Genomic DNA, 144,179 nt, shown 5'->3' with positions numbered 1-144,179 from the left:
CTGACAAAAAGCGTCAGCGCATTGTCAATGTATGTGCGAACATTACAGAAGGCGAACTACTCAGTGTTGAGAAGAATGTCGTTACACGTATTGCCAAATGCACTGAGGTTGACGGACATCATTTTGAACATTTATTGCATTAATGTGGTATTTACAGGTAATCACGCTTTAACAGCATGCGTTCTCAGAAATGATAAGTTCACAAAGTACATGTACCACATTGAAACAACCGAAATTTAATGTTCAAACGTACTTACGTTCTGTATTTTAATTTAAAAAACCTACCTGTTACCAACTGTTCGTCTAAAATTGTGAGCCATATTTTTTTGACCATTACAGCGCCATTTATCACAAAGCGATAAAAGCGGTCCAACTAAAACATTCATATTTCTTCACGTACTACACGAATATGTAATAAAAAATGGGGGTTCGTATTTAAATAACGCAGTTGATATACATTTGACCTATGGCAGCGCCATCTAGCGGACAAACCATAGGGCCATCTGGTTTCCACCTTCAAGCTAGACAAGTTTCGTTCTTTGTAGTTTTTTCATTTGGCGCTTATTTCGTGAGGTATTTGGTCTGGCCACGATCAATGGATCACCCTGTATATTAATGAGATGCTACTTTATATTCATGAAGATGCAGAGTTGTTATTTTTGCTGATGATACCAGTATAGTAACCTAACAAACCAGAATCAGCTGAGGAAATTGTAAATAATGTCTTTCAGAAAATTGTTAAACGGTTCTCTGCAAATGGACACTCACTGAATTTTGAGAAAAAACAGTGTATACAGTTCTGTACAGTAAATGGTATGACACCGTTGATAAACATAGACTTTGAACAAAAGTCTGGTGCTAAGACAGAATATTCAAAATTTCTGGGTGTGTGCATTGATGAGAAATTGAATTGGAAGAAACACATTGATGATATGCTGAAACGTTTGGGTTCATATGCTGGTGCTCTTCGAATTATTGCCAATTTTGGTAGTAAAAATATCAGTAAATGAGCCAACTATGTCTATTTTTATTCACTGTTTTCATACAGAATCTTATTTTGGGATAATTTATCATTAAGAGAAAAAGTATTCATTCCACAAATACGTGTGATCAGAATAATACCTGGAACTTATCCAAGATCACCTGGCAGATATTCAACTAAGGAACATACAGATATTCACAGTACCTTCACAACACATATATTCACTTATTAAGTTTGTTATTAATTACCCATTCCAATGCAAAATAACAGCAAAGTGCAAAGCTACAACACTAGAAGAAAGGATTATCTTCACTAGTCTGGATTAAATGTGACTTTGGCCCAGAAAGGGGTGAATTTTGATGCCACAAAAGCCTTTGGTCATTTACCAAACATCGCTAAAACTCTGACAGATAGATATGAAGATAGATAGGTAAATATGAAGTAATAATTGTAATATATAGATATATATAAAAGCCTCATGTTAAACTGACACATTCCACATTATTACGAAATGTCTTATTCATGATCTTTGGAACAAGTATTAATGTAATGTAACGGGAAAAAAATGCCAAATGTAAAAGAAGGCAAGACCCCAAGAGTGTTGAAGTTTTACAAAATCTCGGAATTTAGAGCCAACTTCAATGCGAGATGCTTTTAATAGTTTCTACAACGAAACACTGTCTCGGAATCTGGCAGAAAACCCAAAGAGATTCTGGTCGAATATAAAGTACACCAGAGCAAGAAGCAGACAATGCCTTCACTACGCAGTAAACATGTTGATAGCCGGCCGAAGTGGCCGAGCGGTTCTAGGCGCTGCAGTCTGGAACCGTGCGACCGCTACGGTCGCAGGTTCCAATCCTGCTTTGGGCATGGATGTGTGTGATGTCCTTAAGTTAGTTAGGTTTAAGTAGTTCCAAGTTCTAGAGGACTGATGACCTCAGAAGTTAAGTCCCATAGTGCTCAGAGCCATTTGAACTATTTTTTAAAAAATGTTGATATTACTGATGACAGTACTACCACAGCAGAGTTACTAAACACAGTTTTTCGAAATCTCTTCACCGAAGAAGACGAAGCAAATATTCCAGAATTCGAATCAAAAACAACTGCCAACATGAGTAACTTAGAAGTAGATATTCTCATTGTAGAGAAAAAACTTAAATTACTTAATAAAGGCAAGGCCCCGGCTGAGACTACGCTACAGTCAACTGTCCTACAGAGTTTACTGATACAATACCTCCGTACTTAGCAGTCATAGACAACAGTTCGCTCGTCCAAACATCTGTATCTAAAGACGAAACATTGCACAAGTAACCCGAACGCACAAGATGAAAATAGAAATAATCCTCCAAATTACAGACCCATATCACTAACGTCGATTTGCAGTAGGATTTCTGAACGTATGCTGTGTTCGAAGAATTTGAATTATATCGAAGCCGGCTGGAGTGGACGAGCGGTTCTAGGCGCTACAGTTAGGAACCGCGCGACCGCTACGGTCGCAGGTTCGAATCCTGCCTCGGGCATGGATGTGTGTGATGTCCTTAGGTTAGTTAGGTTTAAGTAGTTCTAAGTTCTAGGGGACTGATGACCACAGCAGTTAAGTCCCATAATGCTCAGAGCCATTTGAACCATATCGAAGAAAACAATTTATTAAGAAACGACCAACATGGATTCAGCAAATATCGTTGAAACACAACGAACTCTTTATTCTCACTAAGTAACGAGTGCTATCGACGGAGGACATTAAACTCATTGCGTGTTTTTAGATTTCCAGAAGGCTTTTGGCAGCATGCCTCGCAAGCAACCTCTAAATATATTGCGTACCTGCGGAGTATTAAGTCAGCTGTGCGGCTGGATTCATGATTTCCTGCCAGAAAGCTCATGGTTCGTAGGAACTTACGAGAAAACACGACGTAAAACAGAAGTAATATCTGGCGCTTCACAAGGAAGTGTTCTAGACCCTCTACTGTTTTTTATCTAGATAAACGATTTAGGAGACAATCAGAACAGCGGTCATAGATTGTTTGCAGGTGATGCGTGATTTACCGTTCTGTAAAGTCGGTACATGATCAAAATGAACTGCAAAATGATTTATAAAAGATATCAGCACAGAGCAAAAAGTGGCAACTAACTGTAAATAATAAAAAGTGTGAGGTCATCCACATGAGTACTAAAAGGAATCCGCTAAATTTCGAATACAGGAAAAATCAGTCAAATCGAAGGGCTGTAAATTCAACTAAATAGGATTACAATGACGAATAACTTAAACTGGAGCAAAAAAAAATGATAATGTTGTGTGGGAATCACATCAGAGACTACGATTTATTGGCAGAACACTTAGAAAATAAAACAGGGCTACTAAAGAAACTGCTTACACGACGCTTGTCCGCCATCTTTTTGAGTACTGCCATGCGGTGTGAGATCCGCATCAGATGGGTTTGACGGAGGACATCGAAAATGTCCAAAGAAGGGCAGATCGTTTTGTATTACAGCAAAATAGGGGAAAGAGTGACACAAGAATTTGGGTGGTAATCATTAAAACAAACGCTTTATTTCGTTGCGCCAGGAATCTCCCATCAAATTTCAATCACCAATTTTCTCTTCAGAGTGCGAAAATATTTTGTTGGTGCCCACCTACATAGGGATGATCGTCATCGTAAAATAACAGTAATCAGAGCTCGCAAGGAAAGATTTAAGTGTTCGTTTCCCACCCGCGCTGTTCGAGAGTGGGACAGTAGACGGGTAGCTTGAAGGTGGTTCGATGAATCCGCACTTTATTGTGAATTGCAGAGTCATCATGTAGATGTAGTTGTAGAACTCCCGAAAGAATTAAATCAGGATGGCCGGGTGGTGTCTGGAGTCTCTGTCCTCTGGAATTCCAAGGATACTGTATTATCGGCATATGACATGACGCGACGTTGTGAATGACGTTTGAAAGTTAGGCATATGTTACAAAAAGCATTACAATGCGTCCCTGAGTCAGTTTTGGAATCCATGTATTTCGTTAAAGGTGTGCAAAGTTTCTTGTGTTTTTTTATCAAGTTCTTGCGCAGTGATTTTACTTTCGCGCACGAGGAAAATTCTTCCGACGTCTTTTTATAGACATGATGTTGTACCTCTTCTTTCTTGACTGTGCCACCTAGATTTTAAAATAATTAACTTTTCTCCCAACAGTGCTTAATGAAAAGAACCAAACTTAAATTCCTTTCTTTTGAACTATATTCTTGCTATAGGTGTAGCTGCGATACTTTACACTTTATGCATTTCTCTCTTACTTGATGGAATGACTTTTGTTTATTATTCAGAAATGACATTTAGTTTAGCGTCTTCACCAGTGCTCTCGGGAAAAAGCTCAAATAACGCACTATAGAGTCCGTGAGACTTCAAGTAATAACACGTCTTTAATCTGAAATCGTCTACAATGTAATATATTGTCTCACAATAATTGTTCTTTGACATAAAACGTTCATGCTCAAAACACAGCCAATTTTACATTATATAAAAGTTAAAACATTCTTATTTGGTTTTCTTTCTCATTTGATATCTTTTAACGTTCGTTAGGACGAATTCCATAATTTTAAACATCAGCCTACAGAAGGCGCCGTACACTTGCACGATATACACACTTCAAAAAAAGTTTTGCGGCACCTCGGTTCCGAGAGTTCCGGAAGCTGTACAGAAAATTTGAATAGAGATCAACATAAACATCATTTCCGTCATTTTTAATGCTCATGAAAACCACACATTACATGTTGTACCACCATACAGCGACACCTTCAGAGGTGGTGGTCCAGATTCCTGTACACACTGGAACCTCTAATACCCAGCAGCACGTCCTCTTGCACTGATGCATGCCTGTATTCGTCGTGGCATACTGAAATGAGTCCACAAGCTCATCAAGGCACTGTTGGTCCAGATTGTCCCACAGCGTAGATCCCTCAGGGTAGTTGGTGTGTCACGTCGTCCATAAACAGCTGTTTTCAATCTATCCCAGGTATGTTCGATACGGTTCATGTCTGGAGAACATGCTGGCAACTCTAGTCGAGCGATGTAGTTATCCTGAAGGAAGTCATTCACAAGATGTGCACGATGGAGGCGCGAATTACATCTACATTTATACTCCGCAAGCCACCCAACGGTTTGTGGCGGAGGGCACTTTACGTGCCACGGTCATTACCTTCCTTTTCTGTTCCAGTCGCGTATGGTTCGCGGGAAGAACGACTGTCTGAAAGCCTCCGTACGCGCTCGAATCTCTCTAATTTTACATTCGAGATCTCCTCGGGAGGTATAAGTAGGGGGAAGCAGTATATTCAATACCTCATCCAGAAACTCACCCTCTCGAAACCTTACGAGCAAGCTACACCGCGTTGCAGAGCGCCTCAAGTATAGGTCGAACAAGTGTTTTGTAAGCCACCTCCTTTGTTGATGGACTACATTTTCTAAGGACTCTCCCAATGAATCTCAACCTGGCACCCACCTTATCAACAATTAATTTTATATGAGCATTCCACTTCAAATCGTTCCGCACGCATACTCCCAGATATTTTACAGAAGTCACTGCTACCAGTGTTTGTTCCGCTATCATATAATCACACAATAAAGGATCCTTCTTTCTATGTACTCGCAATACATTACATTTGTCTATGTTAAGGGTCAGTTGCAACTCCCCGCACCAAGTGCCTGTCCGCTGCAGATATTCCTGCATTTCGCTACAATTTTCTAATGCTGCAACTTCTCTGTATACTACAGCATCATCCGCGAAAAGCCGCATGGAACTTCCGACACTATCTACTAGGTCATTTATATATATATTGTGAAAAGCAATGGTCCCATAACACTCCCCTGTGGCACGCCAGGGGTTACTTTAACGTCTGTAGACGTCTCCCCATTGATAACAACATGCTGTGATCTGTTTGCTAAAAACTCTTCAATCCAGTCACACAGCTGGTCTGATATTCCGTAGGCTCTTACTTTGTTTATCAGGCGACAGTGCGGAACTGTATCGAACGCCTTCCGGAAGTCAAGCAAAATAGCATCTACCTGGGAGCCTGTATCTAATATTTTCTGGGTCTCATGAACAAATAAAGCGAGTTGGGTCTCACACGATCGCTGTTTCCGGAATCCATGTTGATTCCTGCAGAGTAGATTCTGGGTTTCCAAAAACGACATGATACGCGAGCAAAAAACATGTTCTAAAATTCTGCAACAGATGGACGTCAGAGATATAGGTCTATAGTTTTGCGCATCTGCTCGACGATCCTTCTTGAAGACTGGGACTACCTGTGCTCTTTTCCAACCATTTGGAACCTTCCGTTCCTCTAGAGACTTGCGGTACACGGCTATTAGAATGGGGGAAAGTTCTTTCGCGTACTCTGTGTAGAATCGAATTGGTATCCCGTCAGGTCCAGTGGACTTTCCTCTGTTGAGTGATTCCAGTTGCTTTTCTATTCCTTGGACACTTATTTCGATGTCAGCCATTTTTTCGTTTGTGCGAGGATATAGAGAAGGAACTGCAGTGCGGTCTTCCTCTGTGAAACAGCTTTGGAAAAAGGTGTTTAGTATTTCAGCTTTACGCGTGTCATCCTCTGTTTCAATGCCATCATCATCCCGGAGTGTCTGGATATGCTGTTTCGAGCCACTTACTGATTTAACGTAAGACCAGAACTTCCTAGGATTTTCTGTCAAGTCGGTACATAGAATTTTACTTTCGAATTCACTGAACGCTTCACGCATAGACCTCGTTACGCTAACTTTGACACCGTTTAGCTTCTGTTTGTCTGAGAGGTTTTGGCTGCGTTTACACTTGGAGTGAAGCTCTCTTTGCTTTCGCAATAGTTTCCTAACTTTGTTGTTGAACCACGGTGGATTTTTCCCGTCCCTCACAGTTTTACTTGGCACGTACCTGTCTAAAACGCATTTTACGATTGCCTTGAACCTTTTACATAAACCCCCAACATTGTCAGTGTCGGAACAGAAATTTTGGTTTTGATCTGTTAGGTAGTCTGAAACCTGCCTTCTATTACCCTTGCTAAACAGATAAACCTTCCTCCCTTTTTTGTGTTCCTATTAACTTCCATATTCAGGGATGCTGCAACGGCCTTGTGATCACTGATTCCCTGTTCTGCGCTTACAGAGTCGAAAAGTTCGGGTCTGTTTGTTATCAGTAGGTCCAAGATGTTATCTCCACGAGTCGGTTCTCTGTTTAATTGCTCGAGGTAATTTTCGGATAGTGGACTCAGTATAATGTCACTCGATGCTCTGTCCCTAACACCCGTCATAAACATTTGAGTGTCCCAGTCTATATCTGGTAAATTGAAATCTCCACCTGAGACTATAACATGCTGAGAAAATTTATGTGAAATGTATTCCAAATTTTCTCTCAGTTGTTCTGCCACTAATGCTGCTGAGTCGGGAGGTCGGTAAAAGGAGCCAACTATTAACCTAGCTCGGTTGTTGAGTGTAACCTCCACCCATAATAATTCACAGGAACTATCCACTTCTACTTCACTACAGGATAAACTACTAGTAACAGCGACAAACACGCCACCACCAGTTGCATGCAATCTATCCTTTCTAAACACCGTCTGTGCCTATGTAAAAATTTCGGCAGAATTTATCTCTGTCTTCAGCCAGCTCTCTGTACCGATAAACGATTTCAGCTTCGGTGCTTTCTATCAGCGCTTGAAGTTCCGGTACTTTACCAATGCAGCTTCGACAGTTTACAATTACAATACCGATTGCTGCTTGGCCCCCGAATTATCGTCCATGAAGACGAATGCCTGGCCAATATGCTGCCGATAAGGTTGCACTATCGGCCTGAGGATGGCATTCACGTATCGTAAAGCTGTTACGGCGCCTTGCATGACCACCAGCGGCGTACGTCGGCCCCACATAATGTCACCCCAAAACATCAGGGAACCTCCACCTTGCTGAACTGTGTGTCTAAGACGTCGTAATATGAAACATATCCCCTTTGAAAAATCAATGAATTGCTGTGCTGGTAAACTTCTTGCGTTATTTGATTTTCAAACAGCTGAGCAAAACTGAACGTACTCAGACATGTCTCTCTTTACTTATTTGATCAACACTAAACTAACACACAATATTTTTAGCGCAACGTAATCTGACTTTCAATAATCCCTACAAAAGAATGGCCCTGACTAACAACAACCTATACCTTTCATGAATCACTGACCTCACAAAAATCTTCGTTACTCGAACTACTGCAATACAGCGAGCGTCAATATTGCCAGCTAAATAAAGGATTCTAACTACTGAAGGCACTAACTACTGACAGGCATAGTTAGCAAATGAAAGATTTTGACAGAGAACAAACAATGTATTTACCTTAATAAGTCATCATATATACATATATATCAGTTCACGATATCCAATATTACAAATTTACTCTTTCTGATGGACACACGTCCAGATCGTCCGCTCTCAAAATTCTGCCATCTCTCCCCCCACATCCACCACTGCTGGCGGCTCACCTCCAAGGTTGCTAAATAGCTCACCTCCAACTGCGCAACGCTACGCGCTGTTCACATCCAACTGCCTAACACTACAATAGCGAATATTCCAACAATGCTAACCAGCCACAGACTGCACACAGCACAGCCAGTGATTTTTCTACAGAGCGCTAAGTGACGTTACCAACATAAAAACCTAAACAGCCTACTTACACATGTTTCCCTCTTGGGACATCAACTCGCCCATAAGTTGAAAACAATGAAAACATGGACACATCGGACCAAATGTCTGTCGTCCTTAGCTCTATTGTCCACCTTTTAAGGCTTCGGCATCACGTTTTGCTGTTACAGCCACTTGCATAGCTGATGAGTGGTTTTGGAATTCCACCTCACCCTACAGTTCCCTTCTTAAGGTGCCCCCTTCATGTTGTTTTGGTGTGACTTTTACAGCTGTCATCCTATTACTTTTTGTCACAGTCCTCTTTACTGACTATCTGTCACGTTCACTCGACACACACGTTCGTTCGCGTTGTGTTTTAGCGGATGATGTTTCTTCGTTTTCCCTGTATTCTGCATAAATCTTCGATACGGTACCTGTTTAAATATCAAACATTTCGGCTACTTTGGTTACGGAAGCACACACCATACCAGCGCCAACAAATTGCCCACGTTCGATTTCACTTAGCTTCCGACATAATGCACTCACAACTATACAAAATACTGTTATGACCGCCACTGATATTTGCGACGTATTGAGAACACTGCATAGGTGCGCTTCATGGTCAAATACAATAGCAGGCTTTGCTGACATCGTCATATCTTGCGGTCTTTCCATATTTTTGCCCAACACTTGTGGACTTCCATACCAACCTACTGGCAAAAACCTTCATAGACTGATACGTCGTATGTTTCAGGCATGGCGAGCATTTCCTCGATATGACATTCGGTGGATTTTGCTTCCATGCCACGACGAATATGAATAATTTATTCCTGCCCCTCAGGTCAAACGCGGTCATACTTCATACTGATGCTGATGGTGGACGTCAGTTTCGAGTGGAATGGAAGTTTAATCATTTAATATCCGTTACGTGATGAACATCTTCACTACGTTTCATAACTATCGAACTGGTGCTTCACGGTGTAACGTTTTCCACTTTCTTCTGCTTGTTAGAGGGTAGCATCATTCGCCGAATAACTTCCAGACTGAGTAGGCGCCTGCACACTGCATTTCCCCGTTTGTCGTCGAGCAAAAATGCTAGTATGGCGGCAAGAGACTTAACGGCTCGTTAGTGGGTTGTAGCCTTCTCTGGAATCCGAACTGCGGCGCGGTTTCGCGTTTTTACGTAGTGTTGCCAGAGATAAGGGGTAATGAGGCAGGTAACAAACGCAGCGCTTGCTAGAAGATTGCACAGCGAAGAGTTCCCGTTATAGTGCGCCAAATATTCAGTGCCGTCGGACTGCCGACTTTTCCGCTGCCATCTATTAGGGAAGAATAATTCATTGTTAAATTCAGTAGGGAAGATCTGCTAGTAGGAATCTGGAAAACCTACTATAATTCCAAGTGGAAATTTAAATCTGTTTCAGCGTTTGATGTGATGAAGTCGTGCACCACCGATGACCTCGCAATATTTTCTAGTATACCAATAGTAAACCTAAGGGGAGAAAATTTTGACAACATTTCACTGAGACATTATTTTTCTGTTTTTCTGTTATCAGTTTTCCTACGCTGTTAGGACGAGTTTCTTTACATTAGTAGTAATTGAGTCCTCTTGTACTCAATTTCCGGTCCAGATTGTTCAAAATGCTTTTTTCCAGAATTTGTTGTACTCTTCTACATTTGTTGTGTTGAGTCGTTGAAGGCAAAATAGTTATCCTAGAAATATTGCGATTTTCTCCGGAACCGAGGAGATAACGGCTAATTGTAACTTATCGTAGTTCAGGTTGCAGTAACTGGATAACTAACAGCAATACAAATGAAATTGTATCCAACTACAGCCTGCAAGCAGTATTAAATTCGCGTGGGGATAGTGGTATTGAGGATTGTGTTGTGATTACTACTTTTCCTGTGAAGGTTGAGGTGCTAAAGTGGCCGTCGCCAAAATACACTCATGCTCATAAATTAAGGATAACGCTGATACACGGTGAAACAACGCTCTGGTGGGCGGTTTGCGGGTTTAAATCACCTCGGGGTATTACCATGTGGTGCATTGGACCTGCGGTCGTCGCACGGTGGCGCTGGTAGCAGTCCACATGTCAGAGTACGGTGCAGCGAGTAAGTGTGCAGACGTTTTCAGACGTGCTAACGGTGATTGTGTGTCGAAAATGGCTCAAAGAAGACATATTGATGACGTTATGAGGGGTAAAATACTAAGGCGACTGGAGGCTGGTCAAACACAGCAGGTCGTAGCACGGGTCCTCTGTGTGCCACAAAGTGTGATCTCAAGATTATGTTAACGATTCAGCAGACATTAAACGTGTCCAGGCGCTACAGTACGGGACGTCCACAGTGTACAACACCACAAGAAGACCGATATCTCACCATCAGCGCCCGCAGACGGCCACGGAGTACTGCAGGTAGCCTTGCTCGGGACCTTAGCGCAGCCACTGGAAGAGTTGTTTCCAGACACACAGTCTACAGACGACTGAACAGACATGGTTTATTCGCCTGGAGACCTGCAACGTGCATTCCACAGACCCCTGGTCACAGGAGAGCCCGTAAAGCCTGGTGTCAAGAACACAGTACATGGTCATTGGAACAGTGGTCCCAGGCTATGTTCACCGAAGAGTCCAGGTATAGTCTCAACAGTTATTCTCGACGGGTTTTCATCTGGCGTGAATCAGGAACGAGATACCGACCCCTTAATGTCCTTGAAAGGGACCTGTATGGAGGTCATGGTTTGATGGTGTGGGGTGGGATTATGATTGGGGCACGTAGACCCCTGCATGTCTTTGACAGACGAACTGTAACAGATCAGGTGTATCGGGACGTCATTTTGCACCAGTATATCCGCCTTCTCAGGGGTGCAGTGGGTCCCACCTTCCTCCCGATGAATGATAACGCACGGCCCCACCGAGCTGCCATAGTGGTGGAGTACCTTGAAACAGGAGATATCAGCCGAATGGAGCGGTCTGGCTGTTCTCCAGACCTAAACCCCATCGAGCACGTCTGGGATGCTCTCGGTTGACGTATCGCTGCACGTCTTCAAACCTCTACGATACTTCAGGAGTTCAGACAGGCACTGGTGCAAGAATGGGAGGCATACCCCAGCAGCTGCTCGACCACCTGGTCCAGAGCATACCAACCCGTTCTGTGGCCTGTGTACGTGTGCATGGTAATCATATCCCATATTGATGTCAGGGTACATGCGCAGAAAACAGTGGCGTTTTGTAGCACATGTGTTTCGGCACGGTTTCCTCACCGTATCACCAATACCGTGGACTGCAGATCTGTGTCGTGTGTGCCTATGCTATTAGCGCCAGTTTTGTGTAGTACCACGTTGAGTGGCGCCACATTCTGCAGTTATCCTTAATTTATAAGCATGAGTGTAGATACCTCAAGGTCGTGCCCGTTATGTGATTTGTCAGCTTCACAGCTTTGTTGCCACATACGTACTGTAGCAACAATGGAGGTCAGCGCCAGCTGTATTTTCAATGTTACACTGTAGGAAATCCTGTAAACAGCCGCAAGTTTTCTTGAAATGATTTAATTGTTACATTTCTAGTTTCGGGCTGTGTCCATCGGCAACGGGGGGCGTTGACTTCTTGTAAGTTTTACATTTATGTTCTAAAATGTAACAAAGTTTTTGTGATGCATAGTTTGCAAAAGATTTTTCAGATTAGATTTGCGTATTAAAATTTAACAAAGTTTTTATGATTGCATAGTATTACATTTATGGGTGCTGTATACAGTGAACTCAACCCCTCCCTTACAAATTATAAGACAGAGGTTTGGTTTTCTTTTGCAAACCATACCGTTTCTGAATTTTAGGGCGCAAATGTAAAATGAAAAATCTTTGGTAACTAGTAATGTTATAAGAAAATCATTTCAAGAAAACTTCTCGCCCTATTGCAGTATTTCCTACAGTGTAATTTACGAAAGCAGTATTTCCTACAGTGTAATTTACGAAAATAGCCGCGGTGTTCTCCAACCAAAACGGATAAAATAATTTTAAGTGTTGCCGTGTGACGTGTGTTCACGTGAGGTTTCCGTCTTCTGTGGAAAGGTCCACTGACCTCTGTTTTGTAGTGAGGATAATGGAGGAATAAGGGTCTCAACTGGTCGGAGTGCGTAAAATGCGACAAGACATTCGAAAGATTGTCTATCGAACTTACTGAAGCTTTTTTGTGACCCGACCAACATTGAAGAAGCCAGGAATAATATAAATTTTGCGCAAATTCATGAACTGACAGCAAAACCTCGTGATATTTCCGAATCGACTATATTCCGTATTAGCAGTAGACAACAACGGCAGACTCTCAAGATGTGAGCACGTGCTTAATCTACGGAATTTGACGGTTTTAACAAAAAATTAGTACGTAGAACTATACTTGGTTACCACGAGAACGGAAGGCATCCGACGGATTAAAACATACAGGGCGATCTCCGTGAAATAATTCCGTTTTTCGTCTTCTCCGCGTACTTGGTTTTGTGCTTGGCAAGACTAATGATGGACGCAAATTTTTAATGGCATGCAGAGACACTGCAGCAGCACGAGCGAAGTTTTATGTGCAATGCACTTATTGTGTGATAAAGACAATAGTCTTGTATAGGGCTGTCAAATCTAGCTGGTACCTCGTCGAGACACTCTGAGGTGGAGAAATGAAGTAAAATAATGTTCCCACCGTAGCGTTGTGTGCGGGAATAGGAAAAAAAACCACTCCCATAGTTTTAGCAGTTGTCATTTGCGTCCGGGATTTTCGGTTTCCTTAGGAAAGTAGATACTCCCTATTTCCACGGACTGTTTAGACTTCCATTCCTCCGAGTCACGCTTGGATTCAGAAAAGCTCTTCAGATACATATATTTCCGAAAACAATAGTGGCCTGAAATCTTCAGACCATTTTTAGCCAGGTATGTAATAGTGATTTCCATCATAACCCATCTGGAGTTTCAGGTAGCATCATCCAATCAAATACTTGAAATTTATTAAAAGGGTAGTCCATTTCTCTAAGTAATCAAATGCATTGTCTCTTTCTCAGATTTCGAAATCAAATTAATTATTTCTTGGTTAGCGTTGTCATTCTTTAATTGTTCAAATTCATCTTGGTTTAGCCGGCCGCAAATGGCAGGGGAAAAGTTCATGTGGGCTACCTTCACTATCCTAAATGATCCAAACGCCATCTCTTCCTAGAAATTGATAGGATTCACTGATCGGACAACAGAAAAAATCTAAAATTTTTTTAGGTAGCTTGTCTTCAGGGTCACAAAGCTGTTTGAATGGAATCCAAAGCCCAAGAATTCTGTCATCTGCGACCATTAACGACAGACATCTTGTTTTTGAGTGAGATAGGAGAGTCCGATGCTTGACATCAACGTACAAGCAGAAATCTTTCAGCTTCTCTGTCCTTGCCGTTTTATTGAAAAATAATTAAATATTTTCATGAAGATTATTCCAATGTTGACAGTTAACACTTCAGCAGCGCTTGATGTAGTATTGTGGAGAATATGGCCAAGGCATCCAAATCCTTCAACACTTTTTCCTAGTTCTTCTTCAGTTTGGTGAAACACGTCGATGAAGTCCTCCGAAGTTGATATTGGTGTTGTCTCCACAAAAAGTGGTTAATTTATCTAATGGAATTCGCATTTCTCTTAAAGTAGCTAGACAAAATATATATGTGGCCAGTGTCTTAGGATGGTTCTGTCTGCCCCAGTGACCTGTGGTTGGAATGATTCACCTTTCCGGCTAACAGGAGGAGCTGTGTGAATGGAGAGGCCTGTTGGGATGCAGGAATGTAGCTGCCTTAATCAGGGCGTCTTCTAGACGGCCGAATAGTGGACTAATACTTAGTATGTGTTGGATAGCTTTCGTGATCACGTGGAAATTTGAGAAATTTCAATATGGATGTGTTTTTATGCTGGACCATTATTCCCTCCCATGTAAATTGTACGGTTGACAGCTTCTACTAATTTCGCGCCTTAATTTCATCGGGGGGATGCTGATTGTGGTGTTTGCATCTAGCAGATGAAAGATGGGTGGAAGACACGTTTGCTGGTTCTCTAGAGATGATAAACACCTTAGTTCACTTTGTGAATTATAAGAATGATTTGGAGTCTGTTAACATCACTGACATCAGTATTCATGATGGGAAATCGTAGTTTCCTCCGGTTTTTTTTTTTTTGTTTTTTTTTTTTTTTTTTTGCATTTCTCACGTAAATGTCTTCGCAGACGGGATAAGTTTCTAGTTACTCAGAGGTTTACAGCACGCTACACCTCGCCAAAGTTTCGGGTTTCTGGAGAAATAATTTCTGTCTTTATCTTCGGATACTACTGCTATGCAAGCGATGTTGTTGTGTGCTTGATATCAAGAAGTATCGCGTAAATGGCATGATATACTGGCAACCCATGTGAAATTACATATATTCTTGTAATCCAAGAGTCTGGAGATGGGTGTAGAAAGCAAGCTAGCATGCAGGTCAGGGCCAGGAGCAGTAACACCTTAGTGCTGAGAGGAGTAACTTCAGTCCACTGATGGTTCTCTGGTCACTCGTTGGGAGAGGGTGACTTGTGACTGTCGGCTGTTGTGGATGACTGCCCAACCTCGTGGGAAAATATCTAGTGCTGCGAGGATTGTGCCTACAGTGCATGTGCTTATGCCGTATGTCTTCAGTATATGTACGAGTGTCTGGCCCTCGATAGCTGTATGAATGATGCAAAAGGGGTGATTTTGTATGGCGCAGGATACGAATTGTACGTTTATCACATCGACACGTTACATGGTGATATATTGTTGGGATTGAGATCGGCTTCACGCTCTAATATTCGAGCTTCTGTCCTCAGTGGCAGAGCAGTGTAATCGAGTAAGAGTCTTTCCGTTTCTGACGATCTGTAGGCCACTTTTGCATGGTTTAATTGTCAGTGTAATATGGCGATCTGTGAAAATAGTTTAGCCACTGAAAGTCTTGTCTGCAGAGAGAAAAAAGCAGACAGTGCTTCCTCACCAACAGCATCTGTAATTTGACGGGTAAATTCAGTAAGAGTCGCTCATAATGCTCTATTCATTCACCTTACATCCTTCGTGTCAGGGCATAGAAGCCTCTATATAATGGTGAGAACATTCGTGTTTCAGAGATGTTTGTTGACAGTAGGACTTAACGATTTCCTGGAAGGGTAATATGTGATGTATGGGGTGCCACATTAGGACCATCAGGAGATATGCATCCAGCGTTATTCTGGGCTATTTTCGTAAACAGGTTCTCTTAGGACAATAATTTCCATTTGGACAAGCTGAGACATCAAGAAAACTCCTACAAAAGTGACCGTTAACTATTTCTGCGACACTTTACGATTTCCGAGAGGTAGACTTGGCTCTTATTTACATAGACATGTGATGTCAGTATAACACTCGAAGAATTCTAGCTGTATACCCAAAAATTGACGCGACTTTCACCTGCTGGCTGTAGACAACAGTGGCCAGACAGCAATTATGAGTAGTTAGCAAGTCTGTCGGCTGTGTGTTGTGACCCCAAGCATGTCAGAGCGAGTGTTTTGCATCAGTGTAATAAATAAAATATGTGAAATCTGTCCCTAAGTAAATCATTCCAAAATAAATAAAGTACACTCCTTCCTCTGTCCAGCAGCCCAGCACAGACTGAGTCCTTTTCTCGGCATTTTCCCCCAGACCTCCATGGGACGATAGCCCTGGCAGTACTGTATAATAGGACAATTGGACTCTGGACCTCACAGTGAATAGACTGGATGGAGCTACTGCCTCAAATTGCTTAAATAAAGACTGCCTGCAAAATAAAGACTTCCGTCCATCCTTTACAGCGGCCCAGCACATGCTGAGTCCTTTCCCTGCCAATTCCTAGGAGGAGGTGGCGTTCAGATGACTTAGGATAGTGAAGGTAGCCCAAGTGAACTTTTCCTGCCATTTTCTTAGGTTATTGGAGGTAGCCCAAGTGCCCTTTTTCCATACCTAAATTTGAACATCCCACCATTTTCTTGGGGAGGGAGAGTTGGAGGGGGGGAGGAGGGGTTTAGATTCGTGGAGGTTGCCCAATTGACCTATTTTGCCGCCAAAATTTGATCTTCCCACCATGACGTCATTGCGATATTGCCACTTCTATCGCCGCCATCTTGGATCTGACATCTTGAATAAATTTTGCAACAATGCAACCTGAAGTGTTGTCCTTATTTCCATACTACTTCCGGTCTTGTAAACTGACACACGGCCAGGAGAGCGGTTTGCTGATAACATGCTCCTCCATATCCACATCCAGTGATAGCTTTGGGCTGATGATGACACGGTGACTGGTCTGTACTGTTGGCTCTTCATGGCTTGTTCGTGCGGAATATAGTTTATGGGCTGCATCTACATGTTACGCTAACAGATGGCGTTACTTTAGTCCTTAAACTGAGCTCGTAACAGTATTTTGCATAATCGGGGCAAAATTGGGTCTTGTCGGGATGTCGGGACAAGAAGATCCATTACGGTGACGCTTCCGATATATCGGGATGCATGGCAACCCTAGTTTTGTTGTACACTTCGATAAAACGTAGGTTTCACAAAGCTATACAAACAAATATCTTTTGCTCTACTTCAAAAGAAATAGTGGGCTGAAAATACATACTTATTTTTGTATAGCGTATATCGGCGATTTGGGTGATGGGTGCAGCGATGAGGGGTTTGTAATGACTGCAAGTAAAAAACAGTTCTGGGGGCTGGGAACATTCTCGGTCGCATCAGGGCGAGCCGTCGGAACTAGTCCTAATGGCGGTTTACAACTACTCACGCCCTGCTGCGCACGGAGTGTCTCGTAAATAATATGCACAGAGTGTCTCGTAAATAACATGCGACCATGGCTGGCACGATACGATAATGACGTCTCATATTTTTCAAAAATTAATTTTATAGCTTTCTTAACGACTTGCTCGCTGGAAGTTTCTGCAAGGTCCAAGAGAACGTAAATTCATGAGCGACGACATTTTTCTTTATACAGTGCAACAGTTTCACATCTCTTAAGGTATTTTATTTTTTTATCTCGGGTAACTTTTAGGCTTTCACTATAAAATATGCACCACCTGCATTTATAAACTTTGAAAATCTACCTATAGTTTTTCAATCGAAATATGTCAGTGGTGCCATTTTTTCCACATTCTGAAGTAAAAAATTATTTTTCTTCAAACTTTCTTCTAACGTTATTTTTTCTGTTTCCTAGCAGCTAGCAAGAATTTTCTTTCGGAAAAGTAGAGATTTCTAGTATTTTTCGGAATTTTTATTAAACTTTGAAATTATCCCTAACTGGCAGTGCCTTAAGACGATGATATGACCATGAGGTGTCAATTTTCGTGACGGTCGCAATAGTGAAATAATTGGTGTAGGGGAACGTTACCGTCCAGTACACCTCGGTATCTCGACAGAAATGGGTGGAGAGAATAAATGTTTGTAGTGCAAACGCATGCTCAGCAAATTTACTCCCTGTGAATTACATGAGGGAGGTGAGGAAATCTAACACAGCCTCTTCGCATAAAATATACAGTTGTGAGATAAAAACTGATAATTCTACAAGTTATAATATGTAAGAGAAAAGGGTACGAATTAATTTGTTAATTACGTTTACGAAGCATTAAGAAACACTTTCTAAGTTTCTCTTTTTGGTCGTTGTGATTTGTGCTTCGTGAATATTAAATGTGATGTTTTCGAGCTTGTTGTTAAAAGTATATCACTGACAACCTCTAAGCATGTGCGTGCTTATTATTTACCTCTATCTCTTGGTCCTTACAAAAGTGAGTATCGCATTTATGCCAGGAAGTGCTTTAGCGATTAAATATTTGGTGTCTTCGAAAAAAGAGAAAGCTTGAACAAGCAGTTAGTGTGGAATCCATCTCGTATTCAACCATATTTATAAGAAGTAAATAAAATGAGAACCTCAGGAAACAACTAGTGACAAATTGAGGCTAACGGCCACGTCACGTCTTAACAAAAGTCTATGAGGTGGAACGTAAGACTGTTGCTAATGGAATCCTGGACATTTTGTCATTGTGTTTTTCATCAAAGGTGATTCGATGTCTATAATGCGTTTTATGTGAAACACAGTCTTCTGCAGTTGTAAAAACTTGAACGGAAATAGAGAAAGACGGTTTTAACCAAGATAAGTAGTGAGCCCTTAAATTAATAGAAAAACTGGAAGGAGCTCGACTAAGCTTTGTTGCTGTGGCTTGCAACATGAGAAGCGAAAATTTCAGTGTGCAAGCAGCTAGAGAGGCCAATGGCTGAGATCGCGGAAGTCAAATAACCTCTGAAATTTTGGGACGCTTGCTCTTCTTCCTACAAACATAGCCAAACAAACTTCCAAAAATCTTCTTAAAATAATATGCTTGTTTTTATGTTTTTAATGTTGAGATTATAAGAGCTTATCAGAAGAGCCTTTTCGTCTTTGGGATCTATCGAGTTTAACCCATATCATTTAGTAGCTCCTCAGCACATATTTCACGGCTTGCACAGTAAGACGTGAGAGTAACTATGCAGCACACTTAGGCGCATGTGTTCAGTAACTTTTAGATGCGCCTCTGAAACATGAAATGCTACTGATAGGTCAGTCATCTGATGATCCAGCAGACATGTATTAACCTATTTGTGACGGTCATGACACCTAACAAAATTCCTAGTATATAGTCCCTTAGCAGAATATCCGCTTATCCTGTCACAGTCTGCATGGTTTTGACAAAAATATTTTATTTCTATACGGTCTAAGCTGTTTCCCACAATTTGAAATTCTATGCTCCCTTGTTGCAAGCCACAAGCTCTAGTCGGTTCTCTTACTACTCTTTGTGTCATTGAGAAAACCCATATACAGAGTCAAAACAGTGCTTGCGTGATGTGTCTTGCTGGCGCAATACACAGCTTTTGGTGTGGTTCATATTGGGAGCTAGACTTCCCAGTTACATTGGAGTGACCTCATATTGTCATGTTAGGATATTCACATCAGACTGTATTATTCTACAAAATGTTAATGCTGGACCATATAAAGCAAATATTATTTTCCAATGTTCAAAGAGACAAAATGCCAGGATAACAGAAGACCAATGTGACGAAAGCTACTGGTGTACTGCACGTCCAGTAAGATTGTCCCAATCAGTGCCTAATTAGTCTTGTCCCTCCACATTAATCTAAAGAGAGTGAAACAGACGCCAGTTAACAGCATGTAGTGTCATTGGGAAGTTCATGTTGCTATTTATAGCGATTACATTCTCTATTAGAAGTTGAATGTAGGCTCTAAACATTCAGTGCCAATTTCATATTGCCTTATTTAGATGCAGTATCATTTTCGCAAAACATCACTTCTACAGGAGCCATAACTTAATATCATTAGTTTTATCACTGCCAACGGCCTTGCCGCAGTGGTAACACCGGTTCCCGTCAGATCACCGAAGTTAAGCGCTGTCGGGCTGGGCTAGCACTTGGATGGGTGACCATCTGGTCTGCCGAGCGCTGTTGGCAAGCGGGGTGCACTCAGCCCTTGTGAGGCAAACTGAGGAGCTACTTGATTGAAAAGTATCGGCTCCGGTCTCGGAAACTGACATATGGCAAGGAGAACGGTGTGCTGACCACATGCCCCTCCATATCCGCATCCAGCGACGCCTATGAGCTAAGGATGACACGGCGGCCGGTCAGTACCGTTGAGCCTTCATCGCCTGTGAAGGAGGAGTTATTTTTTGTTTTATCACTCGATTAGGTATTAGTGGCTCGTGGACCTAAAAATAAACTATGTGCAAAACAACTTCTCGTAAATCTAATTTTTATTTGGTTCATAGTTTATAAAGGAAATTTTTACCTCCATGAGTACACATTTTTTGTATCAGATATACTATCATTGCCCTGGGGCGTAGCAAACGAGGTCTGTTCAAAAAATTCTGGGACTTTACCACAAAATTTTTGAACGCGTGCCTTTCACTTATTGTACTTGGTCTCCTTCGAAATACTCTCCTCCATAATTAGTACACCGCTCCCAATGCCGTTTCCACTTCCGGAAGCAGTTTTGGTACGCCTCTTGCTTGATCGCGCAAAGCACCATCTGCGAATTTTCTTTTATCTTGTTTATCATTACAAATCTCCGTCCTTTCAATGGGGTTTTCAATTTTCGAAATAAAAGAAAGTCCGCAGGGATCAGGTCTGGAGAGTACAGACGATGAGGCAGCACTGTGGTTTCGTATTTCGTGCAATACCCACGCACCAATAGGGATGAATCTGCGGGTGCGTTATCGTGATGCAAGAGCCATGAATTGTCTCGCCACATTTTAGGCTGTTTCTTTCTTACATAATCTCGTAGACGTCGCAACACGTCCCGATAGTACCATCGATTAACAGTTTGTCCCTGCGGCACGCATTCACGATGAACCAACCGTTCAAAGTCAAAGAAAGCTATCACGGCTTTCACGTTTGACTTAACCTGACGACCTTTTTTTCTTGGAGAACCTTTCCTCACCCTGTGCGGCTGACCCCAGCGGAGGTTCGAGTCCTCCCTCGGGCATGGGTGTGTGTGTTTGTCCTTAGGATAATTTAGGTTAAGTAGTGTGTAAGCTTAGGGACTGATGACCTTAGCAGTTGAGTCCCATAAGATTTCACACACATTTGAACATTTTTTCTTTCCTGACCCATTGTGAAGGCTGAATCTTGGTCTCAACATTGTAACCATAGACCCACGTCTCACCACTAGTTATGATCCCCTTAAGAAAGCTCTTCCACGTTTCACCGCCAGTTATGATTCTCTTAAGGAGATGTTTACCATCTTTGGCCTGAAAAAAGCATGTTCTTTGAGAATTTTTTTCTCAGGATGTGTTATAGATATCAGTGTCAAATTTGGTCAAAATTTTTATTGATATTTCCTCTACAAACTGGATTTTTTTCGACCGGAAATGTCGAAGAACAAAGGCGGAAGTGCCATCGGAACGAAACAAAATTTCGATGTAGACCTTCACGCACGGTATGTCACAGGTCAGCCGGCTTGCCTGAAATCAAAATCGAGTTGACGTTAGCGAAGTATGTTAGATTCTTTAGGACTTGTATCTCGCTTAAGTTATTTGGACCATAGGAAACAAAATGGCGGCCATTTGAAAAAAAATAGGGTTTTTTTTCATCGACTTTTCGACTTCGTCGGCCAAGTGAAATTATTTATAGTTGGTGGATCGGAATAAAAGTGGTACAACTCCTAGACAATTTAGTTAGCTTCGTCGGAAATAAAGAATCATGCCAATCGGTTCAGTAGATTTGAAGTTACCATACCTCGCGATAAAAAAAAGGTCATTTCGAGAAAAACGCGTTTCAAGTTTTGACTACATATAAATGCAATATTATGCAACGTACGTTCAATCTGCTATTCCGGGTCCATAAACTAGTCCTTCTGCTTCCTCATAAAGGGGGTTCTGCTCGATCTGGGCCATCCTGTCCAGAGCCGCTCGTACGGCCCGTGACAAGCGGTTTTCGGCCGCTTGAATCCGGTGGTCGTCCTAATGCTTGGCGAACTGCGTCGAATAGAGTCCCAGGGTGACGTCCATCGTTGTCATGGTCTTCAGAATTGCTGAATACCTTACGTTGAAGCTGTTCATTGCCAGGAAACTCGCAGTCTCCACAGTCTTCGCACCAGAATGCAAATGCTTGGGGGCTATCTTCCAGACACACGCGTTCAAACTTTCATTTGAATTTTGTATGATTCCTCCCAAGCACTCGTCCTCCGAAAGAAAAAAAACTGGTGCGTGAAAAAGGCCGATTTCAGGCAGGTGCATTCTTTTGTTCAACCGCGAATAACAAACATTTCCGTTCCGTATTCGGAGAAAACGTTTCAGGGGTGGATTCTAAACACTTTTATGGATCCCAAAAGGCAATTTTAAAAAATCGGTTTTTTTAACCCAAAGATAGTAAACCTCCCCTTAAGGAACACCTCGTTCTCATTTGCGCGATCCAGAAGCTCTTCACAGATTGCTAGGCGAAGGTCCTCCTGGTCTTGACTCATGAGCCGTAGGATGAACTTGGTGGCAACACGATGCATTCCAAGATGCTGTGTCAGGATTTCATAACATGATGCAACTGAAATGTTACATTCTTCTGCAATGTCTCGGACCGTCATTCTTCGACTGGCACGTGCAATTTCGTTGTCGTTCCTGACGAGAGCGTCGTCGGTGGACGTCGAAGGCGTCCTGAACGAGGGTCATCTTTAACTTCCGTCCGGCCAGTTTTAAACCGCGTGAACCATTTGTAACACCGACTGCGGCTTAAACACTCATCACTGTAGGTGTGTCTCTAAAGCTTTTCTTGAATTTCAAGCAAAATTTAATGCAGACGCATTGCTCCTCTAACTCTGCCACTTCGCTATTCGCAAACTGTGCGACACAACTTTCTACTGAATACAGCACTGAACGACGACTAACAGTCGTACAGCAATGAAACTTCCAGCAGTTACACATAAAACACAGGCGTGTGCAGGGAAGCCAAGCGAATTCCGCTCCAACAAACCATTGGTGTGAAATTACGAATGTTCCGGAATTTTTTGAACAAACCTCGTAGAAAAATCTGTGGAGCGAGCTCACCACACGCATAGACTTAATACAAATGGCTATGTCAGAATGGAATTGTCGTGTGACAATCGGCTGTCAGTTAGTCTGTTGAGTATCTTGAAGTTTTCGCTTACAGACAAGATTTATGTATAGCAGTCTCGAGTTATTAATTCCACATTTTACAGATCTCCAAGCTATTGTGTTTATCTTAAAATAGTCGTGACACCAAAGTGTAGTAGGCCTAAGTACCTAATAAGAATGAGTAGAATGTTGATTAATTCTTTAATTCCCCTTGGCATGAACGAACAGTAATCATATCACAAAGTAGAAACTGATGAATTTCGTCCCTAAAAATCTTTCAATGTGTATTAAATTGCTAATTTGCTTCGTTCTCTAGTTCCAAAATCAATGTTTCTCAGGGCTCTTTTACTTTGGCGTCGGCCATACATTATAGGAAGCCTTGTCGCAATGCCACCCCAGCACAATGTATGAAAACAGATACTCAGCAATAAGATCAAGTGCAATACAAACCCAAAAATAGCTGTAGCTGCCGTTTCTTTTCCTATAGCAATAAAATTTGCGACAGCTCAGTAAACAAGCAAAATGCCCATGCATTTATCTCTCCAAACCTTTAAGCCAAGTTAATTCCAAATATCCCAAACGCGTGTACAAAATCGACATTACTGTTAAGTGGAATTTATCTGTAATAGCAAAGTATTTTCATTCGAAATATTCAGAGCGTTTACGGCAAAACAGCTCATACCATACTCAGGTGATTTTGGAGACCATGTATGTCGGAACCAAGTATTCTGTTGTGCGCCTCGAATGCTCTTACTATTTGGGCTTGATGTCTCTTGGTAAAATTCTGTCATTTCGCTCCCAGTTGTGAGTTTGGCCTCAGTAATGCAACAAGACGATTCGTTTTCGGGTGTATGGTAGACTGCAGTTCCCAGGTTTGCCAGGTATGTTACAAAAGTTGTAATCACGAATCCAGAAAAACACAGAATAACTTCAAAGGACAGTGCATTAATTTCTCACGTTTGCATAACGGGGTTACCCACAGTTCACAACACTTCGTGCAAACGTGACGTCATTTTGACGTCAGACGCTGATAGCGAGGCTAGAACTGCTATATCGTCTTAGACAAGGCCCGCGAGAAAGACAGCCCGAGGCGCATACTTCAGATCACGTATTACTGCAGGTCTTACGAGTGCTAGCAGTCATCCCTGCAAGGAGCCGAGCGTTCGCGAAGTGTGATGGACAAGCCGACTAGTGTGACAAGTTCATTGCGAAGCCCGTAGTTCTCGAGGGCCCTGTTATATCGAAGACGGAAACAGCTGTCTATCGGTTTTCGTGACCATCCGAGTCTTAACACACGAGACGAACATGACTTTCAAAACAATAAGTCACTTCAAGTAGAAAGAACTGGAGATGACGTTGTCTACTGCAGCGTACGTTAACCTTGAAGTTAACGCCATTCGTAAATATTTTAAGTTCTGCGTTCATGCAGACTGGGCTGTGGGTAAAGGAGGAATTAAAATGTGGGCAAGAATTAACTCCGAAACGTATTAAAAAAGTTGTATTGTTTTTGTAATATGCCTTCTGATATATCTTCGACCCAGAAAGTGAGACGGTTCAAAAAATGGTTCAAATGGCTCTGAGCACTATGGGACTTAACATCTTAGGTCATCAGTCCCCTAGAAGTTAGAACTACTTAAACCTAACTAACCTAAGGACATCACACAACACCCAGCCATCACGAGGCAGAGAAAATCCCTGACCCCGTCGGGAATCGAACCCGGGAACCCGGGCGTGGGAAGCGAGAACGCTACCGCACGACCACGAGATGCGGGCAAGTGAGACGGTTACTGATTTCCAAGCAAACCTTAGTTTCAGGAGTTGGTCTGTAATTACAAGGGATGGAAAGCCACTCCAGCAGACAAATTAAAACGGCTGCTCATTTATCTTATGTGCAATGAATAAATGCTGTTTCAGAACACCAAGACGTTGAGGATCTCTCGAAAACGCGTCGGTTTTGGTGCAATTTGTTGTAATAAAATTACGGGAAACGTGATATTGGAGGTTAAAGATGTACTTTAATTGAAGACATTTTTGTTTGGCAAGGAAGTGTCGTAAGAGACTTAGCTAGTAAATTTTCTTTTACACTTTACGGATCACTGAAACTAAGCCGACCTTTTAATTCTTTTGCAAAAGTGTCGGTCTTTTCTATGCTTCTTATTCTGAGTGGTAGTTTGTTTTAACAGATGATAACGTGTTTTGAATACTTATTCACATTTGCGTGTGTCATGCTTAATTTGTAAATTACTGACAACGAGAATTCACTCCTGAGAGAGAGAGAGAGAGAGAGAGAGAGAGAGTACTCTTCTATTTACCTAACACGGAATATTACAGAATATACTTCTGTTAACTTAATAAGGTATTCCCAGAACCTTGTGTAAATATGAAGGTGAAAAAAAAAAAAAAAAGATTCAGATACGGCAGTACCCGAACCAGCTCTATTGCTACACAACACTCTGTAACTAACACATAGTCACTACTTCTTTTCAAAGGAATTTTCATGGCGCCTGAAGGGAGGGTTGGGAGCGAAGTGAACAGGGGTCGCAACCTGAGGTCTGGCCATCGTGTCCCATTCCTTCCCCCAGGAATCAGGGAAAACATATGGAACGTGGAGCATAGATGCAAAGTACATCAATGATTTTGTTTTTTATTTTATTTCTTTATTTTATTTTATTTTTGTAATTAATCAGTTAACTAATTTTTTAATACTAGAACATAGCAGGAGATCGACGTCGCGAGGAGGGGGGAGCGGCGAGTCGCCACACTCGGTGGGAGCACAACATTCCAATGAGCGGAGAATAACCAGTACTAAGGGTGGTATGCTGAAGATAAGTTGGGTAGATCACATAACTAATGAGGAGGTATTGAATAGAATTGGGGAGAAGAGGAGTTTGTGGCACAACTTCATTAGAAGAAGGGATCGGTTAGTAGGCCATGTTCTGAGGCATTAAGGGATCACCAATTTAGTATTGGAAGGAAGCGTGTAGGGTAAAAATCGTAGAGGGAGACCAAGAGATGAGTACACTATGCAGATTCAGAAGGATGTAGGTTGCAATAGGTACTGGGAGATGAAGAAAGTTGTACAGGATAGAGTAGCATGGAGAGCTGCTTCAAACCAGTATCTGGACTGAAGACCACAGCAACAACAACATGGGTGGAAAAGGCGTGGATCAACTCCTCATTGCAGTAATACGAGGTGCATTCAAGTTCTAAGGCCTCCGATTTTTTTTCTAATTAACTACTCACCCGAAATCGATGAAACTGGCGTTACTTCTCGACGTAATCGCCCCGCAGGCGTACACATTTTTCACAAGGCCGACGCCATGATTCCATGGCAGCGGCGAAGGCTCCTTCAGGAGTCTGTTTTGACCACTGGAAAATCGCTGAGGCAATAGCAGCACGGCTGGTGAATGTGCGGCCACGGAGGGTGTCTTTCATTGTTGGAGAAAGCCAAAAGTCAATAGGAGCCAGGTCAGGTGAGTAGGGAGCATGAGGAATCACTTCAAAGTTGTTATCACGAAGAAACTGTTGCATAACGTTAGCTCGATGTGCGGGTGCGTTGTCTTGGTGAAACAGCACACGCGCAGCCCTTCCCGGACATTTTTGTTGCAGTGCAGGAAGGAATTTGTTCTTCAAAACATTTTCGTAGGATGCACCTGTTACCGTAGTGCCCTTTGGAACGCAATGGGTAAGGATTACGCCCTCACTGTCCCAGAACATGGACTCCATCATTTTTTCAGCACTGGCGGTTACCCGAAATTTTTTTGGTGGCGGTGAATCTGTGCGCTTCCATTGAGCTGACTGGCGCTTTGTTTCTGGATTGAAAAATGGCATCCACGTCTCATCCATTGTCACAACTGACGAAAAGAAAGTCCCATTCGTGCTGTCGTTGCGCGTCAACATTGCTTGGCAACATGCCACATGGGCAGCCGTGTGGTCTTCCGTCAGCATTCGTGGCACCCACCTGGATGACACTTTTCTGCATTTTCAGGTCGTCATGCAGGATTGTGTGCACAGAACCCACAGAAATGCCAACTCTGGAGGCGATCTGTTCAACAGTCATTCGGCGATCCCCCAACACAATTCTCTCCACTTTCTCGATCATGTCGTCAGACCGGCTTGTGAGAGCCCGAGGTTGTTTCGGTTTGTTCTCACACGATGTTCTGCCTTCATTAAACTGTCGCACCCATGAACGCACTTTCGACACATCCATAGCTCCATCACCACATGTATCCTTCAACTGTCGATGAATTTCAATTGGTTTCACACCATGCAAATTCAGCTGTTCAAGTAAGGAAAACGTCGCCATTTTAAGTATTTAAAACAGTTCTCATTCTCGCCCCTGGCAGTAAAATTCCATCTGCCGTACGGTGCTGCCATCTCTGGGACGTATTGACAATGAACGTGGCCTCATTTTAAAGCAATGCACATGTTTCTATCTCTTTCCAGTCTGGAGAAAAAAAATCGGAGGCCTTAGAACTTGAATGCACCTCGTACACTAAATCTGAGGTAGATTAAGAAACACATTACAAACAAAATTGGAGAACAATTGTTTGTATTTGGAACTGTAGACAGCTGCACAATATCTTTTATTAAGGAAGTCCCAAAAATCGAGGACATTTTTCTCGCCATCAACAAACAGATAGTGAACTGTGTGTCCACAACTCACTTCACAGAGTTCGTCTTAGCTTGTCGAAGTATCCCAAGTCGCAAAAGAGGAGCAGGTGTGACGTATCTGATGACGATCCGTAGGGCTAATTAAGGCCAGCATCTGTTGCATCAAGAATCAGACACATGTCGCCGGTCTGCACACGAAGCGATGTTCGTCCTTGTCCAGAGCATCACAGGTGACACACAACAAGGTGTCTGCAAGGTGAATTCCGTGAAGGCGAAACCAGCATACTTGCTTCCCATTGACCGCAAGGTACGATGCAGACTGGACCTCAGTGGCAAGATCAGAAGCGTACACCGATCGTCATACAGGACGCCAATCGATGTGGGGATGCTTCCCCTCAACCACATTAAGTGACCTGTTTTGCTGAAGAAAGCTGTAGATATCCTTCGTGGACATCAAGTCCATTGGCAGTATCACAGTGTGGACATAGCTCAGCTTGAAAAAACAATAACGGAAGTAAAAGAAGGATGGGGGTGACAGCGATCGTTGTCCAAGGATCTCCAACAACAGGCTAGTAAGGCACGTGGGAAAATGGCGCTACAGCTCTGTCTGAGAGCAGATGAAAAGGGCTATCGCTCTGTCAGGGACGCGATACAGGCCTACACTGCCCCTGTACTGTAGAGGGCGACGGTCTTGTACAATATATTGAACAGCAAGTCGTGGCAAACATATGAACCCAATGCTGATAGCATGTGGTGGGACAAGGATGGCAGAATGGGGAGTGTCTGTGCCACGTGGGGCATATGTAATACCAAATATACATTTACATGTTGTGTCAATTGCAGAAGATAGAGGACTCATAAGCAGTGGTCTAGAAGTCCAGCTCGTAGTTGGGATAGTAGGCCCTGGCAGCTGAGGGCAATAGTGCACCACAGATCACCTGTGCAATCGAGTCCTGAGCATTTGACAGCTGCAGCAAATGCAATGGAGCAGTGCTGTCTGCAGGAAGCCCCACACCTGTAGCCATAGCGCTCGATTTGTGGACGTTAAGGCAGATACTAGAAACTTCACTGTAGGTGATAACCCATACCAAGGACTCCCTGACCTCAGCACCACTACGAAGAACGAGGATGAGATCATTCACACTACCAGTGCAGCAAAATACTTGGCCACCAAGAGACATCCCAGACCAATGACAGAGGCTTCAGAGCAATTGTTCCATGGCGAAAGACATACAACAGAGCAGAGAGCAGGCAGCCTTGGTGCACTGAATGATGTCTCAAGAAGGGAGGGGTGAGATGGCCATTGTAGGGTGCACAGCACATCGCCGCATAAAAGAGAGACATTACAATGTTGATGGTAGTATCATGTATTCCAGATTGCAGAGCACCCTTTCCAGGTAGTCATGATCAACCTGATCAAATACCTGCCTGAAGTCAAGAGGGACCAAAAATCCAGTCACACAATGAGTGTGAGAAAGATTGATTATATGTCAATAGCTACAGAAGGCAGTACAGATGTTATTGGCACCTTCCAAACAGGTTTGATCAGGGGAAACCATCGAGGAAACTGTCTGGAATCTGCACAATAGGTGTCGTGGGGTCCCAATAAATTTCTGTCCACACCTGTGCCAGTAGGGGATGAGTCAGTCACACATGAGCAACTTGTTTGTAGAACCTACCTGGATAGCATCATGGACTTCACCCTTCATGATGTCAAAAAGTAGATCCATCATTGCAGCCCCCAGAAACAAGCCAAATGAGAATCAGGAGATCGCTGTAATGTCGGAAGGTTGGTGATGTTGTGCAGAGTAAAACATAAATTAATATTGGTAGGGGACAGACCCTTTATCACAATGGGTGTCTATATGTGCCCCCCATTATCAGTCAAAAGAACATTAATCAAAGTCCTTTGACAGTGGCAATGTTCCACTATGACATGGTACACAGACGGATGCTCCTGTGCTAATCTGTCATGTGTGCACGTCTTGACCATAGTTCCTTCAAGATGACATCGAGAGATAGCAGTGAGCTGTGCCCTGGCACGATTAACCATCACCTGACACTCTGGTGAATATGACATCGTAGTACATTCCCAGAGAATGGTAAAGTAGAAACCTGGGTTTGTCATCACCACATTGTGACCTCCCTTCCGTAACCAACGAAGGCCTTGTGGAAGACAGGCTTTGCACAGAGCAGCCACCAAGACAGGGCAGACTGATAGGATCATGGTGTTGACGACAAGCTGTCTGGTCTTTATGAGTTGCCAGAAGTTGGCTGAAGAAAGATGGATTGCGTACATTTTCCATGGTCTCCAGCCATGCTGCACTCTTTGGCAGCAGAGGCTGATGCAGATGTATGCATCATGGTCAGAAAATGCATTGAGCCAGAATTCAACAGCCTGCACTCCACTGATACTATTGAGGGAGATGTAAACACAGTTGAGGTGACTGGAAGAATGGCTATTGAAATGTGCAAAACCTGGAGATGTCGCATCATCCAGTTCAAATGCTTCAAATGGTTCTGAGCACTATGGGACTTAACTTCTGAGGTCATCAGTCCCCTAGAACTTAGAACTACTTAAACCTAACTAACCAAAGGACATCACACACATCCATGCCCGAGGCAGGATTCGAACCTGCGACCGTAGCGGTCGCGCAGTTCCAGACTGTAGCGCCTAGAACCGCTCGGCCACTTCGGCTGGCTGCATCGTCCAGTGTCATGGCGTCAGAGGACAACACATCATCAGTAGGTGGGTCATCATACTATGCACACATCCAATGGAGACGGTCACCAGAAGGGATATGGCACAGTCTCTTCCGTTTCCTTGGCGACCATTGCTTCCTGCAATGTTGATCTGTGTCAGAAGGCAGAAATTAGATTAGATTAGATTAATACTTGTTCCATAGATCATGAACACGACACTTCGTAATGATGTGGAATGTGTCAGGTTAATAAAAGATGTCTGTACAAGATACTACATTACACAAAATATTGCATGACACTAATGTTTAAGGGTTTTTTTCCCTTTAATTTATATCCAAAAATTCAGCCAATGAGTAGTGGCTGTAGTCCGACACACAGCCAGATGACAGTAAAGCAGAGGTCGGTACAACTCTGTGATCAACAACTATGTGGTTGGGACAGATGTTTTGTGGCTACTCACAGCTATCGTCCATTGGTACTGCCTCTGGCGGCAGTGTAGGAGAGACAGGCAAAACGTTCATCGCGTTGTCAAGAGGAGCCAAAGCTGGTGGCGACTGAATAAGAGTGGATGCAGCAGGCAGCCCCACTGCGAACCAGTAACATAGTGGCCGCCACAGGGAGAGTGACGTCTCCAGTCAGCGTCTGAACCAGTCTACGTCAGAGACATTCTCAACCGACGTAACCTTGCTGGCCACAACTTGAACAAGTGCATGGCTGGACATCGTACATGACAACACCCTGCAGCTGGCAATTACCAAGTAGGCATGTGTTTCCTCAGTTCAGTTTTTACCTGATGGACATCACTGAGGCCCGGTATGTTTCGACCCTCTTCCACGTTTCAGCGACGTGATTGAGACCGTTTCCGTAAGATTTATAGGCGGGCACCACAACATCCGACGGAACCTCAAACGGGAATTCGAAAACCCTCAACGTTCGGAGCCCAACACCAGCGTTATCAACCACGGCAGCTTCTATATCGGAACTTGAGATCGGTATCTTGGCGCAGAACAGTACTTCATTCGGCAGCTTGTGTACACAGTGGTACTACGGATCGAAAAAAGAATTCCGAGAAGAGCTTGTGGCGGGAGACCCATTTCGTCCCGAATAAACCGTTCTTCCTCATACGCTTTTGGTCGTACAAGCCGCAACAGGGAGGTAAACAAACCGTGCTCGCTCGCAGACTGTCCACTACACCATGATGAGGTATTGATAGTTTCCATTTTTAACTATAACTTAGATCTCATGAAGGCTTTAACAGCCAATACGTCATTATGCGACTCTTAATTATAACAAATCATATCAAGAATGGCGTGGATTCCAGTATGGTCATTATGGTGTTTCTCAAGCACCCAACATCGAATGTTAACGAAACGAAAGTCTGTAGCAGTTCCTGCGGTCTTCGATTAGTGTGTATGATGTCATGTTTGCAAAAAGTCTTTTGAACGATACGTACCTTGCATAACGTACCAATTACTCAAGGGAATGCTTCTGGCTTCCAAAGCAGTACAATGTCTGAAGAGCTATGACATTTTTGTCTCTTCTCAATTTCAAAAGAGGTCTTCAGCACTAGCATTATAACAAAAAAATAAAATCTCTGTTTTATTTCATAGTTAACTACGACTATATGCCATTGTCAGAATTAGTCACAAGTGAGTTCATGTTGTAGAGTGATAGTTCATTAAGAAAACTAACAATTATTCAAAGTACAGATTTCTGATTATTTACAGAGCAACGCTTTAAACCTGCTCTGACTGATATTTACTGCTAAAAATTCTACGCCTTTAGGATGTGTAATCTAATGTGTTACTGTTTCCCCCTACGCTAGAAATACAAACTGTATTTGTGGGAAGATTTGTCACATTCCTGTCCAGTGCCACCACAATTTAGAAGGCGTTGGCCGCCCTGTTATTATGTAGCATATGTGTTGGTGGGGTGGCGGTGAGGGCGGAGGAGTAGTGTTACGGAAAATTTCGCGCTTGTGCCAGAAATGGAAAATCAGTGCAGCGAAAGAATGCTGAGCTGTCAGCATACGAAGAGCGTTAATGTGGTGATGTGCGTGCAATCACAAGCGAATGACATGAAGAGAGTACAAACTCCAAAGCGTTAAGACGCAAACACGTTTATCTGAATCCCCCTCTCCTGCCCTTGATCCTTGTATACTTGACAGGAGCAGTTTCTCTTCAGTCGTTTTCTGCTCGGGCGGTGACGCGCTTCACGCTCTAATCGCCAAGTGGTTGTATGTGTGTTCAAAGGACGTGTAAAACTTGTTTAACCAAATCGGACTGACGTAAGTCAACTCGCACGTAGCAGACGACTGACAGACAGCTGAAAAATTCCGTCCTAGTTGTCAAGAACGGTTTTCCAGAAATATGACTTCGTATAGTGGCCGCACCATGAAGTGCAACGAGGATCTCGAAAATGAGAGGAAGAAATGCACATTTGAACCACTTGAACTGACACACTTGCTTGACGGTGGCGAGGACAAGACGAAGGAGAGGAGAGACAGACGTGAGTAACCACTACTTCGGCGATTTTCATAGTCCTGATTGAAAAACATGTTAAATCCAGCACACACAGACTATAAAAATTTTTCAAGTCAAAAATGTGTTTAAAAGTAACGTAACCTTTCAGAGAGCATACTAAACCCAAAGTGTCAGTAGTATTTGGTAGACGCTTACTTCGTTTAAGAGAAGAGAAAGACAATGTAAGTGTAAAATAATCTGTCTGTTGAAATGGAGTGTAACAGTATTTTTTAATATCTGCCACAGTAGCATTGTTCATAGAATTTTCACAAAAAAATAAACACACATATCACAGGATTGTGGTGTAGTTAACATCATATTCCGTGCATCTGACAGCGCAAAGTAACGCTAAAGATGTTATTGAATGCAAACACACTGTGATCAGAGCTGTAAGTTTTCCATTCAGCCCACAAATATTTTTAGTATATTTTAGGGCTACTACACACAACGAGTAGTACCACTCTTGGAACACTAATTTTTTTCTGCTTTTGTGAATCATATCTCACCACAATTCTCTAAGAAGTTGCTAAAAATATCAACACATTTGAATCTAGTGTCGCTGTTTATTAATGACAAAAATCCCAAATGAAACGCAAAATCTCAGTTTATACATTTTATTTTCTATTTCATGCCAATCTACTTAATTTTCCCCTAATTCTGTTTCATCCATTTTAAAGGAAACAGAAAGTATAACTTGCAAATACTTGGGAAACAAATCATATATTTATTTATTTATTCACCCAGGCATCATCTTGCAGTGATGGCGGGTTTGGTGCCATAGTACAAAAAAGTATATAGCTCAAAAAACTGGCCACAGAATATATAAGCATACTTTATGAGAATAGGGGAGGTGATCAGCCATGGTCTTAATACCATTCCAGCATTTACTGGACATTATTTTGGAAAACCACAGAAATCCTAAAACAGAATTGCCAGACAAAGCAAACTCTTTCCTCTCAAATATGGAATCAACACCTTAACAACTGCTCTACCTCATTCAGTTGGTCCCTGTTGTACAATATTCTTAAATATAAACACAAGTTCTCTCTCTGTTATTTTGCACATATAGGGGGCTACCACTGTGACTTCAGAACCATGAGCTTGTTGCTATGTCCCTTGCACTAACTCCAGTCCATTTGGAAAGCTGATTTCACTTCCGTAAATGTTCTGTTATTCCCGATGCATATATTAATGTTCTTCCCTCAGTCCAACTGAAGAACTGAGTCAGCATATGCCCCCCTCCCCCCCTCTGAGGATTGAGATGTTGAATTCAGGAAAATAACAAGATATTACCATTATGGACTGCAGATTTTGGCACATGATGCAATGAGCTGTTGTAATTATCCCCTACCACTATTAACCAGCTCTGAATATTTATAGTGAAAGTTTTAGCTGTCTTTTTAAACAGATGTGTTTTAATACTGTAATTGTTTTAATCTCATTGGGCAATTTATTACACAATTTTATTCCCTCATAGAAAATGTTTTCTTGAGTTTTTTGTTTGTTTTTCCACGGTAAATTTAAATCCAAATTGGTTCTCCTTCCATGATTATTTGTAGAACTGTTAGTGAAGTACTTAGTAATGCTTCCCCTGATATGCTCAACAGATTGGTAGATGTATTCACTTGATGCATAGAGAATACCCAGTTTTTTTAACGGTTCTTGATAGTGAGTCTGATTGCTAATTCTAATGGTTATTCTTACAGTCCTTTCCTGCAGTTTAAAAACTGTGTCCATGTTTTGCACCTATGATCCCAAGAAAAGAATCCCATAACTAGGAATTGAGTGTATATAGGAATAGCATGTCACCCCAAGACATGGTGGTTGCAAACTAAATACAGAATCCTAATAGCAAAACATAGTGTGGACATTCTTTTTGCCAGAATATTAGTGTTTTCTTTCCACATTAACATCCCTAAAAGCTTCGTGTTTGTTACACAATCTATGAGTTTATCATCTATGCTTAATTCAACTGAATTGTGTTCCCTCTTTATGCTGAAGTGTGTACTATTCATTTTCCTTGTGTTAAGTCTTAATTTATTGCCTACTGGCCAACTGTAAACATCCATGAGAGTTTCATTTGCTTTCTCTAATATGAGTTTAGGTGTTTTATCAGTGAAAAAGATGTTACTGTCGTGTGCAAAGAAACTTTTTTTCTCTGTGTCTTGCACTGTCTGAAAAGGCATTGACAAATATTAAGAGTAGAAGTGGGCCAAATACACTGTCGTGAGGAACAACTATGTCCAGAAGTTTCTTTTCTGTCAATTGGATTACTAAAAATTATTGTCAGCACCCTGATTTCCAGGTAAGACTGGAACACTTGGTTGCTATTCCATATTGTTGTTGAAATTGATAAAAGAAAGACAAGCACAAAGTTGAAGAAGATAAGTGTGTGTGTGTGTGTGTGTGTGTGTGTGTGTGTGTGTGTGAGAGAGAGAGAGAGAGAGAGAGAGAGAGAGAGAGAGAGAGAGAAAGTAGCTGAAGCTGACACAGCTAACTAGTCGTAACTATTCTTAACTGTTGATACAGCAAAAATAGCATAGATATTCTAATTAAATCTGAAATAGTGGGTAATACTGATGACTAAGGTAAGAAAATGTTCCTCCACTTCCTAGATCAGGATACTGCAGGCTGGACATCAAAAGTGAAACACTGTAACAGTCAGAGAATATACAACATTACGTCACATTAGTTGTATTGCATGGATTCCGTTGAGAGGGATTCTGGGGCATAGAATAAATTCAAAGATATACATTTTTATTTGAGGGTAATACGGAAGCGTCCGATCCCACCCGTCTGCTTTGACCCATGACGTCACAAATATGGCGGAAACAAAAACAAACATACACACTTTCCACAAGAAGCCTAATGACACTATCGGGACAAGCGCGGAAAATGGGGTGTTTTGGGTGGGGGGCAAACTAAATATAAACAAATTTAGACGCCTTGCGTAGTGACAACGTGTAAGTGAAGACAGCCATGCATGAATACCCACCCACCTCCCCAGGGGTCGTAACCCCTGCAACCCATAGAAGATAAAGATGCTTCAGTAGCTGATTAGTGTTTTTTGCCTTTAAAAAAAAAATCTCACGGGATAGAACGAACAGATCAGAAAGATAAATATAATAAACTAAAACAGAAATTCGAGGAAACAGATAATTAAAACAAGTAATAAGTGTTTTTAAATTTAAAAAAAAAAGAATCGCACGAGATAGAACGAACAGACCAGAAAAGTAAATAAAATAAGATAAAACAGAACTGGAGACAGCCACACTCAAACCAAACTCCGCGCCGTCTTGACGTCACACACAACACCCTTACGTCACGGGTCAAAGCCGACGCGTGGGATCGAACGCTTCTGTCGACCCTATTTAAGTGCAATAAGGTGAAACAACTTAGCATTACAAAAGATTATTGTATTAATGCTATTTATGAAATAACATAAATAATTCATTTAAAGTGTTTCTCTGAAGATACTCTTCATGCAGTAGGAGTAGTTGCCAAATAAAAAGGTTATCAGATCATTCTTAAACTCCACTACATTATCTATGTGACATTTAACATGTTCTGGCAGATGTACTTCCTAAAGTGTGTATCAACAGGCCAAGTGCATTTTATCTTTGTATATCAGTTAATATAAACAGTCAATAACAAGCTCTCAAAAAACATTAAGCAATGGAAAATCCAGGATGGAATAATCACATTGTTATGAAAAGGATAGACTGCTACTCATTGTATAGAGATGTTGAACCACAGGCAGGCGCAACAGGACAACTCCTAAATGTCTGATATTGTGGCCAAAACATCTTCTTCTAATGTAGAAAAGACACACATGCTCACACAAACGTAACCCACACACACATGACCACTGTCTCGGGCCAATGAGGTTAGCCTCAGTGACCAGAGTGGTCTGGTGTGTGAGAGTTGCACTTGTGTGAATGTGATCTATAGTGAGGAGACTGTCCAGGATTTAGAACATTTCAGAAGTACAAGAATACACAATAAATATTTACAATGAAAAACAAACTTGGAATAATTGTCATGGATGTGGAATGAGTGCAAAAAATTTTAAACACATTTTCATTTATGAGGTAATAAACACTGAATAGAAAAATCACTTCACAACACTTACTTACAATGATCACATTACTGCATTGACTTTGTACAGAAGTCATGTTGTTGTGGTCTTCAGTCCAGAGACTAGTTTGATGCAGCTGTCCCTGCTACTCTACCCTGTGCAAGCTTCTTCATCTCTGAGTAACTACTGTAACCTACATCCTTCTGAATCTGCTAAGTGTATTCACCTCTTGATCTCCCTCTATGATTTTCACCCTTCACGCTGCCCTCCAATACTAAATTGGCGATCCCTTGATGCCTCAGAACATGTCATACCAACCGATCCATTCTTTAAGTCAAGTTGTGGCAAAAATTTCTCTTCTCCCCAATTCTGTTCAGTACCTACCCATTAGTTTCATGATCTATCCATCTAATCTTCAGCATTCTTCTGTAGCACCACATTTCTAAAGCTTCTATTCTCTTCTTGTCTAAACTATTTGTCATCCATGTTTCACTTCCATACGTTGGTTCATTACGTACAAATGCTTTCAAAAAAGACCTCCCTGACACTTAAATCTATATTCGATATCAACAAATATCTCATCTTCAGAAACGATTTCCTTGCCAGTGCCAGTCTACATTTTATATCATCTCTACTTCGACCATCAGTTATGTTGCTCCCCAAATAGCAAAACTCATCTATTATGTTAAGTGTCTCATTTCGTAATCTAATTCGACTACAATCCATTATCCTCATTTTGCTTTTGTTGGTGTTCATCTTATATCTTCCTGTAAAGACAGTGTCCATTCCGTTCACTTGCCCTTCCAGGTCCTTTGCTGTCTCTGACAGAATTAAAATGTCGTCAGCAAACCTCAAAGTTTTTATTTCTTGTCCATTCCTACTCAAAAATTTTCTTTTGTTTCCTTTATTGCGTGATCAATATACAGATTGAATACCAGTGGGGATAGGCTACTACCCTGTCCAACCATTGCTTCCCTTTCATGCCGCTCGACTCTTATAACTACCGTCTGGTTTCTAAGCAAATTGTAAATAGCTTTTCACTCCCTGTATTTCTTTCTCTAAGTCTACAATTGCTAGAAATGTAGGTTTGCCTTTCCTTAATCTATCTTCCAAGATAAGTTGTAGGGTCAGTGTTGCCTTTCGTGTTCTAACATTTCTATGGAATCCGAACTTATCTTATCTGAGGTTGGCTTCTACCAGCTTTTCCATTTGTCTGTAAAGAATTTGTGTTAATATTTTGCAGCCATGACTTATTAAACTGTTGGTTCAGTAATTTTCAGACCTGTCAACAGCTGCTCTCTTTGGGATTGGAATAATTATATTCTTCTTGTAGTCTGAGGGTATTTCACCTGTCTCATACATCTTGCTCACCAGATGGTAGAGTATTGTCATGGTTAGCTCTCCCAAGGCTATCAAAAGTTCTAATGGAATGTTGTCTACTCTTGGGGCCTTTTTTCGACTTAGGTCTTAAAAGTGCTCTGTCAAATTCTGCACGCAGTATCATATCTCTCATTTCATCTTCATTTACTTCCTCTTCCATTTCCATAATATTGCGCTCAAGTACATCGCCCTTGAATAGACCTTCTGTATACTCCTTCCACCTTTCTGCTTTCCCTTCTTTGCTTAAAACTGATTTTCCATCTGAGCTCTTGATATTCATACAAGTGGTTCTCTTTTCTCAAAAGGTCTCTTTAATTTTCCTGTGGACAGTATCTATCTTGCCCCCTAGTGATATATTCCTCTACATCCTTACATTTGTCCTCCAACCATCCCTACTTAGCCATTTTGCACTTGCAGTCGATCTCATTTTTGAGACATTTGTATTCCTTTTCACCTGCTTCATTTACTGCATTTTTAAATTTTCTCCTTTCATCAATTAAATTCATTATCTGTTCTGTTACCCAAGGATTTCTACTAGCCCTCATCTTTTTACCTACTTGATCCTCTGCTGTCTTTAGTATTTCATCTCCAAAGCTACCCATTCTTCTTATACTGTATTCCTTTCCCCTGTTCTTGTCAACCATTGCCTGATGCTTTCACTGAAGCTCTCAGCAATCTCTGACTCTTCCTACTATCCAGGTCCCACCCCCTTAATTTCCTATCTTTATTGAATTTATTCAGTTTTAATCTAATTGTGATCAGAGGCCACACCTGGCCCTGGAAATGTCTTACAGTTTAAAGTCTGGTTCCTAAATCTCTGTCTAACTATTATATAATCAGTCTCAAATCTTGCAGTGTCTCCAGGTCTCTTCCACATATACAACCTTCTTTTATGATTCTTAAACCAAGTGTTAGTGATGATTAAATTATGCTCTGTGCAATATTCTACCAGGCGGCTTCCTCTTTCATTGCTTACACCCTTTCCACATTCACCTACTACTTTTCCTTCTCTTCTTTTTCCTACTATCTAATTCCAAACCCCCGTGACTATTAAATTTTTGCCCCCCTTCAGTATCTGAATAATTTCTTTTATCGCATCATACATTTCTTCAATCTCTTCATCATGTGCGGAGCTAGTTGGCAAATAAACTTGTACTACTGTGGATGGCGTGGGCTTTGTGCATATCTTGGCTACAATAATGCGTTCACTATGCTGTTTGTAATAGCTTACCCGCGCTCCTATTTTTTTATTCATTATTAAACCTACTCCTGCATTACCCCTATTTGACAAGAAGTCTTGTTCCCCCTGTCATCAAACTTCACTAATTCCCACTGTATCTAAAATTAACCTATCCATTTCTCTTTTTAAATTTTCTAACCTACTTGCCCTTTAAGGGGATCTATAGAACGCCAGTTTTCTTTCTCCTTATAACGATGTCCTCCTGAGTAGTGCTTGCCTGGATCCAAATACAGGAATATTTTATCCAAAAGGAAACCATCATTATTAAGCTGCACGCCCTCGAGAAAAATTACTGCTGTAGTTTCCCTTTGCTTTCAGCCGTTCGCAGTACCACAACAGCAAGGCCCTTTTGGTTAGTGTTACAAGGCCAGATCAGTCAATCATCCAGACTGTTGCCCCTGCAACTACTGAAACAGCTACTGCCCATCTTCAGGAACCACACATTTCTCTGGCCTCTCGACAAATACCCCTCCATTGTGGTTGCACCTATGGTATGACTATCTGTACCGCTGAGGCATAAAAGTCTCCCCACCACTGGCAACGTCCATGGTTAATGGGGGTAGGAAAGAAGTCATATTGAGCTAATATTCACATTATTTTATATTGTTGGTAAAACACAAGCTCGCGCACACACACACACACACACACACACACACACACACACACACACACACACACACCAGTCGTTTGCACATTTATCAATGGAGTAGGAGGAGTTGGTCACCGTTAAATCCTTTAGATTCCTTGTAAACTAAATTTGATTGTTAGTTAAACGTTTTGTGGCTGCTGGCAAGTTGTTGAATGTGTGTGTGTTGCTGAATAATGGACTCCTTTCTGGATCAAAGTTAGTGACTTTAAATCTTTGTGACGATTATTCTTCTTTCTATTAATGATTCCATGAATTGAGCTGTTGGTTTTAAAAAGAGATATATATTTAATTATAAATTCCATTAAGGAATAAATATTTTTGGAAATGGTAGTTAATATTTTTAGTTCCATAAACAGGTTTTCCAGAGTGTTTTTGAGTTCACACCACAAATAATTCTTATTGCACATTTTGTACCCAGAAAACTATAGCTTGGCTTAATGAAGTTACTCCAAAAAATAATACCATGCGATATTATGCAATGAAAGTAAGCATAGTATGTCAGGCTTTTCATTTTTATATCCCTATGTCTGACAACACTCACACTGCGAATATACAGATTTGTTTAGGTGCTTCTGCAGTTCTGTGGTGTGCTCCTCCCAGTTGAATTTATCATGCTGTAATCCCAAGGATTTAACAGACTCCACTTCTGTTTGTCGTCATATTTTAAGCATATACTGGTGGGAAACCTCTTACAAGTTCTGAATTGCATTAGTGACAAAGAATTGGGTTAGGGACCATTTATTAATGTTGATGAAAATTTCATTAACTTATCTTTCTAAGATAACACTTGATTTGCTATTTATTGCAATGATTGTATCATCTGCAAACAAAACAAACTTGGCATCCGCAGATGTTACTGATGAAAGATCTTTGATATACACAAGAAAAAGAAAGGGCCCTAAGACAGAGCCTTGTGGGACACAACATGTAATTAGTTCCTAGTTGGATGATGCCTGACAGCTTCATTCACGTCTCTTTCCTAATGACACCCTTCGTTTTCTGCCAGAGATATAGCTATTAAGCTATTTTGCAGCATTTCCTGTTACACAACAATATTCTAAGTTACTTAAAAGGATACTGTGATTTACACTGTCAGATGCCTTTGACACATTGCAAAATGCACCAGTAGCTTGTAATTTATTGTCTAATGAATTAAGTATATTTACACTGTATTTGTAGATAGCAAACTCAAAATCAGAACACTTTAGAAATCCTTCTCATCCCCTCTGGTAAGTCGTCACTGACCTACTGTTCTGGGTGGCTGGCCAAGCTGACTAGTGCAGCTAGAGATAGCAGTCCTGTGTGTGTCAGGTACGCCTGCTCATGTGAATATGTGTGTGTGTGTGTGTGTGTGTGTGTGTGTGTGTGTGTGTGTGTGTGTGTGTTTCGTTTCTGAAGAAGGCTTTGGCCGAAAGCTCAGTGTATAACAGTTTTTTCACTGTGCCTGTCTGAAACTCAGCATGTCGTATTTACAGTGAGTAGCAGTCTATACTTTTCATAACTGTTGATATTCCAATCTGGACCTTTCACTTTTATCAGAATAATTGAGGCTGTTGAAGAAGGAGTGACTAGTTGTGGTGCAATGAACCCTCCACCATGCACCATACTGTGACTTGTGGAGTGTGTATGTAGATGTAGATCCAGTTTGATACATAAGCATTATCAGGAAGGCTTCTAAGGAAAGGCAAATACTGCACATTAGTTACAGAGGAAATCATAAATATGCAGATAAACAAAAGCTAAGAGAAGGATGCTTCACTGCCCTCCAGCATTTCAGGAAGCCTTCAGTAACTAACAAACCACGGTAATGTCATGAGACATCTCTAAAGCCCAGAATGAGATTTTCACTCTGCAATGGAGTGTGCGCTGATATGAAACTTCCTGGCAGATCGAAACTGTGTGCCGGACCGAGACTTGAACTCGGGACCTTTGCCTTTTGTGGGCAAGTGTTCTACCATCTGAGCTACCCAAGCATGACTCACGCCCCATCCTCACAGCTTTATGCCTGCCAGTACCTCGTCTCTTACCTTCCAAACTTTACAGAAGCTCTCCTGCGAACCTTGCAGAACTAGCACTCCTGAAAGAAATGAGAGCTTCTGTAAAGTTTGGAAGGTAGGAGACGAGGCACTGGTAGACGTAAAGCTGTGAGGATGTGGCATGAGTCATGCTTGGGTAGCCCAGATGGTAGAGCACTTGCCCGCGAAAGTCAAAGGTCCTGAGTTTGAGTCTCAGTCCGGCACACAGTTTTGATCTGCCAGGAAGTTTCATCTCTAAAGCCCTTAGTCGTATTCTAAAACTACTAGTGGCTAGGTTTTGTATTTGTTTCAGTCTGCGGGCCCCGACAAAACTAATGTTCCTGTGCTGCACTGTGAAAGGCAGTGTAAAGACAGCTTAATTGTTGTCACTGGAGCACACTGACCACATTGAAACTGCCGGTCAGGTGCCTTAGCATCGCGCAGTTAGCTTGTAGAGTCGCGTGCTATTGTTGTATTGAAAAACGGCAGTAAGATACTGCCACATGAGGATGCAGGATGTCAGTGATACACTGTTGGCCGTCAGAGTTCCCTCAATCACTGCTGCCTGTGCTCTGAAGTCCTATCTGATACTTCCAAATACAGTGATGCCAGGAGTAGCCCTGCTGCTGTGTCTCTACAGATTATTGGAAAAAATGGGACCTCCCACCAGGTCACCAACATACTCACTGATGATGATCATCCAGGGGTAGTGCAGAACACAATACAATGCCACTGATCAGCAGTCCACAGTTCCTGGTCAGAGCTCTACACCAAACACAGCTGTTTGTGTTGTGATGTTAATGGCAGCCTACTCATGAGACAGTAAGGCAGTAATTCTCTAGTCTGGCTTCTGCTAGCCTCTGATCGAGGCTGCAGCATGTCACAGAGTGTTGCAGGGAGTTCACTTGTTCTTGGATAGCAGGTGTTGACATTAAGGGGTTCCAATTTGCTCGGTGCACAGTACCATGATCCCCCCCCCCCCCCCCCCCCCCCTGTTTTCGCCAGATATGGTTGGTTGGAATCTTGACGACAGTACGCCTGCACTCGCATTCACATGCAGTGAATGCCCCAAAAATCTTGAGATTACACAAATCAACTAGCTAACCAGATGTAGATCTGTGATGATGCACCTTTCAAACACTGTCTGGTAATGAAGTCACACTGTCTCACATGAAATCGTGGTATCTCTGTGTTCTTCAAAGTGATCACTCAACATCTGACACTGTTTATGCCCCTCATATACTCTTCTAGGCTTGGTAGCAACACTAAACACAAACAATACTAATGGAGTCTGGAGGCCATTCTACCCGTCACAGAGACCTGCAACTTCAATGACTTTTGTATCTGCCAATGGTGTTTGTATACAAAGTTGTGTTGAGATCTGACCGTGTCTTCTGGGTGTTTCACTTATTTTGTAAGGAATTGTATATCACAATTAACTTTTATTCTTTCCTCTTATAGTTGTTGATATACCTGTAAATTTTACAGCCTCTTTAAATAAACAAGTGGATTATGCAAATGTTGATGTAAGTTAGAACTGGAGTGTCACTCAGACTGTTACTCAGTCACCACTCTTTAAAATGCTTCCCACTGCAGGAGTGTATACACGTTTTGTGTACCTGCAGAAAAATGTGCATTGCAGGAATTTATTGCATCTCATGTATTGGTGTAGCCTACTGAAAGTGTTAAGATTCTGGAGCACCAAACACTTTATTGATGGCTGTATATGAAAACTAGCTGACAAACTGGGCATTACCCGTGTATTCATTTTGCCAATTTTCAATCAAAAATGAAAACAAGAAATGAACTATGCTTCTAGTGTAATATAAAAAAAATTCATTTCCAGGTATTTGTGAAAATACATTTGAAATAATAAAATAATTGTACAGAGAAATATGCATAATGTCTTCCTGTGTCTGCAATGTGATTTCGTAAACATCTCTACGCATTGCCTTTTCGTAGCTCTATAGACAGCTGTTTCCCTTGCATACAGCCATTTGTGCTTCGTAGTTGAAAGCTGTCAAGAGCACCACCAGCTGTCGGGGATTTTCTTAAGTTGATTCAACAGTAGCAGTGTCTTAGTGGCAAAGAAAAAAATGTATTAAAATGTCCTGCGTGATGTAGCAATTTTTCACTCATCTCATTGTTTATGATGTCATACCTCCTGAAAACTATGATGGGTAGATGGTCGTACCCTAACAGTGATTATTGCGTCACAGTAAGGGACATGTGCACCAAGTTTGGTTTAAATTCGTCCTGTGGTTTAGGAGGAGATGAGGAAAACACACACACACATTTTTAATAATATTCTGTCATATCTGGATGTGCATTAAGCAATCATAAACATGTCATTTTTTACTCAAGTCAATAGTTGGCAAATATATTTATTTAGAGTGGCATTGGAATCCATAGGCACATAAATAACCTCTTAAGAGGCATGGAGAAAACTTAAAAACAAATGTTGCAGGTATGCCACTGATATAAAATTATGAAACATAACTGCTTGCCAGTACTTAAGCCTACCTACACTACTGCCAGTAGGTGTATATACGAGGGACTGTAAAAAATGGTCTTTACTTTTCATTCTGCAACACGAAAAAGGGTGTCTGGCATGTACCTTACTTTTCATCCTAGTCTCGGTCCTTTTCAATGCACGTGGACCAGTGATCCAGAAACTTGCATGTTCAAAGAAGGTTTTCAGTTGATTGCAAAACCACTTTTGCACTGCTTTCTGCACCTGCACATCTGAGGAAAATCAGTGATCTTACAAAGCATTCTTGAGAAGCCCAAACATATTAAAGTTGGAGAGAGCAAGATCTTTGAATGTAGGGAGGGTGTTCCAGCAGTTCAAAATACAGTTTCTTGATGGCATCAGCGATGTGGTGAGCTGTGTACTGGTGGATGTTGACATCCAACAGTAGCACATTCTTGACAACAGACTGTATCATCTGGTGAGAATTGATAGCTTTAGCTTATTTTCCAACAATTCACTGTAAGACATTTTGCTGATGGTTGTTCCCTTTGTCATGGCCTCTCCTAGTTTAGATCCATTAGCAATGCAAAAAATTGCATGCATAGCCTTTCCTGCTGATTGCAGAGTCTTCAGTTTTTTCGTATTTGGTGATACAGCGTGTTTCTACACCATACTTTGATGTTTTGACTCTGGCTTATAGTGGTAAACTCACATTTCATCAAAAGTGAATCACCTTCGCTGTTGAAACAGTTGGGTAAGAATAGGAATGTCAACATATTGCGCCTTGAGTTCTTAAGTAAGCTGTCTTGATACCCACTGTGCTTAAATGCTGTGGTTCAGTATCAGTTATAGATGATTTGATAGGCAGAACCATGACCTACATTTGAAGAAGATGCTGCCGTGTCAATAGTAACCTGACTATCTGCTAAACTCATCTCCTGAACTCGTTGAGTCTTTCAGGCCACGGTGAATGTTGATGGGCATCCTGCTCCCTCTTCATGTGTCACACTAGTCTAGCAACTTTCAGACATCTCAATCAGCAAATAAACACTGCCATGACATAGTACAGTCCCTGTATTGTGCTGAAAGTCTATGAAGAATTTCAGCTCCTTTCACACCATGCAACCAAAGATCATCACACATCTTTGGTGCAAACTAGTAGTAGAGTGGACATGTTAATGGTGTAACTAAGAGAATGCAGTTAATGTGTTTGGCATTGAAAGTCACATGCATGACTGCAGTGGTACAACTGTACGCATGCATGCGCAGAAGGTAGTGCGAGAAATTTAACGGTATCTTATGATGAAAGTATAGCTAATTTATTGACTATCCTGCGTAAAAGTACAAGATGCTCCACTAGCTTTCAGAACTATTCTCTGTATGGGGAAGGAGGATTAGGTTGGCGAGGTTAATAAGGAAGGGTAGGTCTCCAGGATGAGAGGAACGAGTCTACCCTCATCTTACAACAGGTCGGACAGCATGCTTGAGACAGATGCTGATGCCTAGCCGCCTCCACAAATATCTATGATGAAAATCAGGCATCAGATGAATCCTGACATGCAGTGAAGAGACCCCAATGCCATTAACATGAATTCCATTTTAAGGATTAACTTGTCCATCTTCTTTGTGGACTATGATACTGCAGCATTTGTACTGCTGTTCATAATGAGGAACTAGATTGATCAGTTATTTATTGTCCGAATTGACACAGAGCTACCAGTTGCACTCCTGTTCTGTTGCAGTCTCGTCATTGTGCCCACAAGCTCTAATTTGTCTGTAGTGATTGTCACCTGGTACTGTTGATCTCACACAACCACTATGAGGCAGAACTTCGCATGCTGACAGCCCTTCTTGCAGTAACATATCAGTACAACAACGGTTGAGCATGAAGTTACTCTGCGATGCGTGTTTATAGACATAGTGTGGCCTACTGAAATGTGCTGAAAATTTGTACACATCGTGTACTTTTATGCCGGTGGCTGTATGCAGCTATTTTCTGTAGTCAAAAGAATACTGAGAAAAGATTTTAGACTAGTCGTGAAGGTGGTCAAAAATCTTTGCTAAGAATTTTATGTCTGAATGACTCTGTGATTGGGGGAATTAGTTCTGTAGGCCAGCAAGAAATTCATTAACAACTTGATTTCATCCATGATGATTCAGAATTTTGACTCCATGAAAGTTTTTGCTGGAAGAAAGTTTCTCGTGTCAGTGTCTTTGGATAAAATATTCTCTGTCTTGTCACACCTGATTTGGGTGTGAGCATGACCTTTCAATGGCTTTCCCGTTCCTGTCGTAAGAGTCGACTAGAAGGAGTCTCACACTTTCCGGTCCTATAAGTTCAAGTCCCATTTTATGGTTTGACGTGCCACTTCCCAAATTCTACAGAAGTGCGGGCCATATGGGGAAGGACACCTTACGAGGTGCATGAGTTATTCATAGTGTCCTTAGATTTGACCTCCTGAACCTCTTGTCACCTGCAATTCAACTATTTGGGCAAGGACACTTTCCTGGGTATGTCATCTTCTTCCATTGTCTCCTGTCCTCTTTCGCCCCCATGACAGTATTGGATTTCTCTGCACCAAATATCTAACACAGTAGCCAGTCCATTGTGCTGGGGCCATCATATACCCATTTAGTGGTAGCCCCCTGACAACACAGGAATTGCACTGCTGATGCCTGAGCTGTAAATTCCCCATGTATGCCAAGGAGTAGATGCCTGTCTTCCTGGGGCACCAGGACTCCCTGCAACGGCCATCATGCCAGGTGGCCTTTGCTGTGGCTGGGTGGCACCCGTGGGGAGAGCCCGTGATCAGAGTGCGTGGCATCAGGGCGGATGACCCGCAATGAAGTGGACTAAGTCATCTCGTGCTGGTGTCTGTACGGCGCCAGCAGAGTCTAAGAAGGGCAAGATTGAGTACAATGCTGACAGATATAATCTAAATCACTTCCCTCTTGCACTACAAGATGGGAGAAACTTAGGGCTACAGAAAGAAGAGAGCCATATTCGCCTTCGTATTTAGTCTGCAGCAGAATGGATGGGGACTCCTTTCTAACTATGAAGCCTCAATTTTTTGTTGAACATCTTGAGGATAAGTTTAGGGAAGTGACAGCGCTGTCCAAGATGAGAAGTGGTGCAGTCTTGATTCAGACAGTATCCCCAGCCGAGTTCCAGGTGTTACTTGCTTGTGACCAGCTGGGTGATATTCCTGTTTCCGTCACTCCCCATAAAAGCCTCAACATGATTGAGGGGATTATTTTCCATAGCGACCTCCTCTTGCAGTCTGACGACGAGCTCCACGCCAGTCTAGAATGGAGGGGTGTTCATTTCATCCGGTGCATTTACAGATGACCCAAAGACAACAGGGTTGCTACCAATGCCTTCATCTTGGCCTTTGAGGGTGATTCATTGCCTGAAAAGGTCAAGGTGATGGTTTATTGCTGTGACATTAAAGCATACGTCCCTCCCCCTATGCGATGCTTTAAGTGCTGGAAATTCAGGCACATGTCTTCCCGCTGCACTTCCAGCACCACATGTCGAGACTGTGGACGTTCACCGCATCCAGATACTCACTGTGCGTCTCCTCCCACTTGTATCAACTGTAGAGAGCAGCACTCCCCCCGCTTGCCAAACTGCACAGTACCCATTTTTGGAGCAAGCCCCCCCCCCCCCCCCCAAACGCAGGGGACATCGGTCCCCTCCACCCAGCCAGAGAAGCAACAGCCTCCTCTGGCTACTCTCATGCAGAAGGGGTCCCTTGGGACCCTCTCTCCGAAGGTATCCACTAATGCCACAGCACACACGCGCCAGTGGCTAAAGGAGCCAAAAGCTGCTGGACGAAGAGCTTCACGGTCTTCCTCTGTACCTGAAGCTACTTTAGAAAGTCCTCCCAGCAAGCCCCTAAGGAGAAGCGAGAGGGCAAGCAAACAAAGAAGTGTGCTAAGAAAAAGGACCCTCTGGTGGCCCCAACACCACCAGTCCCTAGGAGTTCTGCACCTGCAGATGAGGTGGAGATCTCAGCGTCCCCTGAGGACCTGGATCTCACTGATGCCTCATCCACAAAAGGAATGGATACAAGTACTCAATTGGTGGCAGCAGGTGATCCTGAGGCATAACCTGCCTCCTTGCATGCTTCATGCCTTCCCAACCCCTTGATAACGCCATCCTCCAGTGGAATTGCTGCAGTTTTTTTCCACCGCCTGGCTGAGCTACGGCAACAGTTAAGCTTTCTGCATAGCCCTCCAGGAAACACTATAATAAGTGTCAGGTGGAGTTTGTGTCTATGTCCTGAACTCAGTATGCACTGAACATGTGCCGCTTCAAACCCCTCTTTGAAGCTGTGGCTGTCAGGAAAGGACGACAGAGGAAATAACTGTCTGCAAATTATATCTTCCTCCAGATGGTGCACCGCCCCTGAACACATTGGCTGCACTGATTCATCAACTCCCTAAACCTTTCCCACTTTTGGGAGATTATAACGCCCATAACCCTTTGTAGGGTGGCACTGTGCTTACTGCCTGAGGTAGAGATGTCGAAACTTTCCTGTCTCAACTTGACCTCTGCCTCTTAAATACTGGGGCCCCCACACATTTAATTGTGGCTCATGGCACCCCATCGGTCCACTGGAGAGCTCAAAATGACTTGTGTGGTAGTGAGCACTTTCCCATCTTTCTGTCACTCCCCTAGCACCATACCCCAGACATCTACAAAGATGGGCTTTAAACAAGGCAGACTGGGAAGTTTCACCTCTGCTGTCACCCTTGAATCTCCCCCACACGGTACCATCAATGTGGTAGTTGAGCAGGTCCTAGAACGATCGTTTCTGTGGCGGAAAACATGATCCCTTGTTCTTTAGGGTGTCCCCAGCGAAAGTCAGTACTTTGGTAGTTGCTGAGGCCATTATAGAGCGTTGGTGAGCTCTACAGCAACATAAGCGGCACCCCTTCCTAGAGCACCTAATAGCTTTTAAATGGCTCCATGCCCGTGTTCGCCAACTTATAAAAAGACAGAAACAGGTATGTTGGGAGAGGTACGTCGCGACCATTGGGTGCCATGTGTCACCTTCCCTAGTCTGGACAAAGATCAGACATGTTTGTGGTGTGCGTACCAGACCCTGACAGGTGTTACTGGCGTTTACGTCAATGGTGTGTTATCTACTGAAAAGCTATTGCCGAGCAGTTTGCTGAACACTGTGCTCGAGCCTCCGCCTCAAAGAATTATCCCCCAGCAATTCGCACCCTCAAACGGCAGATGGAAAGGAAATCCCTCTCACTGAACACAGTGAACCCTATACTGCTCCATTTACAGAGTGGGAGCCCCTCACCATCCTTGCACATTGCCCCGACACAGCACCTGGATCAAATTGGATTCACAATCAGATGATAAAACATCTCTTGTCTGACTACAAGTGACGTATCTTTGTCATCTTCAACTGGATCTGGTGTGATGGCATCTTTCCATCGTAATGACAGGAGAACACAATCAATACAGTGCTCAAATCCAGTAAAAACCTGCTTGATGTGGATAGCTATTGACCCATCAGCCTCACCAATGTTCTGTGTAAGCTGTTAGAACGTATGGTAAGTTGGTGGTTGTGTTGGGTCCTGGAGTCATGTGGCCTACTGGCTCCATGCCAGGGCAGTTTCCGCCAGGGTTGCTCTACCATTGACAATCTAGTTTTCCTCGAGTCTGCCATCCGAATGGTCTTTTTCCAGACTCCAACACCTGGTTGCCGTCTTTTCTGATTTACAAAAAGCTTAGGACACAACCTGGCGACATCATATCCTTGCCATATTATATGAGTGGGGTCTCTGGGGCCCGCTCCCAATTTTTATCCAAAATTTCCTGTCGCTTTGTACTTTTCTGTGTCCAAGTCAGTGCATCCCATAGTTCCCCCCATATAAAGGAGAATGGGGTCCCGCATGGCTCTGTACTGAGAGTTTCTCTATTTTTAGTGGTCATTAATGGTCTAGCAGCAGCTGTCAGGCCATTGGTCCACTTTCTCTGTATGCAGACGACTTCTGCATTTCGTACTGCTCCTCCAGTACTGGTGTTGCTGAGCATAGCCTACAGGAAGCCATCCATAAGGCGCAGTCATGGGTTCTAGCCCACGGCTTCCAGTTTTCAGCCGCAAAGTCATGCACTTCGGTCGGCGTCGTACCATTCATCTGGAACCAGAACTTTACCTTAACGATGATCCGCTCACTGTAGTGGAGACTTATCGATTCTTAGAACTGGTTTTCGATGCCCGATTGACGTGGCTTCCTCATCTTCATCAGCTGAAGCGGAAGTGCTGGCAGCACCTCAATGCCCTCCGCTGCCTGAGCAGCACCAACTGGGGTGCAGATCGCTCTACAGTGCTGGAGCCCTTGTTCGATCCAGCCTTGACTATGGGAGTCTGGTTTATGGTTCGGTGGCACCCTCAGCATTGCATTTACTCGACCCAGTGCACCACTATGGCATTCAACTGGCAACAGGAGCTTTTAGGACGAGTCTGGTGACCAGCATCCTGGTGGAGGCCGGAGTCCCTTCATTGAAGGTTAGGTGTGCACAACTGCTCGCCAGTTACATTACACACATTCATAGTTCCCATGAGCATCCGAATTACTGTCTCCTTTTCCCATCCACGGTGGTTCATCTCCCACATCGGAGGCCCAGGTTAGGGCTTAAGATTGCGGTTCGCGTCCAATCTCTTCTGTCGTTCGCGTCCAATCTCTTCTGTCGGAAGTGGAGTCTTTGCCTTTACCACCTATACTCTAGGTCCATTCATGTACACCTACATGGTGTACACCTAGGCCGAAGCTTCACCTAGACCTTTCACATGGTCCTAAGGACTCGGTTAACCCCGCAGCTCTCTGCTGTCATTTCCTCTCGATTCTTGACATGTACAGGGACCATGAAATGGTTTACACTGACGGTTCAATGGCTGATGGTCACATTGGCTTCATGTTTGTTCATGGAGTACATATTGAACAGCACTCCTTGCCAGATGGCTGCAATGTTTTCACTGCAGAGCTGACGGCCATTTCTCATGCTCTTGAGCACGTCCGCGCATGCCCTGGTGAGTCATTTCTTCTGTGTACTGACTCCTTGAGCAGCCTACAAGCTATCGACCAGTGCTACTCCCGCCATCCTTTGGTAGCGACCATCCAAGAGTCCATCTATGCCCTGGAATGGTCCAGTCGTTCCATGTTTGTGTGGACCCCAGGCCACGTTGGAATCCCAGGAAATGAACTAGCTGACAGGCTGGTCAAACAGGCTGCACGGAAACCACTGCTGGAGATCGGCATCCCTGTAACTGACCTGTGATCATTGTTACGCCGCAAGGTTTTTCAGATTTGGGAGACGGAATGGCATAATCTCAGTACACACAACAAACTGCGTGCCTATAAGGAGACTACAAATGTGTGGAAGACCTCCATGCAGGTCTCTCGCAGGGAATCTGTGGTTCTCTGCAGGCTCCGCATTGGCCATACATGGCTAATGCATGGTTACCTTCTCCATTGTGAGGACCCACATCGGTGTCACTGTGGCTTACATATGACTGTTGTCCACATCTTTGCTGGACTGCCCACTTTTAGCCACTCTGCAGCAGACTTTTAACCTTCCCAGCACCCTAACTTCGGTGTTGGGCGACAATGCCTCAACAGAAGATTTAGTTTTACGTTTTATTCCTGAGGGCAGTTTTTATTGTACCATCTAAGGATGGATATTTAGCCTTCTCTCTGAGGTTGCCACTCTCCCTCCATTTTAACTCTGTTGCACTTTCTTTGCATTTGTTTGTCTTGGTGGTCGTCTTTTTCTCTACATGTGTTCATCTTGCCTTGTCTTTTTGGGGTGGACATTTTAATGGTTGCAGAGTGGCTGGCTCATCCTCTTTTATTATTGTGATCAGCTAGCCCAGACCATCTGCTCTATGGTTTTAATACCTTCTTCTGCTTTTCCTTGTGGTGTATGTTTTCCCTGTTTTTTGTTCATTCCATTCGTTTTCTTTTTAGGTGTGGTGTTGGATGTTTTTGTACCTTGAACCTTGGTTGTGTCAGGAAAAAGGAACTGATGACCCTGTAGTTTGGTCTCTTTATACCCCAAACCAACCAACCAATCAATGGCTTCCCCAACAGTCACCATCAGGAGCAACTGACTGGTGAAGCTGCTAATGTGGAGGCCTTGTGTAACTAATAGTGGGAATTAAAATCTTGAACTCTTAGGAAACAGAGAATACTTTATACACAGTTTCTTCTTCCTGCTAAAATGGAAAGGTTTTCAACGAAATGCAACTTACCCATTTAAAACATTTTGTAGGCTTTGTGAAATATATCTGGCACTTTGGTTAGAAGTCTGCTCCAAGTGCTGATATTGAAAGTGCTACTGCTTTCTTGGCATGTAAGGAGATCAAAGACTTAGTTGTGAATATGATTAACGTAGTGTGTCAGAATGAATCACATTTCCTATGCCCAGTTTGTAATCCATTTCTGTAACTTTTTATAGACTAAAAGCAACAAAGCTGCTGAAATGAAGTTGTCAGGAAGAGAATGGATGCAGATGTAAACTCAGTGTACCGGAAAAACTGCACGAGTCAAGATTAAGATGGTATGATAATGCGAAACAGATGGAAGGAAACAGGAAAGCGAAGAAATTCCTTGAAATGATTATAAATCGGAAAAGACATTTCAAACAGCCAAGAATCGACTTAGTGAAGAAGGACATTGTGACAAAAGTGGTCTCCTTTGGGATGGGGTTCACGAGGAAGAGCTGTAGAACAATAAAAAAGGTGTAAAAGGCTATTCATCTGCACCCAGGGAACTGGAGCTGTGACATGATGATGATGATGATGACAATGATGACGAAAAGCATCTATCTATGGATATAATCATTTCACTTGAACTACAAAACCCAGTTTTGTGTATGTCATACAACTTGTGCTATACCTCCAGTGAAGGGAGGAGGGCTTAAACAGTGAAAAATCTGCCATCATCTGGAAGCTCAGCTTAAAAAACCACTACGCTTTACTAGACAGAGCTAGAAACATATATATAATCTGAAACTGGTAAAACATGTTTTTCAGTAAAAACTGGAAACACACATATTTATTATTAAAACATTTTACAAGATATTGCCAGGAAATATCGAGAATTACACAGAAAGCAGTAAACCCACACTCTTCCATGGTGATTAGGACGCTAAAGATGCCATCCTGATTGGCTTGATGTAACTGTAACATTTCCACTGCTGCTTCCATTTGGAGGGCTTTTTGAATGGTTGAGAGGAGTTACACAATCCAGTGAGCAGCAGCCTTTGTAGTGTTCAAAATATTGTGCATGATGTTGAAAACTGACCAATAACTGATTTCCACTTTTTCCAAAATGGCTTCAATTGTAGCATGTTAGTTTTTGAACACTAGAACGTCGAATTATGTGCAAGGAGAAGGAGATTTTATGAAATAGTTAGGAAAAACAGAAAACTAATTCTATATTACAAGAAATATTGTGCTGTCATATGGATATTGATCAAAACATTAAGGAAATAAATTTGAATAATGTCTTAAATTAATTACTCAGATAGAAAAATTAAATCTTTATATACAGTAGTTAAAAGATAAAACAGGAATTAAGTTAAAGAATTTGAGAGCTCTCTTATTAAAGAAAACATGTAAATAATCAAATAGCAATCAATAGCTAACACACCTAATAACACATGTTGGAAGTAGCCTAGAAGATAGGCATGCATAACTGAAGGAATAACCCTATAGATGTTAATATAACCTCAAACTTTTCACAAATGTTGCAGTTATCTATCAAACTAACTGTTTGAAAGAGGCTGTGCAAATATACAGTCAGATCTTGATAAGATCTCAAAGAGGTGCAGAGATTGATGGCTTGCTTCAAATGCTGAGAAATGTACACTTTCCAAAACAAAAATGACTATAATATCAATGACCCACAGTGGGAACTGATCAACTCATACTCATACAAATACTCATAAAATCTGTTTGGTATATAAGCGTCACTTGAAATAGAACACTCGAGCTTTTGATGGTGATCATTGCTGTCATCATCAGGGGAAAAGAGCCACCAATTACTGGGAATGAGATCATTTGCTACTTATGTAGGTGTGATAGCAGTGAGTGAAACTTTCCAGAGAGGACCAATGTGCACAAGTGCAGGAAGGCAAATTGGGCACTCATACGAGCTCTGGCCTACTGTGAAACCAGTGACATCAGTAACAGGAGGAACAGGCACCACATTTGGAAATGTTGCCCCCCACCCCTTCATCCACAAGCATTCAAATAACCTATCTTTGCTTTTGTTTGACGTCCAAAGTACATCCCTGTGACCTACCAAGTGTACCCCTAGTCCCCATTAAAATTTTGGTTTATTCTAATTTTGGCGACCTCCTTTATGATGAAATCCCAAAATGGCGATGTATAAGCCAAGAAACTCATCTTTTCAAATAGTATTCTTTGTCTGTTTTCCAGGCGACGTTCATTTATGGCCAACTTCTCAAGCTCTTTTTGTTTAATATGTCACAAGTGCTCAGCAACAGTGTGAATAGTTATACAGATGCTGCCACGCAGGGACATCATAACAGAATTACATCACCTTTACCTGTGTGTATCTCTGAGACAGGCTGGGACACTAGTCTCAGTCCATGTGTCTGCAGCACACGTCCTATCTTGCTGCTCATGGCCACACAGTATGAAAGGAATGCAGCTAGCTTGGCTTCTTTTTGCTATTCATGGGGTGTCCTATGTCGGTGGCACGTGAAGTCCCTTGCAGTGTGCCAGTTGATGTAACCATTTTCCCTGACACATGTCTTTAAATGCTGCAATTTAGATGGTAGATGAAACATCCTGGCAGATTAAAACTGTGTGCTGTAGCAATACTCAAACTTGGGACCTTTCCCTTTCATGGGCAAGTGCTCAACTAACTGAATTACCCAAGCATGACTCATAACCCATCCTCACAGCTTTACTTCTGCCAGTACCTTGTCTCCTACTTTCCAAACTTCACAAGAGCTATCCTGTGAAACTTGCAACAGTAGCACTCCTGGAAGAAAGGATATTGCAGAGACATGGCTTAGCCACAGCCTGGGGGATGTTTCCGGTACAAAATTTTCACTCTGCAGCAATGTGTGCACTGATATGAAACTTCCTGGCAGATTAAAACTGTGTGCAGGACCAAAACTATGACTCAGGACCTTTTCCCTGTGTGGGCATGTGCTCTACCAACTGAGCTAACCAAGTACAACTCACAGCCCATCCTCACAACATTACTGTATCCTACCTTGCAACCTTCACTGAAGCTCTCCTGTGGAACTTGCATGTCTCCACAATATCCTTTCTTCCAGGAGTGATAATCTTGCAAGCTTCGCAGGAGAACTTCTGTGAAGTCTGGAAGGTGGGAGTCGAGGTACTGGAGGAAGTAAAGCTGTGAGGGCGGATTGAGAGTCATGCTTAGGTAGCTCAGTTGGTAGAGCACTTGCCTGCGAAAGGCAAAGGTCCTGAGTTTGAGTCTTGGTCTGGCACACAGTTTTAATCTGCCAGGAAGTTTCACATCAGCATACGAGCCATTGCAGAGCAAAATTTTCATTCTGGAAACATCCCCCAGGTTGTGGCTAAGTCACGTCTCTGCGGTATCCTTTCTTCCTGTAGTGCTAGTCTTGGAAGTTTCACAGGAGAGCTACTGTGAAGTTTGGAAGGTAGGTGACAAGGTACTGGCAGTAGTAAAACTGTGAAGATGGGTCATGAGACATGCTTGGGTAGCTCATTGGTAGAGCACTTGCCCACGAAAGGCAAAGGTTCCAAGTTTGAGTTTGTCTGGTACACAGTTTTAATCTGCTGGGCAGTTTCATATCAGTGCACACTCTGCTGCAGAGCAAAAATTTCATTCTACACTGCAGATGATTGTTGTGAGAAATAATCTTGCTCTGCATACTAACATGTTAATTATCACTTTCTCATGTACTGGGTGGTGAAAGCTTGTTTGTGCTCAAGTACTGTTCACTGTGCATTGGTTTTCTCTAATGATGATCCCCAGCCTCCTGCCTTCACTCATCTAAAACGTGCAAGAAGGGTAGGTTGCCATTCCCCTCGATCTCAATAGTAAATTTAATATTTGGATGGACACCGTGCATGTGACTGATGAACCACTGCAGTGCATTTGCACCATCAGGTCATATCATTAGGATGTCATCAACATAGCGTAGCAAGCAAGACATGCAGCATCACTGAGTTCAGGCTTGCTTACCATTGTACTCCATGAACTAGTTCACAACAGCTGGAGACAATGGGATACCGTCACTGTGCCTTCTGTCATGTCATAATATTCGTCATGGTACAGGAAGTACATTGTCATAAGGGCATGACACAAAACTAGACACTCTGAGATGTAAAGTGTTGGCCCTAAAGATTCAGTATGTTTTTACCGGCATACTTTCAGCACGACATCTGACAATATTAGATATCATTAGTGAAATACAACAGTGCATTAGGCATCTCTTGGCAGCTGTGATTTTTAAGTGCAGAAGCTGCCTTATGATGTTTCCTTAATGCTCTCTATACCCACCTTGTTCAGGCTTGGGACTAGCAACAGCAACTACTCAGCTATTCAATCCATTCACTAGGTACTGCTGGTGGAGTTTTGAAAACTATTATTAAAAAGTAAAATATACTTTTTAAGTCTTTGATTTGTTGTGAATCTTATAGGCTTCTGTTTAAACTTGCAGAACAGTTCTTCCTGTCGGATGCAGAACTTAGAGATGACGTTCCTAATGAATATCTGAGCCACAAGGAGAAATTTGAGAATTCTATTAAGAAGGCTTGTGCATTATTCAAGAAAGTAAATGAGTCCAGTGGAGGAGGTGGAAGTGTTGATGGTTACAGGTATGTACTTTAAAATGCTGCAGCTACTTCCAAAAAAAACAGCATTAACTCTACTTAAATTATATGTAGCAATAAGGACAAAGTTCCATTTTTAATATCTTTCTATTAAATATTACCACTATTTTTCTCTTTTAGGCAAGTTTTGGGTGGTATGCTTGGCAGTGCGGTTCTGAATGATGGAAATCCATTTGCGCTTCACTTTGTCATGTTTATTCCAACAATTATGGGCCAAGGAAATGTGGAACAACAGGCATATTGGGTTGGAAGAGCATGGAGTTGTGACATCATTGGAACATATGCGCAGGTATTTCTTCTGCTAGCTTTGTGCTTTTTGCGTGTACTGTTGTGTAAAAAGAAGCATATGCATAGCAAATATAGTGTACATTGAAAGACATTCTGAAGTTACTAGACGGAAAATTAAGTTTGATATCAACATTCCTTTAATATACATATATATTATTGGTATTTGGATGCTAACCAAGTATGTTAGTGTTTTTTGTTTCATTCCGTCAGTAATATATTTCAATGGAAAGGTAACTTGACACAGTTTTTATGTGTGGAAGTGAAAGGGATGGGGGGAGATGATTACTTTACATGACAGAGGCCACAAATGAGCTCAACGAGTACAGTATTTTTTGACGTACAAATGCAGACAGGTTTTGTGGGTAAAGATTACAAAATTTAATGTCTGAAATACATATATGGGCTTATGCACCATTTTATGTACATTATGCATGTCTTTGAGCATGGCATCACTTTAATATTATGCCAGAGGTATGTACATGTACACAAATAATGTGACTTTGACACCATTTTTACACCAGAGATAAATATCTTTTGTAAATAATGTAACTTGGCATCATTTCTACACCAGAGCTAACTGTTGCCAGTTTTACAAATCATTTTAATACTACACTCTGATTGGTTGGAGAGAGGAAAGGGAGGGCGGTTATAAAATACAATTGAGAGAGAGAGGATTTTTTAAAGGCATTTTATTAGTTGATTGATTAATTTTATTGAGTGATGATGTCACTAATAAGAATGATGACTTTATGTGTATATGTCGAGGTCATTTATGATGTCATGTTTGACCTGCATGATCATGTGATTACCTTGAAGGTCACTTCAAAGTCAGAGTGCACTGTAATTTAAATACAATTGGACTGCAAGGTTCGCAGGAGAGCTTCTGCAAAGTTTGGAAGGTAGGAGACGAGGCTCAGTTGGTAGAGCACTTGCCCGCGAAAGGAAAAGGTCCCGAGTTTGAGTCTCGGTCTGGCACACAGTTTTAATCTGACAGAAAGTTTCACAATTGGACTAGTTGGATTTTTAAAAATTCAATTATTTATTAAAACTACTTTCCAACTGGATGCCTCCTTTGAATACTTTACTGTGATCAGCTGGAGAGATGAGAGATTTTAAATTTCGTACTAACACAATTGGGCTATTTCCACCATTTTGGATTTTTTTGATTCTTTCATTTTTAATACTTTGCTGTGATTGGTTGGAGATAGGGGAGGGGGAGGTGGAATTGGGGTGTGGCTTGCCACCGGTAAGGATGACAGCATCACTTATAAGGCTGATAACATCTCTAGATCAATGACCTTGCTCATCTGACATCACAAATGTAAACAAAGTGAGCCAGAACATACATTGCATTCCCAATAATTACTTTTCACTTAGATGTAAGTTTAAGTAAATGATGAAGTTGTAAATATCAGTTTGCTTTGTACCATGTTAAAATTATGTGCACATATTTTGCCAGCAGATAGATCATTCATAACGACCAACATGTCGTGATTGATATAGTGCATGCTTAGGCTGTTCATGTTGAACCACTTACAACATTGTGTGTGAACTCTGTCATCCTTAGCATGGTTACATCGAGAAGTAGAATAGTGATTGAGTGAACTTATATTTCAGAGATATGAAGGCCCATAGTCCTTTAGCTGGACCACTTCAGGCAGAAGATGAGATGGCTCGTTGGTAAAGCCATCACTGACTCATTTCCCTTAACTTTCTCAAGTGGGTTATTGCCCAGTCTCACATAATTTCCATCTCATCTACCCACCTTGTTCCAGGAAAATATTTTCCCAGCCCAAATATTACAAGTCCATTCACTTACATGTTATCTGTTGGCTGCACTTCACATCCGAGAAAAGTATAAGAAATTTTACCAAGTGCTGTAGTTTATGAACTGAGGTAGCACTTGGGGGGGTGGGGGTGACAAATTCTCGTCCAACCTTCAAAATTAGATTTTCTGTGGTTTTTTCTAAATCATTTCAGGGATATGCTGATGTCATTACTTGAAACTGTCACAATTGATCTACGTACCCAATATCGAACAATCCAAACTTGTTCTCCATTTCTACTGGCCACATCATCATCACAGGACCTCAGACCACAATCATATTAGTTTTTTAGGAATTGTGTACATTTATAATGGGAAAGCTATTTTGCGAGGAAATGGCTGGTATCTTTCTTCAAGGTGGGTGCTGCATATTAGACTACACATCCTGGGCCCTCAAGGGGCTCACAGCTCTTTTGAAGGTACATGGGTGGCACGCATGAGGCCCTGAACTATTGCAGCCTTTCCCATTCACTTCCCCACACCCACTCTTTCCCTCCTCCCCTCTTTCTCCCATGGTGTTTTCCTCTATGAATACCCAGCTATTCCCTCAGTTTTGCAATTCCTTTCTGCCTTGTTTTTCGATGTTTTCACTTTCCCTTCTTTCCAGCTCTTTCTGTTGCCCCCTGGGGTTTGACCTCCATCCCTAGCATCTCCAGCATTTTCTTCTCCTCTGTCCTTCTCTGCCATAGCCCCGCCCCCTTCTGCAAGGTCACCAGAATGTGTCGTCTGCCCACGTGGTGGGGCAGTTAAGTATCTATCAGGCTGAGCCCCCTGGCAACATAGGGCTCACACTTCTGGTACCTGAGCTGTCACTGCCTTATATATGCATAGGAGCTCATCTTTTTGGAGTACTGGAACTCCTACCAATGACTACTGTGCCAGGCAGCCCTTGCTGCAGCTGGGTGGTGCCCACAGAGTGAGCCCTGATCGGAGTGGGTGTTACTTGGGCAGATGCTTAGCACTTGAGAGAGAACCACTCCTGTCTGAAAAGATGGCTACAGAAGAGTGGCCAGAAATGTGGAGCTTAGCAAGAAAGCACCATGTTTCTGGCCGCTCTTCTGTGACCATGTCTTCAGTAGGAACTGTTCTCTCCCTGCTCCTACATTTGCTTCCTCAAAACCCTCCCCTCCTCAGCCACCTCCTGGGACTAGGGCCAGACATGCTGGCTTGGGGTGAAACCCTTTCCCCGTTATGTACCCCTGCAGGTCCAGGGGTTAGGATAGGCCTGAGGTATTCCTGCTTGTCGTAAGAGGTGACTAAAAGGAGTCTCTCACGCTTCGGCCTGTATGTGATGGTCCCCTGTCGGGTTTGACCTCCATTTTTTCCAAATTTTCCCAAAGAGCGAGTCAATTGAGGAAGGGTGCCTTACATAGTGCATCGCATCCATCATGTGCTGAGACCTCTCGCATCCTTCGTTGAAGAGGGTCTGCACTTCCACTCATTCTCCAACTGTTGGGTGAGATCACCCTCCTGGGTGCATTTTCGTCCATCCACTGTGCATCATAATTTTCTGTGATGACGATGATAATGGACCTGTTTGCTTGGTTGCACCTGATATCCAGCACAGTAGCCAGTCTGTTGTGGTGGGGCTGCCATGTACCCTGTTGGTTGTAGCCCCCTGACCACACAGGGATCGCTCTGCTGATACCTGCACCATTAACTCCCCACGTGTGCCAAGGAGTAGATGTCCATTACCCTGGAGCATCGGGAATCCTGGCCATGGGCATCCTGCCAGGTGGCCTTTGCTGTGGCTGAGTGTCACCCGTGGAGAGCCCCCCTGGTCGGAGGTGTGGCATCAGGGCAGATGATGCGCGAGGAAGCATACTGTGTCATCACTTGCTGGTGATCACACACCAGGAGTCTCTAAGCTTTCCACGTCTCAGTACACTGCAAGGAAGTATGACCCTAAATCATTCCCCTCCCTGGCCACACCATGGGAGGAACACCAAGCTAAGGATGGCAGCAAACCTTATTTGCATCAGTACCTCGTATGTACAAGAGGTGATGGGGCTCCTTTGTTTCAATGAAGCCTCAGTTTTTCATTGAGCGTTTAGAGGATAAGTTTGGGGAGGTGGAGGGCTTGTCCGAAATGTGGCTCCTCCCCACATGGTGCCATCGATGTTTTGGTTGAGCAGGTGGTTTCTGCGGTGAAAAATGTGATCCCTCGTTCTTTGGGGTGCCCCCGGTGAAAGCCGGTACCTCGGTGGTCGCCAGAAGTCACTGAGGCAATTAAAGAGTGTCGGCAAACTCTACAGTGACATAAGCAGCACCCTTCCACAGAGCACCTTATAGCCTTTAAATGGCTCTGGGCCTGTGTTCACCAGGTGAAAACAGGAGTGTTGGGAGAGGTATGTCTCGACCATTGTGTGCCTTAAGTCACCTTCCCAAGTCTGGACAAAGGTCAAACAAGTTTTTGGGTACCAGACCCCAATAGGTGCCCCTGGCATTACCATCGATGGCGTGTTATCTACCGACGCAAACACAATTGCCGAGCACTTTGCTGAGCACTATACTCGAGTCTCTGCATTGGAGAATTAACCCCAGCCTTTCACATTCTCAAACGGCGGATGGAAGGGAAAGTCCTTTCGTTCACTACATGCCACAGTGAACCCTATAACTCCCCATTTACAGAATGGGAGCTCCTCAGTGCCCTTGTACATTGCCCCAACACAGCTCCTGGGCCAGATCAGATCCACAGTCAGATGCTTAAACATCTCTCGTCTGACTACAAGTGACAGCTCCTCATCATCTTCAACCGGATCTGGTGCAATGACATCTTTCCATTGCAGAGGTGGGAGAGCACCATCATACCAGTGTTCAAATCTGCCAAAAACCCACTTGATGTGGATAGCTATCAGCCCATCAGCTTCACCAACATTCTTTGTAAGCTGCTAGAACATATGGTGTGTCGGCGGCTAGGTTGGGTCCTGGAGTCAAGTGGCCTACTCGCTCCATGACAGCGTGGTTTCCGCCAGGGTCGCTCTACCACTGATAATCTTGTGTTCCTCGAGTCTGTCATCTGAACAGCCTTTTCCAGACTCCAACACCTGGTTGCCGTCTTTTCTGATTCACGAAAAGCTTAGGACATGGCCTGGCAACATCATATCCTTGCCACATTATGTGAGTGGGGTCTCTGGGGCCTGCTCCCAATTTTTATCCAAAATTTCCTGTCGCTTTGTACTTTTCTGTGTCCAAGGTGGTGCCTCCCATAGTCCCCTATATCCAGGAGAATGGCATCCCGCACGGCTCTGTATTGAATGTGTCTCTATTTTTAGTGGCCATTAATGGTCTAGCAGCAGCTGTATGTCAGTCCATCACACCTACTCTGTATGCAGATGACTTCTGCGTTTCATACTGCTCCACCAGTGCTGGTGTTGCTCAGCAGCACCTAAAAGGAGCCATCCACAAGGCACATTCATGGGCTCTAGCCAACGGTTTCCAGTTTTCAGCCGCAAAGTCGTGCATTTCTGTCGGTGTCGTACCATTCGTCCGAAACCAGAACTTTACCTTAATGATGATCCACTCACTGTAGTGGAGACATATCGATTCTTAGGACAGGTTTTTGATGCCCACTTGACTTGGCTTCTTCACCTTTGTCAGCTTAAGCAGAAGTTCTGGCAGCAGCTCAATGCTCTACGCTGCCTGAGCAACACCAACTAGGGTACAGATTGCTGTATGCTGCTGCAGCTCTACAGAGCCCTTGTTCAATCCCGCCTTGACTATGGGTGTCTGGTTTACAGTTTGGTAGTGCCCTCAGCATTGTGTTTACTCAACACAGTGCACCACTGTGGCGTTTGACTAGTGATGGGAGCTTTTAGAATGAGTCCGGTGACCAGCATCCTGGTGGAAGCTGGGATCCCTCCATTGAAAGTTAGGCATGCATAACTGCTCGCCAGTTATGTTGCACATGTTCGTAGTTCTCCTACACATCCGAATTACCATCTCCTTTTCCCACCCATGGCAGTTCATCTCCTGCATAAGTAGCCCAGGTCAGGGCTTATAATTGCAGTTAGCTTCTGATCCCTACGATCTGAACTGGAGTCCTTGCCTTTACCACCTATACTTGAGGTCCATTCATGTACACCTCCATGGTGTACACCCAGGCCGCAACTTCACCTGGATCTAGTACATGGCCCTAAGGACTCAGTTAATCCCGTGGCTCTTCGCTGCCATTTCCTGTTCATTCTTCATGTACCAAGTGCATGAAGTGGTTTGCACTGATGGCTCGATGGCTGATGGTCACGTTGGCTTTGCGTATGTCCATGGAAGACATATTGAACAGCATTCCTTGTTTGATGGCTGCAGTGTTTTCACTGTAGAGCTGGTGGCTATATCTCGTGCTCTTGAGCACATCAATTCGTGCCCTGGGGAGTCGTTTCTTTTGTGTGCTGTCTCCTTGAGTAGCCTAGAAGTTATCGACCACTGCTACCCTCGTCATCCTTTGGTAGCGACCATCCAGGAGTCCATCTGTGCCCTGGTAAGGTCCAGTCGTTCTGTGGTGTTTGTCTGGACCCCAGGTCACTTCAGAATCAGAGGCAACAAACTTGCTGACAGGCTGGCCAAACAGGTTACGTGGAAACTGCATATGGAGATCGGCTTCTCTGAACCTGACTCCTTTTCTGCCCTCGAACAATGTGCACATTCAGTGGTCTTCATCTGGACCCTGGGTCATGTTGGGGTCTCGGGGAATGAACTCGGTTACAGGCTGGCCAAATTGGCTACTGGCAAGCCACCTTTTGAGATTGGTATTCCAGAATCAGACATTTGATTAGTATTAAGCCGTTAAGTTCTAAGGATCAGGAATACAGACTGGCATACTCTGAATTTGCTGAACAAACTACTGTTTGTCGTCTCCGCACCAGCCATACTTTGCTGATTCATGATCATCTCCTCCATTGTGAGGATCTGCCCCACTGTCAATGTGGTGCCCGTTTTACAGTAGTCCACAATTTGCTGGACTGTCCTAACTTAGCTGCCCTGCAGCAGACGCATAATCTTACTGATTCGCTATCCTTGGTGTTAACGGACTATCCCTCAGTGTTTGACCTGATTTTATGGTTCTTCTCTAAGGGATGATGCCTCATCCTTGTTGGCCGATTGAGGGGATGCCAGGACGCCCATTGCCTCCTCTGCCCCAAAAGGACAGCAGCTGTCTGGGCTTGGCGACCTGCCCCAGAACTCACCTTATCTCCCTTTCTCCTCTTGTTTTCCCTTCTTGTGTGCTCTGTTTGATATGGTATTCTTCCTCTGTTTTCTTGTGCATCTCTCACCCTGTCCATGCTTGTAGTTTTTTCCTAGTATTTTTGGGTGGGGTGACGCTCGTAAGTTGCAGGGATATGTCCCCCATCGCACTTTCTGCCTTTTGGGCCTCTTTCTGCTCCCTGGACAGAGCACCTCACTCACTTTTCTTCCTTTCCCCCCTTTCCTTCTTCCTTGTTCCTTTCTCAAGACTTTGTTGACATTTGGTAGACCTTGAGATTTTCTTTCACTGGGTTTCGTACACTAGGCCCTTCTATGGTGTGTACTTTTGTTGACTTGCCTTTTCCGTGTGTGTGTGTGTGTGTGTGTGTGTGTGTGTGTGTGTGGGTGGGTGGGTGGGTGGGTGGGAAGCTTGATTTCCTCATAGTTTGGGCCCTTTAATCACTAAACCAACCAACCAACTCACTCCTTGGCTTCAGTATTGACAGGGATCCTGTTGTCAGGCTGACATTATGGAAGAGCTGCACCGTTGATGATAGGTTGCCACCTTGTGCATTCATTTATAAGTTTGTATGTTGCTAGTTCTTTGTGATGGTAGTTGATGTAGATTTTTCTGGAAAAATTGCTTTATGAAAACATCAGATAGCAAAATTAGTACTTGTTAACATTTGTGCAACTGTTTACAGGAATGGATCACTGAACAATATAGACAAATATGTGTGAGTTAAGAATTATGTAATTGTTAGTCATTCATTTTAAATGTAAAGAAACTCATAGAAGTTCCCTAATTTTAGTTTTATATCTTTCATCTTTCATTATTTTCAGACGGAACTGGGACATGGTACTTTTATTAGAGGGCTGGAGACAACGGCACATTACGATCCTAAAACTAAAGAATTTGTTTTGAATTCTCCTACATTAACATCGTACAAATGGTGGCCTGGTGGATGTAAGTTATGGTTTCATTTCCTTCACCCTTTAGCACATTTAAAAGTTTTTTTGATATAAATAGAGTATGCAGCATGCTAAACATACCCATTATCATCATAAAAAATATCTGTATGTTCTCAAATTATATCATGATTGAAAATTGCTACCTTAACATGCCTTCAAGCTGTGTGCCCACAAACGAAAGTTTTATTTGACTTTCTTTTCTGTGCAGTGTTTTCAGTACAGTTTGTTATTCATGACATACAGTTTTGACTGTTGGGTCATGGAACTCTGCCTGTTACAGACATATGTGCAGTGCTTGTTTTACTTGGATGGGGAGGGTGCCAAGGGAGTTACTTGTGGGTGGACTTATTTTATTAAAGCAAAAACTACCAACTCAAGTTATAACGTTTCTCACTTGTACATTTCAATGCCTCAGGAGTCCTCTGTATGGTCTTCTTGCCTCACTGACTACTAAATAACTGCTTTGAATGGTTACCAAATAACTGGAAACAACACAGATGAATTTAAGTTTTACTTCATTTTAAATTTACTGCACCTCAAGCATATTTACAATGATTATCTCGAACATCAATTTAAAAATATATATGCCTCTTAACACCAGGTCAGTGCTTATATATGCTCCATTTAGCCTAATGTAATTCTACAAGTAGTAGTTCATAGTCATGACAGTAACTATCTTCAGTGGATACACATCTCAGACCCACATAGTAACTGTACTCAGTGACCGCAAAACCTTGACTGCCCCTGGCTGGAGTAGAATATACGCACCTCAACAAAAGTCTGGAATATCATAGAGTGTACTACAATGACTTCTTATAATAAACCAATTGAGGTTTTTAAAACACCTTTTTAACAAAATAAACATAGTTCCTTCTGAAAACAAGAACAATTGTGGTTAGTTACAAAAAATCCTTGCAGAGCAAAGCAGACCCTCTCTTAAGTGTACATCTTGCAATAAAAACAGTGATAATCTTTACCTCATCATGATGATTATCCTTACAAGGGAACCTCCCCATCGCACCCCCTTCAGATTTAGTTATAAGTTGGCACAGTGGATAGGCCTTGAAAAACTGAACACAGATCAATTGAGAAAACAGGAAGAAGTTGTGTGGAACTGTGAAAAAATAAGCAAAATATGCAAACTGAGTAGTTCATGGCAAGATAGGCAACATTAAGGACAAAAGAAAGGCAAGAGCGCCGTGGTCTCATGGTAACGTGAGCAGCTGCGGAACGAAAGGTCCTTGGTTCAAATCTTCCATCGAATGAAAAGTTTAATTTTTTATTTTCAGTTTATGTGACAAACTCCTATGTTTTCATCACTTTTTTCGGAGTGATTATCACGTCCACAAGAAAACCTAAATCGGGCAAGGTAGAAGAATCTTTTTACCCATTCGCCAAGTGTACAAGTTAGGTGGGTCGACAACTTATTCCTGTCATGTGACGCACATGCCGTCACCAGTGTCGTATAGAATATATCAGATGTGTTTTCCTGTGGAGGAATCGGTTGACCTATGACCTTGCGATCAAATGTTTTCTGTTCCCATTGGAGAGGCACGTCCTTTCGTCTACCAATCGCACGGTTTTGCGATGTGGTCGCAAAACACAGACACTAAACTTATTACAGTGAACAGAGATGTCAATGAACGAACGGACAGATAATAACTATGCAAAAATAAAGAAAGTAAAATTTTCAGTCAAGGGAAGACTTGAACCAAGGACCTCTCGTTCTGCAGCTGCTCACGCTACCACGGCACTCCTACTCTCATATTGTCCACTATGTTGCTTATGTAGCCCATGGACTACTCAGTTTGTATATTTTGTTTATTTTTTCACAGTTCCACACAACTTCTTCCTGTTTTCTCAATTGATCTGTGTTCAGTTTATCAAGGCCTATCCACTGTGCCAACTTATAACTAAATCTGAGGGGGGTGCGATGGGGAAGTTCCCTTGTTAGTAGTGAGTATGTCCTGCCCACACATGGATGGTTCTTCCACTCTGTGAGGCACACTCTGGAAGAGATCATCAAGTTTATCTTGGGGTGTGAGGTCCCACTCCTCAGTGGCAGCTTCAGTGAGGTCCTGATGATTGTCAAGTGGAGTTGGACGCTGTGCAATGGTCACCTTCAACAGGTCCCATGCATGCTCAATTGCATTCATGTCTGGGGACTGTACTGGCCAGTTGATGTTGCATCTTTGAAGGTACACTGACTTCATGTGTGTAGGGCCTTACAATCATTTGTAGGACCTCTTGTAAGTATCAGGGGCTGGTCAAATTGCCTTAGGTAGCAATTAGAGGGATCTGCCATCCCATCATTATTGCCACCCAAAACGTTACACTTCCACCTGCAAACAGATGGACTTCCTGAACATATCGGCATTCCTGGTGTCGTCTAGCACTTCTCCAAACCCTAGCACGTCTAGTGTCCGGTCGCAAACCAATCCTGGTCTCGTCAGCAAACATGACATTACTCTATTCTGCAATAGGACCAATGTTGATGTGCAGGAGCCCAGGCCCTTCGATTACATCGGTTCAGTGCAAAACTTCTCATTGGTCTTCTGGAATGGAGATCACCCTGTTGCAATCTGTTACGCAGTGTTTGGTCTGAGATACAAATACCTGTTGCCAAGGAGAAATCTTTTCCAATTTTTCTGGCAGTTGATGATGGGCACCTGCAAGCCGACATTTGGAGACACAATCCTGCATTGGTATTATCTTATGAGGATGACCACTGAGAGGTCTGTTGTTCACATATCCTGTCTATCTTTAATTTCTCCACATCTTTGACACACCACTTTGAGTGACATGAAACCAACCGGCAACACCTTGATGTGTCCCCCCAGGGGGTCCACAACTCTTTTGTGGATACGTGCGTAGCGAGCACGGGACCCCGAGCTTTCCGGGCTGCACACCTTCCTTTTCCGCGTCCTTCCCCATCCCCCATCTTCTCCCCCCTCCCCCTCACCTCCTACTCTTTCCTTCCCTTTCTCCCCCTCTGGGAGTATGTTTTGTGCCTACGTCTGGAGACGGACGCTTGAAAATGTAACACATTTTTCGCTTTCTTCGCTCTCTCTGCTTGCTCGTCTTCATCCTTCCTTTGTCCTTCTCTTCTCCTTACCTCTTCTCTTTACCCGTTACTCCGCTGCGGCGTTTGAGACCTCTCTTCTTTCCTTTCCCTTTCTTTGTTTTTCCCTTTCTCTTTTTTCCTCCCTGTGTGTGTCTGAAGGCCAATCCACGCATTTTCATGCGTAGCCGGTGATGGGGTAATGCGTAATTCCCCGCCCCGGGTAGACAGGTAGCACACGTACGTAACCCCTGGTAATGGCCAGGCCCAGGGAGGGGTGATTACCCGAGCTGATACCTTCCGAAAGTGCCGATTGGTCCCTCCGTCCATTTCTCGGGAGGTGTGACCTGAGGTGTGAACAATCGCCTAAGGCGGGAGTGCCCACAGAGAGGGCCCCCACATGGGAGGAGCACGCCATCGGAGACGCCGGTAATCATGGGGGATCCTTCTGCAATGGTTTCCTCATCTTCTACTATGTGTGCTCACAAGCGTAAGTTCAATGAGTCTCAGCCACAGACAGTTCTTCCATCGTTGCCACAGTTCCTTGTTGTTTCTTGGTCTGACGAAGGTCACGACTTCTCCACGGTCAACCCTTTCATCATTCAGAAAGGTGTTGACGCAATTGCAGGTCCTGTAAAGTCTTGTTCCAGATTACGAAATGGCACCTTGTTGTTAGAAACAGTCAGTGCCCTCCAGGCACAAAAATTGCTGCGTACTTCACTGCTACACACCTTCCCTGTCTGGGTGGAAGCGCACTGCACTTTAAATTCGTCACGTGGGATCGTTTATACACGCTCCCTCGACAGATTGTCCGACGAGGAAATTCAACACTACCTGTCTGACTAGGGCGTAACGGCTGTTCGTCGAATCATGAAAAGGGTTGACACGAACATCGTTCCAACCCGTACTGTCTTCTTGACATTTGACAGAGTTCAACTCCCATCGAACATAAAAGCGGGCTATGAGATAATTTCCGTTTGCCCTTACATCCCAAACCCTACGCGTTGCTATCGGTGTCAGCGGTTCAATCATACCAGCCAGTCCTGTTCCAATCCGGCCAAATGTGTTACTTGTGGCAAGGATGCCCATGAGGGTGCTTGTCCACCTCCATCTCCTCATTGCATCAACTGTATGGGTGACCACGCTGCTTCCTCTAGAGATTGCCCCATTTTTAAAGACGAAAAGCTCATTCAGGAAATCAGAGTGAAGGAAAAGGTGTCGACCTTTGCTGCTCAAAAATTATTCGCCAGTCGAAAGCCCACTGTGCCTCAGACAGGTAAATACAGCAGTGTCCTTGCCTCTCCTCTGCCAACAAAGGAGGCGGCCACACAGACTTGTGATCTCACCTTTAGTGCCACGGTCGTCAGATCAGCCAGCGCAAAGATCGCCCGTTCAACCTCCCCACTTTCACCTCCTCACTCTAGGGCTCACCCTTCATCGGGTTCTGCTAAATCTCGAGCCCAAAAGTCAGACACCCGGACTTCCAAAAAAGAGCCTACTCGTGAAGATTTTTTACGTACCCCAACTTCACAACTGTCAGTTCCTCCTTCATCTAAACATCCTGTTTCCAAGCAGGCTAATAAGAAACCCAGTTCCTCTCCTTCTCCGCCACGGTGTGTCTCATCTACAGCACCACCTGGCGGTAGCCGCCCTCGGCCGTCTTCTGTGTCGCCGAGGTGCACTGCTGGCGGCCGATCAACCGGCCGATCGCTGGTGGCTGGAGCTGCTCCTGAACAACCTATGGATCAGGATCTTCTGCCTTCGGCTGAATGCCGTTCCACGGTGTTGGTTGCAAGCTCTGAGCAGTCATTGAGTTGATGGCAACCTTGGTCACATTCTTCCATTTTCTGTCCACCCTATGTCCATTATCCATTGGAATATCCGCAGAATTCGAGCCAATCGGGATGAATTGTCGATCCTCTTACGATCCTACTCGCCGGTCATCATCTGTCTTCAGGAAACAAAGCTGCGTCCCCATGACTGCTTTGTTTTCCCCCATTTTCAGTCAGTCCGATTTGATCTCCCCTCTGTTGAGGGCACTCCAGCACATGGAGGACTCATGGTTCTTCTCCATGATACTCTCCATTATCACCCAATCCCCTTAAACATTTCCTTCCAAGCTGTCGCTGTCCGTCTTTCCTTTTCTGGATATACCTTATCTCTTTGTACTGTCTTCATTCCATCGTCCACACCAATGGGACGAGCTGATCTCCTTCATCTTCTTAGTCAGCTTCCGCTCCCATATTTGCTGGTTGGGGACTTCAATGCCCACCACCCGCTTTGGGAATCTCCACATCCTTGTCCGCGTGGCTCACTATTGATACATGTCTTCCACCAAGCGGACCTTGTTTGCCTCAACACGGGGGACCCTACATTTTTGTCTGCCTCCACGACAGATTTCTCTCATTTGGACCTTTCAGTCGGTACTGTTCCGCTAGCTCGGCGCTTTGAATGGTTCGCCCTTGCTGATACACACTCGAGTGACCACTTTCCATGTGTCCTTCAATTGCAGCCACAACTGCCATATATGCGCCCGCGACACTGGAAATTTGCCCAAGCCGATTGGACACTTTTTTCGTCTCTAGCGACATTCGATGACCGTCACTTTCCTAGTGTTGACGATGAGGTCACTCATATTACCGACGTTATTATTACAGCTGCGGAACGTTCAATACCTCGCCCCGGTGCCCCCCCAGTTCCTTGGTGGAACAAGACATGCCGTGACGCAATACGTGAGCGGCGACGTGCTCTTCCCGTTTTCAGACACCATCCTACTTTGGCCAACTGTATCCGCTATAAGCAGTTCCATGCGCGATGCCGTCACGTCATCCGCGGTAGCAAGAAGGCAAGTTAGGAATTCTTTACTAGCTCATTTAACACCTTCACTCCCTCCTTGGAAGTTTGGAGTTGGATTCGATGGTTGTCTGGCGCGCATAGTTTCTCCCCGGTCTCTGGGCTCACTGTCGTACATGATACATTAGTGGATCCCGTCGCAATTTCTAACTCATTGGATCAACATTTTGCTGAGATTTCGAGCTCTTCAAATTACCCGCCAGCATTTCTCCTGAAGAAACATGCAACGGAAGGGCAACCTCTTGCTTTCTCCTCTCAAAATCACGAAAGCTATAATACTGTTTTCTCCATGTGGGAACTCCAACATGCACTCTCTTCTTCTCACTCCTCCGCCCCAGGACCGGATGGTATCCACATCCAAATGTTGCTGCATTTATCATACCATAGTCTGCGTTAACTCCTTCGCCTTTATAATCGAATTTGGACTGACAGTACTTTTCCCAGACGTTCCTGTTCCGAAACCTGGAAAGGACAAACATCTTCTCTCTAGCTATCGCGCCATTTCTCTCACGAGTAGTGTATGCAAGGTTTTGGAGCGTATGGTGAATTGCCATTTAGCTTGGTGGCTGGAATCCCGCAGTCTTTTAACACCTGCCCAATGTGGTTTCCGAAAGCATCGTTCTGCAGTTGACCATCTTGATCTCTCTCCACTTGTATCATGAACAATTTTCTCCAGAAGCACCAAACAGTAGCGATATTTTTTGATCTGGAGAGAGCGTACGATACCTGTTGGAGGACAGGCATCCTCCACACACTGTTCTCTTGGGGCTTTGCGCGGTCAGCTGCCCCTTTTTCTTCGCGAATTTATTGCAGAGCACACATTTAGAGTGCGGGTAAACACTACTCACTCCTGTACTTTCTCCCAAGAAAACGGGGTACCCCAGGGCTCTGTGCTAAGTGTTGTACTGTTTGCCATTGCCATAAATCCAATTATGGATTGTCTCCTTCCTGATGTCTCGGGCTCTCTCTTTGTGGACGATTTCGCAATCTACTACAGCTCTCAACGGACCAGCCTTCTTGAACGACTTCTTCAGGAATGTCTCGATCGCCCCCACTCTTGGAGCATCGAAACCGGCTTCCGCTTTTCTCCCAGTAAGACCGTTTGTGTTAATTTTTGGCGTCGAACGGAGTTTCTTCCGCCTTCCCTACATCTAGGCCCCGTTAACCTTCCATTCGTGGACGTCGCTAAATTCTTGGGTGTTATATTTGACAGAAAACTGTGCTGATCCTCCCACGTTTCCTATCTTTTGGCTCACTGTCTGCGATCCCTCAACACCCTCCGTGTCCTGAATGGTACCTCCTGCGGAGTGGACCGAGTGGCCCTTCTCCACCTCTATCGCGCCTTAATGCGATCGAAATTGGACTATGGAAGCATAGTTTACTCCTCTGCTCGGCCGTCTATTCTTCGTCGTCTCGACTCTGTCCACCACCGTGGATTACGTTTAGTATCTGGAAGTTTCTACACCAGCCCTGTGGAAAACCTTTATGCTGAGACTGCTGAACCTCTTCTGAGTCGTTATGCTAGCCACCTGTCTTCCATGCCTGCAAATCCGGCCCATGAAATTTTTTTCGACGCCTCCTTGGATTTAGGGTATGCAGGCCGCCCTTCCTCCCTACTACCACTGGGAGTCCGCTTCCGTCAACTGCTCCATTCTCTTTCCTTCCGCTTTCCTAAAACTTTCTTGACAACTTGGGGTACAGCACTGCCTTGGTTCCATCCCCGGACCTGCCTGCTCCGTGACCTTTGTCAGTTTCCCAAGGATGGTACCCCCTCACTTGTCTATCGTTGGGCATTTGCTGCTCTATGCGCACAAATGAAGAATGCCACATTTATTTACACTGCTGGCTCACAAACATCGTTAGGTGTTGGGAGTGCCTATATTGTTGGCGACACCCCAAATCGATTTCGGCTTCCCGACCAGTGTTCGGTTTATACTGCGGAGCTTTACACTGTTCTCCAGACTGTCCAATACATCGGTCGCCATCAGCGGATACAGTATGTTATCTGTTCAGATTCTCTCAGCTCTCTCCTCAGTCTCCAAGCTCTCTACCCTGTCCACCCTCTGGTCCACCGGATTCAGGACTGCCTCCACTTGCTCCACTTGGGGGGCGTCTCTGTGGCGTTCCTCTGGATCCCAGGACACGTTGGTATCTGTGGAAATGAGGCGGCCGATATAGCGGTCAAGGCAGCAGTCTCTCTTCTTCGACCAGCTATTCGCATGATTCCTTTCGCCGATCTACGGAGTGTTTTATGTCATCGTGTTGCTTTTTTATGGCACGCACATTGGTAGACACTTCCCAATAATAAATTGCGGGACGTGAAACCTTTTCCCTGTGCTTGGACCTCTTCCTCCCGAACGCGTCATCGGGAGGAGGTAATTTTAACTAGACTCCGGATGGGGCACTGTCTTTTTAGCCATCGACATCTTTTAAGTGGTGATCCTCCCCCACTCTGTCCCCACTGCTCCCAGCTGTGGACGGTAAGACACCTTTTTCTTGAGTGCCCCTTTTTTACTCTGTTACTCGCCCGTCTACAGCTGTCGCCTGATATATCTTCCATTTTAGCAGATGACACGCGCTCAGCCGATCGCGTTCTCGAGTAAGACACAATACCCACCCACCATCCCCTCTCCTAAACTCAGTAGACCACCCAAACAGTACGTATACTGTTTAATTAAGTTATTTTTAAGCAATTATTCGTTATCAGCGACGTAATCTCCATAAGAATAACACACACCAGAAGTGAATTTTTCTGCAACACGGATCAAGTAAATATACGGGACGCGCAACAATCGTGCAACAATGGCGTAAGCGAGCGCAACAATCATGCAACAATGCCATTGTTGGATGATTGTTGCGCTCGCTTATGGCATTGTTGCACGTCCCGTATATTTACTTGATCCGTGTTGCAGAAAAATTCACTTCCGGTGTGTGTTATTCTTATGGAGATTACGTCGCTGATAACAAATAATTGCTTAAAAATAACTTAATGAAACAGTATACGTACTGTTTGGGTGGTCTACTGAGTTTAGGAGAGGGGACGGTGGGTGGGTATTGTGTCTTACGCGTTTTACTGCGCTTGACCTTGAATTCGGACTTAGTTTCTGGCCGCTGCAACACAACACGGGTCCTAGTATTACTAGACCCGTGTTGCAGAAAAATTCATGTCCGGTTGCGTAACGGCGCTGATAACGTCTGATAAGGCCCGCCGCAGGGGTCCAGCCGCACTTCCGCTCTCAGCGCCAGTCGCTCTGCGACCGCCGAGTCGTGCGTGTGTATAGGGCTTTACATTATGAAGAGCATGTAGCGCTGTATTTTATAGATCTCGATCGTATAATCGACATTGTTGTTAGTATAATCATTGAATGTGGTGGTTATTGGTTGCGCTAGACCGCTCGTGAAAAATTTTTTTTTTTATTATAGTGGTTTTTTAAAGCTTTTCTTCTGTTTTTAGTTTCTCCAATTTTTTGAGTTTTGTTCCCATTGCTGATGGTTTCCAGTTTCGTTTCTTTTTACCTTTTCCTAAGTAACAGACCGGGCGCAAATGACCGTAGCAGTTTCGCGCCATAAAAAAAAACCTTGATGTGTATGACATGCTTAAAGTAAAGCCACTATCCTCACTCCATCAAAGTGGTGTATGGCCTCTACATGGCATGATACTGCAATGCTGAAAACAAACTGAATAATACTAGACTGCTCGCAGTGTGCCGCTGTGGCAGTCATATGTTTACATGACTGAAAACCTGCCACAGAGCGCGCCAATAGTAAACACCATCCATGAGCAAGTTGATAATGCATGAAGTGCCCAGGTCAGTGAGGCCTCTAGTGTTGTAGACTAGATTTTACGATAGTATTCCAAACTTTTGTTGAGCAGTGTAGATGCATGTAAGGAAGTGTTTGGAAAAATTCAAATTACAGCTTAATTACAGTATTAATGTAAATGACACAGAGAATAGGTGAAACATACAGGGCTGACAGAATTAATGGTATGCTATAAAGAGTACAGAACTTTGAAAAAAACAAAAAATTTATTGAAATGCACACTGAAAATAAAGAAAAATGTATGTCATTGTGTATCATATACACCCTTCACTTGGTTTTGGGTATAACACCATAACAGATGGTCACTATCATGTTCCATGCATTCCTCCAGACAGTGAACCGACTTCCATATCCTGATTTAGTATTTTCAGTGGGATTTTATCCACAGCTGTACATATCCTTTCCATGATTTCAGCTATGGTGTGAGGACATGGACAATGTTGGAAGCTCTGAGAGGCTGTTCACTGACGATTTGTTGCTTATACAAAAGTAAAAATGCCTGTAAATTATAGTTGAATTCAGAAAGATCCATAGAACACTAATGCTTGGTGCATGGACTGGCAATTCAACCTCAAAACAAATAAATGTAACATGGTCTGCATAAATAGAGGGGGAAGGTCTATTATTTTTAAATATACACATTGTGCTCAGAACTGGAAACAGTAACAACCGTAAAATATCCTGGAGTATGTCTCCAGAAGGACCAAAAGTGGATTAATCAGAGAGAACATCGGAAATGTCATTGCCAGGCTGAGATTCATTGGAAGAAACTCAAGGGTGTTTAACTCGTAGGTATCATTCCGGCTTGTTGACAAATATGTAGTCACTCATTGGTGGCAGACTGGCTACCTGGCCATCAGGATGTTATGTATGGATGACCTCAGAGAATGGGTAACACCAGATCAGAGGCAACAACAAAGCCAAAGAATGTTCTTGGAAATAGTAGTAGTAGTAGTAGTAGTAGTAGTAGCTGCTGCTGCTGCTGCTTTGTTCATCCATAGATCTCTTTTTACAAGGATAGAGGACATGTCAAAGTATTTACAAGTTTAGACCAATTTAAATTAAGCTAATTCGTATACACATACATTTACAGACTTCTAGTTAGAGACAGTCATTTGATTTACTCCTGGTATACAATACTTTTTTACAAATAACTTATTTAATAATGATAATGCCACACTGTTCACTCATATCTCACTATCAGTCACTGCACACACTATACACACATTGTTTCATAACACTTCACTCACTAAGCACACACACACACACACACACACACACACACACACACACACACACACACACACACTGGTATCTCTGGGACATTTTCTGTACTGCAACTTCCCATTTGCTATCCTGAAAAACTGAGTCAGCAGTCCTCTATAATGAGTGAGATGTTGAGCTCAGAAAGAGGAAGAGGTGTTAGTATTGTGCTATGCATAGCTTGCGGGTAAGCATTCCTGTTTTTCAAGAAAAGGAAAAAAGAAGGAAAAAAACATAGTGTGAAGGCGTTAAATGAAATGTTGGATCTTTTATAATCATCATTATTATTATTTATTTATTTGCGTAACATCTTTTTTTACCAAAGTCCTACTCTGTTTTATCTAAGTAATCCTTCAATGTATAAAAGGATTGCATAACAGGTACTTTTTAGATGCCTTTTTAAATAAGTGTATTTTTGCAATTTTTTAGTCTCTTTTGGTAATTTATTGTACAGTTTTATTCCTTGGTAGAAAATGCTGTTTCTAGTTTTATGTTTATTTTTTCTTGGCAAATGTAAGTTGAGTCTAGCTCTTGTTCCATGGTCATGGGCAGAGATGTTTGTGCAGTTATTACCATTGTTATTTTTGATGTGTAAAACTGACTGGTAAATATATTCTCATGAAGCAGTTAAAATCCCCAGTGTTTTGAACAGATCTTTACAATGAGCTCGACCACTGTTTTTGGTTATTATTTGTATGGCTCTCTTCTGAAGTTTGAAAATTGTGTTCATATTTTGTGCTAAGAATTGAGTGTACGCATGAATAGTATGTAACTAAAAGACATTGCATGTTACACACTGATGATAGGATTCTGAGGGCATAACATGCTGATGACATCCTGTTTGCAAGTACCTTTGTGTGTCCACACCATTTCAATTGACAATCAATATTCATTCCTAGAAATTTTGCATTTCTTACACAGTCTATAGAGGTGCCATCTACATTTAATTTATCATCATCATTTTCCCCTCTTCAAACTGAAATTCATAACATTCTTTTTCTTTATGTTCAATGTCATTGCATTGCTTGTTGACCAATCGTAAACTTCCTTGAGAGTTTCATTTGCTTTCTCTGCAAGTTCTCATGTTTTCTGAGTGACTATAATATTGCTGTCATCAGCGAAGAGAATTTTTTCACCATTAGTAACAGTACTGGGAAAGTTATTGATGTATATCAGAAATAGTATTGGTCCTAATATGTTACCTTGCGGAACCCCTATATTAATGTATTTTGATTCTGATAAGTGTTGTGTTATCTCTACTCTTTGTAATCTATCTGCTAGGTGTGATCGAAACCAGTCATTAGCTACCTCTCTTATTCATAGTGCTTCTAATTTATTTGATAGAATCTTGTGGTCAACTGTATCAAAGGCCTTAGAAAGATCCAAAAATATCTTTGTCAAGAGCATCAAGTACAACTTTAGTGAATTCTACTATCGCTGACTCTGTATTTTTGCCACTCCGAAAACCAAACTTTGATTTGCTTAAAAGATTGTATTTATTCAGGTAATTCATTAATCTGTCTTTCATAATTGCTTCTATTATTTTTTAGAATGGTGACAGCGGGGAAATGGGCCAGTAATTTTCTATGTCTTCTGCATTACCTTTCTTAAGCAAAGGTACAACTCTTACCTGTTTTAACTGCTCTGGAAACGTCCCTGATGTGAAGGATTCATTTATTATATTTGTTAAGGGGCCTTGTATAATCTCTAAGCATTGTTTCAATACACATATTTGTACTTCATCTAAGCATTGCCTTTTCAAAGTTCAGTTTAAATAATATGGAGTATTTAGAGAATTTCGTATTCACATTGGTTTCCTTATACACTTCATCCCAGCTTTGTTTTGCTAGTTCTTTTGAAAAATCTTTTATTTAGATTTCTGATAGATGTCATTTGTAGGCTTGTAGTTTAGGGAATGGTTCGTTGCCTGATTTTTACTGTTATGTGACAGAGATGGTCTGATAGTCAGAGATCTTTTACAGCTATGTCACATTTTTCCTTGTCCATGTTTGTGGTCACATGGTCAATTACTGATGCAGTCAGTGTAGTAACCCTTGTTGCACTATCGACCAATAGGGACATGCCAAAACTCTGAAGGATATTTATGAGGGTACTGCTAGATTCATTTATGATATTAGTGTTGATATTAATGTTCACACACAGAATTTTGCTGACCTTCGTACTTGAGACTTTATCTACAACTTCTGTTAATTTATTGAAAAAAGTGTCCACACTACCACTGGGAGATATATACACATACAAAATTATTAATTTCTTGGTGATATCAAGCCCTGTTAATTCAATAGCTGATATTTCAGAGTGTTTGTCCTCACTTATTGTACTGAGGGCATGTCTTGATTTGAACTGTGTTCCTTTTCTGATATAAATGCATGATCCTCCACCCCTTGAAGCAGTTCTGCAGTAAGAGTTTACCCTGTCATACAATGATAATACTACATGTTGGATTTCTGTTTTTCTGCGCCAGTGCTCAGTAACTGTGCAGTTCAAAGTTTGGAGCTCAACTTCTAATAGTTGTATTTTATTTTTTATTGATTGCATGTTTTTATGGAGGATTGTTAAGTCAGTGAAATGCTCCATGTTACTCTTTCCAATGGTTTGTTTTTCTTAGTGACATTTGGAGTGTTAAAATCTGTATTTGTGTGATTGTTTCAGTATTTTTTAAATTGCTGGAGATACTCTTTAGGCAGGGGACCCTGTTGTCTGGATTTATCCTAAAAAAAACTTACTATTCCTACCCATAACCACAGGTATTTGACCATGTGTGGCCCAAGATCCACCCCCCACAATTTCAGCTGTACCAATCTTCCCTTCCCAGTCCTGTCAAGGTGTATGCCATGCCTAGTGAAACTCCATCTGTTGATAGTCCTGATGGGTACCAGAGAAACATGAGCGAAGTTGGTTGCCTTCAGGGCCATCTCTAACCACACATTGATTCGCCTCACAGCTCACAGCTCCATCAAGGTGTGGTCGATCATGATGCCGGAACAGCTCAACAAAGTGTACATTGGTGCCATGAGTCAGGGAAGCTATCTTTTCCAGGTCACCACCTATGTCATATGCCCCATCCCTCTCCAAACTGTTCCCACCCCACCCACTGTCCATTATAATTATTCGGGCTGTTATGCCGTGGTCGGTTGATGAATTCTGTGTCAATTCCCAACGTTTCGTCTCCGACTGCGGGAGACATCTTCAAGGGGGTCCGTAGCTCAATGGAAAGCCCAACACACCCACTGGCTCGCTACTGACTGCCGCTAAATTCTGTGTCCGCGCTCTCCCACGCCACAGTGTGACGTCACGTGTTTTGAAAACGTCAGTGCAATTGGCCGCTGTCCGTCGCCGTCGATCGCCGTTGCCATCACCCAGTAGTGGACGTGTGGTACACATCTTCTTTAACACCGGCATCCATATACCGTTTAATTTCACACCCTCCTCCTTTCGGTTGAAATTATTTAGGTGTTTAGCGATTTCGATTGCCTCCCTGTAGAGCCTTTCGTAATATCCGCTTGTGGCCGCTAGTACTTGCGTCTCCTCGAAATGAATATTGTGGTTCCCTGGCTGGAAAGCATGCTCCGCAACAGCTGATTGTTCCGTTTCTCCTCTTCTACAATTTCCCTTATGCTCTTCCAAACGTTTAGAAACAGTTCTTTTAGTGGTACCCACATAAACATCACCACAGCTGCATGGGATCCTATACACTCCAGCTTTTTCCAGTGGTTTGCGAGCGTGCTTGGCAGGCTTAAGGTATTCCTGTATCTTCCTGGTGGGCTTGTAAATTACGGTAATATTCCGCTTCGTCAAGAGCCTCCCTATTCTTTCCGTTACATTTTTAACAAACGGCAGGAAAACCTTAGGTTTTGCAGTAGCCTGTACGTCAGTATGATTTCTGCGTGGCTGCCTCAATGCACGTTTTATTTCGGCGGACGAATATCCGTTCTTCATTAGTGCATTGTGGAGATGTTCCATCTCAGTGTCGAGCAACTCAGGTTCACAAATATTTCTAGCTCTGTCCGCTAACGTCTTGATAACACCCCGCTTCTGTTGTGGGTGGTGGTTCGAATCCCGGTGCAAATAACGGTCCGTGTGCGTGGGTTTGCGGTATACTGAGTGGCCCAAACTACCATTTTCATTTCTAAAAACAAGCACGTCGAGGAAATGTAACTTGCCATCTACCTCCTCCTCCATTGTAAACTGAATTCTCGAGTTTATGCTGTTGAGATGTTTGTGGAACCGGCTTAGTTCCTCCCTACCATGTCTCCACAGCACAAACGTGTCATCCACGTATCGGAACCATACATTTGGTTTTTTGCTGGCAGTACCTAAGGCCTGTTCTTCGAATTTCTCCATAAAGAAGTTTGCAATTACGGGACTTAGGGGGGCTTTCCATAGCCATGCCATCCGTTTGCTCATAAAACTGTTCATTCCACTTGAAGTATGTGGTCGTCAAACAGCACTTAAACAGTTCTGAAATATCGGCAGGAAAAATTCGATCCAGCTGTTCCAATACATCATTAAGTGGAACCATGGTAAACAGCGATACCACATCGAAGCTGACCAATATGTCCTCCGGCTGTCCTTGAAGATGTCTCCCGCAGTCGGAGACGAAACGTTGGGAATCAACACAGAATTCATCAACCGACCACGGCGTAACAGCCCGGATAATTATAATGGACATGATATTTCCGGCCGTGAAAGTCTACATTTTAGTATCACACCACCCACTATCACTACGTGGCCCTCTTTTGTAAAGTCCTTACATAAAGACCCTGAGTTCTCTATCACATGACTTGGCCCTACATTTGGCTTGAGGATACTGGTGGCCTGGTACACTGCCCCTAAACTTTCCTGTAACCGAGGGCCTACACCTCACCCATGGCTACTACCAAGTAGCAGCACTTTCTTCTTACTAACACTTCGTACATTCCTAGGCTTCTTGGCATTGGTTGAAGTGTGCTGCACATTTCCTGCTCCTCGTTCTACCTGAGGCTCTTCTTGACTTAACTCTGGCAGTGGTAGATACCTGTTTTTGGTGTTGATGATAAATCGTCAGATTGCGTTCTCTTTCTTCCTATCCTCCTACCAGCTACCAGTTCCCAACCACCCTCCTGCCCCCTATCTCCCTTGATCCTTATCAGTTCCTTCCTTGCTTCCACCAACTGTGCCTGAAGGGCACAGATTTTCCTTTCCTGTTCCCCAATCAAAATGTTCCTACTGCATACTCTGCAGTACCAGGAGAGAGCCTCTTCTGTTCTCCCAACATTCTTCCCACTGCATCCCCCCCCCCCCCCCCCCCTGTGAAAATATTTCCTGCAAGATTGGCAACAAATCACTCTACTCACTACCCTATAACAGCTGCCACATTTCTCACTCATGGGTAGTTTCGAAAGAATAATTAAGTTTGAAGAATGTTTTAAATTTGTCAAGGACGCGAGATTGGCTCTGTGTGTGTGTGTGTGTGTGTGAAAGAAAAAGGAGTCTTATGTGCATTTGTTGTTGTTGTTGTTGTTTTGTACTGATTTAGAGATACAATGACAGAAGAATGAATTAGTAATTACTTTGCTTTTAGATAATTTACATTATCAAATGTGTTTTGTTAAGTTTTTAAACGTTTATAACTCAGAAAATTTAGGCCTAGATCGTGTCTGTCTTAGTAGTAAACAGTACAAAATGTGTTAGTTAAATACAATTTAGAAATGTTTAATTACACTTTTACGGAGACAATAGACAATAATGAAACTAGTAGCTGTCTTTTTTTTAACAAATTTTGCACTATCAAGAAAACTTGCATAGAATTTTTTTGTGTTTGTCATGCAAAATTTCAGGTTATGTCACGATTATTGGGACTTCAGATAACATGAAGTTTTTTCAAGAATAAGCTCTGCTGGGTCGCTAATATTCAGTTGTGTGACAAGAATGGACACTACAGCAAATATATGAAACTAAGAAAATTTAAATTTGACACTATTTCTTCTTCAATAAGTTCTTTTTGGGGACAAAGAAAATACCTGTGATCTTACTTGGTGGCCATCTTGAATTAAACAGCTTTTATTAGCAGCCCATCCTGTATGGCAGAATTGGCCAGTGCCTGCATCCAAGAACCATTGAGATGACAGAACATGCCACCCACAATGGTAGCTACAGCCATCTAGGGCAGAATTACTGAGATGGACTGTGTCAGCACAGCCCCACCACAAAGAGGCAACCAGCACCAGCGGTGCGAGTTGTGGGTAGGCTGTGAGACAGCAAGCCATGTTTGGCATGGCCTGTGATTAACCCAGGATCTCTGGTGTCAATGGAGTGCTAGACATTGACATCTACTGTAGGCCCCACCAGAACAGACCTAGTTTGATGCCTGAGATGTAAGCTGCCCAACCATAATTTCAAGCTTTCTGACCATATTTCTCATGGTTAGCAATCAGACTATGGGACAAATGGCTTACTCCAGCCATGACCACATAAAAATGAAATTGCTGCTGGACTGTACTTGGCATATCTCTAATTATTTACCGCCAAAATTGTAATGAGAGATGCTAAGATCCTTCTAGAATAAAAGATAACATATCTGACATTGATGACAATGGAAAACATGCCTAATTATATCACAGCCATTAACTTCGATAATACTGACAAATTCGTGGTCTTGCGATAGCGTTCTCGCTTCCCGCGCACGGGGTCCCGGGTTCGATTCCCGGCGGGTCAGGGATTTTTCCTGCCTCGAGATGACTGGGTGTTGTCTTCATCATCATCATCGTCATCATCATTCATCCCCATTACGGTTGGAGGAAGGCAATGGCAAACCACCTCTACTAGGACCTTGCCTAGTACAGCGGTGCAGGTCTCCCACATCGTCCCCGACGCTCCTCGGAGTATGGGACCTCATCGTCGTCACACTCCAAAAAAGCCATGGATGGTGGAACATTTCTGTTTCAATGAAATATTTCCCTTAATGCAGTATTAAACACATAATAATCCACCTTGTGTATTTATGATTCACAGCTATTTCACGACATGTTCACTTGACTGAGTCTGCCCCACTACTGCTACCATGTCCTCGCTACTAACACATACTCTTGCCATGACACGACAGGACCCTGTCTGCCGGAAAAAAGGTGAGAGACCACAGAATGTTTTAGAACATGAGGCTCAGCAGCTAGTGCCTGCTGCTAGGTAGTTCACTGGCGAGGATGTCAATTACAGTATCCTTACAGAGGACATCATGCCAGCTGGCACTAGGAGGCCCATGACTGCGTCTAGCAGCCAGTATTGATTATGGAGACAGTCGGCTGGCACTGAGGCTGCATCATTTCTCTAGATGGAATCATAGACAGGACTGGACTCAAAGTGCAGCATGGCCCCAGTAATAGTTATGTCAGGAGTGCAGGATGACATTGGGGCAGGACAGGACAGGTCAGGTCTAATGTCAGGTGACGAGAGATGAGTCCCCAGCATGTGTGCTCCTCTGTTGGGCTGGAGGCCTAGCTATACTTCTCCAGTCAGCATCATTGTGACAGGAAACCCTGCTTGTTGTCATGTGTGCCTGAAAATTGCTGCCCCAGGCATTGTATGTGCAGTGAGCTGGCATCTCGTAAGGCAGCGTGCAGAGTTCAGGATGCAGAGGTAGCAGTATTGCAGTGCCTGCCACTGGGTTTTCACAACTGGCAACCAAATTGTGGTTCACTCAAGCCGATGCAACGTGGCTTACAAAACACTCTCTCAGCCGATGCTTGAGAATCTCTAGCCAGTCTGGGATATGGGAGATACAAAGGAGTACGCTACATTCTGAATATGGTTTATTTTAGACATGACTTTTTCTTCCCTGGGCTGTTGTTATGTGTCCTTATTCACAACTGAAGTTTCAGTCTATGCCTTTCCTGAGAGACAGCTCACTAAGGAGTGTATCAGTGCAGAATCTTTCTTTTATATAAATGACAAAGAATTCTGTCCTATAATGCATATGCAATTTGTAAATGTGGTTGAGATGAAGACAGTGTCCTCTTAAAAGGAACAGTTATGCACTGACACACTTCAGTGAGCTGTCATTTGAGAATGACACAATAGGGCAAAATTGTGATTGTGAGTAGAAACATTTAATAACAACCCATTTGGAAAATGTTGTCATTTTTAAAATATTGCAGGACTGTCCAGCCATATTAACAGAAAATAATTGCCTAGTTTAGTAAATTTTAGCATCACAGAGATGCTCATCAAACTTCTCCTGTAGCAGACACCATAAGAAAGGCATTAGATCCTTAGATCCCCCATATACAGTTTGCAAAGTAACAGTGATGGGAAAGTCAGAGAACTCTGAGGTCGTATGATGGCTTACTGACAATCTTCCTTGCAACATTTGCAAAGGGAACACAAAAGGTCAGTGGAAATGACAATAGTACCAAAAGTACCGGGTGATCAAAAAGTCAGTATAAATTTGAAAACTGAATAAATCACGGAATACTGTAGATAGAGAGGTACAAATTGACACACATGCTTGGAATGACATGGGGTTTTATTAGAATCCCCCCCCCCAAAAAAAAAAAAAAAAATTACAAAAGTTCAAAAAACGTCCGACAGATGGCCTTTCATCTGATCAGAACAGCAATAATTAGCATAACAAAGTAAGACAAAGCAAAGATGATGATCTTTACAGGAATTGCTCAATATGTCCACCATCATTCCTCAACAATAGCTGTAGTCGAGGAATAATGTTGTGAACAGCACTGTAAAGCATGTCCTGAGTTATAGTGAGGCATTGGTGTCGGATGTTGTCTTTCAGCATCCCTAGAGATGTCGGTCGATCACGGTACACTTGCGACTTCAGGTAACTCCAAAGCCAATAATCGCATGGACTGAGGTCTGGGGATCTGGGAGCCAAGCATGACGAAAGTGGTGGCTGAGCGCACAATCATCACCAAACAATGCACGCAAGAGATCTTTCACACGTCTAGCAATACTCTTTTGTTTTTCCTAATAAAACCCCATGTCATTCCAAGCATGTGTGTCAATTTTTACCTCTCTATCTACATTATTCTGTGGTTTATTAAGTTTTCAAATTTATACTGACTTTTTGATCACCCGGTAAATTTACTCTCTGACATATTCCATAAGGTATAAATGTAGGTGGGGTAGAGTACACATTAACAGAAGAGAAACACCACACCTTACCACATATCCATCACTTGTCCTCTTTTCATTTTTATTCATGTATCCAACAGAAGAAACTGTAATTTCCCATCATCCAAATTTACTACGAGTACTACCAAAGTTCAGTTTCTGTACTTCTTAATGATTACTGCTATTTGATCAGTTGTTATTCAGGTTGCAAATTTTTGTATTGAGTTTTCTTATTCATTTCTAAAGTTGTTTTATTCTTCTGCAATGTGCAGGTAACTTCCAAAGATGACTAGGTAATTGTTTAGTAATTTGACTATGTGTAGCTCGATAGTAAGTTCCAGACTACAATTCAAAGGCTGCTCAGGGTTTGATTCCCTGTCAGAACTAGGAATTTTCTGTCACTTTTCATTTCTTTTACCCTTGGCAAAGACTGAATCATGTAAAAATGTCAGTTTTCCCCACAGTTTAGAGTCCATATTAAACAATAGCTCGCTTATAACTGGCAAGGTAAATCAAAGGGCAGAGAAAGGTGGGGCATACCACGTCCTGTAGAACCATGCCTACTAAAGCAACCAACCTTCATTTTGGAGATAACTTTACTTTTATTTTTTTAAAGGAATGTTTCAGCAATTAAAATGTTCTTTGTATGTTTTAAAATCATGTTGCATCACCATTAAAAATAAATCTAAAAATATTCCTCTTAAATTTCCAATTACATTAAGCATACATGAGTTTAATGGATTTCTGTTCTTGTTGCAGTGGGGCAGACAGCAAATTATGCAGTTGTTATGGCACAGCTTCACACAAAGGGCAAGTGTCATGGCATCCATCCATTTATTGTGCAGCTAAGGGATGAGGAGACTCATCATCCATTGCCAGGTAAATTTAATAATCCTTTACTGTGATTGTCAGTATTTTTAAGTTACAAATGTTCCTGAAGAGTGCTGGTCTATTGATCACACTTTCTTTTTGCTGATGTAAAATAAACTCAGATATGATTAATCACTGAAAGTGTGAATCAATGTAGAATAATGGATGAACAATATCAAATGACATTGTCACATGCCATCCTCAGTCATTCTGAAATGCATTAATGGTGTACATGCAGACACATTCATGTCCAATGTGTGCTATAAAATGACTAGCTACTTACTGTAAATTGTCAGTTTGATTAGATTGTGATTTATGCAGTACTTCATCATAATGAATAATCTATGGCAGACTGTAATTGAAAAACCAGCAGTCTGTTTGAAAGTGGTGGTTTTTCTGCTAATAAAATATGATGCACATATATTACTAAATATGACAATAAATAAATAAAACAGTAACATAAGTTGTTGTGATATAAACAATGCTGTCGTTAATACTATTGATAGTTACTATGATATACAGAATCTGTTGAAGTTTCACTCACGTACAGAGATCTACAGTAGTGAATGTCAATTGTGTGTGTGTGTGTGTGTGTGTGTGTGTGTGTGTGAGTGAGAGAGAGAGAGAGAGAGAGAGAGAGAGAGAGAAAATCAAACTGCGCACATCCACATTACTAAGGCCTTGTTTGTCATGGCGTGGTAGAGAACAACTGCTTTTTAACCTCAAACTGTGCCCTTTTGCTGTGAGAAGTTTCGTCAAAATAATCAACTCATGTCAGTGGCAGTGGATGAGCGGTTTCCTAGGTCAGATATTGGACTGTAAGGTGTACCCAGGAACATTTATAGATTCATATTGCAATTTAGCAATGATGAAGAGTGGATTGAAGTTTAAGAGAATTGTGAAGAAGAATCATTGAGGAAAAAGTCGAATACTGTAGTACTGAGGAACTATGAGATGTAAAACTTCCTGGCAGATTAAAACTGCGTGCCCGACCGAGACTCAAACTCGGGACCTTTGCCTTTCGCGGGCAAGTGCTCTACCATCTGAGCTACCGAAGCACGACTCACGCCCGGTACTCACAGCTTTACTTCTGCCAGTATCACGTCTCCTACCTTCCAAACTTTACAGAAGCTCTCCTGCGAACCTTGCAGAACTAGCACTCCTGAAAGAAAGGATATAGCGGAGACATGGCTTAGCCACAGCCTGGGGGATGTTTCCAGAATGAGATTTTCACTCTGCAGCGGAGTGTGCGCTGATATGAAACTTCCTGGCAGATTAAAACTGTGTGCCCGACCGAGACTCGAACTCGGGACCTTTGCCTTTCGCGGGCAAGTGCTCTACCATCTGAGCTACCGAAGCACGACTCACGCCCGGTACTGCAAGGTTCGCAGGAGAGCTTCTGTAAAGTTTGGAAGGTAGGAGACGAGATACTGGCAGAAGTAAAGCTGTGAGTACCGGGCGCGAGTCGTGCTTCGGTAGCTCAGATGGTAGAGCACTTGCCCGCGAAAGGCAAAGGTCCCGAGTTCGAGTCTCGGTCGGGCACGCAGTTTTAATCTGCCAGGAAGTTTCATATCAGCGCACACTCCGCTGCAGAGTGAAAATCTCATTCTGGAAACCTCCCCCAGGCTGTGGCTAAGCCATGTCTCCGCTATATCCTTTCTTTCAGGAGTGCTAGTTCTGCAAGGTTCGCAGGAGAGCTTCTGTAAAGTTTGGAAGGTAGGAGACGAGATACTGGCAGAAGTAAAGTTGTGAGTACCGGGCGTGAGTCGTGCTTCGGTAGCTCAGATGGTAGAGCACTTGCCCGCGAAAGGCAAAGGTCCCGAGTTCGAGTCTCGATCGGGCACACAGTTTTAATCTGCCAGGAAGTTTCATATCAGCGCACGCTCCGCTGCAGAGTGAAAATCTCATTCTGGAACTATGAGATGTTTTTGATGTTCTCTGAAGCTATTGCTACTGAGATAATTAACACCTCAGTAGTCAGTTAATTTGAAGAGGAATGGATGTCTTTAAAAAGACTATCAACAAACTGGGTAGATAAACATAGGTACAGGGAAGGTAACTGTGAAGAAACCTTTGGTAACAAGAGAAATACTTCAATTGCTTAATGAAAGGAGATGGTGTAAAAATGTTTAGGAAAAGACAGAAATACAACAATGTAAGTTACTTAGGAAGTGCAGGGGAGCTAGGAAAAAGTGACAGTAGGAAAAATTTGAAGAAATGCAAAAACAAATGTTTGTCATAAAGGCTGATTCATCATACAGAAAAGTCAAAACAGCATTTGTTAAAATTAAAAGCAAGGGCATCAACATTAAGAATGAAACTGAAATTTCACTGTTACACATGAAGGAGAGAACAGATAAGTAGAAAGAATACAATGAAACCGTCTATGGAGGGAGGTCTTGCCTGATAATATGATGTGGGAGTTGATATGGAAGACACAGGAGATCCAGTATTAGTCAGGCTTTATAGGGCTTTGGAAGACTTGCAATCAGATAAGGCAGAAGGGGTATAACATTGCTTTGGAAATTCTAAACCAAATGACTATTCAAGTCGGTGTGTTGAATCTGCGAGATCGGGACATACCATCAGACTTGCAGAAAAATATCGTCCACACAATCCCAAAAAAATTCAATGTACTTGAAACTGGCTGGGTGAGAGTAAGTAACAGAAACAAAATTTCTTCTGTTGACATTTTTATTTAGTAAAAGAAAATTTCGGGCACATAACAATATTATTACTTAGCACTCAAAATAAATATTATTACTGTACAGGTGAACACAGTTAGATAAGCTTTGAGTTAAATAATTAAAAATGTGTGCAATTTTCAAACATTTTTCCAACAGGTATCGTAATAGGAGAAATAGGTACAAAGCTGGGGATGAACTGCACAAACAATGGATACCTAGGCTTCAAAAGTGTTCGTATTCCTCGAGAAAATATGCTGATGAAGAATTCACAAGTGCTTGAGGTAATCTTCCTTAAATCTCTCTGATACAGTCTTGGGTTTTCATATCATTTTTTATGTTAATATCATACTTCTAAAAGCATGTGCGTTGGACAGATGTATGGATGGTGAAAGGACAAATACATAAAGGTACCTGTTATTTTAATTGGAACTACAGTGACAGCAATTATATCTTTTACCACTATAGAAAACTGTAGGCATAAGAACAGTGAGCACACCCACCAAATGATGTGTAGAGGTCATATGAGTTGCAGAAGGGTTCTGTTCATGTTGCTAATCAGACATTTTTTTGTAGGAGTTTTCATTGTCGAACATTATTTTGCCAACCATTCATATGCATGTTTCGTAGTGTGGTTCTGTTACAGGTATCTTTGTGTGCCTATGATGATAAAATGAAATAACCAAATACAGTAAGGGAGAAATAATACTGATGCGTCCATGCACCATGCATCATCCACCCCAGAGTTGCTTATGAAATGTCAGTATCTACATGCCTGACAGAAAAAGTGAGCTATCTAGAAGGTTAGAGGGAAACAAAAGGAAACTTCTTAAGTTCAGAGGGTATGTTTTGTTATTTCAGTGATTAGAAAATTGAGTCAGTTTTCAAAGAACTTGGCAGTTCACTGAGGTGACAGGGATAGCGATATGCACATACACATGTGGCAGCCATACTGTGTACCCAAGGTGTAAAAGGGAGTGCATTGGTGGAGCTGTCATTTGCACTCAGGTGATTCATGTGAAAAGATTTCCAACATGATTATGGCCACAAGATGGGAATTAACAGACTTTGAATATGGAATGGTAGTTGGAACTAGATGCATGGGACATTCCATTTCAGAAATCATTAGGGAATACAATATTCTGACATACGTAGTGTCAAGAGTGTGCGAAGAATAGCAAATTTCAGGCATTACCTCTCACCGTGGACAATACAGTGCCTGACGGCCTTCACTTAACAAATAAAAGTAGTGGCATTTTTGTAGAATTGCCAGTGCTAACAGACAAATAACACTACACGAAATAACTGCAGAAATCAATGCGGGATATAAGATGCATGTATCCTTCAGAACAGTGCAGCGAAATTTGGCATTAATGGGCTGTGGCAGAAGACAACTGACGAGAGTGCCTTTACTAACAGCATGACATCGCCTGCAGCATGTCTCCTGGGCTCTTCATTATATTGATTGGACCCTAGATGTCTGGAAAACAGAGGCCTGGTCAGATGAGTATTGATAATTCGTTGGTAAGAGCTGCTGGTAGGGTTCAAATGTGATGCAGACCCCATGAAGCCACCAACCCAAGTTGCTAATAAGGCAGTGTGCAAACTTCTGGTGCCTCCGTAATGGTGTGCCTTCGTTTATATGGAATGGACTTGGTCCTCTGATCCAACTGAACACAGCATTGACTGGGATGGTTATGTTCAGCTACTTGGAGACCATTTGCAACCATTCATGTTCCCAAACAATGATAGAATTTTTATGGATGACAGTGCACCATCTTACAGACCACAGTTGTTCACAATCGGTTTGAAGAACAGTCTAGACATTTCAAGTGAATGACTTGGCCACCCAGATCACCCAACATGGAACCCGTCAAACATTTATGGGACAGAATCGAGTGGTCAGTTGGTGCAAAAAATCTTGTATCGGCAACACTTTCACAATTATGGACAGCTACAGAGGTAACACAGCTCAGTATTTCTACAGGGGACTTCCAATGACTTGTGGAATCTATGCCATGTCGAGTCTCTGCACTATGCTAGACAAAATGAGGTCTGACACAATATTAGGGGGTATCCCATGACTTTTGTCACCCCAGTGTATGAGCCCACTTATCAGTATAATGATGCATTCCATCTGGCTTGGATGCATCCACTGATTCAGATGGAAGGGGTGACGTAAAATCATTGTATCCTCTCCCGGAGTGAGCTGACCCACAGCAGTTTCAACAGGTCCTTGATATCTTGCATTCTGGCAGTGGGACAGAGTTGATGTCTGAGCCAGATCCACACGTTCTACTAGGGACAGGTCTGGAGCCCTTGCTGGCCATGGGAATACCTCAACTTCACATAGATAGTTCGTAGAGACATGTGCCATGTGTTAGCGAACATTAAACTATTGAAAAATGGCACCACAATAGTGTTGCATGAGAGGTAACACACGAGGATGTGAGAGGGCCATGGCGCACTGTTGTGCTGTATGAGTTCCCACATTCACTACAAGCCATGCCCTGAAATCATACCCAATCACTTCCCACGCCGTAATGCCAGGAGTAAAACCACTGTGCCTCTCTGTAATGTTGGAAAAATGGTATCTCTTCCCAGGTCCCCACATTACTCACTGATGATGATCTGGGGTAATAAAGAGCCGCAATTCATCACTGAACACAATGCGATACCGGTCACTGGAGCTGTGGACCCAAAAACTTTGCATATCACTGCCTTAGACCATAGGTTTTTGGAATGAGTTCACCGTTGTTTACCCATATTGATTTCTAGAGTGTTAGTTGTTTGTGTGGTCAACTGAACAATGTTTCATGAACTGGTAATTCTCTGTATCTTTTGAGTTTCATCCATTCCTGTGTTATTGCTTGTGGTTGTTGGAGATATGGTTGGCAAATACTGCAAGCACTGATAGCCATGGTATTGGTCTGGATTTACTTCTGCTCCAAACAGGAGAACAGTTTGTGGCAACAGGATGCACAAGTGCTTGTGTAGTTCACAAGGTGTTCGCATTATATCCCCAGCTGACCAACCCTGAAGGCACCACATAGCTGAATGAGTGCCAAGGTCCCTGGCAGGTACATATCTAACGTGCTCAACAAAGGTTGGGGACACCGAGGATGTTGCCAAACTGGTGGGTCTTAGAGGGACAATTGCTGATTTATTCACGCACATTTCTGTGTTCCACTCCTCCGTAATCACGACACAGGATGATGCAAAACAGGAAGGTTGCAAAAGCATAAGAGCCCTTTGCTGCTTCAGATAGTGTTCAGATTTCATAGAATGGTTTTGAACAGTCTCTAGTGCGGCCACCCTGGATACCAGAGCAAAAATTGCAACCTCACTACACTCCAAATGAGTCGGAGCATGTGGTTGCAGCCCCACAATGTCCTTAGAGTAGGGTTGAATTGTCAGAGGGATGTCAGCAGTGGCAAACACTGTCAAGAACATCGTGCCATTGCTCATTGCAGTGTGAACCATTTTAGACTGCGATATATGTGGGAATTCATGCCCTAAGGGAAGAAATGGTTTCACTGACGTACTTTATGCACTTACTGAGGACGTTTTGTGTCAGTTCTGAGCAGTAGGTTGCCTGAAATCATTTTCTCGGTCACCCATAAGAAAATCATGTGATCAGTAGGTTGCCTGAAATATTTTTCTCGGTCACTCATAAGAAAATCATGTGATTTCAACACTGGGTGTCATGGTCCTGACCTCCATCGCAGAGGTGTGAAAACAAGGGGAGGAAATGTCAGAAGTGTGGTGACCTCCCCATCGTGTGACATGTCCATGATGATGCTGGGCAGAATTATGTTGAAATTTGGTGCCAATGTGACATCATTATCCCATTTTACAACTCACATCAACTTCCGAGCTGTGGCCTCTTTTTTGCATGTGTCAATACCTTGTAGCTTGACGTGTCATGGAGTCCAAGAGTGATATCACCAGGCATTACATTTTTGCACCATTACAAAGGAAGCTTCTAGGCATCTTTGAGCCAAATTTCAATATTTTGGCCACTGTGGGAGACAATAACGAGGCTTCAAAAAAGAGATACTTTTTTGTGGATTGTAGAATGTCTTTAATATTTGCATCATCATACGTACTGTGACAGATGATGATTCATGAGGGCCACAGGATTATTTTGGAACATTGCAGAGCAAATTTATTCAAAATGATAAAATAGGTGATTCTGATAAATTCACATAGCACATGAATACTCAATATTTTATTACGAAAATATAACGAAAAATGTATTTCAGAATCCACATTTCTGTTTGTTTCAAGTAGATGCTAATGAACTGCAATAAGAATACTTATACTTACAATAGCACAAAAATAGTATTAATAAGGAACTGACAAATGTTTGTTGCTTTGTGGCACACTCAGAACAACCATCACTAATAGCCAGTAATTGTTTTACTAGAGGAATAATTATGCACTTCTTCTATCAAAATAATAAGGAAATATTACTACAGAATTTCTTTTGGAAGAAGTGTAAAAATTGGCTTTTAGCACAGCACGGAAATAATGGAGTGTTATTAGCAAAAAAATTGCTGAATTTCAGGAGAATGTGTGAGTCATTTAATTGTGAATGTGTTAAAGCTATATGTATGTTTTAGCATGTTTGAGTTTTGCAAATTATCTATAGCCAAGGCATTCGTTGCCAAATAAAACTGAGACTGACATTTCCTTTTAGGATGGAACATATGTGAAGTCTCCCAGTGACAAGTTAACATACGGAACAATGATGTTTGTCAGAGTTGTTCTAGTACAGGATATGTCCAGCCACTTATCAAAAGCAGTTACAATTGCTACGAGGTACAGCGCTGTGCGTAGGCAATCAGAGATGAAAGCAGGGTATGTGTGCATATATTTTTTATTTTGTAGAATAAGCATTTTATAAGACATTGACTTTTTGGTTAATTCTATTTGAATGCCTAAAGAATGATGAGATTGTTGTACTTAATGAAATTCCTGCTGTAGTTTCTAAGTACAAGGGCATTTCATATTGATTTACAGTTTATTTATTCCTGTCACGCATGATGCGCATCTGACACACAATTATGATTACAAGTACATTGTGCTTTGGTCTAGGTAGTAGGACAATTACTTAACATGTAATCGCTATATAGTGCAACCCATTTTCTCAACTGCTGCCATAATGCAAGTGGAGAACATTACTAGAGGAATAATTATGCACTTCTTCTATCAAAATAATAAGGAAATACTACTACAGAATTTCTTTTGGAAGAAGTGTAAAAATTGGCTTTTAGCTCATCAAGGATGGTGCTGGACGACTTGATTTCTGTGGAAGGAGGGTATAAATGTTTTCAATACTCACAGGTGATTGGTGGTAGTGTGTGGAAAGTGTACACCATCACAAAAACTGCGTACAATTGGATGGATGGCTGTAAAAGTGACTGCACATCAATGGAGAAAGGAACCAATCTTGAAGGAAAAGATTGGTAACACCAGTCAGCATTTTAAGAGTGGAAAAGTGTATTCAGGAGAATAGGTGCATGACATTCACAGAATTGGAGGCAGCCGTAGGTCTTGCAAAAGGCACTGTGCACTACATAGTGCATGAATAGCTTATCATTTTGAGTCCCAACAATATGAAAAGTGTAATTTTAAAATTTTTCACGATATCAACCTTTATTATCGTAGTAAGCATAAAATAAAAGAAGAAATCAGCCAACTGTAGACAATCAATTGTCTTAAGGAGGTGGTTTTACTTTGAAACTGCTGGGATATAGTTTTCAAGTAGCCATCATTTCATATGATATGTGTGAAAGCAAACTTGCATTTTTCCTTGGCGAAGTCCCGCATCTTGGAAATTCCATGAACTTGTAACATGTAAATTAAATTATAATCCTAAATAACAAGCAAAAGTAGGCCTAAAATTTAATAAATTCTGTATTGCAAATACATCTGTGCCAATGGCTCCTGTTTGAAACCACTCATAAAAGCAGTAGTACAAACTCAAATTACATTACAATAAATTTACAATCTCCTACAATCACTAGCACAGTCACCATGTGACTGTTGCTCTCAATGCTGTAAGTGACTGCTACAATGTACTATATTAGTAGAAGTACTTCACTGTACCACTAGATGTGTACCACTAGATGTCTCTGTCTTGCGACAGCATCAGTGGCAGCATTGGTTGTTTCATGCTAAAGACACTGGTAATTATAAAAATAATAAAATAATAGTTTCAGGAAGAAGCCACAGGCACTCAAAGGGTCAAACTCAGAAAGATGTCCACCATGTGGATCCCCAAATCCCTGAATGCAGCACAAACACAACATTGCGAAGACATATGAAGTGGCCTCCCTTCAATGCCACAGCTAGGATCTGAAAGGTGTCATGTCCAAACTCAGGATTGGCAATGAAACTTGACTCTGCTACCATGAGCTGGAGATCAAAGCCCAATCAATGCAACGGAAGCGTACAAGTAACCTCCTGAAAAAGTCCCATACAGTGCCTTCAGGGAAAAACACATGGTACAAGGAGGGAACCCCGTCATTAACTGACTGGAACCAGGGACCACCGTCCAAAAGCATGATGTATTTGGAGGCTGCGACATGCAATTCAAAATAAACGAACAGGAAAATGGATGAAAGGAGTGCTCTTGCAACATGATCATGCCCATCCCCATCCAAGTCAGACAACCATGAGGAGTTCCAGGTACTGTGACATGCACCATATACTCCTGACTTGATCCCTCCTTATTACCATAGATCCATGACTATGAGAAACCACTGCATGGACGTCATTTCACAAACAACCAGGAACTTCAAGCTGGTGTCCTGCGGTGGGTGAAACAGACTCCAAAAAAGTGTATCGAGGAAGACATAAAGTAATTACCACCTTGGTGGTGTAAGTGTGTGGAGCTTAATGGAGTCTATGTAGAAAAAGTGCATGTATCTGCTGAGACAGAGAGATTCATAGTGGATATATAAATTGTAGATAATCATGGAATGCCTCTCGTATAATATTGTATCACATGGCTAATAACAAGTTCCTCCCGTTAAAACTGTAACTATGTCATTCATGATATATTAGTAGGCTTTGATCTACTGTTTTTGAAGAAGAATTGTGACTACAATGCAATATGCTGTAAGTGGTACCTAAGAGAGATTTTCTGCAATTTTCTCTGAAAATTAACAATATGAATTTAGACAAATTGCTACTTGTCACATAGAGGAGATACTGAGCAGTGGACAGGCACATTTAAAAGTAGTGCATTGGATAAGCTATTGGACTAATTCCTTTTAGTAGTAGTAGTACTAAAGATTAATTTAGTAACTATTGATTGCTTATCATACATTCACTTTTGAAGTTAACATTGTAGTTATTGTGGGCAACTGTCCTAGCTGACTGATTTTTAGGATAATTCAGGAACCCTTCAGATGGTCTTAAAACATATAATAATAGTTCAATTTTCTGTTAATTTACACACACTGTGCTCTGAATCTATTCAATTCATTTCATTCTTATGAGTCATATTTCATTGATTTGCAACCCTTCCTAATAAATTCATGTACTGCACCAAACATACAGGCTTTTATTTCTATATAAGTGACTTATTGTTTCAAAATCTGAAATTCTAACAGGCCTTGTTTGGGGTTGCTGTAATCAAAAAGCATAGCCCCAGAAATAGGCATTTGGGTGCACTTCTTGTTCACTTATTTATTTTAGATTAAGTGTCCTTTTCATTCCATAGATCCATAGTGAGGATGCCCTTGTGGATGTAAAACTTGTTGTAAAACTAACAACAACAATAACAGACTAAATAATTCATATTACACACTATTAGACTCTTGAGCCTTTACTAGGTTGGATGAGTTCCCCAAAAAATGATCCTATATGGCATTATGGAATGAAAGTAAGTGGAATATGCTAGCTTTTTTATTACTACCTATGTCTGACAACATCCATATTGCAAATAAAAAATTGTTTAGACACTTCAACAATTCTGTGGTCTGCTGCTCCCAACTGAATTTATTATAAGTTATCATCTCAAGAATTTAACACTGTCAACCTCTTTTACTTGTTTTTCGTCATATTTTAGGCGTGTACTGATGGAAATGTCTTAAAAGTTTTACACTGTGTATAATAGGCCTTTTCAGACTTTAGTGATAAAAAATTGTACAAATGTTGACGAAAATGCCATTAACCAATCTTTCTAAAACTATACTTGATTTGCTATTTATTGAAACGTTGTGTGTCGTCAACAAGTAAATAAGCTTGGGATCTTGTGATAGTACGGATACAATGTGAATAAGTATACAGAAGAAAAGTAAGGGCTCTAAGACGGAACTTTGTGGGACACCTTAAGTTATTAGTTCCCAATGGATAATACAGGAGTTTTTCCGTATGTTTCCTATCAGAGTGATAAAATTTGAGCCATTTTGCAGCATTTCTTGTAACACCATAGTATCTCAATTTACTTAAACTGTGTACATTTATTCACATCATACATATGAGAACTAATTATATGTGGTGTCCCACAAGGTTCCATCATAGGCCCTTACTTTTTCCTATGTATATCAGTGACCTTTGTAATGTTACCTCACTGGATATTTTACTGAGTAGTAGACTCTCCTACAAGCATTCCATGCTTTCCCTGTAGTAAATGGATTATCTGACCATGATGCACAACCGATTAACTTACAAAACCTAACAGTCTGTACGCTTCAGAAACCATTAAGTAAAAGTGTGAGGGTGCTCAACTCGGTATCTATAGATCACTTCAGAGAAAGTTTAGGAAATGTAAACTGGGAAGATATATATAATGAACCAAATGCTAATGATAAATGCAACATTGTTTTCCGAAGAAAATTACTAAATGTGACACCACACACTTTTCAAAGAAACCTTGTATTACTACAGGTATTAAAGTGTCTTCAGAAAGAAAAAGAAAACTGTATGAGACTACAAGAACTAGGAATGATCTAGAAGTAGTTTTACACTATAAAAATTATTGTAACATACTGGGAAAAATTGTAAGGAAATCAAGAAATATGTATGTTAGAGAAGAAATTAACAACTCCAGCAATAAAATCAAATCGATATGGAATGTTGTTAGAAGGGAGACAGGAAAAGTAACCACTGGGGTAGGTAGTATTACTATTAAAGAGAAAGAGACCATCCTAGCCAACAGTACACAAGTAGCTAATGTATTTAACAAACATTTCTTAAATGTAGGAGAAAAAATTGGTGAGAATAGTTCAAAGGAAAAAGCCAGACAGTACATGGAAGAGTCTGTTTTGAAAAAATTTAGTCAGATAAAGTTTCACCTAACAACCTCTTGTGAAATAAGTAAAATTATTAAATCTTTGAAAAATAAATGTTCTGTTGGAGTAGATGACATCTCTAATAAGATATTAAAACAATGTGGAGCAATTACAGCTGATATTCTGAGTCACATATGTAATGCATCACTAACTCGAGGTATTTTCCCAGACAGGTTAAAATATTGTCAGGCCTCTCTACATAAAGGGAAAACACAGATGTCAATAATTATCAGCCAGTATCCTTGCTTACAGCATTTTCTAAATCTTCGAGAAAGTAATGTACTCAAAGAGTGTTTAGTCATCTTAACAGTAATAGGATACTTGGTAAATTCCAGTTTGGATTTCAAAAATGCTGTTCCACTGAGACAACAATATAAAATTTCACTGTCCACATAATACAATCTTTAAATAGTGAAATGTCGCCAATAGGAATTTTCTGTGACTTGTCCAAAGCATTTGATTGTGTGAACCGTGACATTATGTTACAGAAATTACATTTCTATGGTATAAATGGAATAGCATATGAGTGGTTTAAGTCATACCTACAGAACAGGAAGCAGAAAGTTTTCTTATATGGGTCAAGTGATTTAAATAAGTTTGCCACTTCATCTAACTGGAGTGAAATTACATTAGGTGTTCCACAAGATTCGATCATGGTTCCCCTTCTGTTCTTGATATATGTGAATGACTTCCCTTCCTATCTGAAACAGGAAGCTGAACTGACACCGTTTGCTGATGGTACAAGCATTGTTATTACTCCAGTAAAAGAAACTCCAATTGAAAATGATGCAAATAAGTTCTTTGGAAAAGTCATTAATTGGTTTTCTGCAAATGGGCTTGCTCTAAACTTTGAAAAAACACAGTACATCCAATTTTCTGCTGCAAAAAGTACAATTCCTTCAATAAATATAACACATCAACAGAAGTCAGTAGGCAGGATAGAGCATACTAAGTTTTTGGGTGTTCATATAGATGAGAATCTTAATTGGAAAATTCATATTTTGGATCGTCTAAAGTGACTAGGTTCAGCAACTTTTGCAATCAGAATAACTGCCAATTTTGAGGATATAGAAATTAGTAAGCTAACATACTTTGCATACTTTCAGTCTCATGTGGAATAATATTTTGGGGTAACTCAACATCTAGACAAAAAGTATTCACTGCTCAAAAGATAGTGGTTAGAATAATGTGTGGGGTTCATAGTCGCACATCTTGTAGGCATCTTTTTAAAAGATTGGGAATTCTTACAACAGTCTCACAGTACATTTACTCACTAATGAAATTTATTTTCAACAACATAGACCAGTTTAAAAACAACAGTGACTTTCATGATTGTAATGCCACAAAAAAGAAAGACTTACACTATCCTTTACGCAACCTATCTTTGGCACAGAAACGGGTAAAATACGCTGTTATAAAAATTTTCGACAAATTACAAGATAAAAATAAAATGTCTGACAGACAGCAGCAATAGCTTGAAAAATAAATTGAAAACGTATCTCCTTGACAATTCCTTCTATACCATAGATGAATTCTTGAATAGGAATAAAAAAATCTATAAATATGGTATATGCATTTTGTGTCATTTAATATTAAAAATCTTGTTTCATATGTGTGTTTCTTGTGTACTTGACACGTTCCACATCATAATGGCTGCTGTACTGTGCGATTGATCAATGGAACATGCAACCAACTAACAAACTAACTAACTAACTAACTATGAGCGAACCAACTGCGACTTCACATGACGTTGCTTGTACCTGAGGTAACTGGACTAGATGCCTGGCTCTGTTCACAAAAATAATAGCTCGATAACATGGTAGGCTCATACTGGTTAGATGTACTGTATTAAAGTAGTTTTCTTAGTAGTAGACATCTGTGTGGCCTACATTTGAAAGCTTTCTGAAAGTCAAGAAATGCCAAATCCAATTGATTACCTGCATCTTTCTCTCTTACAAGACAGTACTTGAAGAACACGAGTTTGGTTTCACTTTATTCATGCTATACTCAAAATGTGTAAATTTATAATTATTAATCCTGTTTGTTTATTTTAGGCAAAGGGAACCCCAAATTATAGATTACGTTACACAACAGTACAAACTGTTCCCAAATATTGCCTTGTACTTCGCTCTGCGCTTTAGTGCAAATTGGCTTTGGGAAATGTATAACAGTGTCACATCTGAATTGGAGTCTGGTGATATGGAAAGACTGCCTGAGGTAAGTCATTTGTTTTTCACTTTCTTACGTACATGACTAATGTAAAAAATGTGCTAAAATAATGAATAAAAATTAACTATGTAGGAAAAGATAGATTGCTACTTACCATAAAAATGATGGTTAAGTAGCAGACAGGAACAATTGAGAGACTTTACACATTAGCTTTCAGCCACTGTCTTCATCAGAAAAAAGAAGAGAAAGACACACACATTCATTCACACAAGCAAGCACACCTCACATATACATGACTGCCATCTCCTGCAGCTTGGATTGGAATGCAATTGTGACGTAGAACACAAGCAGAAATTCTGGTCTGAGCTGCTGGAGATGATGGACATGTGTGTGTGACATGTGCTTGTTTGTGTGAATGACTGTGCATGTGTTTCTCTTCTTTTTCTGACAAATACTGTAGCGTAAAGCTAATGTGTAAGTGTCTTTTAATTGTGCCGGTCTGCAACTTAACAAGTCATCTTTGGGTAAGTAGCAATCTCTCTTTTCCTAGATTGTTGATATTTCAATCTGGATTTTCCATTGTGTTTATAAAAATTAATTAATTCAAGCTTGCATACTGAAATCTGTAATTAAAAAACTGCACAAAAAGGATCAAAGGCCTGTGGGGGTGAGAGGAGTGCAAATTCCATGGGAAAGAAGTACGGATCGGATTAAAAAACACAGACTATTTACATTGAGGTTGGTTAGACAGAAAATGAAATAAATATAAAATGAAATTAGATAAAAACCAACACTGAAACACTTATTTGGGTTATTAACAAAGAAAGTTGTAAATTAAACAGACTGATGAACCTCAGGTTGCTTTCATTACCCAAGAACCACTGATCCAGAAATGTTTAACTTAATTTCTTCCCTACAATAGATTTACAGATTTGTAAGCTTATTTATTTGCATCTAGTTAACTTTCTCTGATGATGAGTTCACAGCATGTTTGTACTAGTATATCTGATGTCCTACAGTACCAGTTATGGACTGAAATTGAGAAAAATAATTATTTTCTTTTACATAAGTGTTCTTAACTCTATTTTGTCCACAGAATCATAATTTATTAAGTATGTATGTAATGTACGCCATTCATTAATGTGGAAAATTACTTTGATGTTACAGTCTTGTTAAGGCATAGTCTTTTAGATGATGTGAGTTTTGCCTCATCATGTGTCAAGCTTAGCCAGACGGTTCTCTAGAATGGATCAAACCCCCATCCATTTTCAGCTGTAACCAAAAATTTAACAAGTGTAGCAATAACATACTAGCAACTTTTCTCCTCTGCTGTTCATTGTCCACCATAATTTCTTTATAATTAACTGTGACATAATTAAAATTTCTTTGCAATTAACTGGCACACGATTAAAAAGTGATCGGGGTTGTTTGACTACAGTGTTTTCTGATGACACAAGCATCCCAATCTACGTGTCAAACTCAACTGTACCAGAATTGTGAATTGAAGTGTGAATTGTGATTTATTTGTCTCGTAATGTACATAATCATTTGATTCAGGTGCAGGAGACACATCAAATTGTCGTATAATTTCACCATAAACAAAGAAAAGCAACTGCTTATGTGAAATCAAAACAGGCCAACAGCTGGTTTCATTCTTAAATTAGTTTTTCACTTTGCAAGGCAGTGTGCATTGTTTCGAAACTTCTGGGAAGATTAAAACTGTAGGCTGGACCAGGACTCAAACCCAGAATTGTGCCTTTCATGTGCAGTGCTCTTGCTCTAAGACAGCCAGGTACCATTCATGATCCACACTCAAAGACAAGCTTAGGTTCAAGTCCAGGTGCACAATTAGCTTTAATGTGTCAGGAAGTTTCAACACAGCACAGACTCAGCTGCAGAGTGAGAAATTCATTCCAGAAACAATCTCCTAGTCTGTGGCTAAGCCAATTCTCTGCAGTATCCTTTCTTCTTCTTCTTCTTCTTCTTCTTCTTCCTCCTCTTCCTCTTCCTCTTCCTCTTCCAGATTTGAGTTTTGGTCCTGCTCACAGTTTTAATCTGGCAGGAAGTTTCAGTTTCACTCTTAATTTCACAAAAATTAAAAATTAATATTATGTCATATCAAACAAATAAGAATGACCTGTTATAGAAAGAAGGAAAAAATGGTATTTTAAACACTGGAGACAACATGCTTTTTATTGTCTTTTTTGTTGTCAAACATGTGTAATATCAGTAAAAAGGAAAGAATCAATAAAACAACTGCAGATGTTGGTATAAGTTACTTTTCTTTTCAGCTGCATGCAATGTCATGTTGTCTGAAAGCTGTTGCAACTGCAGATGCAGCTGCAGGAGTGGAAACTTGCCGGCTAGCATGTGGTGGTCACGGTTACATGACATCCAGCAATCTTCCCTGCATCTATGGTCTTGTAACTGCTGCCTGCACATACGAGGGAGAGAACACCGTTATGCTTCTGCAGACTGCCAGGTAACAACTCTATAGTACTGCCACATGTCATTAGTGCCCTTGTGTATTTGGGAAAACAGAAGAATAAAACTGCTGTGAAGCAGAATAGGAGTTAGAATGGCATAAAATGAATGAAAAAGTGCTATATTTATGATATGGAATGTTTGACTTATTTTAACACTTTCCTCTTTATATTTATACTGTTGAAGAATAGGTACATATAAATGAGTGGAACGGTACAAGTTCCATTAAAAAATCAGCAGATTGCAGGCCAAATGTTTCAGACCAGTAACGTTTAATTCAAAGGAAATAATAAGAGTTTCACAGCTTTTAATATTCATTTAATGGCACATTGCATGTGAATATAGGAGGAATAGTAAATAAATAATATTTATTGAATTAGTTGTACTAATACACTAATTCAAATAAACATTCCTTATAACATGCGCTCGATTTTTATTGGTTCAGATGTACAGCTAGTTACAGAGATAAGTTCTCACCCATTCCATGGGTTTAGTTATTAACCATCTTTTTCTTTTGAAGTTCAAGTTGTGAAGTTGTCAATAGTTAAAACTTCCAGGTCGAGAGGCTTTGGTCAATCTGTAAAACTACTTCTTCCTTATGTTTCGTTGCCAGCTGTGGGAAACATCTTCTGAGGTGTGTCTTTTACAGATCGACCACGGCCTCTCAGCTCGGAAGTTTTAACTTATGAAGATGCTGGCCATGAAAGCCTACATGTTATGATTGTGAAGTTGCGCTTGAGTGTAGATAATTGAATTTTTGCACCATGACTGTGATCTGCTGGCCAATTCCACTCTATCATTTAAACATGCCACACACATTTAAAAATACAGAGGCTGCCAATAAGGTATCTGTGTACAGATTTTGAAACAAAAATCCTGACATTCTTGACATGAGCATCGTCAGTAGACATCGAAGGACATCCTGAATGGGGTCATCTTTAACTTCCATCTGGCCATTTTTAAACCGTGTAAACCATTCATAACACTGAGTACAGCTTAAGCACTCATCACTGTAGGCTTCCTGCATCATTTGTTGTGTCTCTGTAAAGGTTTACTTGAGTTTCACACCAAATTTAATGCAGACACATTGCTCTAATAACTCTGTCATCTCAAAATTCACAAACTGTGTGACACAACATTCTACTCAATACAGCACTGAACAACAACTGACTAACATACAACAATGAAACTTCCAGCAGTTACACATTAAAACAGGTGTGTGCAGAGATGCCAACTACATTTCACTCCAACACAGCAGTGGCCATGAAATTACGAATGTTCCATAATTTTTTGAGGAGACCTCATGCAAAGCATTATTAAATTTGTAGAATATAGTCCATAAACATGCGCACACAGAGTTGCTACATGTCTCTGTGTTTCACATACAAGAATTTGGCAGACATTGTATATGCAGGGCCTGTATCCTTACCATTTACAGTGGATTCAGGGCCTTCAAGGAGGATATGAAGGTGGGCAACTGGAATGTTGTCATCAGCTAATTGCAAATCAGCAGCTAATCTCATTAATATTGTTTATTGATGAAGCCACTTTAACTCATGACTGTATCAAATAACACTGATAACTCACATTGTTTCTTCAATGACAACTCACATGCCTTTATGGAGACACATTTTCAAGAATGTTTCTCTGTAAATGTGCAGTATGGTATAATAGACGGACCAGTTATTTAGACTTCACTGCAAATTAGCTTCTGGCATTATTGGAAGAGGTTCCTTTGGCTACAAGGGAGGGTATGTTGTTCTGCACATTGTAGTAGTTAGGTGAGACATCATATAAACCTAACAATCCCTGAAAAATGGATCAGTAGAAATTTCATGTTACTTGCCCCTTTTAGATCTTTGCCTGTGGTGGTGGTTGAAAGGCAAAGTCTACAAAGAAAAGGTAACCACACAGACAGGTGATATCATCAAGAGAATTCAAAAGCACATTTAAGTCATAAGTGGAATTTATTAAAATAAACTTTGAAGTTTATCAATTGTGTTTGCTTAAAAACCTTCTGTCAGTATTCTGTTTGAGTTACATTCTAACAGCTGTGTTTCTGTGAACAATAAAACTGGATGCATTGTGATATGGAATGTTTTACTTGAATTAGTCTATACTACCATCTCTTAAAATATGTTCCTCCTGAAATGTGCTGTATATCTGTAGATTTTTTAACTGATAAGTGATTCAGTAATTTCCATACATTTTGCTGGACAGAAATCTATGGCTACAATATATGCACTCTTAAATGTTTCTGTCTCCCTATTTATCACTCTCACCCCCCCCCCCCCCTCCTCCTCCTTACCTACTCTAGTCTCTCTCTCTCTCTCAACCCTATACACTGTGAAATGGAATGGATGCTTTAGTTGAATAAGTTTCAGTGTCAGCTGTCTTTTTATTGGTGTCTATTGGGCTGTTACTGCATCTCAACACAGTTACTCTTTATCTGTCATTACTCACTGCAGTTTGTTTTTTGAAAATACATTATTTTGTTTTGCGTTGAAGGTTGTTAAACTGTAAAATCATTGTTAACTTTCTGCAGGTTCTTGATGAAAGCATGGGGCCTTGCTGCCAGCAATCAGGCACTGACACCAACGGTGGCTTACTTACGCCAAGCTGTAGGCAGAGGCAGTGAGGGAACCTTTGAGAAAACAATGCAAGGACTCATCCGTGCATACTGGCAAGTGGCTGCAGGGTACGTACAGAAAACAATGTTAATGAAGTTTTTACAAAGCATATGGAAGTTATGCTATAAAACTGAAACCAGTGTTTGCGACAAAAGTGATTGTCCTTTGGTTCATTGTAAGCAGTTTCTTGTTCATAATGGAGCAGTGCTGCAGATGGGATATGGCAAAGATACTTTCATTTCAGGATCATGCAGAAAGCAAAATGGATTTCAAGGAATCTTTTCCCCTCACATCCTCCATATTATGACCATAGATAGATCATTAAATACTTTTTGTATGTGGTTATAAAATACCACAAACTTTCAAAAAATATGTAGATTCCACTAGAAACATATTCTGTACTTTGCACCAGGACTAGAAGAAAGTAAGTTTATTATTCCATCACTGTTGAACTCACAAAAGTAGTGTGCATATAAGAAGGCAGATGGTGGACGACATGGAGCATGAGTACACAGTGTACCATGTGACACACTAGCCACTAGTATCATCCTGTTGCACTGACCTGTAGCATAAAGTTTGGAATGCACTTTGCTTGTAAGGTGATAGGTTTTTTGAAACTGTAGTCTTTATTATGGCTGATATATGACAAAAAAAGCAAATAGAAAAATCTTCTGTGCCAAAACACATTTTTACCACATGAGATGGAAAGAGAGTGATTTTTGGGTACTGCAATGGACGAGATTTGAAAACCTGGGAGTTTAAAGGTGGAAGACAAGGTAATACACAAGACAGAGATTATTGATGAAACATCATGCATGAGTTCATAAGAGTGAAAAGCCAAGCGCTTTGTTCGTAACAGAAGTAAGAGGGGGACGGCAAAAAATAGATAAGTCAGAAAATGAAAGATGTAGAAAACTAAAATGGAGTGAAGAAAGGAGTAGCTACTGTGGAGAAATGAAGAGATGCAACATAAATTAAGGCCAGGTAGGTGGCGAGAACCTAGGACACAGTGTAGTGTTAGTTCCCACCTGTAGAGTTCTGTAATACTGGTAACTGGGGGAAGAATCCAGATGGTGTGTGTGGTGAAACAGGCACCAAAGTCGCAACTGTCATGTCGTAAAGCATGCTCTGCAACAGGATATTGTGTGTTGCCTATGTCCATTCATTCTAACTGATAACTTGGTAATAGTCACGTCGATGTAAAAGGCCCAACAGTGTTTACGTAACAGCCGGTATATGACGTGTCTTTTTACAAGGTTGCTGTCCCCTTTGATAGTATATGTTTCCCAGTTACAGGGCTGGTATAGATGGTGGTAGGAGGGTGCCCAGGGCAAGTCTTGCAGCAGGGACAGCCACAAGGATAGGAGCCATAGCGTAGGGAGATGGGTGCATAAAGAGCATAGAGTCTGACTATGACAAGGATATTGCGGAGATTGGAATGGCAATGAAAAGGTATTCTAGGTGTGGTGGGCAAAATCTAAGACAGAGTGTCCCACATTTCAGGGCATGATTTTAGGAAGTCGTGGCCTTGTTGAAGTAGCTAATTAATACACTCAGGATCAGGATATTACTGTGTGACAAGTGGTGTGCTCCGAAGTTGGTTTTTGGAGGGATCAGCAGTACCAGGGTTGGATGTGATGGCCGGAAATCTGCTTTTGAACTAGGCTGGTGGGGTAATGCTGCTCAGCCTTTTACATTGGCATGAATGCCATGAAGTTATCAGTTAGGGTGAATGGGCATAGGCAGAAGGTGTACAGTGGTAACACACAATATCCTATTGCAAAGCATGCTTTACAACATGACAGTCCAGTTGTAACCTCGGTGCCTGGTTTCACCACACGCGCCATCTGGATTCTTCCCCCAGATATCAGTTTTGCAGAACTCTACTAGTGGGAACTAACACTATAACGTGTCCTATGTTCTTGCCACCTACCTGGTCTTAATTTATGTTAATTTCTTGCATCTCTTCATTTCTTCCTTTATTCACTCCATTGTATTTTTCTACATCTTTCATTTTCTGTCTTGTCTATCTTTTGCTGTCCCCCTCCACCTCTGTTATGTACAATGCACTTAGCTTTTCACTCTTATTAACTCATGTATGATGTTTTATCAGTAATCTCTGTCTTGCATATTACCCTGACTTCCACCTTTAAGCTCTCAGGTTTTCAAATCTCATCCAGTGCAGTCCCCAACAGTCTGTCTTTATTTCTTACCCCGTCCTGTACATCTCCCGATATCTGCCCCTTTTCCTAGACCTCTCCAGTCCTTTTTCTTCACTCCTCTTCCTTCTCCTTCAACCCTTCTGCCTGAAGACTGAGCCACTGACTCTGACAGCTTTTGTAATTATAACCTGCTTTTATGTGTGTGTTCTGCTGCTGCTTGATGAGTAGATTTTTTTTATCTATCCAATTATATTATTTTGTAAACAAAGAAGGGCAGCACAAATGGACACAGGTTTGTCTGAATCATGGGAGAGTGTCATAGACATTCAGAAAAAACTGATCTGGCAGACACTTGAAGATTCATACAAACCTTCTTGTGAAAGACTACTTTTGAAGTTTTAAGAACCAGTATTAAGTGATTAACTTCTCTTATCTGGGGTTCACGGTCATGCCAAATTTTTTGAAGGTCATCACGGTTGCCAATGACTTTAAAATTAATTGATTAGACAATACTATTGCAGTTTTGGTTGTGGGTGTATTATCATGTGGAATACTGTAAAACTGTGTTTCAGCACATGTCGGACCTTAAAATACACCTGACATGCGTGTACGTCATAATCACATTTCCATATGTGATATACATAGTCTTGTTCTCAGTTAATGTAGCTGCATTCTTGCAGTTCAGTCACTCTTCACTTTTCTAACAAACTTTCCATATAGATAATCTCTTTAAATAATTCCTCCAGAGGAACTATGACGACTGTTTGAATTGAGAACATTGATTGTTAAGAGGTCACAAGTTATGATTTATTCACTCAGTAAACATCAACACTTTTGATAACATTCAGCATTTCAATCTACATGCCACAATGAAATTTAAGCAACAACCTATTGTGGCATGGACATGCTGTAAAATCATTAAGACAACCGAGCAGTGCCAATGAATGCACTATCCAACTTGGCTCACTCTGTCCTCGCCGAGAGTCCAACTGCAACTAACTCACACCACAACAATGACTGGTCTCTAGCCTACTGTCCACAAGTAAAGATTAACTTATTCTGGTAGCCACAGCTACAACACGTTCAATGGAGAACTTCATCAGTAACTATACATTCTAAATTATTAACATACAGCAAATACTTGGCATGTGAAGACACTACCCTCACATGCTCTCAGATCTCAAAAATTAATTTTGCCTAGAAATTTGTGGTGACATAAAGTTTCAGTGTGAAATTGATCATGTAAGAAGGGCCCCAGTAAACAGTAAAGAGCACAAGGGAATATGATATAACCTTAATTAAAGAAATATTGAAGTTATTGTCATTCCAAGAGAGTTACCACACCACAACATTACCAAGAGAAATTATTTTTAGCATCATCAAAACAGCCCACTTTGTGCCTGTGAGAGATCGATAAAGAAAGATGAGAGCATTAAGCCACAAACTGTCAGGCATTAAGCCACAAACTGTCAGCACAGTATACAGTAATCTAACTGCCACTGTTGTGTAAAATAACATTCTTCTGTCTTTTATTCCTAACTGAATTCATCAACTTTAAAGTTCATCATTAAAGTATCTACTGAAGTAATCAACTTTTTAATTAGTCAATGAAGTAATCAATTTCAGTAGATCAATTAATAAAGCACTGCTAAACCAGACAGTAATAATCATTAATAAAATTAACATTCTTGTTATCACCACAATCAAAGATGAAATATTGTCATAACACAACAAAAAGACACACATGCTTAACAATGCAGCCACACAGATAAATAAGTAATCAAAGTGACATCCATCATCTGTAATTAATGGATTTTAAAAAAGGGGGGCAGGGGGGGGGGGGGGGGGGAAAGGTGGCAAATGTTGTTTCAGTTGCAGTGAGTGCATGAAACAAATACATGAATACATAAATACCTTACATCTTTGCAATATCCAAAAAATATTTTTGTTGCACTTTGGTATCACATTTAATCACTACAGTAGTGGGTACTCATTGTTTTTTTTTTTAAAAAAAATACCTAACCAGCAAAGTAAATACATTACATGGGATTCACAACAGTGACACTGCTCCACATCATGTGGGTTTGTTGATAAACACCCCGTTGTCCATGGCCTGCTGGGTAGGGCGACTGCACACAGAGATGCTCTGGTGGAGTGGGGGACATTGCGCTGCTTACAGCGGTGGTGGCAGTGTAGCATGGCTGGTTGCCACAGTGCGCCACTCAGCAGAGAATTTGTAATCTATTGGATGTCACATGTTGTGACATTGGTTACTTTCCATGAGCCAGCAGTTTGCACACTCTGACGTAGTGGTGACGTAATACTGCCAGGTTATGGTACCTCATAAACACAGAAAGAAAACATGCAGCAGGACACTTCACTTTAACACACTTTAACCACAACAAAAATAAATGTAATCATCACATGCTAACAGTACAATTCAAAATGGCACAGAGATGAAATTTAAGTACATTCACATTGTAATAATTCCTAAGCAAATTAAGTTTGAAAACCATCACAAGACATATTACGTCATAGCACTTGCAAAAAATCAAACTATTCATTAATTCTCTGTTATTAACATCTTAATAGCAGCGTACAAAGAAAAAAACTCAATCAATTTGTTATCCTAACTCACTGGGAAAAAATCCTCAACCATTCTGTTCTTGTCTTGAGCACTATCACACTATTCTTCTCCATTTCCTTCCAGCCTCATGTGATAAAGTTTGATGTTTTCAACAAGATGAGGTCCAAAATATTTTTCCCATTAAGTTTTTCTATTTCAACAGAGTTGGGTTGTACTATTCTCCAAATTCTAAATGGTCTCAAATAGTAATGTAAAAACTTCGTAACTTTTTCCTTTGCTACGGACTATTTAAAATGGTATTGTATTAATAAACAATCCCTGATCTTATACACAACAGGTTTCACTAAATGGTTCTGTCTTTCTTTTCTTGCCAAGGCCATCCATTTGCTTCAGAGCTGTATGTTGTTGCTGCGTTTTTGCCCCCAGCCGTCAGTTCACTTTGTGATGGAAAATAAATAAATTCATCAAAGATACTGTCAGGTTCTTTATCATGCAAAATGGTACAAGCTGGAACACCAGCACTATCATGGGTTAAGCTGTTCATTACCTCTTCAAAGTCAGACAACTTATTATCCAATTAATGTGCTTCCTTCCGCAATATGCTCTAAACAGTCGTTCAAGTACGCGCATCGTACGTTCTGCAGGTTTCGATGCAGGTCTATATGTTGATGTACCAATCAATAAATGATTTCCATACCTTAAAATGAAATTACAGTCTATTATCTGTCAAAATACTACACAGTCGTATGGTATTCAGAAAGTAACCCACTTTCAATTTCTTAATGACAATCTTACTGTTAGTTTTTCTTAGTGGGAAGAAATGAACAAATTTTGAAAATAATTCGATGATGACTATGTATGAAATTTCCATGAGACTTTGGAAAAAGTCGAAGAAGATTTAACCCAACAATCTCACCTATTTTATGTGGCAAAATGTTGTGCATAAGTCCTTTATGTTGCGTTGTAGATATTTTGGTATACTGACATAAGTCAGGAGATTCTTTAATAATCTGTCAACTCACTGAGTAGTTGTTGAAAATTGTGAGTTTTTCAAATTGCTGTAAGCATTTCTTCAGACCAAAGTTTCCAGAACCATAGTGGATGTATTTAATTAAAACATTAATCAGTCATATGCTGTGGTATGCAAAGCCTCCATTCTTCAGAGTTTAAGTCTGTTCTTTTGTACAAGATAACATATTCAAACTATGGAAAATCCAGGATGGAATGTAACAATATTATGAAAAGGATAGTTGCCACTCAACATATAGCGGAGTGGCTTCAGCTGCCAGAAACTGTGGTCATGTGTGTGTAAGTTCCGTTTGTTTGTGTGTGTGTGTGTGTGTGTGTGTGTGTGTGTGTGTGTGTGTGTGGAACAAATTTTTGATTCTCCTTCAAATCCTTTCATGAAATTAATTTTGATGTCGTTCACATGTGGTGTATCTGTACAAACTTTTTTCAAATTTTGAGGAAGATGTGTCAGATCATCAGCTACCACATTTGTTTCACCAGGAATGTAGTGAATCTCGAAACTGTATTCCTGCAGAGCGATAGCCCATCTGGAAAGACAATTAAGAAGTAATTTACAGTGCAGAAGGAGAGATAATGCCATATGATCTGTCCATACAATAGTACACCATCCCAGAAGAAAATAGTGGAATTGGTCAAAGCCCCAAATAATTGCAAGCACTTCTCTTTCCGTCACTGTACATTTTCTCTCCCATGCTGTCAAAACATGACCTGTAAACGTCAACTATACAGTTCTGTTCTTGACCATCTTCAATGATTATTTGATATAGAACAACACCAAGTCCACACTCACTGGATCTGTTTCAAGATTAAATGGTTCATGAAGGTCAGGCTGGTGTAATAGTGGAGATTCCAAAAGTTGTTACTGTATCTCATCAAATGCTTCTTGTTATTCAGTCCCCCAGCTCCAAACAGAGTTCTTCTTGATTAATGACAGTAACGCAGGTGATGACTGACAATGTCCTTTCAGAAATCAACAATAATACCCATAGAACCTAAGAAAGGATTGAAGTTATTTCTCAGATGTTGACACAGGAAAATTTCATACAGCTTCTAATTTCTGTGGATCTGGTTTACAATTAATAAAAGTTCTGGGTTATTATGCCTTGGTCGAATGGATTTCATGTGTTTCAATCCGTGTTGATGAGATAACACATCTAAAAATTAGATTTTCTTTCGAGCGAATTCAGATTTTTGCAAACTGATTGTAACTCCAGCTGATTCAAATGTATTCAAAACTTGATCGAGGATATACATGTGCTCTTCAGAAGATGGAGACGCGATTAAAATGTCATCAGCATACACGATTATGTGCTGTATGAGTTGTTCTCCAAGAATGTCATCTAGAGTTCTTAGAAATGCTGCTGGCAAAATGTTTAAAAGAATGACATCCATTCGAAATGATAACACCATCCACTGAACAAAAATGCAGCATATTTTCAGCTCCCTTCCTCCAGTTCCAATTGCCAATAGCTACTTGTCATGTAAGGCTACTAAGAAAATAAGCACCAGCAAACTTCTGCAAATATTCCATGTTTTTGGGCTGATCCCTGTGGGACAAAATAATGTGATTAATAGCTCGAGCCTCCATCACCAGGCAGACGGATCCATCTTTCTTAACTACTGGATATATCGGATTGCAATATTCACTATCCGATCTGTCATAGAGTTCACCATGTGTTTAATCTCCTCTCCTATGGCCTCTCTTATAGCTAATGGTATTGAATATGATTTAATTTTAAATGGCTCATGCAGCCATACTTTAATATGATATTTACACTCCCTTCAGTAAATCCTTGTTTATTTGAAAATACTTTGGCATGCACATACGTAAAACTTCTTGTAATTCTTCTCAATAAGAAGCTGACAAGTTACTAAGTCATCTATTTTTTCCTGAATTTTTTATGTGACGTCTCAAACTATTTCTTCCTTTCCTCTGGACACATTTTCTTTCATATACCCTGGTGCTTCAATATCATCTATTTTATTTTGAGTCACACTAATTCCTAGTCCTGCAGACATGTCTCCTTTTCTTCTACTAAACTGACAAAACAAGGCTCCAATTCATCATTCCCATCACAAACACTTAAACGTCCTCTTCCATAATAAATCTTACATCTTCTTTCTGCCAGCCAGTCATTGCCAGAAGTCCAGTCCACAGACAAAGAATCAAGAATATCTGTCTGAAATCTTGCTTCTAATGAGCGCCCATCCAGTAACAGCACAACTTCTGTGCCCAGTTACTGTAATGATATGCACACTATTGACAGGGAAAGCAGGTACCTCTTCTGTTCCATGAAGCAGTTCATACAAACTTTTAGAAATTGCTGTAGTATCACTGTCAGAATCTAAAATTGCTGTAATTTTCTGTCCACTTACACTAAGTTCAATTACTGGATTCAACACTTCATTTACATTGTGTGTACCTTCCTCTCAGTAGTTCAGCCCTAATATCTTCACTTTCACACTTAATCATTTGTATTCTCCTATTTGACCCAATAGACTTTCCAGACGTTGTGGAGCACATCTCATCGAAACTCCTAGTCTGTCATCCATATCTCTGAGTGACAAATAATGCCAAACTCTTCCATAATCTAATATCTGCTGGTTATGTCTACCAAAATCATTTTGTCTCCTCTCATCATTTCGAATCTGATCATCATTACACCAGTAATTTCTCGAATGTTCATCTCCTCTTGTGGTAGTGTGTTGCTGTTGATTGTCACATTGTAGGTCCATAATTATCTTGCTGCAGTGCATCATTTCATTGAAACAATTCATTAGAATGAGTTGAGATTCACTCTGATCCACTCAGTGTTCCTTCATTATATATTTCTTCTAAATGAACAACAACCCGTTATAACTCATCAAAATCATCAAATTTTCACAATGCTAACTGTTTCCTTACTTTCCGTGGTAAATGCTTTATCAGAATTATGATTAAATTATCAACACATAGGATTGTTCAGATAATTACTGTACTTCCAGTGATTTTGAAGAAATACATGCATTGACTCCTCGTGCCGGTCCTGAGCATACTGATTGGATACACAGTTTCCCCATGTCCTAGCACCTGCATGCATGTGCCTTATACAAAAATATCGATTCTTTTCTGATTCATTTTGAATTCATACAAATACAACTTCAAATTGTTTCATGAAATCCACAGGGTGTAATTGTTTATATTGGTCAAATTCTTTAGCTGTCCTTGACCAAGCACAATGTTAACAAGGTTTTTACAACAACCTGTACCATGATTTTCTTGTATTAAAATTTCAATTTCTTGTTGGATAATGTTTGTATCTACTGGGGTACGGAATATTCTTACATTCTTAATTGTGCCAGTGTCTGTATTTTTGATCCTAGATTGAAACATTGTTGCACACCTGATGCTACTTTAATGACTGATTTCTTATTTTCTTGACACACAGTTGGAACTAGAAATACCTCCTTATTTGTAATGGCACTGCTCAGTAAAGCTCATTTAATACATCTTTTTGTGAGGTGACTTGTTTCTGTATCTTAGTTACATCTGCTTTGACATTTTGATACTGTGCTGTAACCTTGCACATGACTCCTACATTCCTGAACAAAATTATTAAACTGACCCTGAAACTCATTACAAAAATGCAATACCTTTTGATCAAACATTTTGTCCAGTTTTTAGTACGTTGTTTGAATTTTTTGTTCAGATTTTGCTCATAATCATAGTTTTTTGTTCAAATCAGCGTTCAGTTTTTGTAAAAACTGCATCAGTACATCCACGTTTCCTACAACCTCAACCATATTGTTATCTGTTACTGCATGACTTGGTTCAACATTTACAGTCAAGTTTGTATTTCCACTTCCTGGGGCATCTACATTTTGAATTCCACACAATTCTGATTCATTAACACACCACTGTCCTGATTAAGACTGTCCTCTCCGTTGATTATGTCACCATTCTCTGTTTGACTAGACATTGTTGTTCAATTATATACTGCACACACAAATTATAATTAAAATGAGATTATTTACAGCCTACCATTCTTTTCCTGTCCAACATTGCTTGGAAATGTCTAATTCACTCACCATACACAGATGCTGGCACTCGAGCTCTGGATACAAAGATTGTTGCAGAAAGTGATGTCCTTGTCATCGTTCTTCATGTATAACAACACTGTCAGTATTCCTTCAGGCCCGCTATATTTACATCGCAGTCTCTCCTTGCTTTTCCAACAAACTTTCCGTACAGCTAATCTCATTAAATAATCCCTCCAGGGCTACTACGATGACATTTCAAGTGAGAACATGACGTGTTAAGGGCCCATGGATTATGATTTATTCAAACACTCAGTAAATATTAACACTTTTGATAACATTCAGCATTTCAATCTACATGCCACAATTTGCTACCGATCACTTCCACACTGAAACAAACATAAGTAATGACTGATCACTGCACTATGGCAAAAACATTGCCATGTGAGGTCACTGTACCATCGCAAACTTTTAAATATGTTCTTACGGTTTGACATGAGCTGAAGCATAGTTTCACAGTATTCTACTTGATAATGGCCACACAACTAAAATTGAAATAGTGGGTGTTAAATAAATAATTTTATGGTCAAAGGCAACCATGATGTCCTTAAGGAATCTAGGAATGTAGTACAACCGTCTACATATTGCAAAGACAATATTAATAGAAGTACAGTGAGCACAGAAACTTCTAAGTAGTTATTCCTCCCATGATCCATACACAAATGGAAGGAAGAGTCCATGATCAATGTTACAGTCAGAAACACTCTCTATCATATACTGCACAATGGTTTACGGAGTATATATGTAGGTGTTGAAAGAATAATTTTCTCACTGTGTGCTTTAAATGACATATTGAAATTTTCTGTTTTAGAACAAAATTATCCCATAGATTGGTGAGGATGTAAAATATAGTGGCAGTGGCTCAAAACCACCCAATACCAGTGACTGGTTTTTGTTATATGTAAATTGAAGGTGGAGGGGGGAGGGGTGGGAAGAAATGAAAGGAAAGGAAAGGAAAGGAAAGAGAAGGGATTACTGATGTCAGCTGCATCAAGACATTACATGGAATCAGCGGCAACAAGTGAAAATGTATGCCGGACCAGATTGGAACCCGGGATCTCCTGCTTACCAGGCAGATGCGTTAATTACTACGCTATCCGGGCTGGAGTGTTATCGTAACTGCACAGACTGTCACAGCATGCCTCACAGCCAACACACATTACCACCGAGCGCCGCCTATCTGCATTCATACAACTGATTCCCCTAGCTGGGCATGGACCCACCTTCTTCAGTGTGGGTGCACAAGTACATCCGAGCATGAGGAAATGGACAGGGACTGCAGATAGACGGAGCTCTGTGGGAATGTGGGTCGGCCGTGAGGTGTGCCGAGGTAATCTGTGCAGTTGCAATAACACTGTGTCCCAGATGGCGCATTGGTTAACGCACCTGCCTAGTAAGCAGGAGATCCTGGGTTTGAATCCCGATCTGGTACACATTTTCACTTGTCGCCACTGGTTCTGCGTAATGTCCTGATGCATCTAACATCAATAACCCCTTCCTCTTCCTTTCATTTCTTCCCCCCCCCACCTTCAATTTCCGTATAATGTATCATAGCTGTGGATTTTGTGTGGTGTCTGTTCTTTCGGGCATGTCCAAAAGCTTGGACACCATGCATTCATATAATCATATAGCTGTCTTTTGTGTCTGGTGCTAGCTTCCCTTCAATCCTCCATTGTGGCTATAGTAGCCATGTGGTGGTAGTTATTGTGATCATGGAGATATGAGTGTTTGATGTGGCCACCAGACTGTCTCTTTTGCATCAGTGGATTTTTCAAGAGGGAAATTCCAGATTGTTCTTAGGCATTTATGAGTTCTCTCTAATTTTAACAAATGTTTTTGAATGTTCTGCAGTATTCTCTCTAGATTATCACTTTGAAACGGCACATATCTCATTGATGTACACTGTGGCATTATCTTGTTAAACAGTGAATTGTGCAAGATAGTAAAGAGAGAGAAACAACTCAAAGAAAGGCCTATCCCCCTATAGAGAGAAAGAATGCAGACAAAGAATAGTTGTGTGAAAGAATAATTTTAGCAAGAAAAGATAAATCCCTTGATGTAGTCAGAAAAGCTCCTAACAGAATTCCTGAATTCAATGTTCCCAGTATGCCCGTGCAAAAATGTTTCTATTAAAACTACGTAGAACCAGAGAAATTAGCGGAAAAGGAACGGTAGTATTCACACCACAAATTCCATTCATTTCAACTTGCCATCTTGTTTTAAAAGGATCAGATTTCCAGTGAGATTAGCGCACAGCATGACAATCGATAAAATGCAATGGAAAACATTCTAACATTGCGGAGTGGATTTCAAAAGTCTTGTATCTTGCATGGGCAACTGCAAGTAGCATGTTCAACAAAAAACTTTTATGTCAACCTAAAAACTTATTCAGTTTTGCATCCAAAAGCAAAGCAGCAAATCTTATTTGTGGCTACATAAGTTAGATGAATAGTATTGGACAGACAAGAAATTTGTGGCACAACCTGACTAAAAGAATTGATTGGTTGATAGGACATGTTCTGAGGCACCAAGGAATCACCAGTTTAGTACTGGAGAGGAGTGTGAGTGTAAAAATCATAGAGGGAGACCAAGAGATAAATACAGTAAGCAGATTGAGAAGGATGTAGGTTACAGTAGTTTTTGAGATATTAAGAAGTTCACACAGGATAGAGTAGCATGGAGAGCTGCATCAAACCAGTCTTCGGATCAGACTGCATGTGGAAAAATAGACAAAGCAAAGCAAGTCTCTTTCAGTTAATGTGTTTACATGCATATTAACACAGAAAGATAATATTCTGAATTTAGGACAATTCTGAAATTGGGACAAACAGAGTTCCTTGATCATGTGTCATTCATCCCAGTACAAAATATAAAATATTTTACCAGTGAATCTTCATTTAATATGTGACCAATAACTAAGCCTAGCTATCAAAGTGGCATTCATATTGAAAGGCTTGCAGCAGCTGGACCCAGATTACTTTTATTTACTATTTAGAAAATTAAATTATTTTTACATATTTGGGATTGCATATTACAGACTGTTTTAAGATTACAAATCAGATTTCTGTGTACTAACTAGAAGTTTATCTGGCACATATCTTGATTGTGTGGTTGAGTTTATAGCCCTGGTCAGAATGCTGACACTATCAGCAAATATTAAATATCGCTGTGATATCTGTGTAAGGCAGGATCAGATGGAGTCTTTGGAGGGATAGTCTTTGTATAGAATGTTGAGGAAAATACAATCAATATGTCACCATTGTATACATAGTGTTAGGGGTATAAGTGCAGATATTTCTGTTGATGGGGGTGGGGTGGGGTGGGACTGGGCTGGGGGAAGGGGGCAGTGTACAGACAACATCAATATTCACTTCATTTACAGACTATTAATTTTAGCTGTTTCAAGTAATATGTTCTTAGGTTGGTTGGTACCTCCAAATACGCATGACACAAGCAAGACATTAACATTTATTTTCCCCTGGGTAACAGGTTGGGTATTAAAAATGTAGGGTGCAAAGCAGATCGTCTATACTGACAGTAGTCGTCCACTTCATGGCGCAGCTGTACCAACTGTACAGAAAACATAAGGGAGTAAATTATGTGATATGTTTGTGGGAAGACTGTTACATGCAAAGAAAAAACAACTAAAACACTGAAGTGGGTATGTATTAAAGTGCCAGTTATCACAATATCTGCACCTACACCCTGAATGGACGAGGAAATGAGTTTCTAAAATTTTTCATGTCAAAAATCTTTGCTGAATCCTGCTGCTTATTTATGCAGTTTAAAAGTTCACCTGAACCAATATTTCTATTCACTTAAAAGAGGAGAGAGAAATATTATTTTAGTGGAACATCAGATTTCTTAGTAAAAAAAATTAATAAGAGATATTTGCATAAAATTAACTGCACTTGACAGAATGTGAGAGTAATATCAAAAAGGGAACACCTTCCTGATGTTCTGCATCTCTTCCGGTGCTACTGAGGAGCTGCAATAAAATTGCAGCAAATAAATGAAGTGAGCGCTAAAGAACTTGGGAATCTGTTGCAGTACCAAATCTGTTGATTAAAGAAGTTGAAATATTTAAAGTAAAATATCCATGCTCCCCTTTCTTTTTAAATTCCTGTGCTTCCGTGAATATTGCTGACGTACAAATGAGATGTGTGCAGACCGAACACGTTTATTCACTTAGTGCATGGTCTTGAATATGAACCACAAGTTATTCAGTATGTATTTCCTTAATCTTTTCTTAAATTCATTCACTGGTGAAACAATGAGCTGTTTGTGTAAGTTATTAATGATTTAGTTGAATTGAAGTATCACAAAATATCCATTAGTTGATATAGCTTCTCTTGAAGTCTATTGTAGTAGTTGTGTTTTATTAGTAACTGGTGATATTATATGCCAAAAATTGCACATTTTCAATTAAGTGTGTTTGTACACAGAAAAATTAAGCTTTGTCACCAAGACATGGAAAGGAGGATACGAGGTGGATATTCGTCTGAGGACGCCTGGAATATGACGTCTATAGAACTAGTACAGTGCGCAGAGGTGAGTTTGTCTTCAACTGAAACCAAATGACGTAATCCTTCTAACTTGCATTCGTAGTACTACTTTTACTCTGTAAGCTACATTATCTTATTATTAGACATTTTCAGGCTTTTTACTTTTTTGTGAAGGGGAATGTTAATAGAAAGTCCTTTAAGGGACTTACGGGAGGTAATTTTTATTTGAAATCCAACTGTGTTTTATGTTAATTAGAGTTACTGTATGCAAACTGTATCAAAGGAAAATTCAGTAAAGAAAACTAATAAATTATGAGATTGAACTGCTGGCCATTATTTACTTTCAGAAGAATGTATGTGTTGCACTTCCCATAGACAAATATAAAACTAAAAGCGGCCCACTACCTAGATTCAGAACTAATACTTACTTCCTCAAGAGGAGCGAGGGATAGTTTGGGGGGAGTTAAAAAGAAAGTGCTGCCCACGCATAACCCCAGGATGAGAGAGAGATCAACCTTTAGCGAGGACAAGGGTACCGTACACCAATGCAAATAATATCAAAGAAAATGTTGCTTATAATAGAAATGGAACTCCAGTTAATTTTAGGTGCAAACTAAATCTAGCATGAACATGGCTTGACCAAGCAGGATATCTTGTGATAACAAAAGTTTCTGGAGCAAAAAAGAAAAAGTATGAAATGGAGTAGTGTTGAAGACAGTAATGGTTGATATGCTGGAACATAGGTCAGAAAGCTTAACCACGAGTGACAGTGATACAGATACGAACTACTGCTATTTTATGATGGCTGTTATGTGAATTTCCATTTTGGACTTAAAAGTTAAATTTTGTAAAATGTACGTATTATCATCAAAAACAACAAAAATTTTTAATGTGTTTTAGTAAATGTGTAAACTTCTGCTTATTTCTGTACTGACTCATTTTCTGCCAACATTTTCTGACTTGAATAAAATACTTTTGAGTTTTAGGCCATATTACACCATTAAAAAGTATTTTAAAAAAGAGAGAAACAGTTACTTTAGCTGAAGCATGTTACACAGCTGGAAGCTGAAGCATTTTACACAACTGGAAATGGAATACTCACATTTGTTAAAGCTAGCAGATCATGACAGAATGGTGATAAAGAGTTAATTAATCTGAAGCCAATTTTTTATATTTATTTTCTGTTACTTTGCAGATGTCACAATAAAAAATTATGATAAAGTTTTAAATTTTTTAATGTCAAAATAAAATCATAGGTATTTTCAGAAGCCCTATTTGCTTACAGAGTGAAGAAAACAGTTTGTTTTGGTCACTGTAAATAATAGCAGTAGTTATTAAACACAGACTCAAGTACGGCTGATAAGCTGGCGAATAAGCTACTAATGGTAAATAAAAAGCAGCTATTTAGAATAACTAAGGAAGCACCAGCTTTTCAACTAATTTCAGCATGTTTGTTTTAACCTGACTAATGTCTGCTTGTGTCTGTGTATGTGTGGATGGATATGTGTGTGTGTGCGAGTGTATACCTGTCCTTTTTTCCCCCTAAGGTAAGTCTTTCCGCTCCCGGGATTGGAATGACTCCTTACCCTCTCCCTTAAAACCCATATCCTTTTGTCTTTCCTTCTCCTTCCCTCTTTCCTGACGAGGCAACCATTGGTTGCGAAAGCTAGAATTTTGTGTGTATGTTTGTGTTTGTTTGTGTGTCTATCGACCTGCCAGCGCTTTTGTTTGGTAAGTTTCATCATCTTTCTTTTTAGATATATTTTTCCCACGTGGAATGTTTCCCTCTATTATATTCATTTTTTAGACATTTATTTTCCCTTTCGCCTGCTTCATTTGCTGCATTTTTTTAATTTTCTCCTTTTATCAGTTAAATTCAATATCTCATCTGTTATCCAAGGATTCCTACAAGGTGTTGTCTTTTTACCTATGAAAGCCTTGTCTTTTTGCCTACTTGATCCAATGCTGCCTTCAGTATCTCATCTCTCAAACATACCCATTCTTCTGCCACTGTGTTTCTTTCCCCTGTTCCAGTCAACCGTGGCCTGGTACTTTCTCTGAAGCTATCAACAACTCCTGGTTCTTTCAACTTATCCAGGTCCCATTCCTTTAATTTTCTACCTTTCTCCAATTTATTCAGTTTTAATCTGTAGGCCATAACCTATAAATTGTGGTCAGAGGCCAAATCTGCCCCTGGAAATGTCTTACAATTTAAACTCTGGTTCCTAAATCTCTATCTAACTATTATATGATCAAACTGAAACCTCCTGGTGGCTCCAGGTCTCTTTCATGTATACAACCTCTTCTTATGATTCTTAAACCAAGTGTTAAAAATGATGATTAAATTATGCTCTGTGCAAAATTCTACCAAGCGACTTCCTCTTTCATTCCTTTCCCCCAGTCCATATTCACCTAGCATTTTTCCCTCTCTTACTTTCCCTACTATCTAATTCCAGTCCACCACAACCATTAATTTTTGTCTCCCTTAACTATCTGAATAATTTCTTTTATCTCATCATACATTTCCTCACTCTCTATTTCATCTGTGGAGCTAGTTGGCTTATATACTTGTACTACTGTGGTAGGCTTGGACTTCGTATCTATCTTGGCTACAATAATGCATTCACTATGCTGTTCATAGTAGCTTGCCAGCATTCCTATTTTCTTATTCATTATTAAACCTACTTCTGCATTAACCTTAATTGATTTTATATTTATAACCCTGTATTCACCTTACCTGAAATCTTGTGCCCCTTGCCACCGAACCTCACTAATTCGTAGTATATCTAACTTCAAAATATCCATATCCCTTTTTAAAGTTTCTAACCCACCTGTCCGATTAAGCGATCTAACAAATCATGTTCCGATCTGTAGAATTTCAGTTTTGTTTCTCCTGATGACATCTTCCTGAGTAGTCCTGATGTGGTGATCCGAATGGGGGGCTATTTTACGTCTGGAATATTTTACCCAAGAGGACGTCATCATCATTTAACCATACAGTAGAGCTTCTTGTCCTCAGGAAAAATTACGGCTGTTTCCCCATGCTTTCAGCTGTTTACAGTACCAGCACAAAAAGAATGTTTTGGTTGATGTTACAAGGCCTGGACAGTCAATCATCCAGACTGTTGCCCCACCATCTACTGAAAAGGCTGCTGCCCCTCTTCAGGAACCACACGTTTCTCTGGCCTCTCAACAGATACCCCTCCATTGTGGTTGCACCTACAATAAGGCTATCTGTATCGCTGAAGCTTGCGAGCCACACCGCCAATGGCTAGGTCATGATTCATGAGGGGTGTATCAATAGTCTGTGATATTGATATTGTACTGGTGAATTGTTATGGTGAACATGGCTATCAAATAACGTAGGTGAATGCAAAGTTCACAAATTGCAACAACAGTTGCCTGTCACATCAGTCCCAAATTGCTGATGATTGGAGCTTCAGGCTGAGTTCTCATTAACTTCCATAACCATAGTACAACAGCCTTTAGTAGTTCAAGTAACACATTTCATCGAATCAGATTAAATGATTTGCAATCATATGTGGCAAATTCACTACCCATACAGACCTGCTCCTCCCTTAACAACTTCAGGACACACCGCGCCTCACCCTGCCTTCAGGTACATGTGCAACCCTTCCTACATTCCCTGAAATATCTCCCACACCAACATTCCATGCATTTAGTTAAGGTAAGGCTTAGAGACTGTAGTGTTAAGTGTTCATGACTGACTTCTTGCTGTTAGTTAAATTCCATTCCCTGCCTTGCAGTACTAGAGCTAGAATTTTGAATAATATCATCATTTATCCACACCTTTTGTGTAACACACTTGTTTTTAACATTTGTCTCCTGCCCTTGTTCTGTTCAACTGAATTCATAGTTTATTTGATCACTGTTCAATGTAATGTTGTATTTGTTTGTAGGAATGAAAATAGTTTATCAATTCATAACTGTTTTCTGTAGATATTATAATTAATTTGTTGTTGATGATTGCAGTCTCACTGCCGTGCATTCATCGTGGAAAAATTTGCTGAAAGAGTATCCAGTTTGGAAACATCAGATGCTCTTCGAGCTGTTTTGGCCCAGCTTTGTGAATTATATGCCACCTACTGGGTTTTGCAACGGTCAGGTGACTTTCTTCGGGTTAGTATACAACTTGATATTAGTATATATATTTATCAGAGGCTGTTAACTTTGAAAAGTGATATCATTCATGTGACTTCAGGAGGGTGATCCTACTATATCAGGTGTAACACAGTGTGCCAAAGAATATCTTCTGAAATTACGTGTCAGGCCCCTCTCATTTGTTCCTTTCATTTCAATATTTCTCTCTCATTTCCAGTTTGCTGGTGCCAAGCCTCAAGACATAGAGGATGTGCAGCTGTGGATGGAATCCCTCTTGACTTTATTACGGCCAAATGCAGTCGGTATTGTAGATGGTTTTGATATCTGTGATGAAATTCTGCGCTCTACGTTGGGTTCCTGGGACGGCCAAGTGTACCAACGTCTCTTCGATGAAGCTTTAAAAAGTCCACTCAACAGAGAACCTGTCAACATGTCCTTCAAAAAGTACATGCAACCACTATTCAAATCCAACCTGTAATCTGATGGAGAGACTTCTCACTTAAAAACCAAGGCACTATGTTGTACTTCAATGTAGTTTTTATCACAACTATGATAAGCATTTATTTTTTTATAACTGTTTCTCTCTGATTTTGGTATCAAGAATTTTTTATTCTGTACATTTAGGGCAAGGGATGAAATGCTGCATAATAAATGTGATCCTTTATTTTTCTAATGGTATCCACACTAAAGGATTCCAAAAATTTTTATGTGCTAGTTAAATTTGTCATAAATTTTATATAAAAGTTAAATTGCTAAAACTATTTTTATATTACATTTTTCGTACTAATGTATGTAAATAAGAGAACATAAAAGTTACAGAAAAGTTAAAATGTAATACTGTACAGTTAATGTAGACTTGGGAGTAGATGTAACAGTCCTGTTTCCTGGTTTGTCACAGAAGTAATACTCGCAATGTCAGAAATACAGAATAAAGTACAAAATTTTGGTTAATACACTGTCAATTACTTCAGAGTTGGTCTCAAATAAAATGTATTTAGGCTTGTTAATAATCTGACATTAGAACTATGTACAGTGATACTGTAAAGCATATAAAGAGCACAACTGTTAAATATGTTTATGCATTTAAGTAGCATTTCTTTAATTTTCATTTATCTCTTACACGAACTTGTCAAATAACCAGCCACAATAACAGTTGGGGTGATAAATTAATGCCAGGAAGCAGAAGTTATTTACTGAAAAGAATGTTGTATCTTCTGACGATAATTGGAGTTTCCAACACATTAGAAGGCAGCCTGAAGTATTAAACACAGTAATAAATAGAAGTGGACACACTGTCCATCAGCAAAGTGATGGATGGCCAGCTGCCCCTTATTTAATAGTAATCTATATGTTGGACATGTTTTTGTTCATATTGCTTTGTTAACTGTGTGTTTTCTGTAACTGGCAGCCTTCTGTGTGGTCAGACTGATAAGATTCAGTTAAGTGATGAGACATAATCCTGTGCAAATCTCTAGTCAACTTTTATTGATGCATGCTGGAAATTTCAGGTAGAAGACCTGAAATTTTCCATATGTCGGGGGTGTTTTGTGTAATTGTTCTTTGGTCTTGTTATCAGTATTAACTGTAAAAATACAGCTGGACAAAATAAAACTTGAAAGTATTTTTTAATAATAGTTTGAATTTTTCTTATCAGATGCTATGCGTTTTCAGCTTACGTTTCACATTATACACATAAGTTTTTGTTTCCTATGTACATTATTAACAATGTAACAAAATTCATGTGCAATCCTTTTCTTAGCCTGACTCTAATGCATTATGAACTGTGTGATCTGGTGCAGTTTTCAAGCAGTAGATTATTAAAATATTTTTAAGAGCAATTCTCAGGTAGCAGAGAAAGTATTATTGTAGTAATTGCTCACTTGTACAGTCTTTTCTCAGCTAAATTTCTGTTTCAAGTATTGATCATTTTTAGAACTTTAATTTCTGTTTCAAGTATTGTACATTTTTAGAACTTTTATTATGTTGTCAGCGGTCATAATTCTCATCAGACCCAGATTTGATCTTTCTTCTGTTTGTGTCGACATAGCTTTGGACTACCTGTTTTGTAACAGGGTTATCCAGAGAGTAAATACATGTTAATAAAAATTGAAAACTGATTTAATTTTTCACAAGTTCTATTTCCTCAGTTTCCCACATGATGTGCCATATGTAAGAAAACTATTCTGTCACCATTTTACATGAAAAGAGAGTTCAAATTGGCCGCATTGACTCCAAATCCTCTCAAAGTATTAGGCTTCATAACCTGACATAAGGAAGACGATTATTCTGAACTATGTTGAAACCTGAGGTGAAACTTGGGCAGCTATAAATACAGCTCAAAATGAGTGCTAATGCTGTCACATACACTTTTCATCCAAGAAAAAAGTGAAAACATCAATTTCACTGGCAGGGAATGATGGAAATCATTCTTTGGCACAAGAAATGGATATTTTTTCATTGAACGTTTACTTCAACAAAACATTATCAGTCAATCTACCATGAGAAAATTGTCTCTCTGTCTATAACAAACAGTGAGAAATAAAGATATGGATAATTTGTTTATCATATTGAAAAGACTATGGTAGATGAGAACTTGTGCAATCCTTTGAGTGGGGAATTTTGGTGCAGCCATCATAAAGTACATGTTTCCAAAGTTGGAGTCTTAGCTGTGTATAATGATTAGACTCCAGAGGCAATGATACGACAGTAGCAAAAACGAGAATACTGTCTAGTTGACTTGCACCATTGGGCAGTGTTGTCAGTTCTATTACTGCTTTTAAACTGTTTTTATAAAAATTTTATGGAAGTATTGTGCTTGTCTGCCATATGCTGGTGGCCGGATTGCTTGATGGCCTGTCCTCGTGCATGTCGCCTACCAAATGACGACATAATAACCAAATTTGGCCAATAGTGGAAAATAAACAATAATTACAGTTTATGGTAGAAATACTAGAGAAGGAATGTTGCTACTCACCATATAGCGGAGATTCTGAGTCGCAATAGGCACAACAAAAAATTTCACACAATTATAGTTTTTGGCCATTAATGCCTTTGTTGGTAATAACAAACACACACACACACACACACACACACACACACACACACACACACACACACACACACACACACACGCAAATGCAACTTGCACACATGTCTGCAGCCTGAGTCACATAAGTAATGCATCACTAACTGAAGTTATTTTCCCAGACATGTTAAAATATGCCTCTATCAAGCCTCTCTACACAAAAAGGGGACACCACAGATGTCAATAATAACCATCCAGTATCCTTACCCACAGCATTTTCAAAAATCATTGAGAAGGTAATATACTTGAGGGCTGTTAGCCATCTCAACAGTAATGGGATACTTAGTAGATCACAGTTCAGATTTCAAAAATTGTGTCCCAATGAGACAGTAACATACAATTTCACTGCACACATAATAGTCTTTAAATAGTAAAATGTAACCGACAGGAATTTTCTGTGACTTATCCAAAGCACTTGATTTTGTGAACCATGACATTATGTTACAGAAATTACAATTCTATGGTATAAATGGAACAGCATGTGAGTGGTTTAAGTCATATCTGCAGAACAGGAAGCAAAAAGTTTCTTTATATGGTTTAAGTGATTTAGGGGTGTTTGCCACTTCATGTAACTGGGGTGAAACTACATTGGGTGTTCCACAGGGTTCGATCATAGGTCCCCCTTCTGTTCTTGATACACATGAATGACGTCCCCTTCTCATGTGAAGCAAGAAGCTAAATTGACCATTATTAATCCACTAAAACAAACTCCAATAGAAAATTATACAAATAATGTCCTTGGAAAAGTTATGAATTGGATTTCTGCGAATGGGCTTGCTCATGACTTTGAAAAAAGGTAGTACATCCAAATTTCTGCTGCAAAGAGTACAGTTCCTTCAATAACACATCAACAGAAGTCAGTAGCCAGGGTAGAGCATACTAAGTTTTTGATTGTACATATCACAATGGGCTGGAATCTTAATTGGAAAATTCATGTTTTGTATTTCCTAAAGCAACTTTTGCAATAAGAATAATTACCCATTTTGAGAATTAAGCTAACATACTTTGCATACTTTCACTCTCTGATGTCATATGGGATAATATTTTGGAGTAACACAACACTTAGGCAAAAAGTATTCACTGCTCAAAAGAAAAGTTGGTTAGAATAACGCGTGGGGCTCATAGCTGCACATCTTGTAGTCATCTGTTTAACAGGTTAGGAATTCTTACAACAGCCTCACGGTACATTTACTCAGCAATGAAATTTGTTCATAACAACATGGACCAATTTAAAAACAGTGATATTCATGATTATAATACCAGAAGAAAGAGAGACTTACACTATCGTCTACATAACCTATCTCTGGCACAGAAAAGGGGTAAAATATGCTGCTGTAAAACTTTTCGATAAATTATGAGATGAAATAAAATGTCTGACTTACAGTAGTAATAGTTTCAAAAAATAAACTGAAATCGTATCTCCTTGACAGCTCCTTCCATACCATGGATGAATTTGTGAATGGGAATAAATAAATCTATAGATATAATATGCATTTTGTGCCATTTAAGGGAATGGGGTAGGTAATAAAAATTTTAAGCTTTTTTTAAAAAGAAAGAAAGAAACCTTGATTCTTGTGTGCATTTTTTATGTACTTGACACATTCCACATCATAATGGTTACAGTGAGATTGACCAATGGAACTTTTAACTAACTAACTTAGTCTCTTGTAGAATTTTGTAAAACACTTATCCTCATGCATTATGACATTTCTGGAGACCAAAGGTCTCCTTTGTACATATAAAGATAGATTACACAAATAATGATCTTGAAAAACCTAGCCCATGAGGTCCAGAAGACAGTAAATTACAGCTGCCGGGGTTGATATCCTTTTCCTTGACTTCCAAAGACATTCAATTCAGTTATGCATTATTGCCTAAAGGACAAAATATGAGGATACCAGACCAGCTTTGTTCTTGGATCAAAGAGTTCCTAGCAAACAGAATACTGGATGTCACTCTTAACTGAGAAACATCTTCAGAACTTAACATAGCTTTGGGTGTACCTCAAAGAAGTGTTGTTGGACCATTAAAAATATGTATATCACCTAGGGGATAATCTTAGGAGCCCCAAGAAGCTGTTTGCCGATGATATTGTTGTATATGAAAATGTTTCAATGCTAGAAAATTGTGGCAAAATGCAGGAAGACCTGAAAAGGATTGAAACCTGGTGCAGGGATTGGCAGTTGACCCTGACTGTAAATGAATGGAATGTGTTGTCCATGGACAGGTGGAAAGGTCATTTGTTGTATTGTATGAACCACCAGTGATGTAGCAGAAGTGTAAACTGCACACTGGTGGTTACTCCATGAAAAGTGTCAAGCCCTAATATGTTTAGTCTTCTTTTTTTCGGCAGAGAGAGCTACCCTTGATGTCAGTTATCTTTGTAATTTGATTTGCAGAATAAAGAGTTGGCTCAAACCATAGTTTTATCTGTAGTTACATTAACATAAAAGCCCCACAGGCTAAAGTGGTGACCACAAAAACTGTCAACAAGAACTAGTTTGCACAGGCAATTGAGATTCAGAGGCTTTACACAAGATTGAGGAAATGCAACTAGGAAGCCTCCAAAATTAGATAAGGAAGCAACTTGAAGAACTTAAATTGAGATTAGAGATACTAACTACTCCAATGACAAGCATCAGTACATAACAGCAGCATGAAGAGAAATGAGCAAACGATGAAAGTACAGACACCACAGTACATACTAGAAAACCAGAACTTGGTTTGCAATGATTGAACTCACTTTTATTCAGAATGAGTTCATCGACGAGCACAAGAAGTTCACAATGACAGTGAATGTACTTGATGCTGGAGTAGCAGCAAGGGGAGAGGATGTGATACTCTGACATCCAGCAGAATGACTATATACAACATTAAAAAATGAAGCAGTTATCAAAATGCGGGCACTGTTGAGTCAACGAATATGGCAAGTGCTCAAAGAGGAACATATAAGGGATAGGACGCCATCAGAATATTGGAGACATCTTCAAGAGATTGTCAAAGAAGTGGATTTGCTGGATGCAACACTCGAGCATGTTTGACTGGCTCAGTTGTCAGGCATGGTAAAAGCAGCAATTGTAGGCTGCGGCAATGACTACACACATGCTGTGGTGGAGGTAGCCAAGAGAGTACATGTGACATTGGACAGTTCAAGTGCAGCATACAAGGCAATAATTAAAGAGGGAGCTGTATCGTACGTGGTGGCAGGAGTGCAGAAAATTCGACAAAAATATGTTTCTAAACAACTGCAACAGGACAAATGTGTTGGTCCACCAGCGTTTTGGGAATAGAGCTACAGTATGTTCAAACCGATGCTTTTAACCAAAGAGCAGCAATAGGTGTGGCGAGCCATAACATTCGAGAAGAGCGCCTACGACATACAGGTGGGGGCAGTCTTAAAAAATTTTCTTATCCCTTCCAGAAGGCTGTATGTCAGTCACATTAAACAACGCCGCTATTTCCTAGTGGATTGTGCATCAGATGTCATTGTACTACTTCTTGCAGACTATCATTAAGTTAATGTGATTAACTGCAGCAAATAAATCGGCAATAGTTACTAAAATTATGTGCAAGTTAGAGAGAGATTTAACACTCAAGCAAGGCAACTCCCGGACTCTCATTCTGGCAGAGGTTTCAGGAGCAATATTAGGTGCAGATTTTCTTTATGACATGAAAATTGTAATAGACATCAATAAGGCACAGAGTAAAAGAAATCACGAGATAATATTTGGCATATTGAGACAATGAACTTACCTAACCGACAAGCATAAATACAGAGTAGTGTCATATGTAAAAAAGGCCAAGAAGATGATAAGCATGCGCGCTCTGATTTATAAGACTGTGCATCACATCTACACCACACCAGTCAATCAACAAACTCGCAGGTTAGCATCTACAACTACGTGATTACTCTGCTGTTCACAATAAAGTGCCTGGCAGAGGGTTCAAACAACCACCTTCAAGATGTGTGTCCACCGATCCACTCTCGAACGGCGCGCGGGAGAAACGACTTAAATTTTTCTGTGCGAGCCTTGATTTATTTTGTCGTGGTGATATTTCTCCCTATATAGGTGGGTGCCAACAGAATGTTTTCGCAAACGGACGAGAAGATGAATGATTGAAATTTCACGAGAAGATCCCGTCGCAACGAGAAACGCCTTTGTTTTAGTGATTGCCACTCCAATTCACGTATCAAGTCTGTGGCACTATCTTCCCTATTTCGCGAATAATACAAAACGAGCTGCCCTTCTTTGAACTTTTTCGATGTCATCCGTCAGTCCCACCTGATGCGGATCCCACACCGCACAGCAATGTGCCAGAATAGGGCGAACAAGCGTGGTGTAAGCTATCTCTTTAGTAGACCTGTTGCACCTTCTAAGTATTCTGCCAATGAATGACAGTCTTTGATTTGCTCTACCCACAACATTATGTATGTGATCGTTTCGATTTAGATTATTTGTAACTATAATCCCTAAGTATTTAGTTGAATTTAAAGCCTTCAGATTTGAGTGACTTATCTCGTAATCGAAATTTAGCGGATTTCTGTTAGTACTTACGTGAATAACTTCACACTTTTCTTTATTCAGGGTCGATTGCCACTTTTCGCACCACACAGATATCTTATCTAAATTATTTTGCAATTCGTTTTGGTCATCTGATGACTTTTCGAGACGGTAAAAGACAGCATCATCTGCAAACAATCTAAGAGGGGTTGTTTGATTAGAAGACGTTTGCGAGGAACGGTGTCGTAAGCCTTCTGGAAACTCGTTTTCAGTAAACCTGCTTACTACCGTAGTAATTCTTTGTTTTGAGTCATTACTGAACGTATTTTAAAAGGTAACTATCGTCAAACAAGGAAAATAAACAATTCCAACATAATTTTGTAATTTTACAAAGCATAATATAACTAATATTTTTCTTAAATTATTGGGGGGACTCTTGCCCCCCCTCCCCCCAAACGAATTTTGAGGGGGCTCAGGCCCCTTCAGGTCCCATGGAGCCGGCGTCTGTGCCAGTACCGGTATCTAAAAAAAATCGACAAGAATGTTTTCAAATAAACGTATATAAAGACATATTTTATTTTTAAGGTAAAAATAAGTTGTAACTCGTAAATGCTTACATATTTCGCTGTTTTTTAAGTCATTAAAATCCGGGCCTTAATGATCACACAAGTGCAGAACAATCACAAGAAGCATTCACGTCCATTAAAGAGCTAGCGTACGGGTCCGCTGCTGGTGGCACAACCACATAAAACTAATCACAAATAAAAAAAAAACAGTTGGCAGACCGAGATTCATTGGAAGGATTCTCAGGAAACGTAGTCCATGGACAAAGGGGGTACGGTTGTTAAAAGAAAAGAAAAAATTCCTTGACGTCTATATTTATGTGCTGCTCCATGACTCTGCTGTCAATATCTTTATTCTTGGCTTGAGTGTAACTTCTGTGTTTTTTCTTACAGTAAATGTGTTTTTTTTTTCGTATCCAGGGTGTAATTACAAAGCTAATAAAATGTTTTCTTGCCTTTAAATAATATTTTTCATCAGGTTATGGGTCCAGTGCACGTGTAAAGGCAAACAACACAGTTTAATTAAAACAATAATTGAAATGAGCGTATGTCTGTAAAGAAACATGACTGCTAGTGGCGATTATAAGGTCAGCATTGATAAGCTTGAAGGACCTGACGACTGGGCCAAATGGAAATGGCATATTTCTATGGCGCTACGTTCATATGGACTAGAAGATATTATTAACGGTACACGTGAACGTGTAGAGTTGCCGCAAGATGCGACAAGTGAACAAAAAGAAGCGTATGTGGAATGTCACAAGGACGACGCAAAGGCAGCAAGTCTTAAGCCCGGTCCACACGCAACGATCTGTCTGCGCAGACATCGGCGCAGATGTCTGTACATGCAAAAGATCGCTGCAAATGTGGTGTGTTCACACGACACAAACCCCAATCTACTACTCGCCCGCCATCTGTCGGTGTAGAAAAGAAATATCAGTGGCAAGCGACTACGCTCCCCGAAAACGTCAAAATTTAATTCAGTTATTTTGAAAAATAGAAATGGAGGAAGTTCTGTTGTGGTCTGTGTTCGCAACTTGTGTTGCAAAAAACATTCAGACCAACCGCAGGAAACAGAGAAAGCGGTCAAAATGGTGCAGACAGTGGCTGCTAAAGCGAAAGCAGTTTTGTCACGTAAATTTACTGCGAGAGTTGCAGGGCGAACCTGTTTTGTTTTACGTAACCTCGTGTTCCATTTCCTCGCACATTGGCACTCCAATTTCATCTTCAATTGTACTCCTGCTTGGTCTTGGCGTTTCTTGATCACTAAGAAAGCCAAGTAGATCAAAATACCATAACGTTGGCTGGTATACTTGATCTACTCCTACACCAGATCTTCTAGATTTCTGAACTTTGGATAACTCTTTTCGGTAAACAGTTCGCTGACAGACTAATTTACTTGACTTGCCTTCATGAACTCATCTTTCAGGAAAGCGTAAATGGCTTCACATGTGTTGGGTATTATTTCCCTCAATGCTTGTTTCGATATTGCAGATGAAAATTCCAAATCATTGTAGCTCCTTCCTGTTGCTAGGAATCTTAATGTTACTGCCAGGCGTTCATGAGGAGAAATTTCCCTTCTCATACAAGTATTTTTCTCATAATATGAGGGGTTACATGCTTTAAGAGATAATTATAAGTTTCGACATCCATCCGCAAATAATTTCGCCAGTTCGCAACGAAATTATTTTTTTATTACCGTTTCTCTGTTTGCCGAGGCGCCAACTGCCCGCAATTTTTCAATTAGAGAATTGTATGCTGCTGTCTTTTTGTCTCGGTCACTATATTCTTTACTTTTAATCTTCCACAAACATGGGTGGTTTCTGTATATTTCAATGAATTCACTTACAAACTCTCGAGAACACTGAGGAGTATCAGCCATTTTAATGCCCTGTGCACACAAATACAAACACTAGACTGAGCAAACAGCTGTTTCGCGCCAGATTTGCGACGATCTCCTGTCCACACGCTCCAACTTGTCTGCGCAGATGTGGTTTGAACCGACAGATTTGAGAGGTTTCGCTCAAACCTCCAACTCCAACTTCCAGGTTTGCACACACCTCAGGTTGGTGCAAATCTTCTGTTCACACGCAACGATCTGTCTGCGCAGATGTGATGTGCGCAGACAGATCGTTGCGTGTGGACGGGCCTTTATAGCAAGTGCGCTAAGTAAACCTGTTGCAGAACTCGTCTTAACGTGCAAGAATGCTAAAGAAATCTGGGACAAATTACGCGCCCGATTTGAACGTAGCAGTACTCAGCGTTTGAATATGTTGATTGAAACATTTTTCCGTGTTAAACGTGATGAATCGGAAGATATTAGTGCACATGTGGCCAAACTGCAAATAGTTATTTGTGGACCTGAACGATGAATTATCAAAACATGAAGAAAATACGCTATCTGAAAGAATCTTAAATGGTCGAACTTTGTCTACACTGGGAAAAGACTACAATTTTAAGGATCTCTGGGATACGATACCGACAGAAAAGCAAAGCTTGAATTTATTGATTGAAAAACTCTGTACTATTGAACCGCGTGAACAAGACGTTAATGGAAGTGCAGCTTTTGTCGTTTCTAAAACAAGAAAACGGCAAACAAATAATCAGCAAGTAAAGATGACGAAGTCACAATTAAAACAGAAGTTTCCGTGTAATAAATGCAAACAATTAGGTCACTGGGCAGCAGTGTGTCCACAGAACACTCATGACAGCATTAAAAGAAAAGAAGCGAGACAGTGAACACGCTGCATTTACTTCATACGCTATGGGTGTGTGTACCAGTAATTACAGTGACCCAAATAAATGGTATTGCGACAGTGGCGCTACAAATCATATCACTCCCAACAAACAGTATTTTGTTTCGTATAGTGAATTTGATGTTCCTCAAGTAATTTCATTGGGAAAACAAGATGTGAAAATGTGTGCGTACGGTCAAGGAACAGTTTACATCCAAATCCGACGAAACAATAAATGGTACAATGCTAGAATGGACAATGTTTTATAGGTCCCTGATGCAAGTGCTAATCTGTTCTCTGTGAGAGCCATTGCCTGCAGAGGCTACAGTACTAATTTTAGTTATAAAAATGTCTGTGTTCGAAAACAAGTCAGTGGCAATATTGTTATGACAGGTTATGTGAAAAATGGACTTTATGTGTTGAACATGCGTGTTGTTAGAAATGCAAAAATGAATCGTATGAGCTTGATGACTTCATCCGAAACTTTGCAAGTGTACCATGAAAGGTTTGGTCATCAGAATAAACAACGTGTGAAGAATATTTTAAAAGGAATGAACATTAATGTGGAAGATGCCAAGAGTGAATTTTGTGACGGCTGTGCGGTTGGAAAGATGCATAGGCTGCCATTCAAAACACGAACAATACGCGCTACCAGTACTGGTGAATTAATCCACGCGGATGTAAATGGACCAATTAGCACGAAATCTTTTGGAGGCAAGCATTATTATGTATGTTTCAAAGACGATTTTAGTAAATTTCGTCGAATTTTCTTTTTAAGACACAAAAGTGAAGTGTGTACTGCGCTTAAGCAGTTTTTAAATGAAGCACGAACTAATGGACATGTTGCCAAACAATTTAGATGTGATGGTGGCAAAGAATTTAACAATAAGAATGTCAGTGAACTGCTTGCAGACAGGGGAATAGAGCTACTGATTCCTCCTCCTTACACTCCTGAACAAAATGGTGTGGCTGAACGGGAAAATAGGACCATTGTTGAAGCTGCCCGGCAATGCTAAATCCGAGTAAATTACCTAAAGGGTTGTGGGCAGAGGCATGTAACACAGCAGTCTACCTAATAAATCGTACTGGAAAATCTTCAGTTGAAAATAAAACCCCTTACGAACTATGGTTTAATTGACCAGTAGGACGACTTGATCATCTCAGAATTTTTGGTACAGGCTGCTATGTTCACATTAACAAACAATTCCGTTCCAAGTTTGATGATAAGGCAGTTTTTGGACGACTTGTTGGATATGTTAATGACAGTTAATGACAAAGATGGGTTCAGAGTTTGGATTCCAAAAAAATGGTTCAAATGGCTCTGAGCACTATGGGACTCAACTGCTGAGGTCATTAGTCCCCTAGAACTTAGAACTAGTTAAACCTAACTAACGTAAGGACAACACACACATCCATGCCCGAGGCAGGAGTCGAACCTGCGACCGTAGCGGTCTCGCGGTTCCAGACTGCAGCGCCAGAACCGCGCGGCCACTTCGGCCGGCTGTTTGGATTCCATCTAAAAGAAAAGTGGTGTTGAGTCACGATGTTAAATTTAAGCCAGAAATTGTTTGTGATTTACATAGTGATCATGTTGAATTTGCAGTCCCTCGGGAAGAATTTAATGATCCGAATTCATCTAAAGATGACCAATGTAAATCTCCTAGGCTGTACACTTCTGGAGGAAGCCAAACTCAAGAAAAAATTGGCACTCTCGATTCTAGAGAAAGTCAAGAGTCGAGTGAATCTGAAGAAAATAAAGAATTAACAGAATTTCTAAAAGCAGAAGCTGCTGAATCTTCTAATGAAGAGAAACAGAAGAATAAAAGACAACGAAGAAAACCAACCTGGATGGAAAGTGGTGAATTTTGTATGGCAACAAAAGTTGATGCACTTGGATACAAAGATCCAAACTGTTTTTCAGAAATATTGCAGTCAAACGAGAAGGAAGAATGGATGCAAGCTATTAGTGAAGAACTTCAATCACTTAAGAAAAACAATACCTGGGTGCTGGTTGACCGTCCGAAGAATGCCAAAGTATTGCAAAACCGCTGGGTTCTACGGCGAAAGGTCGCAGTCAATGGAGGTACTCGCTTTAAAGCCAGATTGGTTGCAAAAGGCTGTATTCAGAAAGCAGGAATTGATTATGACGACGCCTTTAGCCCTGTGGCACGTTATGACACCATACGAACTCTGTTGGCTGTAGCTGCTTCAAAGAAAATGCTGCTAGAACAATTCGATGTAAAGACAGCTTTTTTGAATGGAATACTTGAAGATGAAGTATATATGGAACAACCAGAAGGTTTCGAAGATGGTACAGGCCGAGTATGTTTCTTAAAAAAAGGTCTTTATGGGTTGAAGCAAGCGTCACGTTGCTGGAACAAACGTTTTGTTGAGCTCATGAAGAAAGCTGGTTTTTCAAACAGTGATGCAGACCCATGCCTATTTTATCGTAGACAAAATGGAAATAGCCTTTATGTGGCAATCTACGTTGATGATGGCCTGATTGTCGGCAGTAACAAGAAAGAAATTGCTGTTTTTATGGATGTTTTACAACATGAATTCGAAATAACAACTGGCAGTTTTGACAATTTTCTTGGCATAAAAATAAAGCAATATGAAGATGGTGCAATAATGATAAGTCAAGAGAAATACACAGAAGAAATTCTGCAAAGATTTCGAATGGCAGAATGCAATACAATCTCAACTCCTATTGGACGTGAGGACAATAATCAAAACGAAGAAGTTTCGTCATCTGTACCCTACCGTGAAGCAATTGGTTGTCTCATGTACCTTTCAACAGTAACTCGTCCAGACATCACTTTTGCAGTCAATAAAGCTGCTCGAGCTATGGAGAAACCAACCACTGAAGACTGGAATAGAGTAAAGCGCTTTTTCCGGTATTTGAAAGGGACCTTAAATTTTGGAATTGTATATAATAAAAAAGAAGAGTTAAAGATTTACGCTGATGCAGATTTCGCAGGTGATAACCGGACAAGGCGCTCAACAACTGGAATTCTTGCAAAGTACTCAGGTGGTGCAGTGTCATGGACAAGTCTGTTGCAGAAAGTAGTGGCCACATCCACAACCGAGGCGGAAATAACTGCAGCTAGTGAAGGAGCAAAAGAGTTAGTTTGGTTACGTCGTCTGCTATCAGAATTAGTGGAAATGTCGGGGCAGCCTCCAGTTCTTTACATTGACAATGCTAGTGTATTGAAGCAAAAAATCCAGAATATCATCGACGTTCTAAACATATAGAGGTCCGACATTTCTATGTTCGTGAAAGATATCTGAACGGTGAGATTTTCTTGGAACACATTGATGGACACAACCAGTTGGCAGATATTTTGACGAAACCTCTTGAACGAGTTCGATTTAATTTTCTATGTTCAGAAATTGGCATGCAAGAGACAAAGCAATAATTTCATGATTTTTTCTTTTGGAGGAAGTGTTAAAAGAAAAGAAAAAATTCCTTGACGTCTATATTTATGTGCTGCTCCATGACTCTGCTGTCAATATCTTTATTCTTGGTTTGTGTGTAACTTCTGTGTTTTTTCTTACAGTAAATGTGCTTTTTTCGTATCCAGGGTGTAATTACAATGCTAATAAAATGTTTTCTTGCCTTTAAATAATATTTTTCATCAACGGTAACATACAAAAGCCTCGTTCGACCAATACTTGAATACTGCTAGTCAATCTGGGACCTGTATCAGATAGGACTGAAACAGTAATTCGAGAAGATCCAAAGAAGAGCAGCGCGTTTCGTCACTGTTTCATGCTCAGCCAACTTCAGTGGCAGACGCTGCAAAAGAGGCATTCTGCAGCATGGTGTGACTTACTTCTAAAATTCCTGGAGGAGTCCACCAATATAATGCGTCCTCCTACGTACTTCTCGCCAAAAGAAAGTAAAATTATAGAGACCAGAGCTCACTCTAGGGACTGCGGTTATCGCTGAAACAGATGCGGCTTTTCGCGGATGATGCTGTAGTATACAGAGAAGTTGCAGCATTAGAAAATTGTAGCGAAATGCAGGAAGATCTGCAGCGGATAGGCACTTGGTGCAGGGAGTGGCAACTGACCCTTAACATAGACAAATGTAATGTGTTGCGAATACATAGAAAGAAGGATTCTTTATTGTATGATTATATGATAGCGGAACAAACACTGGTAGCAGTTACTTCTGTAAAATATCTGGGAGTATGCGTGCGGAACGATTTGAAGTGGAATGATTATATAAAATTAATTGTTGGTAAGGCGGGTACCAGGTTGAGATTCATTGGGAGAGTGCTTAGAAAATGTAGTCCATCAACAAAGGAGGTGGCTTACAAAACACTCGTTCGACCTATACTTGAGTATTGCTCATCAGTGTGGGATCCGTACCAGATCGGTTTGACGGAGGAGATAGAGAAGATCCAAAGAAGAGCGGCGCGTTTCGTCACAGGGTTATTTGGTAACCGTGATAGCGTTAGGGAGATTTTTAATAAACTCAAGTGGCAGACTCTGCAAGAGAGGCGCTCTGCATCGCGGTGTAGCTTGCTCGCCAGGTTTCGAGAGGGTGCGTTTCTGGATGAGGTATCGAATATATCGCTTCCCCCTACTTATACCTCCCGAGGAGATCACGAATGTAAAATTAGAGAGATTAGAGCGCGCACGGAGGCTTTCAGACAGTCGTTCTTCCCGCGAACCATACGCGACTGGAACAGGAAAGGGAGGTAATGACAGTGGCACGTAAAGTGCCCTCCGCCACACACCGTTGGGTGGCTTGCGGAGTATAAATGTAGATGTAGATGTAGATGTAGATTTAGAAACAACCGGTTATCGGTAATATCGGTTTTTTCTCATGCCATTTTAACCTGAAAGTTAAAACTGCTCAAAAAACCGGTTTCTGAAACGACCGATTTTTTGTTTTTTATTGATAGGCTATTATTTCCTGTTACAAACGTATAAATCGAGAAAAGACAGAAAAATTTTGACTTAGTTTCATGATACATACAGTCAAAATATTTAATTAAAATGGCAAATAGAAAAAAAAAATTGTCCATCCATCTTTGCTACTTTTCTCGAAAATTGACAAGTGGCTGAATACTACAAAAAATAACCAGTTTTCTGCTATTGATTTTAATTTTTCGATACTGTTGTTATCAGAGGTCATTCCACTATTTGGGAATTATAAATAGAGAATGCTAAAAGTTGAAAACTAAAGTCGAGAGCTCTATTTTTCCTGTTAAACTGTCCACTTTCAAGGTCTACATGCAGATAGAGGCATATTATGAAGACACAGGTAGCAGATTCGCTACTTTCTATTTTCATTGTATACTATGAATGAACTGTTAAGTTTTTAATTTGTTGTTGTAAGCATAATTTCCTTTCTCTTTTTTTATTTCATAGAAATGGCAGACAAATCATTAATCTTTTAAGCAAATGAAGCATTGTATTTCATTGGTACGTCACATTGCAAAAGTCTTTCCAGGCTACGGTTGGTGCTTCTGCAATACAACAGATGTCCGGCGACAACGAGGAACTACCATATAGATCGCCGCGCGGGATTAGCCGAGCGGTATCAGGCGCTGCAGTCATGGACTATGCGGGTAGTCCCGGTGGAGGTTCGAGTCCTCCCTCGGGCATGGGTGTGTATGTAAGCTTAGGGACTAATGACCTTAGCAAATAAGTCCCATAAGATTTCACACACTTTTTTTTTTTTATTTTACCATATAGATCAGGTGGCGGAAAGTCCTGCGCACTATACGTACACGCGCACCTTAAGCCAAGACACACGGCAACGGGGACTTTATTGTCTAAATAATGCTGTGCAAATTCTTGTGCTATGTGTTTTTTGCTCGTTTCTGTCGGCATTGTTATTAAAACAGCACTGATCGTTTTTCCCATTTTCTATAATAAGGCAATATTTCAAACCAACACAAACTTTACAAATAAAAATTACTCTTATTTTTAAAAGATGTTTATTTAAAAATGAAAAACTTTAACACTGCTGTTGTGGCTAAACGATATTTCGGTTTTTCTTCTCAATTATTAGTAAAAAATTTAAAAAAACACCTGTTATAACTGAGACCAAACAAATACCGAAAAATACCGATTAATCGGAACTAAAATCCCGGTATCGGTTTTAACCGGTCGCTTTTTCCCTTCCCTAGCTCACACTCAGGCTTATCAACACTCGTTCCTTCCCGGGACCATTCGCCACTGGAACAGGAAGACAAGGAAGTGGCGGTGTTATACAGATTATCCTCCACCATACAACATAAGCTGGCTTGCGAATTATAGGTGTAGATCTAAATAATGTTTATTTTACACAGTGAAAAATTCAATTACGTCACATTGCTGGTGGCGTCATACATACGAGTTTCCGATAAAATTAATACTAGGGTAGTGAATCCCAAGACTGAAACTGCTTAATTGGATTCGAGAGAACGAAGTTTAATGCCAGCATTCCTCAAACTCAAACAATAATTGCAATAACAAAGAAAAGTCGCTCGGCGTTCCGAAAGAAAGCATCGTATAAGATCAGGCGATTATTGCAAAAATTAAAAAATAACAAAAGCCACGCCACATAAGAAGAAAGTCGAGGACAGATCGACGTTGAATTTTCACGTACCTTGACCAGTACAATATGTATAAAAAATGGAATGTGTGGGAATTCTAGGCATAGCTTCCATTTACTCACGTGCAGCACCAGAAGTTTACTCGAGTTGCATTTAATAGCGGAAAAAGTGTCGCTATTAAACTGGAGAAACGCAACGTCTGCAGATTATTTTCTAATGCACGTTATCATTAGGAACCTCAGAAATCTGGAATTACATGCTTCTCCGAGACGTTACTGCAGAAAAATTACGAATAAGCATAGAGAAAACAACTACATCCACAGAAGAACGTGTATTTTTTTTTTCCAAGAAGATACGAAATGCGTCGGGTCCGTTTTCATTTTACACCCGGTAAAAACTGAGAAGTATATTCAGCTGCTGCAGCCTATTTGCTATAGCAGCATTGTACCTTCGGTATAAGCAGAAATGCCAGCGATGGTAAGCTAGTTCCGCTAGCACTTAGCTCTTTCACTGTTGCTCTCTTGATATTGTCATCACTTACCAATATCACAGGCTGATACTTCCCTCCACGTAACATTTAGTGCAAGTGACAGTTGAGGATTTAATACCTCGCTATCGACCATCTCTATATCTCACAGTGCAGAAAACTTTTTTTTTTAATTCAACTTTGGCACGTATTTTTTTTTAAATTTATGGCTTCCCATGGATCCGGAGGCGATACTATTAGTCTTTTTAGAATTTTTTTTTATAAAAATTGACATTATAGAAAATTAAGAAACATTTGTTCAAATGACTCTGAGCACCATGGGTCTTACCATCTGAGGTCATCAGTCCCCTAGAACTTAGAACTACTTAAACCTAACTAACCTAAGGACATCACACACATCCATGCCGGAGGGAGGATTCGAACCTGCGACCGTAGCAGTCGCGCTGTTCCAGATTGAAGCGCCTAGAACCGCTCGGCTACACCAGCCGGCGAAACATTTGTAGATGAGCTTCTATTCACATGGTATACAAATTTAATCACTGATTTTTATAGTACAGTCTGAAAAATGGATCTACACCTAAGCAACATTGCAGTTTGTGTAAATTATTCTTGGTTCCTTTTTCTCTTCGCTTGTACTAAACAAACGAATTCTTTTGCTTTTCATAATTTTCTCTGGTATATGTTCACCCACATTTGAAAGTCTCGAGTTCATCAGGAGCGCTAGTATCAAACTTTTTAATGAACACATGTCATATCTTTTATGAGAATCCTCACTGCAGTTTTCTACCTAATTGTAAAGTAAATGTTACTTGCTATAGATTTCCAGTGACTGCTGCGTGGACAAAATAATTTTGGGTGTTGGGCTGCGTCATTGTAACTACTAAAACAGGTAAATTGCCGACGTTTCGCGCGCCCTGCTGCGCTCCTCTTCAGCGCTGTGCACTGGTGAAGCTCTTCCTTTATAAACTGTCATTTTCGATTGTCCGGTGGCTCCCAACGTCACATATCTGGGATGTCACTTGAAGAGGTAGTAGTGGAGGGGCAGTTGTACGGTACGCTACTGCAGTGCTGTCCTGGTGGCTGATTTTGTTGGCTCTGGGGGAGAATCCACAAAGACTAAACCTACTCCTTGGCCTGAAACATTAACGCCCACCAATTCACTTGTTGGTGAAAAGCACCAGTACAATGTTGATAGATATTTAGTATATTTTCTTCCTAATTTTTGAAACAAGAATTTGGTTTTTGTTCTAGGAATACACTATCTGGTCAGAAGTATCCGGACAGCCCTATGTACAGCAGAACTGACCGCCAAATGGCATGAGAGGCAAACCCGCCAGTATAAAAGGAGTGACTTCGAACCTAGGCTACGTCAGTGGATGCCACCTTAGTAAGAAAACCATCAGGGACATTTCAGTCCTTTTAAATCT

The 144,179-nt window shown here is 41.0% G+C and overlaps 1 protein-coding gene and 1 pseudogene across 1 annotated transcript; both read left to right on the top strand.

The window, feature by feature from the left end:
- The first annotated feature begins 19,992 nt into the window (after positions 1 to 19,992).
- Positions 19,993 to 20,110, top strand: LOC126427655 (5S ribosomal RNA; annotated as a pseudogene).
- A 12,379-nt stretch (positions 20,111 to 32,489) lies between these two features.
- Positions 32,490 to 126,458, top strand: LOC126418429 (probable peroxisomal acyl-coenzyme A oxidase 1). The gene is made up of 13 exons (XM_050085191.1): positions 32,490 to 33,066; positions 57,637 to 57,793; positions 57,929 to 58,097; positions 65,946 to 66,069; positions 86,959 to 87,078; positions 89,913 to 90,037; positions 94,456 to 94,616; positions 101,116 to 101,278; positions 103,522 to 103,712; positions 106,260 to 106,412; positions 120,645 to 120,750; positions 124,698 to 124,844; positions 125,044 to 126,458. Exons 1-13 carry the CDS (start codon positions 32,928 to 32,930, stop codon positions 125,302 to 125,304), a joined length of 2,016 nt encoding a protein of 671 aa, XP_049941148.1. The 5' UTR covers positions 32,490 to 32,927; the 3' UTR covers positions 125,305 to 126,458.
- The last annotated feature ends 17,721 nt before the right edge of the window (positions 126,459 to 144,179 follow it).

Source organism: Schistocerca serialis, chromosome 1, assembly GCF_023864345.2.
Source record: "Schistocerca serialis cubense isolate TAMUIC-IGC-003099 chromosome 1, iqSchSeri2.2, whole genome shotgun sequence".
Lineage (NCBI taxonomy): Eukaryota > Metazoa > Arthropoda > Insecta > Orthoptera > Acrididae > Schistocerca > Schistocerca serialis.
This window is presented reverse-complemented; position numbering and strand designations above follow the sequence as displayed.

Coding starts and splice junctions, on each gene's coding strand:
- LOC126418429 (XM_050085191.1), top strand. CDS start 32,928: ATGACTTCGTATAGTGGCCGCACCATGAAGTGCAACGAGGATCTCGAA. Junction 94,617..101,115: donor CAATCAGAGATGAAAGCAGG/GTATGTGTGCAT, acceptor TGTTTATTTTAG/GCAAAGGGAACCCCAAATTA. Junction 103,713..106,259: donor ATGCTTCTGCAGACTGCCAG/GTAACAACTCTA, acceptor AACTTTCTGCAG/GTTCTTGATGAAAGCATGGG.